The 143,137-nt window shown below is 44.2% G+C and overlaps 3 protein-coding genes, 1 long non-coding RNA gene and 1 other non-coding gene across 12 annotated transcripts; 2 read left to right on the forward strand and 3 right to left on the reverse strand.

Moving 5' to 3' along the window:
• Positions 1–8,026: 8,026 nt before the first annotated feature.
• Positions 8,027–23,293, reverse strand: LOC118918162 (uncharacterized). 4 transcript variants are annotated; one of them, XR_008995463.1, is made up of 6 exons: positions 21,119–23,293; positions 19,977–20,158; positions 16,209–16,442; positions 11,458–13,902; positions 11,144–11,315; positions 8,027–8,580 (listed from the first exon to the last, which is right to left on the reverse strand). It is a non-coding gene; the product is annotated as an uncharacterized LOC118918162 (long non-coding RNA). The 4 variants fall into 4 exon arrangements; XR_005027025.2 differs by lacking the exon at positions 19,977–20,158; XR_008995466.1 differs by lacking the exons at positions 11,144–11,315; positions 19,977–20,158.
• Positions 20,465–50,469, forward strand: CMBL (carboxymethylenebutenolidase homolog). Of its 2 annotated transcripts, none has more exons than XM_057496428.1 (7): positions 20,465–20,705; positions 29,820–29,850; positions 31,186–31,419; positions 33,433–33,540; positions 37,466–37,608; positions 39,813–39,904; positions 50,340–50,469. In XM_057496428.1, the coding sequence occupies exons 3-7, from the start codon at positions 31,205–31,207 to the stop codon at positions 50,427–50,429; spliced, it is 648 nt and encodes a 215-aa protein (XP_057352411.1). In that variant the 5' UTR covers positions 20,465–20,705; positions 29,820–29,850; positions 31,186–31,204; the 3' UTR covers positions 50,430–50,469. The 2 variants fall into 2 exon arrangements, with proteins under 2 accessions (XP_057352411.1, XP_036752588.2); XM_036896693.2 differs by lacking the exon at positions 50,340–50,469 and adding an exon at positions 40,635–41,381 and having other exon boundaries at positions 20,468–20,705.
• Positions 49,038–49,143, reverse strand: LOC118918202 (U6 spliceosomal RNA). The gene has a single exon (XR_005027051.2). It is a non-coding gene; the product is annotated as a U6 spliceosomal RNA (small nuclear RNA).
• Positions 50,470–51,016: 547 nt separating the features above from the next.
• On the reverse strand, positions 51,017–63,607 carry CCT5 (chaperonin containing TCP1 subunit 5). Its single transcript, XM_036896681.2, has 11 exons — positions 63,415–63,607; positions 60,918–60,978; positions 60,232–60,396; positions 58,915–59,113; positions 56,917–57,109; positions 56,690–56,839; positions 54,494–54,613; positions 53,650–53,835; positions 52,906–53,043; positions 52,255–52,435; positions 51,017–51,208 (listed from the first exon to the last, which is right to left on the reverse strand). The coding sequence occupies exons 1-11, from the start codon at positions 63,517–63,519 to the stop codon at positions 51,081–51,083; spliced, it is 1,626 nt and encodes a 541-aa protein (XP_036752576.1). The 5' UTR covers positions 63,520–63,607; the 3' UTR covers positions 51,017–51,080.
• Positions 63,608–63,986: 379 nt separating this feature from the next.
• Positions 63,987–112,944, forward strand: ATPSCKMT (ATP synthase c subunit lysine N-methyltransferase). 4 transcript variants are annotated; one of them, XM_057496446.1, is made up of 5 exons: positions 63,987–64,035; positions 69,214–69,503; positions 71,253–71,390; positions 72,625–72,675; positions 112,816–112,944. In XM_057496446.1, the coding sequence occupies exons 1-5, from the start codon at positions 64,023–64,025 to the stop codon at positions 112,927–112,929; spliced, it is 606 nt and encodes a 201-aa protein (XP_057352429.1). In that variant the 5' UTR covers positions 63,987–64,022; the 3' UTR covers positions 112,930–112,944. The 4 variants fall into 4 exon arrangements, with proteins under 4 accessions (XP_057352429.1, XP_057352424.1, XP_057352437.1 ...); XM_057496441.1 differs by lacking the exon at positions 112,816–112,944 and adding an exon at positions 79,036–79,680; XM_057496454.1 differs by lacking the exon at positions 112,816–112,944 and adding an exon at positions 78,945–79,034.
• The last annotated feature ends 30,193 nt before the right edge of the window (positions 112,945–143,137 follow it).

The following is a 143,137-nucleotide window of genomic DNA, read 5'->3' on the forward strand; positions in this document are numbered from 1 at the left end:
AGCACAGAATTCTAGGGGAGCTGCCAGTCAGTCTCCCCACTGACCCACCCCTCTCTTCCTCCTCCACCCCTGGCAAGAGCATCCAGTCCAGCCTGTACCAAATGTGTACTTTCTTGGCAACCAGCTGTGCTGTGCTCTACTGCTCGACCCTCCAACGCACTTGCCACCCTCTCCACCCTGCTCTGAGTCCAGCTTTCTGACATTTTAGTTCATAGTTATACTAAAGCAATTTGGATGCTGATCCTAACAATATTTTTTATTTAAAATTTTGATCAGTTATTCAGGAGCTCTAAAAAAATAACACCTAGTGTTGACTGAGCACTTGCTGAATGCCAGACCCTGTCCAGGGAACTCAGTGCATATACTCATTAAATTCCCAACACTCCAATGAGGTAGCTCTGAAGAGAGAAACACCCAGGGTCAGTGAATTACCCAGGCCTGATCCCACTGAAGCGGACATGCTCTGCATCTGGCTTCAAGACCTGAGTCAAGAACACACCCCAGGCTCACAGAAGACTGAGTCCAAATCAGAGGTGCAGAAGTGTCCTCTGCTCCCCAAATTTCTGAGTTCAGTTGGGTGTCTAACCTCACCCACCGTCCTTACTTTCCACCCCACTTCTCCTGGGGTGACCATCACAGTTGTGTCCCTGCACTGCAAAGGGCCTCGCCTCCTTGTTAATAAGACTGCGGGGATCACTCTCTTGACCTAACCTTGGTATTCATTCATTGAGAGACTGAAAATACCAACAGACAATGGCCACAGCATATATAGCGATAGCACTCTGCCCCAGAGTCGGCTGCAACCAGCCCAGAAGGCCATGCCATCACCTCTGCAGCACTCAGCCCAGTGTGCTCAACATTTAGTCAGTAACGGCCAGCTTCTCTGATTTTTGGCCCTGCTTTCAGTGCAGGGCCAACAGAGAAAGCCAAATATGCATCCCTCACCAAGCACGGAGGCTGCCCTCTTCTAGTTAGCCCACCACCAGCTTCTGCACGCCAACAGTCTCCACTCAGAGCACATCTGAAGCAGCCCCTTTTTCCTGATGAAGCTTCACCTCTCCTCTGCCTGCCTTTGAGCATCTGCCAAACTCAGGAGGGTGGCCGACTTCTTGTGTACAGCTGGTTCTGGACAAATAGCCTTTGCTTTTCCCTTTTGGGTGTCTTTGTTAACCTCCACAGTGTTTTAGTTTTAACTGGTCCTTAGGCCTTTTGTTGGTGCCTTACCCATCCACACCCTTCAGATAACCTTCATCACTCTGAGGCCTGTCCCCCAGCCTCCCCTCCCAACAAGCGTCATCAGGCCACTCGGTGGGCAGCAGGCGAGACCTCCAGTCATGGCCAGGACACCCACCGAGCCTCACACTAGCCTCAGTAATGAGGGAGCAGTTGCTATAGAGATAGATGCGGCCGACAGCAGGCGGAGGGGCTCGCAGTACCTGCCCACGCCGGTGGGGAGAGCGCTTGCTGCGGAGGCTGAGCTGCCCCAACTCCACCCTCGGCCCCCACCCCGCGCCCCCACCCCTCCAGAACGGAGAGGGCTGAGGGTGGGATGGTCCACCTCAGTTACTCTCAGATCCCAGACTTAGCACATCCCCCGCGTCGGCTGGTAGGGGTTGGCGTCACTTGGTTGTGCAGTTTAGACTGTGTTGCTTAGCAACGAAATAACAAACAACGTAAATCGAATCTCCGTTGAATCTGCGTAAACGCCCGTTAACACCTACAAGTTCTCGGCACAGCAATGCCCGGGGCAGGGAGGGGAGGGGATGCAGATGGTCTAAACCTTTTAAAATGGATGATTAGCACATACAGGAAAAAGTGCACGGAGCTTAAACGCACATCTTGATGAATTGTAACTACAGTCAGATCAATATACAGAACATATCCTGGACCGCACAGAATTCCTCCCTGCTGCTCCCACTCAATATCCACTCCCCACGCACATGATTGTGACTTCCATCACTATACGATCAATTTGTTCTGCTTTTGAACATGATATGAATGGAATCAGTGTGAACCATTTGCGTCTGACTTTTTCACTCATCACTATGTCGGCGCCATTGCTGTGTGTGTAGGGGAAGAGGGGGAATTCCCTCCACCCTCCACCGTAGGACTGCCAGGACGTTGGACTTCATCAGCCTCCTGCCTCACATTCCTTGTTGAAACCCCCTGGGTGGATGTTCGGAACCAAGCTCACCATGCCTCCTTGGACACAGCCCATCTCTCTAAGTGGATGGGGGTTCCCTAGCTGCGGTGCTAAGGGCTCCCCACCTATTTCCTCCTGCCAGTTGCATACTGCATTAATTATCATGCTTCTTCAGTTCCTTTTAATAAATAATTCCTTAGTCTTTCTTTGTTGTTCACGACATTGACATTTTATAGGATTTAGGCCAGTTATTTTGTAAAATGTCTCTCAATTTGTTTGCTATTTCCTTACAAATTCAGGTTTTGCATTTTTTTGTTCTGAGCAGCACCAAGCGATGCTGTGCCCTTTCGTGGCATCGTATCAGAGGTGCATGTTGTCAGTTTGTCCCATTACTGGTGATGTTAATTTTGATCCCTGGCTTAAGACGGCTGCCAGATTTCTCCTCCATAAAGCTGCTATTGTCCCTTTTGTGGTTAGAATCCAATGGGGAGAGAGTTTGAGATCATGTCCAAATCCTGTTTCTCACTAAACTGTCACCCACCCTTTTAAAATCCATTGATGTTTCTCCCTGACATAATTATTACTATGGTGGCTCCAAGTGATGTTTTCTAATTCAAAAGGAAGAGCTTTTCCTTCTCCCCATTTATTTATTCTGTAAAGTTATATCCATATGCACGTGTGTGCTCTTACTTTACGATTATATTAGAATGAAGTGAGAATAGTTACAATTCGATCCTATTTTATTTGTGGTCAAATTATCCCAGATCGGTCCAGTGGGAGCCTCTTCCAGCTAACTTTCTTTTGTCCTTTTCATAAGTTCCTATTACTCTTTGAGCACTTCCTCACTATCTGGCAGAATAATATGATGTGGTTTCACCTTGAATCTTTCCTACTCAAAACCTGAAATCATTCATTTCTCCGTGGAGCTGTTTGCTTTCAGTGAGGAATAGTATTTGGAAACCCAGATCTGGGCACAGGGCATTGCAACCCTTTTAGCCAGTAAAATTATAGGGAGTCTTCATGTGGACATGGCAGCATTCACCCTAAGTGCCTTCACATATCAGTCTAATTCTTAGTTGACTGTAGATATTGAAAACCATGAGTTTCTTCTGGGTGATGAATTACAAGTGACTTATTTTCTTTATTTTTTAAATGTTTGTATTCATCTAGTAGTTTCCTACTGCAGCTATAACAAATTACCACAGACTTAGGGGCTCATAACAGCACAAATTTATTGTCTTACAGTGGTGAAGGTCAGAAGTCTGAATAGGTCTCACTGACCTTGTGTGTAATCAACATATTTGCAGGACTGGGTTCCTTCTTGGGGCCCCAGGGGTGGATCTGTTTTCTAGCCTTTTCCACTTTCTAAAAGCCGCCTGCATTACTGTAACTCCTGTCCCTTCCTCCATCTTCAAAGCCAGCATCGCATTCCTCTGACCTCTGCTTCTATCCTCACATCTCCTTCCCCACATCTGACCCTCTGTCTCCTCTTCCAAGGACCCCTGTTATTACACTGTGCCTGGATCATCCAGGATAACCTCCCATCTCAAGATCCTTAATCTAATCTCTGCAACGTCTCCCACTTTTTTTTTCTAATAACATATAGCATATGTACAGGTTCTGGGGATTAGGAGGTGAACATCTTTGAAAGGCCACCGTTCTACACAATGTAATTTATATGTTGTTAAATAATGAACATACATTATTTTGGTAATTATAAAAAGCAGTTATAAGAAAGAAAGCCCAGATGGACACCCATCCTCTTGATCACCACTACAAATCTCACTGGCATCTGCCACCAGCTCCGGAAGCATTCCTGCAATTTGGCCAGAGGGCAGCCGAGGAAGCAACTTGTGACAAGGTGGCCCAGGCTAGCCCTAAAGTCAAGGCTCTAGGGTCACCTCCTAAGTGAATGGCTGCAGGCTGGGCAGGGGCTCTCCTTTGAACCTCCAGCTCCCAAGGCAAGACTCCCTCACCCCCATTTTCTGTCTGGCAATTCCTCCAGCTGGCACATGTTTTAGAGACAAAAACCAGGACACCGCGGGGCGCATCAGACCCGTTTTCCACTCAGGCACATGGATTGCAAGTACACGGTGCTGTTTGACACGTTCCGTGAGCCCTAGGCACGCGGCAGCTACACCGCCGCCCCCTTTAGAATCCCTGCGGCTCGCGTGCTCTCAGCCTGCCCGGTGGTGCCAGGTGGCCGCCAGCAACGCAGGGGTTCTGCGGGGCCCTGGCGCGCCCCGTCTCCCACACTGGCTCTGGGCCGGCTTGTTTCTGTTTTCTCCCGCGAACCCCCGTTGGATACTCCTGTTTGTTTTTCTCTCTAATACCAGTATTGCGGCTTTTCAAACCTCCCGCCCCCTGCCGGCCCTGTGATTCCGAGCTAGGTCTCGCTGTAAGAGTCTGAACGGATGCCTCTCCCTCGGCGCCCAGTGGCCGCGCTCCCTTCCCCACCGCCAATCTCGGGGGCCCTTGGGCACAGGGCACCCGCCCACCCAAGGACACCGCCCCTCTCGGCTCCGTTCTCCCTTCTCAGCCTGAGGTGGGCAGCCACCCTGAGGGACGCGATCCAGGCGCCGGGTGCCACCCAGGTGCACCCGGAAACGCCCTCACCCCGCTCGGGGTCCGGAGTCTCCCGGGTCGACTGGGTGCGTCTGGCGCCAAACAGCTCGGTTGGTGTCGGGTGTCGCCTTTTCCCAGCCCGAAGCCCTTGGGGGGCTGGGCAGGTGGCTCCGGGACACGCCCCGGGCGCACGTGCGCGACTGCAGGCTGGCTTCGCGGGCCGCCTTCCTCCTGCACCAGCCGCTCGAGCTCCTCAGCCACCCTCTGCTGCCTCTCCAGACCCCATGCACCCCATCCCAGAGCGGGTGGAGGGAAAGGGAAGATGGGGGTTTAAAGAATAGGTGGCAGGGGCCAAGAGGCAGAGGCTGTTTCCAAGGCTCTTGGAAAGATCTTCCAGATCTTCCTGCTCTTGGAACACGAGCGCTATGCAACACACAGCCCTCTGAGAACTAGAATACAGAGCTCAAAGGGCACTCTTTTTAGCCTCTTTATTGAGTTAAAAACTCGCGTGTACCACTCATCCGGTGAAAGTGTACGAGTCAGTGGTTTAGTATATTTGCAGAGTCGTGCAATTGTCACCATGAACAATTTTAGCACATTTTCCCATCGGTAAAAAGAAACCTGTGCCCATAAGCATTCACTTCCCATGCCTCCTCTATCCCCAGCCTCTGGCAATCTCTAATCTTTCTGCCTCTGTAGATTTGACTCTTCCGGACATTTCACATAAATGAAATCATGCAATATGTGATCTTTTGTGTCTAGCTTCTTTCTCTTCGCATGTTTTCAAGGTTTTTCCATGCTATACCATGTGTCAGTATTTCATTCCTTTTTTTTTTTAGCCGAATAATATCCCATGGAGTGGATATAGCACATTTTACTACTACGTTCTTTAGCTGAACAACATTTGGGTTGCTCCCCTTTTTAACTCTTGTGAATGATGCTGCTATGAACAGTAGTACATTTTTGTGTAGACATATGCTTTCGACTTTCTTGGCTATATAAGTGGGAGTGGAAGTGCTGGGTTTTATGGTAATATTTCAAAAAACCATCAGAGACTTAATTTTAGCTTTTTTGGGAAGAGAAAGGTGGGGCCAGTTCAAAAATCAATTGAAAAGGTCTGCAACATCACCAGATACATGACTTGCCATGTGATGACAGAGAACCTTCTATACAGAAAATGCACTTTATGGAGACTACGGGAGGAACAGTGCATTGTACTGGGTGGAATAAGATGGAGCTCAGAGAGGGGTAGCCGTCGAGGACATTGTCCAGGGGAGAGGTGAGATGGGCATCCCAGCTCCCAGCTGTAAGGGTCACAGAGGCTTTAATACAGAGAGCAGAAATCCACAGGGACACGCAACATCCTCGTTGGGCTGGGGGTTCTGGTGAGGACCTGGGCAGAGCACATGCAGCCTTACAGCTGAAATAATATTTGCCTCCACCTCCAAGAGACTTTTCAGCAGGGAGGAGGGCACAGCATGGGTTAAAGCCCAGCTGGACGAGAGGCGCTTGCTGTGTTTGGCAGCAGTGAAGGAAGGAGACAGATGGGAGCAGGGGAGACGGGCCAGGAGAGTAACCAGAGGCCCCACTTCAGTGACACCACAGGGGATTTGGACTTGAACCTTTAGGCTCGGAACCATCCTGGGCCGAGGGGTTAGCCGGGTCCTGGAGCTATGCCCCTGGAGGAGCAGGAGGGAGGGAGGCCTGAAGATGGGGATCTGCATAGAGGCTGCTATCGGGAGAGAGACCAGGAGGGCCTGGAGTGAAGGCCTGGGAGTGAGGATGGGGAAAGAGAGCTGGAGGCTGCCTGGGAGGTGTGCGGTAGTGAGGAAGAGGGAGGGGAGGATGGGAGGGGGAGAGGGAAAAGGAGGGCACCTTGCTTCAATGCGTTAGTAATTTTCTTGAGAGAAAAAATGGCTATGACATTTACAGCATGCAGGGCAGGTATGGCTGCCAAAAGCTTTAACTGTGTGTTTCCCCTAGTTGAGTTCCCATGAGAAGATGGCTTCAGATGAAAACTCAGAATTTTAGAGCAGCTTGCAGAGTCTTTGGGTCTGCGGCTGCACCAAGGGTGGATGTGGGTGTGGTGTGGGGGGTGTCCTGTAGCAGCCTCCCACCCGTACAGAGGCCTCCTTCTGGGGCACACACCACTCCCACCCCACATTTGCAACCAGCTCCAGGCTCCTTCTTGCTGCCAATTTAAGGCCTCACCCTATGGTCAGAAAGGAAAGCCTTGTCCCCAAAAACCATCCTTTTTTCTCCCTCCTTTCCTCGTTTCTGTTTCTGTCTTTTCTCCCTACTCTTCTGTTCTGGAGAGCCTGGAACTCTCTGGCTGCCCAGGGTCTCTGCAGGACTTGTTCCCCTGGTGGTATTATTTCTCCTGCAGCATTAAGGCCCTGAGCTCAGCACAAGCTGGGGGCATGCAGAAAGGGCCCCTGACTCAAGGGGTCAGAGAAAAAGCATTCCCTAGGATGAACAGAGGCAGAAAACCTGGGCTGGGAGCACCAGTGGGCCAAGCCAGAACATTTCCCCAATGCCAACCCCGTTGCTTTGATTTATATCACTTAACCCCTGGGAGTCAAGTTCAAGGTCAAAGAGGACTGGTAGTGGAAAGGCTTTGAGGTGGGAAAGAGCATAATGCATTTGATGAAAGTGGATATTTGGGACAGTACGTGGGCAGTTGCCCCACCTTGATATTTGTACATGCACTTTCTTCTCAGGGAATTCTTGGAATTAGTCCAGACAGCAGACGTCGGTGTGGCCCTGGCCCCCATACTAGCATTGCTCCTTATTGTCAGAGAGTGACAGGTTTGGCAGCCTATGGTGACAGAGGACCAAGCCTAAACTGCATGTGCAAGGATTATCCTGTTTTTCTCTGTGCCTTTTGCTCCAGGGATCTACCAGCAATCCAGCTCTAGTTAGTTCACAGCTATGTTCAGGTTTTCCACATCCTCTTGGGAACTGGATCCTTTCATAATTCTACACAACATTGTGAAATGTTTAGACATTAGGAAACCTAAGGGAGTTGACATACGATTAGGTAATAACAGTGCATTTAAAAACAGTTAATGGATTCCACATTACTTTTCTCTTAGTTAATGTTTAAAATCTTAAAAACCACAGGGTCAGATTACTCTGACTCATCTATAAGTGGTTTCTGATGTTTTAAAATAAAGATTAACTATATCAAAGTGGGAATGAATTAGAGCTGCTGACCCTCAGTGTATCTTCAGCCTGATTTCACCCAGTTTCAAAGTCAAGAGTAAATTTAATTAATGTTTACACAGGCTTTAAACATTATTGACAATAGAGTGGTATATCGTGATAGCCATGGCTCCCCAACAAAGAGTACCCTTGTGTCCTTTACTCCTTTGCAATGTGACTTTGCTGTTCCTTTCTAAATCAAGAGGTGGGACCTATTTCTCCAACTCTTGATTCTGGCCTAGCCTCACAACTTGCTTTGACCAAGAGAATACAGAAGAAATGACAGTGTGCACTCTCTGAGACTCGGCCTTAAGGGGTATTGTAAATTCTATTTTCCGTCTCTTGGAGCACCCAGGGACCACATGGAGAGAGAAGGCCAGCTGACAGCCATAGCAGGACCCCAGACATGTGAGTGAGGCCTGCTTAGACTCCAGCCCTAGGAATTCCACCAGCTGTCTGAACCCAGGGGAGACCAGCAGAAGCTTGAGAAGCAGTACATTGTTGCTTAAAGATTTTAAGGACATGTGTTATGCAGCAAGAGGTAGCTAATACAAATGTTCCTTAAATGGGGACAGAATGGAGTCATTTTTCAATACAAATAGACTTCATTTCTTAAAAACAAACGAGAGTTGTTCCCACTTCCTTCAACAGTAAGGTAGGTTCTCCACCTTTGAAATAAAGAAAGCAGAGTTGATCAAGAAAGTCCATACATTTAGATTTGAATGTCCAAACATAATAATGTTTATAATCATGGGTCTTATTATTCAGACTAAAAGCTAGTTGGGGAGAAAGGAGTTGATAAGTGGGTTCAGAGATTGCCTCTCATTTTGTCCTTACTGGTGTTTTGCTCACTTTCAACTCGAAGGAGTTGGAACCTGCCCTTCTTTGCACTTGGCTTTGAATTAACAAAATTGTGCTCTCCCCTCTGCCCTTCTCTTGCTGATATTTCCTTCACAGCAGCTCCCGCCACACTAGCAGACATTGTGTTCCCACACTGACATCACGACCTTTCTCTCTTGCAGGAATTTAAATTAAAATTTATCTCCCATTATCAGGGTTTCAGGAAGGAACTCTGCTGTGTTATTGAAAAAGAAACACATTATGGCAATACTCTTTTCATGGGATTCTCTTGAAATCAAAGAATTTGATATCAGAATTATTCCTCTCTTCAGCACAATACCAAGCAACAATACGTAGAGAAAAAATGAGCTAAGGAATTGCTGTTTAGACTTCTTGATAATTGCCTGTATATTTTAAATTATTTAAAATTGACATGCTCTAAAATAGACATGTGATTTTGGTGCACAGTTCTGTGGATTTTAACATATATGTGGTTATGCAAATCCATCACCAAAATCAGGATCAAGAACATTTCCAGAAAACTCCCTCCTGTGCCCTTTGGCTGGCCAAACCCTCTTCTCACCCTCAACCCCTGGCAACCACTGGCCTGTTCTTCTTTACTAGAGTGGCATGGAAGATCTTGAGACCCACTTCTTTCTCTCACCCCTCCATGTTTTTGGGCATATGAATGATTTATTCTGTTCTGTATCTGAGCAGTAACCATTAAGGTTTGTTTATTCATTTACTCACTGCAAGATATTTGGGTTGTAGTTGTGCCTCTGTTATGAATAGAGCTGCTGTAAATGTCTCTTCATTTTAATTCATAAAACTTTAATGTTTATTTCAAAACTACTTTATCAGCACATTTATTAAACCACAGTTTATGATGCTTTGATTTTTATTTAAAATGTTTTTTCTAGCAATTTTGGGGGGATTAAATGAGGATTTCCATTGTGTACCACTTTTATTAAATAAATATCTTTTAATTAAATACATACCATGACTTAATACATCCCCACAAATTATGACAAATCAAGGCAAAGCAAAATCAAGTCTATGTAGTGGATATAAAGGCAGTAAAATGGTGGTTTAGAGCAGGGCAATTTTATACATGATCTAAGATGGAGAGCTATAAATACATTTTTTTTTTATTTAAGGCACTTGGGTTGGACCTTAGATACTCTTTAATGTATTGCCAGTCAGAAATGGACTAGGATGGCATAGATTTGTTGACATGAGGATTTTGGCATCCTTGAGGGTAGTTTTGGGGTACAGAAAGAACTATGCTGATGTTTATTTTGGCTTTATATTTTATTTTTCAGTATGTGAACATTACAAATCCTAAATCCTTATTCTTTCAGTTAGTAAACTTAAGGTAATAGATCTCATTTTGCTTTACATATATGTAGCAAATCTGAGGCATCAGTTCTAAGAACTCTTTGGATAATACTTGGTCCCGTTTGCTAACCTAGTTAATTAGCCATCTTCATTTTGTTCTGTTTTGTTTTTAGTCCAAACAAGTATAAAGGTTTTATAATTGGAACACAACTGAAATCAGAATTATCCTATAACAAATCTAAAACCCACAAACGGTGGGAAAAAGATAAATCTCACAAAAAGAAAAACACTACAATGTATTTCTGAATTCAAAGCTAAAGCAATAGCCATGACTCACACTTTTAAAATAATACACTTAAAAATGTTTTTACATATGCATCTTATTTCATCCTTAAGAGAACTCTGTAAAAGCTAAAATACTGCTACTCCAAAGCTGTCAGTTCAAGGGATTCATACTCCTCTTGTGATGAATGCACAGAATGACATCTAACTTCTTTGTCATCCCCTGTGGACCTCTCCAGTTGAGATTACATAATTTTCCATCTTATTAATGAAATATGCTATATTCCTTACTCCACTGGGCCTTTCATGAATGGCTTTCTTATTGCCAAAAGCTCAGATTTTCATCTCTTTGGCTACCTTATTTCTTTTCTTAAGTTTCAGGTGTACAGCTTGATTGTTTGATGTAGGTATACTGTAAAATGATTACCACAATAGGTTTATTTATTAACTCCATCGTTTATATAGACACAATAAAAAGAAAAGAAAAAATATCTCAGGATGAGAATGTTTAGGATTTACTTTTTTATGCATAAGAGGTGCACTTGTAAGGATTTAGTTTGCTAGAACTGAAAGTCAGGAAAAGATCTGGGCCCCAGGAAAGGATAGGAATCAGGACCTGGAATGCGGGATCCTCTCTATTTATCTCTGTGTCTACTTCATTGTTTTTTCTCACTTTAGACGTGCTTCCCTGTGAAGTATGGCCACCGCAGAGCTCCTGCATTATATGTTACTATCCTAGACACATGCAGAAACTAGCAAGTTTTTGTGCACCTCAAAATCAAAGCTTGAATGGTCAGGTGTCCACCCGAGTTTGGTCCACCATGGCCCCGGGGGGCAGGATCTAAACATGGCTGCTGATGTTCATGTCTGTGGATCAGGAGAGGGATTCTCTGAGAAAAGCAGGGGTAACCAATGTCTACTTGTAGCTAGTGCTTCCCAAATCCTAAAAAAAAAGTTCTAAAAACAACAATTCTTTATTTTCACCAATCTACAGGCCAGCTGATCTAGGCTGGACTTGGCTGGGTTCATCCCCTGCTTCAAGGGTTGAACCTGTCTGGGGCTCAGGTTCAGGGGTGGGCAGGTACCTGGGAGTAGCTCTTCTCGTGGTGATGGCAGAAGCACGGGAGTGCAGGCACAGCACCCAGGGAGCTTCAAACCTCTGCTTGACTCATGTGACCTAACATCCTTCTGGCTAAAGCCCAGCCTTGGTGGAGGGGGGGAGGACACTCCTCTTACTGCAGGTAGGCTGCGTGGGGAGGACTTTTGAACGAATAGCTGACCTACCATATAACACAAGACTTTTAGTAAAGGAACCCAGTGATCAAGTTTGGGCTCAAATTCAAGGCTGAGGAATTCTGTTGTCATTCTTGGTTTGCCTCAGAGGAAAAGGAGAACTACTTTTAAGCAAGTGCTCTTCCTTCATGTAATATTCCTGGCAAGTGGGTGCCACATTAGCTTCAAGGAACTCTCTGCCTGAAGGAGACACAGAAAGGAATACCTGGTCTATTTGTGGGCTCCCTCCGCTAAGCCAGGCAACAAAGCAACATTGAAGACATTCTAGACACACAGGAGGAGCAGAACAAATCAGAAACTGATGTCAAGGAGGAAAGCCAATGTGCTTTGCAAAAAGCAGAAGTTCCAGGACTTTTAGTGAAAGTCTTAGAAGGAAGGTGGGGAGGTATAAGGGTGGGGAAGGAGACTCCCCTCAAACTTCCAGCCCAGTGTTTCAAAGAAAACCACCAGGAAACCTCTGTTAGGCACCAAATGACTCTTGGAAGAAAAGGAGGGAGAATTGTGTTTGAGGTCAAATCAAGTGAAGACCTCTGGACTGTGCCTTCAAAACAAGCCCACATGCCCTAGTTTAGACTACTCAAAAGGAATCCTATGTATTAAATTCGAAGTCAATACTAAAATGAATAAATAAATAAAGCATTATTTCAACATCCTATAATAACTTTACTATAATCTATTCTAGATTAAATGAGTATAAAGGAAAAAGAAAATCTCAAAACTTGGAAATAGAAAATGGATGATTCAGTGTTCTGTCCTTTCAATATCATCAGGGGCACAGTCTAACATTCTAGGGGGTGCACCTTCATTCCAGACCATTTAAGATTAATTAAGATAGTTTACAATTCTGCAAGGGAAGTGGATAACATGTACAAAATTGTTATGATGCAAATGATTCTTATCTGATAGCAGTTGAGATTAAGTATGTCTCGTAAAGATGCAAATGATTTGTCTGGCTGCAAAGATAATCAAAAATGTTTTAATTATGAGTTTTATTTCCTTGGAGGTTGTTAACCAGTGTTTTAAAAATCTAACTTAGCAGTCATTTTCCAATGCTTCAGTCTCTCAAAGTGTCTTTTAACCAGTTTAACCATACTGCTGCTTCCCTCATTCATGAGTTGATTAAGTATTTGATACCTAGTTAATTTATGTTCATAGGGAATGCATGGTTTTGCCTTTTTGAAAATTCTACCTTGAAAAGAGATTTGAAAAATACCATCAAAAGCAATATGTGGCCTTATTTGGAGCCTGTTCTCCAACAAACCAGCTATAAAGGTGTTGCTAGGGAAAAGGAGGACATTTATCAGATGATCTAGTATTAGATGATATTAAAGGTAATTTAAATGTCACTAGGTGTGAAAATGACACTGTGGTATGAAGGAAACGCACAGGTATATTTAAGTGTACTTGTTATCTAGTGCTGTTCAACAGGTTGCCCAAACCATAGTATTTCAAATGTAGGTTTTATTATTATTTAATTATGGCAAGGTCCAAAGATCAGGAGGTGACTACCATTGAAAAGATCGTTTGTTGAGCATTCCAAGAGGAGCGAGCGTACCTTGCCTCCGACGGGCCACCTGGAGGAGCACCGGGGATGGCTTTGAGGTGGAGTATGGGGAACGAATGGGAAAGAGATGTTCTCATGGCTTCCATGGGAAGCAACGGGGCAAGGCAGGGAAAGCAGGTTGAGGATAGAATAATCTGAATGACTTCAGTGGGCTTTGGGGTATGGGCGCTGAATTTAGTTGCCTGGGGCGATTAGTGCAGCTCCATAAGGTCCCAGAGTGTGAGGGCCCTGGGTTAAAGACCAATGAAGGAGGTGGTTAGGTTTAAGCTCTGTATTGGTTGGTTTGCATGAGAAAGGTTTGCCCTATCTCTGGGAATCAGCGAGGCCTGGAAGGGATGGTCTCTCCATGGTCAGCAAGGCCCCAGACAGCAAAACAACAGAAACACATGATTAATGCACATAGTGACTTAAACACTTTTTAAAAACAGTATTTCATAAAGTTTCTGAGGGTCAGGAATCTGGGAGTGGCTTAGTCAGGGGGGGTCTGGCTCAGGGTCTCTCAGGAGTTCCACTCAGGATGCTGGCTAGAGCAACGGTCATCTGAAACTTGACTGGGGCTGGAGGGCCTGTGTCTAAGATGGCCCTGGCACACAGCTGTTGGAAAGAAGCTTTGGTTCATTGCTGACTTTGGCCAGCAGCCTCAGTTCTTCACCATGTGGGCATCTTTACAGATCTGACAGAAAGAGAGTGACAGAGAAAGAGCAGAGAGTCACACTTATACAAATAAGTTAATATTAGAAGTGACATGCCATTATTGCTTCTGTGCACTATTGGCCACAGAGTAACTGTGGTGCAGTTGTGGGGGACACACAAACACAGAGCGTGAACACTAGGAGGTGGGGATCAATGTGGGCCAACCTGCAGGCTACCTCAGTCCACTGAAGGTTCAAATCCTCCTCTCCAGATGCAAAACAGAGTCAACTCTTTCCTGAGTTCCCAGAAGTTTCATCCTATTACAGCATCCGCTCAGTGTCCAGAATCTTAGCATCTAAGTCAGGTTCAGGTGTGACTGTGTTTCCTTAAATACAGTTTCCTCCAGTATGGTTCTCCTTGGCAACTTGCCTATCCCCCCACTCCTCACCACCACCCATTCTGTACCACAGACTGGGGGGCTTCTAAACAACAGACACTTATTGCTCACAGTTCCAGAGACTGGGAAGTCCAAGATCAGGGTGCCAGGATGGTCAAGTTCTGGTGGTGACTCTACTCTGCCTGGCTGGGGGCTGCCTTCTTGCTGTGTCCTCACATGGCAGGCAGAGTGAGCTGCTCTCTGGTCTCTCCTCATAATGGCATTAATCCCATCACGAGGACCCCAGCCTCAGGGCCTCATCTAAACCCAGTTATCTCTAAAGACCCCATCTCCAAATACCATCCCCTTGGTGGGAAGGGCTTCAACATATGGATTTTGAAGAGACACAAACATTCAGTCCAAAACATCTTCCCCCACTAAACATGTAATGCAACAGACATAGAGTAACCATTCTAGACACTCCTGCTCAAAACGGGAGAAAATAAGAGGCGTGAAGAAGCAGCTGATTCACACAGATTCGAGACTCCAGCCAGGCAAATTTTGTAAATTCCTGGATTATGTCTCAAGGTTTGGGAATTATACTCCAAGGCTCTGGACTCTGCCTTCTGAACCCTTGGTTCTTCCCTTTTTGTGAAAGGTGTCATGTCTTTGCAGCTGAGTAATGTTTTCTTCATGCCAGTAGAATTTTGAGGGTCCAAAAGCCTCTTTTTATTTTGTAATGTCTCTGTCCCTTTCAGTCTGAACTGGTGATGTTTCTGTACATACGGTTCTTTTTAAAACTTTCTGAATTTTCTGTGACTATCTTTGGGATCCCCTCCATTAGGCTGAGGCAGCACTCATGAATCTCCTCCTTGGGCTTCTGCAGACAGCTGAGGGACACAGTGAAGCTTTCTAGAAACTATCCTTTGGTTGAGAGGGTCTCAGTGTCTTAGTCCATTCCGGCTGTTATAACAAAATATAACAAGCTATGTGGTTTATAAACAACGGACATTTATTTCTCACTGTTCTGGAGGCTGAAAGTCTGAGATCAGGGGGCCAGCATGGATGGCCAGCCGCGTGTGGGCCCTCTTCCAGGCTGCAAACTTCTCTCTGTGTCCTCAGGTGGTGGAAGGGGCAGGGAACCCTGCATAGTATCATTTGTAAGAACCCTAATCCCAGCACAAGGGCTCCACCCTCATGACCTAAGCACCTCCCAAAGCCCCACCTCCTCACACCACCACACTGTGGGGTCAGATGTCCACATATGAATTTGGGAGACACACCTAATTCAGACCATGGCAGTAAGCACATATTTACTCTTTTGACATTAAGTCCCTCTCATTTAACCGAATAGTACTCTGCAGTACCACCTTATCTCTTTCTGAAATCCTAAAAAAATGATATTACGGGCACACCCAAGGATTTGTCTGTGGACCACAGTTTTTCTGGCAGGGCTGTGCATTTCATCTTTGCTTGGAAGCCATTACTTAATTCTAGCATAATTTACTATCTGGAAAAGCTGAGAATTTCAAAACCATCCAGATGTAATGTCTTCCCACTTTTGGTTCTCTCTCTGATACTATAAGCAACTTCGAGAAGAAACCAGCGGCACTTTCAACACTCGGGCACAAAAAATCTCCTTAAACTAGATCAGATCAGGAGTTCATTACATGCATTTGCTTCTGTCCACATAACTGCAGGCAAGAGCATTTCTAAGCACATTGACCTCACTGACCTGCAAACTCTTCCTTGAACTTTTAAAGACCTTGAGTTTTATATTAAGAGCTTCTTCTGGGCGCTTCAGGTGTTTCCTAACACAACAAAGCTCACTGCCCAGTTCCAAAGCCACCCCCACACTATTGGGTTTTGTCACAACAGCAACCGGCTTGCAAGTATCAAATGTGTATTGTCTATTGCTGTGTAACAATGTAGCCCCAAACACAGCAGCTTAAAACAGTAGGAATTATTACCTTGCAGTTTCTGAGGATCAGGGATCTGGGAGCGGTCAGCCAGATGGTCTGGCACATGGTCCCCCAAGAGGTTCCAATCAAGATGTTGCCTGGGGTTGCAGTCATCTGAAATTTGCCTGGACCCGGTGGATCCCTATCCCCAATGGCCCAGACACATGGCTGCAGATTAGGGACTTTCTTTGCCACACGGGCCTCTCTCCATGGTGTCACTCATGACATGGCAACTGACTTGCCCTGGAGAAGGTGATGAGAGAGAGAGAGAGAGAGAGAGAGAGAGAAACATGAGATGGAAGCCGTGGTGTCTTTTGTAACCAAATAGCAGAAGAGCCATGCCATCACTATTTCTGTATTCTGTTGTTCACACAGACCCACCCTGGTATATATAATGTGGGAGGACACTAACCAAAGGTGTGAATTCATAGAGACAAGGAGCATTATACATCATCTTGGAGGCTGACTACTACACATTTCTTTAAGGGCAAAACATCATGTTGTCTGCAATTTACATACTTTAGCAAAAAAAATTAATTGATGAAGCAGATTTAGCAAAATTTAGGCTGTCTGGGGGTGACAACATGGCTTATTGGCTCAAGAATCTTCTAGAAACCAGTGACTTTCTTTTCTATCAGACCCTCTGACCTGTCTTCACCAGCAGCATGTACCTTGATTAGAAAGACTCAGTGCTTTCCCAGCTGGCTACCTACAGCTGCACTTGGGAGGGTGGGGGCTGAGTCAGCAACACCACCCCATAAGTAGTAACAGATGAGCTAAAATATGTTCTCCCTCAGGTATTGTTTTGAGATGTTCTGAAACACACTAGCACTTTTTCTGATTTTGTTCCAACATTTCTGTATCGAAGCAGTTCCACGGAATACTTTTCTTGACCTTGCTTTCAAAGTCAGTGTTAAGCAAGGGGTTTTAGCAAAGTCAGCAGTCTCCTTTAACTTTGCCTTTGCCCCGTTTGTTAATTCAGCTTGGGCTCATTCAGTCCCTGGAACTGAGTTCCTTCTTTCATGAAGAAAAATAAAACAACTTTGGAGGGATAACCAGCTGTGACTGCTGAGTTATCAGCTTCAATTTATTAAAGAACTCCATGAAATCCAAGTGCTCATGTACCCTAAGGGTTTCTAGAAGAATGTAACTTTTAATTGTTTTTGTTAGAACCTGGGTTAAATATTAACTTGTGTGATGAATCTTCTAGAGGACTTTGGAACTAAACTTGGTGAAGCTGAGAACTGCCATTTTGGGTGTTGCAAGCAGTTTGTACATGTTAGCATAGAAATAAGAATTTATGTTTAGGCTGCTCATCAATTTGTTCTGGCTAATAACACTTTGGGGGCATCTTTTAATTATTCAGATGTTAAAAAGAAACACCTTCCCATTACTTTGGAGAAGTCCTAAGGCCATAAAATTATTTGACTGCAGCTGTTTCAGAGGGGGACATGAAGGGATCTGTTTGATGGTAAATCAGTTACTCTAGTAGGGTAACACCTTTGCCTCTGGGAGGACTGAAGAGTACCTGCCATGGAACGATGGTTTGGTAATGTGCCCACTTGGCTAGGCCCAGCTATTTTCCCAGAATTCCCTTTTCTTGTATGTTTCCAGTTTGAACAAGCTACAGGAGGTATTCTATTTTGAGAGTCACACCTGCCTTCCTCCAGCGGGACCTTTCTTGCTGAATCTATCTGTAATGTAAAATCATGGAAGGTTGATACAGACTTGGTCTGTACAGATTATCTAGTTCAACTGGGTCTTCAAGATTAGAAGATCCATCTGGGGATCTTTTTCAAATATAAGTTCCCAGTGATTATGGTTCAGTAGGTCTGAGCCCAGGACATCTGAATTTTACAAGTTCCTCAGTGGTTTTGATGCAGCCAAGTGGGTTTGCTTGTCACTGTGATTCTGATCTAGAGGCTTTACGAGTGTGGTCCTTGGACCAGAGGAGCATCGGCATCATTACATGAAATTTTGTGGGACATGCAAATTCCTAGCATCCACCCTGAACCTCCTAACTCAGAGGCTCTGTGGTGGGAGGCCGGAACTCTGTGGTTTAACAAGCCTTCACGGGATTCTGATGCATGCTAAAGTTTGAGAACCAAATCTAGTCAAATCCCTCATTTTATACTTAAGGAAATTGAATCCATATAAAAGGGACATGTCTTTGGGTTAACAAAAACTGATGGGAATGGTTGGCATCCACTCATCAAGCTCTGGTGTTTTAAGGGGAGAATACCCACAGCTTCTGTCTTGAGAAACCTCAAGTTACTGCATTTGTGAAAACAAGGTTTTTATCAACCAGAACGATATGATCCAGTGACCCTGTTTATAGTACAAAATGCCAAGGGAATGATTTTTTAGGAATACAGATAAGGTGCTATCAAAAGAGTAGTAGCACTCCAGCAAGCTTTGTGGATAAGAATTCTAAAAGCTGGACAGGATTTGCATAAATGGAAAGAGAGAGAGTGGCCATCTCTCCAAAGTGGAAAAATCACAGAAAGGAAGGGGCACGGCAAGGAAGATTCCAGCCTGGCTCAAGTGGAAGGTGCACGTTAAGAGAATGAGTAGACTGTAGAAGGGAGCAGTTAGATTTAGGAAAATAGGTGGGGACACGGTAGGAATAAACCGTATTTGAATGCTATTACCAAGTTGTATATGGCTGTCTCATAAACTGAGTCCATAGCACACTTTGCCAATTGAGACTGATCAGGACACAGATTTTTTTTTATTATTATCACTTTTAAGTACATGCATAAATTTAACACTGAGCTAGGAAATTGCAGCAAGGCCCAGAGTCTTGAGAATATGACGTTCCTCATATTAATAACAGTGTTATTAGATAAAAGGGTAGTATAGATGCTTGGGGAGCTAAACTTAGCAAATAGAGAAAAATGATGTGCAATTAGTGGTATCCAGTCATTTCATGTAAATGGTATTTCAAGATGCTGGAAGATGCTTAAAACGTCTTATAGAAATAATTTTGTGTTTCAACGGAAAACCATGCTTGTCTAGAGGACACCCTCCAGCCGATCTGATTCTTGACTTGGAGCTATTTTACAGTTCTCTAAGTTGTAGGTAAATGTAGACGCGTGAATTCTATCCTGAGGTTTGATTGACCTTCCCAATTCTGTGGAAAAAAGCCAGTTTGCTTCCATCTGCTTGAGAACCAAATCCATTCAAATCCCTCATTTTATAGTTAAGGAAACTGTAGTTATAGTTTTACAGTTAAGGAAATTTTATACTTAAGGAAATCCTTCAACACCCCTTCCTCCATGTAAATGCATGCTTTGACTTTTCTTTCAAACCGGGTTTAACATCCGCCTGGTTTCCTCATTAATTAGTGAGTAGCATAAAATCTTTAACACATGTCATATTTATTTAGTTAGTTATCTATCTATCTATTTATTTATTTATTTTCGTATCATTAATCTACAATTACATGAGCAACATTGTGGTTACTAGATTCCCCCCATTATCAATTCCCCACCACATACCCCATTACAGTCACTGTCCATCAGCCTAGTAAAATGCTTTAGAGTCACTACTTGTCTTCTCTGTGCTATACTGCCTTCCCCGTGCCCCATCCCCCAACATTAGGTGTAACACATGTCATTTTTAAATATGTGTGAGCATCTTGACTTTAGCTTAGTCTGAAAATTACCCTTTAACAACTGGAATAAGTCTCTCTCCTCTTTTTATCTTACTGATTTGCCATCTCTGAAGTAAAGATGGCTAAGGAAAAGGTCCTCCACGATCTGAATTCACACTCACAGCATAGTTTTCCAATTAGAAGCATCTAAAGTAATAAGGTTCCATCTCTGCGGTCATGAGTGTTTTCGTTCAGTTTGTGTGGCGTCAGGAAGCTGCTGGTCGTTTCGCTACTGTCTCTTATTTTCCCGATTCACCTTTCTTCCTGCTTTCTTTCTGTAGCCAGCTGAAGTGGTTATCACAACCTTAGTGGGATGATCAGACCAAAGATGGGGTGGGAGCAGGGCAAAGGGAGGGCAAGTATGAAACTGCAGTGACTTAGATTTTAAAATAGCCTAATTATGATTGACAGCGAGGAAGTTACTTACAGGTCTAGGGAGCCAAGCACAAATGTAAATTTGACTGGCTGGCGTCTTCCTCTTCCCAGCCTCCCTCCTGCTCCCTTCTGACCCCCATCTCCCCTTCCCCGCCTCCCCTCCTGCAGGCCCCCTGCTCCCTTTCTACCCCCCCAGATCCCCTCTTTTCCCCCGGCCTCCTCCCTCCCCTCCCCTCTCTCCCCACTGTCCTCTCCCTCCCCTCCTCCTCCTCCTCCTTTCCCCCACTCCCTCCGCTCCAGCCTTCCAGTGAGCCGGGCACGCCGGGCACTGCCACTGGCCGCCGGGGTCCCACCGCGCTCCGTCACAGCGTCCACTTCCGTCCGGGAGGCAGTGCCTCCGCTCGGCCCGCCCCCGACTGTCTCCCGGGCCGCCGGCCGCCTCTCGGGTGGAAGCGGTGTCCAGGCGGCCGGACCAGGTACGTGCGCTTCCCGGCGCGCTCAGCTCTAGCTGTCGCGCGTTTACGGGGCCAGGGGCCTTTGCCGTGCGCCCGGGTAGTGAGCCCATCCGAGTGCATTTTGGAGACCTGACTTTTACCAAAGCAGCACATTGTCCTTGCAGAAGAGCAACCCGCTGACCCACTTGGGAATGTTTTCCTGCTTTGCTTAGCCTACCTTTTAAAAACAGTTGAAATCATACCGTGTACAAATTTGTATTCGCTTTTTTCCGTGGAACAGTATGTCTCGAATCTTTCCCCCATGACGTTAAGTACTCTTTGTAACTCTTTTCCTACAGGTGGTCATGTTGCTTGTGTAGTTTTTGCTGATATAAAACTATGAGGAAAATTATCATATTCACATCAAAATCTTTATCCACATTTGGCATTGTTACCTTAGGATGGCTGTTAAGCGAGGAGGTGCTGGGTCCTGGAAGCCCGGTGCGTGTTGCCAAGGAAGACCGCCCAGTTCAAAGCCACAGCCTGTGGCTCCCAGCATAGGCCCTCCCAGGCCTTGCTAGCTCTGGGTGCTGCAATTAAGGTTTACTTGCTGATGGAAAAGGCCACCTGTTGTTTTCAAGGCCCACTTAAAATAAGGTGCTCAGAAGTGAGGCCTGCGGGTAAATGGGGAAATATTATCCAGGCCTCAGAACAGCAGGACTAAAGGCCAAAGTAAGCTGCCTTCTGGCCAACATGCACTGACCATGCCTAGCTTTCTGATGAATGCTGGATAGGCCGCAAACCCTAAGGAAAATGCGCATGATTGCCGAAAAATAAATATTTGGAGTTGCTGACATTCACAGAATCATTGATGGAGAAGCAGGGCCCTGCTTTCCCAGCTGTGAGATTGAAAACCAGTTGCACCAAGTTCCGGCACTGTTTACCCAGTGAAGGAAGGGCACCGCGCCTGCCACTAGCCACAGTCCCTATCATCTTTGAATGTTGCCTTCATTGCCTGTGCAGTTTCCATTTCTAAATCTTCGAAGCTTCCAGCAATTTATTCTGAGACTTCTGTGCTTGTTGTAGTTCCAGCTATGGAAATCACTTTGCTCTCAAAAAGTCTATTTCCTGTATCTCTCTTGGAGAACTTCATTTTGCACTAGGAAGTCTGACTTCTGAGTTATTTAAATCCTTCAGAGGTATGAAAACCGGAAAACCACTCTTGTCAGGCCATACTTTACCACCCATTTCTCGCTTTTCTGAGTTCCAGGGAGAAAAAGGGAATGTCGTTCAGTTACACCCTTAAAAGACAATATTCAAATAAGGTAAAATTATGACTCTCATATAGGTATAAAGATGAGCATGTGTTAAAAGATTTTACTTTCCTCATTAAAGAGGGAACCAGGCAGATGTTATAACTGGTTCAAAAGAAAAGTCAAGAAGCTCAAATTTATATGGAGTAAAGGAATGCCTTGGAAAGGTACACTTTAGGAGAGGAGGGAGGGACGGGCAGCCCCCGGGGATTTGCACATCAGACAGCTGCCAGTGATTTCCAAGGGTCTTGACTTGTAATTTTGTGGTGCTACTTGTGTGAACAGAGCCGCAGGGTGTTAAAAAATTATTCATTCATGACACTGGTAAAGAACAGGCAGGCTGACCTTACTCAGGGAATGCCGTTCAGCTACACCGTATTACACATATTCAGTTACATGACCTTAGTCAGGACCACAGGAGGAGGTGTAGCGACCACCTCAGGGGGGTTTACGGTGAGGGAGAGATGGGGCTCAACTCCAGATACAACGAAGAAAAGTGGGAATTTATAGCCAAGGAGTAGAGGGAGGGGTCAGTGGATGGAAAATTGGTAAGAGAAAAGATCCTGGGTAAGGGGAGTTCTGGCTAAGGGACCTAACAAGGCTCTTGCAGAAGGCCAGCCAGAATGGGTAGGCACCACCTGGGGCATGGTGAGGAAGACTCAGATTAGGCTCAGGGATTCTACTAAACCGATTTAGGATAGGATTCTTACTAAAGCTGGACAATGCGGAGATGAACCCAGAAGTTCCAAAGTCAGGGTCTCATTGAGAAGAGACTCCCGAGGAGCTTGGTCAAGGAGAGAATCTTTTTCAAGAGGCGGCAGAAGTCACTCTGCTGGGAAGTGGGCCTGGAGGTCATTCACACATACATGGCATCTTGCATGAATGTTATGGGGGAATTGTGTGCCCCTAGCCAGTGTGGCATTGCCAAAGAGCGTGCTAGCCAGGGCCTCTGCAGGGGTGTGTCCCGGTCATCTTTGGCACCATGAAGAGGGCCCTGACTTCCAGAGGCTTTGCCACTGGGGACCACAGATCTGGTCTCCAGTTAGCCAGCATATGTTGCTAAGCCCACCTTCCATGATACAGAAAAGTCCTTCTTGACACATTTCATGAGGGCCCCACTGGACATGTCAGACCAAAGCCCCATCCCTGAGTAGGAAATTGAAACCATATCACACAGTGAATGACGCCCTCATGGCATGCACAAGCAACTGTTTCAGTGGGAAGGTGGGAGAGTACCCGTGGCCCGCCACACACTGGGCTGTCTGATTCCAGCCCTGGTCCTTGTAGTGAGCAATTTTGCAACTCTAAGTCTTGGGAACTGATAGGTGTGTAAATTCCACCCTGTCTGGTAAAGAGTTAACCGGCTCTGCCCCTCCTGTGGAAAAACCAGTTTTATCTCCATTTGCAATCTCAACATGCCTTTACTCCATATACATTTGTGCTCTTTTGGTTTTTCCTTTTAACCATTTGTAACATTGGCCTCATTGCCTCCTGTTGTATGAGTAAAATAAAATCCTTAATGTGTTCATTTTATATCTGTATGAGAGTTATGGTTTTACTTTTTTTCTGAAAAGTATATTTTGGCAAATGTGTCATGGCGAGGAGGGGAGCCAAATCCTGAAAAGTATATACAGAAATGTATGAAGAGTACAGTGGGTAGAACTTTGAGGATTGTTCCCCAATGCTCTTTCCCGAGGGGCCACGAGGGGGCGCAGTTGGGAGAAAAGGTCTGCCTGCCCACGGTGGTCGGGTCCCAGGACACACACTTCGCTGCGCCACAGCAAGGGCCTGGCAGGAGTCCGGTGGCGCACAGGAGGCACACCCAAGCCTCCCCTGGCCACGGCTCTTTTTGCAGGCGCTGCAGGAGAAAACTTTGCAGCACACTCCAGACAGTGGCTTTCCTGGTTGTAAACACTCCTTTTGGAAAGTGGGTATCAATTGAAGATATAGTAAAAAGGTTCAGATGCAAGGCTGCTTTGGAATGGCCAGGATTTTCTGGGATCTCTGCATCCTCATAGGACACAGCCCACATATGCAATCAACCCAAGGAACTGATTCTCAACAAACAGTGCAGTGGGACATAAAATTTATTCCTATTGGTACTGGATTGTTCTGACTTCTCTCACTAAGGTAGCTTATGAAAGCAAAACCATGAAAACAGGCTCAAATCTTCTTTGAGCAAATGACTAGCTCTTACTGTGTCTTATCTGAAAATTCAGTTCTTTTGTTTCTACTTAGGAACATTTAGAATATCCTGGAAAGTACAGGAAGTAATATAGTAGTCCCCATATTCACATGACCCAGATTAAAAAGATGTTAACCTTTTGTCCTCTGTACTTGAATTAAAATTTTTGTGGGAAATAAAATACAATACATCCAATTAAAGCCACTGATCTCCATCCCTTTTCTTCACCAGAAACCACTGTCTGATCATGGTGTGTTTTATCCCCATGAGTTATACTTTACAGCAGACTTATTAATAAAATATGCCTTATTTTGGGGCTTAAGCACTTACTTAGCATCAAAAAGCCATTGTCTTTTTATATAGCAATATGTTTTTGAGATTTATCATATTGATAAATATACCTTAGTGTGTTCACTGAACTGCTGTGCAGTTTTTCTGTTTTTAATGTATTCCTTTCCTAGGGCTTCTGTAACAGATTACGATGAACTAGATGACTGAAAACAACACAGATTTCTTTCACAGTTCTAGAGGCCAGAATTCTGAAATGAAGGTGTCCACAGGGCCCTGCTCTCTCTGAAACCCCCAAAGGGAAATACTTCCTTGCCTCTCTGCTGGCTGCTGGTAGCGGCTGGCATTCCTTGGTCTTCCTTGGCTTGTAGATGCCTCACTCATCTCTGCCTGTGTCTTCACATTTATATGAATTTCAGATTTATATGAATTCTTCCTATATCTCATCTAGATACTAAATCCTCTATCCAAGTTACACTCTCCTATAAGGATACTAGTCATTGGATTAGTACCCCCCTTAACCAGGAGGACCTCACTTTAACTTGATTATCTCTTCAAATAAGAGCACATTCACACATTCTGGGAACATATCTTTTCAGGGACACAGTTTAACCCATAACAATGAATAATCACAATTTATCCCAAACTCCTCCTAATGGTCAATCAGATTGCTTCTAATTGTTGCCATCACATCTGTGCCTCCAAGAACATCCCTCCGAACCCACTGCATTTGTGCACATGCACACACACATACACAAGTGTAAATTCCTCTAGGTGTAAATACACCCAGCCGTGGGATTTTTGGGCTGCCAGAAGTCTTCATCTTTGACCTTGCTAGACCTTGCCAGATGCTTTCTGGGAATTTGTAACCATTCCCATTCCTTACCCCTTCCCTGCGTAGACACCCCTCTTGGTGTTAACAGACACTTTGCCAATCTGCAAGATGCAAAATGGCATCTCCTTGATGTTCTTCATATAATTTCCTTAAGTACCGGTGAGGATAAGTATCCTTCCATGTGTTTATGGGCCATTCAGTGTACACTTTTGTGAATTGCCTATTTATGTCTTTGGAACATTTTTTCTATTGGGTTTGCTTTTTCCTTGTAGATTTTTATGAATTCTTCCTATGTTTTATCTAGATACTAAATCCTCTGCTTTGAGAATAATATGTTCTCTAGTCTCTATCTTGTTTTTTTACTTTATGGAGGCTTTTGTCTTACAGTGTTTAAAATTTTGATGAAAGTGTAAAAGCTTTTTGTTGTGGAGAATCTCAAGCATATATAAAAGTAGACAGTCTAGTACAAAGGACGCTCCTGAACTCACCATCCAGTTCAACCCTGTAAAACATGGGCTCTCGCCTCACCTCTGCCACCCACGGGGCTGCTTTGAAGCAGATCCCAGACATCTGGTCATTGTATCTGTTACGGACATCAGTATGTGGCTGTAAAAGATAAGGACTCAAAATTAAAAAAAAAAAACATCTCTGCAATACCTTTATCTCCTTCTCCCCCACAGTGAGCAGTAATTCTCAATATCACCCAATATCCAGTTAGGTCAGTTCCCCTAGCTGCCTTATAAGTGTTCTTTACAATTGGCTCCTGATGTGGATGGATGTGTATCCCCCACATTCATATGTGGAAGCCCCCAAGGGGATGGTATTGGGGGTGGGGCCTTTGGGAGGGGGTTTGGTTTAGATGAGGGCATGAAGGTGCAGCCCCATTTAGGATTTGTGCCTTGTAAGCAGAGGAGGGGAGCTTGTTCCTCTCTCTTTCTCTGTGCGGAGTGAGGGCGCTGTGAGAAGACGGCATCTGCGTGCGAGTGGGAACTTGTCCTCACTGGACCCAGAACCACCCTGGGCCCCGATCCAGGACTTCCCGTCTCCTAGAAGGAAGGTCTGTTGTCTGAGCCCCCCGGCCTGTGGTGTCTTCTTATGGACACCTGAGCAGACTAATGCATAAGTAATGAAATGAACTTTATTAACCCCTTCCTTTATGGTGTATGTTTTGGGGTCCAATGTGAGAAATTCTGCCTCACCCCAAGGTTCGGGAAAAAGTTATTATCTCTTTTCTTGTAACAGCTAAGTTTTGCTTTTCGTACATAGGTTTCTAACCTGCCAGGGTCACTGTGTGGGTAGGTAGGGGTCCACTGATCTGCCTTCTCCCCTGCGTCACACAGCATCGCACCTAAAGCCCCCTTATTGGTCAGTGTGTGCTCCATGGACCTCCTTGCCCTCCCGTGTTGTGGTTAGCTCTGTTCTGACTGCATCTCTCCCAGCTCCAAACCTGTGCCCTGCGGCTGGGCCTGGCAGGAGAGACCTGGCTTCACTGACCATGTCTGTTTTCCAGGCCTGCACCTACCCATGCCTCCATGCTCACACCTCCCCTGCTCTCACCCTGAGCTGTTGACTCTCCTTCTCAGTTCTCTGAGCAAACAGATGCAAATAGGGAGCACACACAGCCTCCTGCCCGACATTACCCATGACCTGTGTCTGTGTACACACCCTCTGCCTCCCTCCTGGGGCCAGGGGGTCCCGGCCATGGTCCCGCAGAAGGTGGCCTCCTCCACCTTGCTGGCCCATCCCCTCACCTAACCAGAGCCAGTCCCCCCTGGCCTCCCACTTTGCCCCATCATTTTGGTTTGGTTTTGCTTTGTTTTCTTCTCTCTGGTATCATTCACATCCATGTCCAAATTTGCTGAAAATTTCTTCCATTACAAAATAAAAAGACTTGCTGCCATACCTTCCCTCCATCTTCTTACCACAGTGAAGTCTTTAGTGTTGAAGGACCCCAGGGCTCAATCTTCTAGATTTTTCTTTGTCTATCATTCCTTTAATGATGCCACTGACTCTCAAGGTTTTAAATGCTGTGTACAGCCAATTCTCATTATTCATCGTGGTTATGTTCCATAAAGTCATGTGAACACTGAGCTAATGAATTCTGAACCATTGCTCCTAGGGGAAATACAGTTAGGTTCCTGCAAGCCTGTCATCACATTTCTGTCTACTGATCATCAACACATAACCTTGTTTTATGTGTGTTTCTATTTAAAGACACCTTATTTAATATACAGTTGATTTATTAGCATTGAACTCATGGCTGGCAACTCTCTAACTCATGCCTGAACTAAGCTTGTCTAATGCACATGTTTTCTCTGTAAGGCATGTCTCAGCCTTCTTGCACTTAGAAACACCACATAGCACTTCAGCACTGTGCCCGGGGGCCATTTCTAAACAATGAAGTCACCAACAAAAAGCAGAAAAGTGCAGAAGATGTGGCATTAAATAGGCTGCTTGTCCACAGTATGAGAGCTGACCTGAGAGGGCCGTGTCACCTGGTTCAGCCTTGGCTGGGACTGTGCATGCTGGTGACTCAGACTTACCACAGCTCCACACAGGTCCGTGGAAGATGACCAAAGTCTGCACACATTACTTTTAGAGTTACAAATAAACTTAGCGCATAGGCAAATTCATAAATATGGAATATGCAAAGAATGAGGTTTGACTTTATGTGCTGATCACCCAAGTTTATAGCTTTAGCTTGGACCCTGCCCTGAACTTCTGTCTTGGTTATCTAGCTGTCCATTCAGCTTCTCTAACAGACACTTCAAACTAAAATGCTCCCTCTGTAAGGCCTGATCTCTTCACACCTGCTCTTCCTGCAGCCTCCTCCTTCTCATTAAAGACACTGTGCTTTTCCAGTTGCTCTGGCAAAAAACCTATGCATCACTGACTCCTCTTTTTACCATCTGCCAGCAAAAACAAATTTCACCTTTCCCTGTGAAATATATCCAGACCCTGGTGACCATTCTCACCCTTTTCACCATTATCACCTGGGGGAAGCTACACTGTCTCTTGCCTGGGCTATTGTAGTAGCTACCAACTGGACTTTCATTTCTTCCTTTGTCCCTTGACGATCCTTTCTTAAAACAGCACTTTCAATGGTGCTTTTAAATCAAGTCAAATAAGGCCACTCCTCTTCTCCAAACCTTCCAACAAACCGAGAAGCCAAAATCTTGCAGTAACTTGCTCACATTATCCTCCACTGATCTCTCCCCCTTGCTCCTTCTGTTCCAACCACATGGGTCTCCTTGCTATTCCTCAGAAATTCAAGGAAAGTGAACACAGGTGTACTGGTCATCTAGATGCAACAGCTACTTGAAATTTGCCATAACTGCTTTATGTATATATATGTGTCTGTGCACATGTGTTTTACGAACAACCAGAGGGTGAATTGCAGCTACTGATACTTCATCCTTACCACTTGAACACACACCTTCTAAAAATAAGAACATTCTCCTACATAACCACTATGTTCACACCTTAGAAAATTAATAATTCATGATATCAACTATCATTCATGTTCACTTCCCCAGTTGTCTCTGATAGCTCTTCATTCTGAGTCAGAATCTTGTCAGGATCACAGTGTGTTTGGTTTTATTTCTCTTTAGTTTCTTCTGATCTAGAGCAATCTGACCACTCTTTTTCTGTTCCAGTGATTTTTGAAGTTGGATGTAGAAAAGACAGGGAAATATTCCCTCTCTTTTACACTGCATATTTGTTAGTTTTTTCTGTTACCAAATTTATTAGCAAAGCTGTTCATACTAATGTTTTTTGATTTTTAAGGAGGACTTCTTTACTTATGTCTCCTTTTTCATTCCACATAGTGTTTCATTGTGGTTGTTGTGTGTGTGTTTATTGTTCTTTCCTTTTTATTGATCAGTTTTGCTGAAGATATGCCTACTACTCTGTAACTCTTCAAATATCTGATTTTTATCTTTTTCTATTTTCTCTGTTGATTATTTCCATCTCATTATTGTCTCCTTTTGGGTTTATTCAATTTCCCCCCCTTCTTGAATTGGATTATTTAGCTTATTTTCATTCTTTCCTCTTGTCCAATATACACAGTTGAAGAGGATCAGAATACGCCATCACAAATATGACACTTTGGTGTATTGTTTGGTGTATTGATTATTTTGAGCTGAAGGCAATTGGGAAACAGCAGACACAAGAAGAGCATTTTGCCCTTCCCCTTCTACTTAAAGCCTAGGCATGAAGTCACATCTCCCTTCCCCCTCCTGGATGGAGAGAGCAACCCTTATCACCAGAGATGGAGAGAGCATTAGATGAGTCTGTGCAAAGGAACCTTACTAAAATAACCTTTATCTTTCATCAGTTCTGCTCATGTTTCCTAGTCACTTCACCACAGTTTATCACCCTTTGTTAAAATGGTATGTATATAAGCCCTGAGTCTAACCATTTCTTTGGTTATGACTTCTTTTCTGTGAATTCCCAGGATACTTCAATTAAAAATATTAATAACATTTATATGCCTTTTCTCCTGTTAATCTGTCTTTTGTCAATTACATTCACAGGCTCCCAGACACTGAATCTAAGAGAACAGAGGTGAGACAACATCTAGGCTATCAGTATTTCTCTGCATGCCACTGTATTGTTTTAACTTTTGTTCTGTTGTTTTCATTGTAATTCAGTTCTAACCCTTTTTGAGTTTTTATTATAATTTCTTCATTTTACTAATATAACATGTTTTATATAAAATCTTTATTGAGTTCCTTTTGTGGGGTAATATGTGGGCAGTTTTAGTAACTGTTCACATCTGCTTGAAAAGACTGTATGTTCTTGAATTACTAATGAAGAGATTTATATCTTTGGGTTTAGTGATCCCAGTTCCTCTTTTCTGACAGAAATTTTTTCAATTAAAAAGAAAAAATTCCATTGGAAAATTTGTGTCAAATAGTGAATTTAATCTATTTGTATTTATGTGGATTTATTCCAGCCATGTTATTTCTTGCTTTATAGTTGATGGGTTTTCAATTTTCTTTTTCTTTTCCTTTCCTGCTTTCTGTTTGTTTGGTCAAGCTTGTTTAGGTCCCTTGCTCATTTCCACTCCCAGTTCTTTCTCCTGATTCTTGTTTTGAGTCTCTTCCTCACGTGTAGCTTCTTAGAATGAGCATCTCTTTGGTGGGTAGAGATTTGGGGTCTGGATTATGAAAGTCTTGGTGTAAAGTAGATCTGCATTTGCTGCTGCCTGGTCTCCAGGGATATCACTGCTCAGGGTCATAGTCTAGGTATTTCTACTGTGAAAGGATAGTGAAATTTGGGGGATTGGCTTCTTTTATCCTTCCCTGGGCTTTCTAACTATAATCCTAGTACCGGTTGGCAGAGTTTTTTTTTTTTCCTCTTCTGTTACTTATTTATTTTTACTTTCCCTACTAACTATGAACCTTTGAAGGCTCTGACATTGTATAGGGAGCTCTTAGTTACAAATCCCTGTCTCACGGGGTCTCAGAGCCTCCCTGGACCCCAACTCCTAAGCACCTTTTGTGTTAAGGCTCGTTTCTGGGTCTGGTCTGTTCCCCAGCATTGCTGGGCTCCCTCAGCACCTGCTCATGCTGTCCTGACCGTGGCTTTCCATTTCCTCTCCAATCCTGGCTCGAAGTTGTTCCCTTTTTCCTAGGAGCTCCACCATTTTAGTTTTTATATGTTGGTTACAGTCACTCTGGTACTTCGAATGTTTGTAAAGGAACGGATTCCTGTTAGCCTTAATTTGGAGTGTTGCCAAAACTAGATGTTATCAATGATTTCCTTTATGAATTTCCTTTATATTTAAAATTAATTTAAAATTAATTTTTTTCTGTAATCTTCATTTTCAGTTACTTAGTGCTTATGTTCTTTGGATTTGCACCATTTAGAATATAATTCATGTTTCTCTCTACATAGCCCAACTTCATTACCTCCAATGGCTAATGAAGCTCAGCCTTGTCCATGTGACATTGGCCACAAGATAGAGTATGGCGGGATGGGGCATGAAGTCCAGGTCCAGCACATCAAGGCTTATGTCACCAAACCCTCCACTGACACGGGGAAGGCTGTGGTCATCATTCAAGATATATTCGGCTGGCAGTTGCCCAATACAAGATATATGGCTGACATGATTGCAGGAAATGGATATATGTACGTATAAAGTTCTGTTCCTTTGCTTAGATTCATGTAAATTTCTGTGATCTATTTTCTTCCCTTCAGGAAAAACAAAACCAAACCAAGCCATGACTGTATTCTAATTTACAGTATCTACTTCCTTATCTTACTGGGCTGCAGGTAAATGGGGAATGCCCATCTGAAATTTAAACACCTGCCCAGTGTCCAATGGAAGCCACCTGCTCCCACCCAAGTCCCTGGCCTTCAGACCTTCCTCATGGTGCCTGGCCCTGTTGATGTGTGGGACACTGTGAGAGTCCTTGCTAATGGGGGGCCCTAACAGATGCAGGTACAGGATGCCTGGGGCAGACCTCACCAGCTCTGAAATGGACCCATTATTTGGCTTCTGATGTGTCTCAGTCTCAAATCCATACTTTGCAAGCTGGGCACCCATGGTTATCTTGGTGTAAACACACACTATCCCTAGCATGGCACTGTCTGAGTTAGAAGGGGTTCCAGAACTGGCATAGTGACACCTCACTCATCTCCTAAGGATTATTTTTGTCACATTCAGTGGTGTGGCCTGTGGCGGATGCTGTCCCCCATTTGCATCTCGTGCTTTTGTTAAGAGCGTCAGTAAACACAGGAGAGTAGGACCCATTCCTTCCTCTCCAGCCTCAGAAAGCACAGAACCCGGGCTGTGATGCATCCAATATCCTTGTTTTTTTCAAAAAGAGAAGCTGGAAATCAAAGCGTGCCTACCTCGTTTTCCTGTGAAGAGAAGCCCATTTAAAGAGGCCACATGGCATGTTTAGTGTGGATGGAAAAGAGGACTTCCCCTGGCTTTTCACTTCTTTATGTCCCCAAATTTCTCCTGGAAGATGGAGCAACTTAACTTTATAGGGGCAAAAACAAGTAACAAAAATAACAGCCAAGCCTCATTGCCTCCTGGGCATGGGCCTTACGGGGGTAACTTTCCTTAACCCCCAACAGCCGCCCCAGGGCAGGACTATCTTTGTTTCCCATATCTTTGAACCAGAGTGGGTTCACTTGCCCCAGTCACCCAGCAGCAACTGTCAGACTGAGTGGAACTGTGGCTTCTGCTGCCTAATGGCAGGCGGGCCCTTCAGCTAGAGACCCACCATGAAAAATGAAGACGACGACGACGCCTATGATTTACAAGCGCTTCCGCACTTACACAACTCATTTTGCCCTCAAAATAATCCTCTGAGTTTGGGCGGTGCTGGGCGCAAGTTCCATCTGTCAGAGCAAGAAAATGAGGCTAAAAATAGCCAGATGACTTGTTAAGGTAACGGCTGAATGGGGCAGAACTGGAACTCGAACTTAGATTCTCCTGAGCCCGACCTCAGGGTTCCTTCTGCGCGGCAGGAGGGGCCGTGGCCTGCATCCACAGCAACGACCTTTATTTTAGGAAACGCTCTCTGTCTGGAGCGGCCTCGGCCCGCCCCTGGGGTTGACTCGTGTGCAGATCGATGTAGACTTGAGCGACGTGGCATGTTTTCTCTCCGCGGCCCTTTTTAGAACCTGCACTAGACCATTCACTCTCGTCAGGAGATTGTGCCCTGCTGGCGTCCTGGGCAGAGGCTATGAAAATCGCCTTGTCATAATGACTGGACATGCTCCCCAGGTGTGCCTGAGGCCAGCGTGAAAGGCCAGCTGAGAGATGCGGTCCCTTCTCCTGGGGCAGGAGGAGCCCTGTACCCACCCTGCCCCAGGTACTGCTGCCCGGGCCCCCAGCCTGTGCTTTAGTCTCGAGTGGGCAGTGTGCCCTGCAGGCTGGTCTCATCATTTCCCATGGGCTGGGCCCTAAGCAGGCTGCCAGAGGCCGTGTACCTACAGTTGTGAAATCCGAGATGGTCTGGCCTGAGGCCAGTACGCATCTTTGCTGACATCAGAGTTGGCCTTCGTGGCCACTATTTTTGCTTTCCTGGGAGCCAGAATCGCCAGCATAGCAAGTTTAATGAATATAAGCAATACCAAGTCCCAGCAGCACTGAATCTAAGAGCAATGAATGTTTTTATTTTACAGAGCCATTGTTCCAGACTTCTTCGTAGGTCAAGAGCCCTGGGACCCCTCTAGGGACTGGTCCACTTTCCCCGAGTGGTTGAAAACAAGAGACGCCCGAAAGATCAATAAGTAAGTTGTTGGCGGGTGCAGCTGTGTTTGTGGTGCCCCCAGGGCACCAGGGAGAGCAGAGGCCAGGAGAGGTGGCTGCGGCCTCTCCGTTCAGCACCCACCCTCCCTCCCTGCCAGTGGCTAGCCAGGGGAGTCCTTCCTAAAGGGCAAAGGGAACCTTTCAGCAGCGGATGCCCTGGAAGGTCAGAAACCAGCCAGCGCTCCTCTAGCTGCCCCAGGAATCTCATTGTTTCCCTTTCTGGGATGCTTCATGGCACTGATGCCAAGGGAACCGTGGAAGGGCTGGTGGTAAAATTTCCCTGGACTGTGGGGCTTTGGGGTCCATGGGGTCAGCGCTCCGCTCCTTCCTTCCCCTTCTGGCAGCAGCATCAGTTGAGAAAATGGGCAGAGAAATGGAACTAGAGCAAATGCCAGCCTGTTACTACTCAGTGGGGACCCATGGCTTTGGATCTGAGGCCCAAAGGGCCAGACCTTCCCCCCAGTCTTGACCTTGACCCTCCCCCATACCGCCCAGGCAGACTTTGGGTCTTTAGGTCAGACCCACCAGAACAGGACTGCTATCTTGCCAGGGTCCAGAGGCCAGTGAGAAGAAAAGGGCTAGGGGATCCATCCCCCAGGATAGCAGCCTTGTGTTCAGTTAGCTCTGCCAAGTCCGGAAGCAAAGACCAGAGCTCTCAGCTGCCATCCAGACCCAGAGGGGACCTAAGTATGGTGGGGGGAAGAGGCCAGGAATGCTTTCTAATGCCAGGCTCCTCCTGAATAAGAAAACCTGAGCCCAGGGCAAAGGGTGCCCCCACTCCCACCCCCGCTCACCTTGGCCATTTGTCCTGACCATTTTCCTCTCCCATCACCTGATTCTACCACCATGCACCTGAGCCTTGTGTTTGATCAGCCCCCAAGCCCATGCTGGGGCCACTGCTAATGATGTGAACCCCTCCACCTGTGGCCACTCAGTCCCTGGAACTCTCCACTCCTTTCTTCAATCACTGAGTGCCCCCCAGAGCTGAATCTGGGGCTGCTCCCCTCCCAGCTGCTGAGCCGTGGGGAAGACATGGCCCACAGCCCCAGGGGCGTCTGCCCTACTGAGTGCCACTTCCTGGCCACTCAGCCCTGCTACCCTCCCCACACTCACTGGGGCCAGACTCTCCTAGGTTCAGGTCACCCTCTTTCTGGGGGCCTTTGCAGAGCAGCGGAGCTTGGTGGCTCAGGCCAGGGTCTCCCTAGAGTCTCCGTGCCATCTATCCATGGAGATACTGCCCTCTGAACTGGGGGCTCCCAGCACGGCTGTGTGTATTAGCAAGTATTAACCCCAGGGTCTTGCAGGCTGGAGACTGGGCCATCAGCTCTCCTTGGGATTGCTTCTAGGATGTCAGCCACCTTCTCTTACCTGACCCAACCTGGGGAGTCTCACTGCAGGGGTATGAAGGTCTGCTCCCTCACCTGAGTCGGGGGGATCCCGATGACTACGCCTGCTTGGAGCTACCCTGGGAGCTGGTTGAGGCCTTTGCAGAGACCGCATCACAGCCAGCATCCCTGTGCCCACTCTGGCTTCCTTCCCCCACTGCCAGCATCAGTCCCAAGACTGCTGTAAACCCGCTTCCTTATCCGTTTGCTAGTCTACTCCAGGGACCGAGCCTGCAACCCCAGGCGAAACAAAATGAAGCAAGAAATGAAGAGTCAATTAGTAGTAAAGCCACAAGAGAACCAGAGAGACTGATATGAACACGAAATCGAGCTTTGCATATGAAGAGCTGTGGGGTGGGGATAGTTAGGACATTTTTCTCCTTTTGAGGAAATGCTGTGTGGCTCAGCCTTCCATTTGTGAGTACAAATAAGGGTGACCAGGCATTGGGGAAGCCCAGGGGTAAATATGTAACAGTCACATATTTTAAATCAAAACGAGACGTTAAATGGCAACACTAACGTCTGCACTCGACTGAGGTCCTTGTATCTGGTCACCTGTCGTTTCTTTGAAAGTGATGGAAAGCTCATCTTGAGTGCTCACTGCTTAAGCAGTCTTGGACTTTATTGGTTACAGAACTAAAAAGAGGCAGTTTTTGGCTTCAGGAGGGGATTGGCGCATAGCTCAGAAGATACCCCCAGGAAGTGCCCTCCACCATCCCTCGGCAGCCGTTCTTGTATGCTGACTCCGTTCTCAGGCAGTTTTTGCCTCTGGGTGGCAAGCTGGCGGCAGCTCCAGTCTCGCCTTGGCCCCTTTCCCAGAAACCCAGAGAAATTCTCATTTTGCATGGGTGGTTCTGAGTCACGAGTCCATCCTCGAACCAATCACTGTGGCCAGGAGATTGCTATGCTCTGATTGGCCAGGCCTGAGTCATGCACTCCACTTCTGGAACCAGAGGCAGAGCGGCTCTGCCCCCCTCCAACCACCGCATCTGCCACCACAAGGTATATGGACAGCATGGCGAGGAAGGGTTCATTCAGAGCTAAATCCTGGTGTTCCCTAAGAGTGGGGACAGGTTCAGAGCAACACAAACAAACATGTTTACCCGAGTCAGGTAAAGAATTTTATGGAAATTACCTCTTCTTTCTTGCCCCTCCAGTTAAGGCAGTGTTTCTTACTATCAAAGCACTCAAGAAAAATTTAAAAATTAAAAATGATTGTTTTTTTCCATGTTATTTTGCAGAATTACTTAAGTACTATAATAAAACGAAAATAACTAGCACAGAGTGGTCCAATTCAATATGTTTAAATGTGTTCAAAGATAGGTTATGACTGGAAAAAAAAAAGGAAATGCAACAGAAATGCTTTCTCTGCTTTTTTTTTATTGCAAATTGAAGAAATCAGCATTTTTTCTTTAGTAAATAAACAGAAATTCCTGGGCTGGCCTTCAGCCCTACCTCCATTCGAGTGTATTGCTCCTAGTTGAAAATGTGAGTTCCAAACAACCAGTGTGCAAATGAACCACCCGCAGGACAGGGCCACTGGTCCTGGGCCCCGCGTGGCCTAAACAGTCCTGGTGGCTTTCCAGATATGCTCTGCTGTTTGGGCCTAGGAGGAAATGAGCGATGCAGAGTTGGGGTGTTAGGCAAAGAGACTGAATGTGCCAAGTCAGAGTTTGGGGAGCTGCCCAATTGCATCTGGTGCCTGTTGAGAGGAGGAAGAGGAGCCTGGGGCATGGGATGGGGCAGATAGTGGGGGTCAGGTTTTGGGAGCTGTGCTGTACCCTTGGCCTTTATCCCAAGGCTGTGGAAGACCTCAGCTTTCAGCTGGAAAGTTTGCTGGTCAGACCCTGTGTTTACCTAGAGCCCTGCAGCCCTATCAGCTTGTGGGAGGAGGCTGGACTTTGGGTGTGGAAAGGAGACCTGTCTGGAGACTTTTGCGAAGATGCGTCACCCAGGCAGGAGGTGGTGAGGACTGAGCTCCAAGAGCAAAAACCCCAGAACCTCAAGGAACACCTGCTGTTCCATGGGCACAGTGCTAGCTGCCCAGAGCCTTTCCCGGGCACTCACGGGTTTTGGTCGGGGGCTTTTTGCCCCCCCACCCCAGTTTTATTGAGCTGTAATTGAGACATAACCTTGAGTAAGTTTAAGGCATACAATGTGTTGATTTGATATATTTATATATGCAAAATGATTACCACCATGGCCTTGGCTATGTGCCAACATCCCATTACATAGTTACTGTTTCTTTCTGGTGGTGAAAATATTTAAGATTGATACTCTTGGCAACATTCATGTACATAATACCGTATTATTAGCTGTAGTCAACACACTGTATGTGACATCCCAAACTTGTTACTCTTATACTGGAAGTTTGTACCCTTTGTCCAGTACCTCCCCATTTCCCCTATCCCGAACCCCTGGTAACCACTGTTCTACTCTGTTTCTGAGTTCTATTTTTTAGAATCCACATATAAGTGGTATATAGCTCTTGCTTCTTGAATAACTTTTCTTTCTGTTCTAGAGAGGTAGAGGTTGTCTTGAAGTATCTGAAACAACAGTGTCACGCCCAGAAAATTGGCGTCGTGGGATTCTGCTGGGGTGGAGTGGCCGTCCATCACGTGATGATGAAATACCCAGAATTCAGAGCAGGGGTGTCCATCTATGGTAAATCTGCCCTGTACATTTTTTCACAGTGAGATCAGGAGGAGTGAATGAAGGACAACTACAAGCCTCTTCCCAAGCCAGGGGTTCTGGGTACAACGCAAAACCCAGGTGTGCAGATAGCCTGTTGTAAGGGACTGGCTTACAGATTTGGAAGTAGAGGTGGAGGTTTGTACTGTAGTACCCAGAATATGTCACCAGGAATGAGGAGTCCTGGGTCCCAACAGTGTGCCTTTAGGAAAGGCACCCAACCTGAGGTCTCATTTCTTCCCCTAGGATTAAGGGGATGATGTGGATTTCTGTGATAATGGTTAATAACAAGGAGTATTTTCATGAGAAACGTCTATGAAAATATAGTTTTCCGAGATAGGAATTATTTTCAACTGTGTGTGCATGAACACACACACACACACACACACACACACACACACACATTTTCAACTGTGTGTGCATGAAAACACACACACACACACACACACACACACACACACACACACACACACACACACACCATAAAGAAGGAAGGAAAGGGAAAACCCTCTCTAGAATGTAAATAGCAACATAAACTTTCAGCCAAAGGTATCATAGCAATGAAATGAGGACATTGTAGCTGTATAAGGAAATGGCATAGGAAGTTCACAAATAGCATTCAGACCATAAAAATGTTAAAAAATATAAGATACATGAGGAAGTTTTTGGCCTTCTTTCATAATAGTGTATCAAGCAGTTATATAATGATTATTATTTGGCTCTAAGTTTTCCCCACTACAAGCATTAAAAAAAAACCTTTTAAATATTTACTTACACAAAAGGAAATGACCATTTGCCAGGTGCCACGCGGCAAAACGTGGTGGGCGGTCGCTAGCCCGCCTAGAGCCCTGTACACAGCAGGGGGCCTTTCTGAGCGCCGTCTCTCCGGCACCCCCTTCCGGCGGCTGCTGTGCGGTGCACTTGCTGCGGAGCGTGACCACGCTCAGAGCCTGTGGGGCACATACCGTGGCCTTAACCCAGGGGGCAGGGAGCGTGGCCATGTTTCCCGTGGCTCCCCACTGGCTGGAGAGAAGTTAAACGTGAGGGGAGGCTCTCGGGGTTACTTAGCTTTGCTGTACTGCCAACAGGTAATGGAAAAAGAAGCTACCCGTTATTTTCTCCTCCCTACTGACTAGAACAACTCTCCTCAGCCAGGCGAGTCCTCTTTCTGAGCCGGCCCTGACCTTGGCCCTGCCGTAGGCCCACTGGGTCAGTTTAGCGAGATCCCCCACCTCGGTATCTGCTCAGTCTCCTCATCCCCTCTCTCCAGACCTCCTCACCCTGGCCTCTGTGCTGCAAGAATCCTGGCAAGTCCTCGGGCCAGGACCTCCTTACCCTGCTGTTCCCTCTTAGTAATTTCCACCCACTGATGCCACCCTGCTCCTTAGCCAGAATCCCCTTGTCCTTGTTCTCGGCTTGAGCCTGATCTCTCTCCTACTGCAAAACCTCACTGCGGTGGCCCCTCTGGGGTACAATCTCTCTTAACGAGTGTCAGAATAATCTTTTCTTTAACACTATTCTTATCTTAAAAAGGCATCATATTGCAAAGCTTTTGCTTATTTTCCTGTAGGAGTGGGCACACCCGCATTGTCTGAATCCCCAAGGTAGAACTTGCTTTTGACAAAATGATCTCTAAATTCTGAAATGAAGGATGAAAGCTAATCTTCACGGATGGCCTGCTAGGACCAGGTGCTGTGTCAGGAGCAAATACTCTGTTGTGTGTCTAATACTCTGCTGAACGGTCACTCTACCTTATGGATGAAGCCACTCGGCACACAGAAGTCAGAACCTGTGGGGCTTGTTTGTGTAGACTGTGAGAAACTTCTAGAACAGTGGGGGTCAGATAGTCCAGTTTTGGATTTGAGAGTTGTCAGTCTGTCAGTGAAGGCACATCACAGAAGGGAGCGTTTTTCAGGCTGCTTCTGTATCTTTTCATGGTCTGGTTCTATTATTCATGGCCTGATGCCTTGTAAAGAAAGTGGAGAGTAGATGAACTTCTCTTTGGCACTAATTTTATAGGCCAGGACGCTTCTAAGGAATTGCTAAAAAGAAAATAGAACCCCAAAAGCACGTATTTTACTTCTGCAACATCAAACCAAGCCCTTCTGGTTTTCTGTTTGGAAACTATGGCTCATGTATGGGCAGTGCATTCTCACGTCCCTGTCCCCATTCTCCAGGCATTGTCAAGGACTCTGAAGATGTGCACAGCCTAAAGAACCCCACGCTGTTCATCTTTGCTGAAAACGATGCCGTGATTCCTCTTGAGCAAGTAAGTTGGCGTCATTCCTCTTCCTGTTTCTGTATTCCATACATGATTTGACATTTCACGGAAAACTTCCCACAGCATTCATTTGTTGCACCAAATACTTTTAAACATTAGTCTTATAGGTGGGTTTTACTGGGAAGTTAGAGTAGACTGCAATCCCACCACAGTGCTCTTGGTGTGGCTGGTTACTGGGCCCAGAAGCAGGCCCCACCTCCTTGTCCCCACATGTAATCCACCAATTATCATAAGGTATATATCCTTAGAGACATGGATGCATTAACCCCAGTACATTGATAAGGAGAAAGTGGAAGAAAACTGTGTCTCAATGCAGTCCTTTAGAAATCATTGTTGTTATTCATAACCAGTGCATTATGACTAATACAAATCTCAGGTAGTTTATACTTGAATATATATACTGCATATACTTGAATATATTACATCTTGGATACATTAAATATTTGATTATATATTGAATAATATATAAAATATATTGATACAATTTCAAATAATTGATGTTGCATTCTTTTTATATTGCCTGCTCTGAACTCTCTGCTTTGCCAGAGGTAAGGACTGTGTTCGTTACAAAGTTAAAAGTAAAAAATTCATTCCACCTATGGAACTTAATTTAAAGCACTGATGCAATATCTCTTTTATGAGCATTCAGACAAGATTTGGAAGATGGGGAGTACTACTAGGGGTTAAAGTCACCATCATGATATCTTTTGCACACCAGGTTGCTTTGCTGACTCAGAAGTTGAAAGAGCGCTGCCAAGTGGAATATCAAATTAAAACATTTTCTGGGCAAACGCATGGGTTTGTGCATCGAAAGAGAGAGGACTGTTTGCCTGAAGACAAGCCCTATATTGACGAGGCAAGGAGGAATTTAATTGAATGGCTGAACAAGTATGTTTAGCCGTCGCCAAGTGCAAACTTTCTCAAATTAGTTCGCATCCAGAAATGTGCTAAAGACCTGGTCATTTGATTTAATTTTCACTTTATATAAAATAAATCAAGGAATCCTGAAATTCATTAGTTCATGTGAAACACAGATTCAGCAGGAAATGTTAATGTATGAAATAATTTAACACACACATGAATCAAAATGTAAACAGCAGGTCAGTGCCTGAAAAATTGGAATGGTGACATAATATCCTAACTACCTGGCTATTCAGGGGCTAGCCCAGCTCAGGCCTGGCCTTTCTGGTCTTTAACTGAGCACATCCTGTAAAATGATTAATGTGGCAAAGCTATGAAGAATGCGAACTATAAACTCGGGAAAATTAAATGCCCAGCTTAATTTGACATTTACTTCTATCTTAATACAGATGAACTTCTCGTGTATATATTGCAGTTTGAGAAATACTGAGATTAAAATAGGGTTCCATTGACCTAATGATATCAAGCCAGTAAACCTCCTTTTGAGTTTTTGAATTTGTACCTTTTCCTAAAAGCTAATAAAACTGATGAACTAGTTACCATCCAGCTGTCTCCTAGGTAGTGGTTTCCCAAACTGGTGTTTTTGGGTCCCAAGGGGGGGAGAAAAAAAAATTTCTCATGTGGTGGTATAAAGGGTAAAGTTTCAGTTTTTACATTTAAGTTAATTTACATATGTGGCCAGTGGGAACCACAGGGCAGGGCTGGTCTTCAAAGGGGAACGGGCTACTGTTGGGGGTTGACATTGTTTTACTTGGTTCTTATCCCCGCTGCAGCAAAGAACTGAAGGGTAGAGATGCAGTAGTGAAGCTGAGCAAAAGTTTTATTTGAAATACACTCTAAAGAAGGAATGGGCCAGAGCCAAGGTGGACAAAGGCAGGTTTACTTGACTAAAGCAGAGAGAAAGGGGAAGCTCATTGATGGGAACTTGCAAGCTCAAATCAGAGCTCGTAGTAGCCACTCCCTACTTACCTGAAGTAGGACAGAGAGAGTGAAGGCTTGTGCTTAAAGTCCCAAAAACAGAATGAAATAGCAAAGTGACAGAGACAGCACTGGGAGAGCACAGAGTCAAAATGTAGTAAGTTGAACTATAAGAAGCCTTTTAAAAATACACACTCCAAGAAAGGGGAGTGTGGGAACTTCAGAGGGGAGGTGCACTTAAGGGCTTAGGATTCCACCTTTTAAGGTTTTCATGCATGGGGCAAAGGGTATGGGTGGGGGTTGTTGGGTATAGGCTTGACTTGTGGTCTCATGATGTCTATCTCTGATGAGAGACACTATGTCATTATCTTTCAAGAATGGGATAAAGGTAAAGAGTTAGGGGGTGTAGGCTTGTCATGCAGTCTCATGATGTCTATCTCACCTGCATTAACTGGAGAAAGTGTCAAGGTCAGCCTAGATTCTGAGTGTGTGGAATGAACTCACATTGTAAAGGGCGTTAATTCTGTGAGTCCTTTCTGACTGACTGGCTGGCTGGCTTTTTCTGATTGACTCCCTGAGTTCCTGATGGGCCCCGCCCTCTTTTCATCCTGTTCATCTCTCTCTGCATCACACTCCTGTCTTCAAACTGTGTCCTGGGGGCCTGCTGTGACCCCATTGTGCCCCCACATGACAGCCCTGCAGTTGCTCTTTCTCAGTGCCAGCCCTGAGAATTTCTGTACTTGGCAAGCTAACCAAGCATAGACCCGGTAGCTGGCCCCCGCAGCAGCCGCTCTCAGGGTCTGCACACACCGGAAAGGCTGCCTCGGTTCCCCTCCGCCCGGGGCTGGGCCTGCAGGAGGCTCCCTCTGTCAGGTGGGTTTATGGGGAGTAGGTTCTGCTTCCTGAGTTGAGGGTGAGCTGCTCTCATCTCACTGTGCATGGCCAGCTTGGGGCTGTTTCTTGTTGGTCCTGCGGCTGCAGGGGGAAACTCATGGCACTTGCGTTCTGGGCAGGAGCCAGGCGGACCCTGCAGCATCAGGTCCACACCACCCTTTTGTACTTCCATTGTGAGCCTGAGAGTATGGCAGAGGTTTTTAGTTCTCTGTGTGAGGCCAGCAGGAGGAACAATGTGGGCCCGCAGGGAGCAAAAAGCAATGATGTGGGCCTGACCCCAGGCCCGGGTATGGAGAGGAGAGGAGGGATTCCAGAGGTTTTAGGAGAGAACTGGAAAAACAGTGAACCATCTGAGATTGGCTGAGAGATGATCCAGGCTAGGGAATCTTAGAGGAAAAGCAGTACTGTGGGGAGAAGTTCAGCTTTGGTCCAGTCTGGAATATCAGGTTTTCTGGGGATGCAGCTAACAGAAAGCTTGACTAACAGTGGCTCAACTAACCATGGCTAAGAGAATAACATTGAAGTCTCTCCCACAACATCTCTAAATTGATCTGTTAAAAAATCTATCCAAGTAAATTTGAAGCTCTTATTGGCTTTATTGAGAGATTTCATGAATTGGGTGGAGAGATGCTATGAGGAATTGTACAAAATGGAAGGTTTTTATAGATGGGTGTGGGGGCAAGAAGTTATTAGCTAAAGAAAAGAAGGGATTGTTTCAGGCAAGGTCACTTTCTATTAGGGGGAACAGCAGGGGTCTTATGCAGATCACCTTCCTAGTCATGAGGAAATTTCAGACTGACTGGTTTAAAATTCCACTCCTGGGAGAGGTTGAACCTGCCATTATGTGAAATGTTAAGCCGGGGTTTGGTGACTTGGTCCAGCAGAAGTGACCCCATGTCGGGCCTGCGTCTTCCCAACAGAGCCAAGCCTGGGTCAGGGCTTTGCTGAGGCCAGGACATGCATAGGTGCTGACTGTGCTGGGCCCTTTCCTCCAGGCTGGCTCCAGGCCTTGGCCTCACAAACACCAGCCAGGGTGGGTGGGGAGGGTCTCCGTTTCTGTTAGGGAGGAAACTCTTTCCCAGAAGCCCCCGTATGGGTCCTGAGGGAGGCTGGAGGGAGCATCAGCTGAGGGGCCCGTGGCCAGGAAGGATTAGATCCCACTCACAGTGAGGCCTGGTGGGCAGCCTGTGAAGGGGACCTGAGGACCGGGGAGCTGCCTGCTGGAGGCCTATGGAAGGTGTAGGTGAGGAAGAGTGTGGAGTAAGACAGGGATGAGAAGTGACTGCTGGGGGCAGGGTCGGGTAGGTGAAAGAGTTACAAGGGTCCAGGCCTCCACGTGTTGAGCCAGCTGTGTGATGTTGGGCAACTTACATAGCTTCTCTGATCTTTTGTTTTTTTCAGTGTAAAAATCTATGAATGAAAACATTTCTGCAAGTAGAGGGGGTGCTTGGCAGGATAAATACAGCCTCACATAGGAAGTGTGCTTGGGGTCACAGCAAGGGAGAAATGGTGGTTGTTCCTAGATGTGTCCCTTTAGGCAGCTTGAGGGGAATGGAGGAGCCAGGGAGGCCAGAGGAACTACAGGGGGCAACTTCCACGAAAGGCATGGCAAGAGTTTCAAAAAGAAGGGTGTAGGGAAAATGGAAGTTCCATGGCTAGGAGCCTCACCTGATCCTAATCTAACCTACCCACTGTGTATGTGTGATGATGTAATAGTTGGCCTACTGAGCACACCTTGTATACCCATTGGCCATAAGCCATTACTGCCAGTATTGCTATAAAAAGAGCTCCCCAGTGCTAAGAGCAGAGCAGGAGAGAAGAGAGCAGGAGAGAGGAGGGCAGAGGCTGGAAACAAGGGCAGAGCCTGGGATAGAGGCTTGTGGATAAAATGAGAGTTCCTGTGGCCTGGATTCTCACCTGGCCCTGGTTGACTAGCTCACTGCACACCTATGGGCAATATATGGCTGTTGACTATATAAAGAGCTCCACCCAGTGCTCTGGGCACGACACAGTGGCAGGGCTGCAAGGCTACAGGAGAGCAGAGCAGAGGACAGAGGCCCAGAGGACGGCTGTGTGGGACGACTGTGCAGACAGAGCAGCCCAGAGGCAGAGACCGGCTTGCTGCATACAGACTCGCTCTGAGTGAATGGGATTTTAGTGACTGACCTACCACCTGGAAATAATATTGGGTATAACCCTTTCACCCCAAGAACGTTTTGCTGTCAATTTCTTTGGTCACATTGAATCCATAGTGAACGCCCAGGGCTGAAACCCATTGGCAAGATAGGCTGAGCCAGAGGCAGAGACAGAGGCAGATGGGATTCTAGCACTCAACCTACCCCTGTGAGAATAAAGCTTGGCATGAGCTGCCTGTGGAGGAAGTGAAGGTTCCTGTGGCCAGGATTCTCACCTGGCCCTGGTCAGCTAGCTCACTACGCATGTGTGGGCAATAGGTCATTATTGAATCTATATAAAGAGCTCCACCCAGTGCTCTGGGTGACACAGCAGCGTGGCTGCAAGGCTGCAGGAGAGCAGAGGCTGGAGTGGTGGCAGTGCCAAGGCCAGAGACCAAGACAGCTGTGGGGATGGAGAGGCCCAGAGACAGAGACCAGCTTGCTGCATGCAGACTTGCTCTGAGTGGACAGTATTCTAGTGACTGACTGACCACTGTGGGAATAAAGTTAGGTATAACCATTTTACCTCAAGAATATTCCACTGTCATTTCTTTTCAGTCTCATTAAATCCATAGTGAACTTGTCTGGGGCTGAAACCCATTGGCAAGACACCCCCCAACGTCTCATTGTCGTTACTGGGACTTACTGAATCCAGAGTGAACTTGCCTGGGGCTGAAATACTCTGGTGAGACAGAGGGAAACAGTAGAAAAAAAGATGAGAAGAGCTCATGGTGTGACCCCACAGAGAGCAGGCCTGGGACTCAGAAGTGGGAGAGCTGGGTGGGCCTCCCTGCAGGCCCAAGTGGAGGCCAGAAGGGGCTGCAGAGGAAGAGGTGCCTGAGGGGACAGCCGCTGGGCTCTGAGGGGCTTGGCTTTGTCCTGATGTTTGCTCCCAAAGGCGAGGCACCTGATGAGGGAGGGCAAGGAGGGGGCTGAGCTGGCTGGCAGCAGGCAGAGCCCAGTCCTCGGGCCTCCATCAGAGAGCTTGGACTCTTCTAGTGCTCACACCCACTGAGTATTGGCTGGCCTCCTGCTGCCATCACCTCCTGGGGACCCAGGCGAGTGAAGCAGCCACTCTGAAAGGGAAAAGAGAGCTCCAGAGGGTCTTGAGTTGGCACGTAGATGCTTTGGCCTGGAAGTGACGCTTCTCACGGCCTCTGGCCTGGGGTTGTGCCTGGTCCCAAGCACCAGGAATCCCAGAAGTGCAATCCTGTCACGTGCCCAGAAAGGGAGCCACTTGTCCCTGAGGGTCAGGACTAACACGTGACTACCCCAGAAGCAGGGACTAGGAAACCCTCTTGAGAGATGGGCCCTCGGGGACGTTAGGAGGCACTGGCTCATGCAGGAGGACCGCCTCCCCGAGGCAGGATAGGGGTTTATGACTTTCCTTTTGCGGCTGTGACAAATTACCACAAACTTTGCAGCTTTGTAACAGATTTATCTTAGTTTCTGTGGATCAGAAGCCCAGGCGGCTTGGCTGGTTTCTCTGCACTCGTTTCACAAGGCCCAAGTCAGGCTGCTGCCTGGCTATCCAGAGGCTGTAGAAGAACCCACTTCCATGTACTTTCAAGTTTTTGGCAGAACTGTTTCTTGCAGTTGTAGGACAGAGGTCCTGGGAGCACCTTCAGCCCTAGAGGCTTCCTTCCCTTGCACGTGGTCGCTGCAGCTGAGGTGGGTGGGGTCCCATCCTCACACTGCCGTCTAGACGTCCTTCAGCCACACCTCTTCCCCTCTCTCCAGGCCCTTCAAGGGCTAATGTGATTACACTGGGCCCACCTGGGGAGTTTTCCCATCTTAAGGTCAACTGACAGGCACTTAATTCCACCTGCAAAGTGCCTTCACAGCAGTGCCTGCGTTGATGGCTGAATGAGCAGGCTGAGTCTTAGGGGGCAGCTCTAGAATTCTGTCTGCCACAAGGGGAGGGTGGATGGGCTGCCCAGATGTCTACAGGTGGGTGCACAGGAGTTGGAATTTCACACTGTCAGCTTCAATGGTCTTTGAAATAGGAGTCAAAGTTCATCTAAGTCTTGCCAACGGCAGATTTTTAGAACTTACATTAAAAATGTTTACTGTATAAAGTTGAAAAGTTTACTTCAAGAAATGAATGGTGCATTCAAATTATGAAGTGTCTCTTGGATTTGACAATGCCTAGTATTATTACGAGGATTAAACATGTTAATACAGGAGCTTCTCAGTGGTGTCAGGATCCTTTTATACTCCTACAACTATTGAGGATGCCCAGAGCTTTTGTCTTACGTGGGTTCTATCCATTGACATTTAATGTATTAGAAATTAAAACTAAGAAATTAAACTACATTAAAAATAATGAACACATCAAATGTTAATGTAAACGATGTTTTAATATTTTCCAAAACAAAAATAGTTATTATAGTGGCATATTTTTCACTTTTACAAAAATATCCTTCATATCTGGCTGAACAGAAGACAGCTGGATTCTTGTATCTGCTTCTAACAACGCATGCAGTTCAATACAATGTGTGGCTTCAGTTGAAGCATATGAAAAAAATCTGCCCACGTGATACAGTTGGAAAAGGGAGAGTCTTTCAGTTGCCTTTCACAAAACTAGATATCCCTCTTTACATCCAAAACCAACAAATGGGTCATTTCAATATGCTTTTCATTGTTATATTGGCCTGTCTTGCACTCAGCAAAGGTCTTTTACCCATGTGCAATACGTTGAAGTATCATACAGTACACTTAGAAAATAACTCATTTGCTGAGCTATGCAGATCTCAAATGATGACATATTTCATACAATGTCAAAAAGTCATTCTTTAAATCATCATCAATTTTACCAGAAAAGCCTTGCAGAGCTTCTGAGTTTGTGACGGTGGGTTGCAAGCTTTCAAAAAACTAATTTTAGCTTAGAAATTCAAATTTTACCATTGGCTACAATACTAATCAGTTCTTGCTGTGGATTGGATGTGTTACTTTCTCGGCCTTGCGCAGGCTGGTACGCTGGCCCCACCAGTTGCCAGGTCTGCCCACACTTATCTTGGACTTCTGGCCTCCAGAACTGTGAGAGAGAAATTGTTGTTTAAGCCAATCTGAGTATTTTTGTTACAGGAGTTGGAACTAAGATAGTTGATCCACTAGTGACAGCTCACTGTTCATTTTTGAGGAAATGCCTCTCATGTCATCATTAGTCATTCTTAAAGTAAAATGTTTTGTGTTAAGAGCTAGTTCAGCTTAGACCACCACCATACTTGTTACATGGCAGCGCTGAGCACACTTAGTCACTAATACTAGAAAGCCGTGTACCCAAGGGCCTACACTGAGCAACTCAGTAACTTGCATTGCTTCAGCAAGGCCACCCCTCAGGGCAAATGGCTCTTTTCAGCAAGTGGTGCTGGAGAGCACGACTACTGGAGTAATTTGGTGTCACTGCCCTGATTCACAAAGATGGGTTTCACCTACTGCTGCTTTTGCATCATCAGTGCAACTGTCCACACAGCAAAAAAGGCAAGTAAGCTTAGTATGAAAACAGGGACCTCACAGCCCCTTGAATGTCTAGGACCCCAAATCCATGGACCACACTTGGAAAACCACTGTATCTTTAGAAAACAAAGAGCACTTAGGACCCAACGCATGTTTAAAACACCTTTACTTCTGGTGTCATTCTCATTCCCTGACCTTCAACACATCCTTTAAGTAGCCACTGGTCTCTGGCACCTTCTCTTCTCTGGTGCTTGAGACAACTCATCTTGCAAGGTTGCCTAAAAGCAGCACCTAAAATGGAGGAATGCTTCTCAATGCTTACAAATACTGATTATTGATTCTTTCATTACTAACCTACCCCGGCCACCTCTGACCCCAAACTCCTGATCCTTTAGTGGAGATGTTCCACCAAGAATGGAGAAGAAAAAGGATCCAAGAAACTCCATCACATGGAACAGCCCTGCCTCTCAGACCTTCCAGCGGCATTGGTACCTTTTTGAGTGGTTGCTTCTAATCAAAGACTAGGCCATTTAACAAACACCAAGTAAACCTACCAATGTAGGAATTGGAAGGCAACAGGAAAATGTTGGGTCCTGCATGGGAATATGGCCTTAAGGCCAAGTGCCTTTAGCTGGTCTTGCTACGCATGGGATGAGATGGGAGTCAGCTCAAGTGCCGTAGACACCCAACTCAGCAAGTGCTCTACAGCTGAAAAATAACAGTATCACACTACCGTGAAGAGGTACTTTTTATTTTTAAATATGGAACGCTTCATGAATTTGCGTGTCATCCTTGTACAGGGGCCATGCTAATCTTCTCTGTATCATTCCAATTTTAGTGTATGTGCTGCCAAAGAGGTACTTTTAACGAAACAAAATCAAAGTTGTGAAACACCTCTACAGGTTTTTTTTCTACTTGTGACCCATGTATCTTGCCAATGGGTCTCAGCCCCAGGTACACTCACTATGGATTCAATGTGACCAAAGAAATGACAGTAGAATGTTCTTGGGGTGAAAGGATTATACCCCTTTATTTCCATGGTAACAGGTTAATCACTGAAATCCCGTCCACTCAGAGCAAGTCTGCAGGCAGCAGACTGGTCTCTGCCTCTGGGCCTCTGTCCTTGGAGCTGCCACCTGTCCAGCCTCTGGTCTGCTCTCCTGCAGCCTTGCAGCCATGCCACCGTGTTGCACAGGGCACTGGGTGGAGCTCTTTAAGAGTCAATAACAACGCATTGCCCACACGTGTGTAGTGAGCTAGCCAACCAGGGCCAGGTGAGAGTCCTCACCACAGGAACCTTCATTTTATCAACACTGTTACTTCTCTCAACCACAAAAAACACCAGCAACATCTGTGAGGCTCATATTTGGAAGGCAGGAGTGGTTATCGGCTCTTCTACAACCTGGAGCACTTTCAGTTAGACTGGTCCAAAGCAAGCTGCTGTATGCTCTTTACAAGCTAGCATCAGTCCTTGGAAATCAACTCATCCAAACTACAATGTTGGAGGTATTTGAGTGAGTCTATAGCTGACTTGATTCTGACACTACACCCAAAATATAATAGTTATTACAGCACACTTCACAATTCACTTTATGATGGAAAAAAACCAAAATTGTATTTTCAGTAAGATTATTCAATAAAAATACTTGAGTAATTTTTTAAATAATCAACTGTCTAGTCCCCAAAACATACTAAAAATAGGAAAGGTATTAGCAACTACACCTAAATCCACATATTTACTTGGCTAATTTATTAATGTAGAGAGAAAATACAATGACCTAATAGTTAAGACTGGTCAGTGTCCTGGTTCACAGAAGGCAACCCTGAAACCTATTACTAAAGTCTATTTAGACAAAAACCAGCCTAATTCCAGGGAATATGACTAGACCTATTGGCACACTCCCTGAAGGCACATAAATGAACTTTCTCTTCAGAACCAACCATATACCAGCACACAGCACAGCACAACAGCACAGACTTGGGATAGATTGCGTAGGTTCACCCTACTTATTGGTTAGGAGATGCTATGAATACTAAGCAATTGATCTCATCCACAGGTGAGAATTGGGACAATCCACGTGAAGTCTCAAAACAAGACCTGGCCTGAAGTTAGGGCTGTCACTATTCGCCAGCATTATTTTAGTTAAGTAGGATTAAGTCCAAAAGCCTTTTCTTACACATGGTGAAGGTAAGGCATTTCCTCCCACTTAATCCATTTCTCTGTCTCTACAATTTACTCTACCTCCTCTTGTCCTGTCCTTCTGACATTAACCCTTTGATGCTGGTCCTATTAGCACTAACCATATCCCAGGCTGTGTATTGTGTAACCCCGCAGCGCTGAAGACATCCCTATAATGAGTCTTTTACAATCAAAGGACCCACCCACTTGGACAGACGCAGCATTTAATAAGGTTGACACAATATTCCTCTTAATGTTAAAATAACCTTGAGAACAATTGTTTTGGCTGTTAAATTAGTTCCTATAGCTTATTAAAAAACACCTTCTATTAAGGCAGCATTTTATGGTTACGATGTTCAACTTGAAGAACAGAAGATAAAAGTTGTTTAAAGAGATCCCTTTAATATAATGAATATAAAAGCTTGTGAGACAGTATCCCTATAATTACATGTTTTTGAACAAGTGAAACCATGGTTACCCAATATCTACCCAGCTCTTTTTATTCCAGCATCTACAGTGTCTGTAAAAAGACGCAGTAATAAATAACTAGAAGCATCACAAGCCACCTATTTATTTAATTACAGCCGTGGACATTCCTCCAGTTTATTCTATTTTTTTTTTATTCTTCAGATTCTCCAGGCTTACGGATGTCATCAATCTTCAATATCATTCTAACCATTTGTGTTGCAAGAGATATCTGTTGCTTTTTACCAATCAGGGTTTCTATGACATGTTGTTGCTTCATATCTGAAAAATATAAATTAATCGATTATCCTAAAACAATTTATATATTTAATACTATTAATTTGCTTCAATTTATGGAATCACAGTAAAACTTAAATATAAATATGCAAGCCACTTAGTCCCAGTTTCATTTTCAGAGGACTATGATTTCATTACTTCCAAGGACATTCTGGAATTTGAACCTGGTTACTAGAGAGAGGGGTGTGTGGGGGCACCTTTCTTCATCAATAAGCTAAAATTCAAGATGGACAGATTAGCTAAAAGGTGAAGACTTTCAGTGACAACTCATCCCACAAGTACCCAATATCGTAATTTTATTAAACCCGAAAGAAGTTAAATTTGAGTGTACCTGAAATGTAACAATTCCAAGACCAAAAAATGATAAGCTTTAGTACAATCATGTATTCAAGTTAAAAAATTTAAATATTTAACAAAGAGTTGCTACTGTTAATAAATTCCTCCGGCTGTGACCACAGAAAGGAGAACAACCCTCTACTGCGGAGAACACAAACTGTCCACCTCTGTGTCAGCACCGACTGTACTGCAGACATGGCCCGATGGTACGGAAATCACTGGGACCATCGTCTCAACAAGCTTTTCAGCAGATGAAACCACACAAATGGCTAGAGAGGACATCACATTTACAAAACACTCCTAACTTATGGGACACAACCAAGAACAAGCTGTCAACTCTCAGAGTTGTTTTATATGACACCCATAACCCACTTTGACAGACTTTTGTGTAAAAAGATGGGAATTACTTTCTAAAATCAGAGATTAAAGTGGTAGGTAGTCATCTTTGGTACAAATACCACACTGTAGTTGTTGTTGAGATTAGTTTTCTGTTGCTAGGACTTGCAATCAAAAACCCCAAGGTGATCAAATCAAACATTCTAAAATTAAGGGCCTGAACACCTAAAGTATGTTGCATATTTATAAAGCTATGGTAACCTCACAGTATATGTTACAAACCGTGTAGCCACACAGAAGGAATCACTCAATCTAACCAAGCCACAGCCCCAGAGAGTTGCATTGCAGCAGCTCCTTACCATTTGTACCCTTGTGCAGACAGTCAATTCCAAGAGCAGGGTTCATCTCCTTCACTTGTCTGGCTCGAACTTCGGTCATAGTCTGGATGGGATTCATGCCACTATTTTCAGAAAGGGCCATGGGGATGACCTCCAGTGCATCAGCAAAAGCTCGCATGGCATACTGCTCCAAGGTTGGGCACTGGAAGGGGACAGGATTATGGTAAGCATGCTTGGCAAGAAAACCCTCCGAACACTAGGAGCAATTTGGAAACATAGTCATATTACACACTTGAATGCTAACTCGTGAATTCTAAGAATAGGCTGGCTTCTAATCCACTAGAATAAAATGTTACTACAGAGTAAAAATGTTACTACTTTATTTTTGGTTATGGTATTTAATTAACTTAGGATTTCAAATAAAAGACTATATGGAATTTTATTATTGTCAAGGCTGGAATGGCTGAAAAAGGCTGAGAAATGGTAGTGCACGGTCACCTGTATTTGAATACCTGGGCATGGACATCAACTTAGCCCAACACCTGTTACACACAGCTCCCGATGGTCTGGTTCCCTTGAGTCTGCACCAGTTTTGCTTGGTGCCCCGCTGGCTCACAAAGTGCAGAGTTCAGGCCACCCTGTCCCAGTGACCGAGGCCTGCACATACGTTACCTTGTCTGCCTCTTGGCTAACTGCCAAAGCACACGCTATTTCAGCAGCACCACCACCGTACACCACACGATTGTCACGGATGAGGTTCCGGATGACACACAAAGCATCATGAAGGGATCGTTTTGCTTCCTCAATGATCTAGGGAAAAATGTTGGCTGAATCAGTATTATCAGGATCTATTCATTTTAAGCCAAATACCTAGCACGTCTGGTTTAACTGAAGTGCATTCCTGGGTACTGGAAACATCCCTAACCACCCCCAATAAAACCATCTTGCTTAAAACAAATGGAGAACATGCCAGAATATTTGTTACCAGGTTTCTATCTTTATCCTACCTTTCCTCTCTGTACTGTAGCTAAAAAAAAAAACAACCAGTGGCAGCCAGTGACTCATTCCAGGACAAGTGAAGGGGTCAAAAACCCCCTCAAAACTGACAAAAACCTCACAGTGAGTCTCACTTTTAAAATGCACTAGAAACCCACTGGGGGAGAGTGAGAGATGGCCAATGGTTATTTACTTTAGTTTCACATTTCTACCTAAGGGACTGAAGAAAGGCAAGTGTGCCTCGTAGAACTGACAACAGAACATGGTCTGTGGTAATTTTACACCAGGTTAAGTGATCATTGCCTTGAGTAAAATTATTTTTTGAAAAATGACAATGTGTCTCAATTAAGTACATTAAGGACAAAGTCAAACCATGTACCAAAACTGGAAAAACTGCAGGCCGAGTAACTGCGCTCTCACCATCTTATTTCCTCCTCTGATGAAAATGGTGACAGCTCTGGAGTTCTTACACTGCTCGATGACCAGCATTCTGTCTTTAGTGGTCCCAAACGAGATCTCCTTGACGAGCCCAGCGAAGCCCAGCTTCTCAGTGGTGAGCTCGGAAAATCGCGGCACGATCCGCCCTCCTGTGGCAATGGCGATCAGCTGATGGGCGTGGGTCAGGGAGAAGGGAGACAAAGCCCAGCACAGTTAACTTTCAAACTTTACCACCAATCAGCCAAGCTCGATCTAATGCCTGCCCTGTTCACTAGCAATGCTATCTCACTCTGGCTGGGAAGTTCCAAATCCAACCTCAACAGCCCTGTTACAGGAACAAGCTCTGAGAAGCTGGGAGTGCGGGCCTGGCCCCAGGGCTGCCACCTCTCTCTCCATGCGGCCCCACAGCTCTGGGCCTCATCTCCCGATGGCCTTGGAAGTGAGCTCTGGGCAGCCATCCCCTCTACGTGTTGGCAGCTGGGAGGACCATGAGGCCAAGTACACGCAGGGCCCGGTCTTTTGTGGGATGGCTCTAAGTACTGGCTGCCACTGAGTGGTAAGACCAGGTCGTCCTGCCTCAGAGCCAATGAGAGGGCCAAGCGGGGGACACGTGGACAGCATTTTCAAATGCCACACCACAGCAGCGGCACACGGCACTGTTACTGAAACAGTCAGACTAGCTCTTCTCTCCCAGCTCACCCCACATGTATGGAGCATTGACACGAGGTGGTAATTCAAGGCAAGCATGTCAAAACAGCACCAAATACATACACACACTGTAAGCTCGGCCCTCTGTTCAAACAGTCCCTCCAACAGAGCTTCCTACCTCGATTTCAGGTCCTCCTACCCAACGAACCGCAGGCAGGTTATTCTGAAGAAGTAAATGGTTTGCTTCATCGTCAAAGCCCCACTGGCAAATAGCTAGGTTAGCGCCGGTTTCCTTAATCTGAGGGAAAAAAACCACAGCAACCACGTTAATAGAGAGGTAGTCTTTGCACTGCTTGAAGAAAGGTGAGCTGCGTGGTTGGGTGTGTCAGGCGGGTGCCCGGCAGCAAAGCACTGAGAACAAGGAGGAGGGACGTGTCCAAGGGTCTGCACTGTCACCCCCAGTTCCCAATAAACACAAAGCAATGCCAATCACTTCATCTTTAAAACTATGCTTTAAAAGTAATTCATGCTGAACTCCACTTTTACAGTGAAGTAGAACAAGAATGTGTCAACAAGGCTAAGCACTTCTCCCCAGACCCACAGGTCTGTCCTGTCACACATACCTATGCGGCAGCTTCACTGGTGTTAATGGAAATGGAATCCTTTGATATACATTTCTCTTCAATTTGCTTTTCCCTAGAGAGGACTACCGTCTTTTGGTGAACAGACTAGTTTAGAGGCCAACAAAGGTGACCACGCTTCCAGTGAGGGGCACCCCCCACCCTGCTGCAAATGGCCAAATGATCTGTCCCAAGAAGGCAGTGGTCATCAGACTGTCCCTCTCTCCCCAGGCCATCACCTGTGATGACAATCATGCCCCACAACTGCTGTTTCCCTCTTTCTTCACCAATGCCTCCTGAATCATCCATACCTGGCTCTTCCATCCCTGACCCTCTGGAACCTTCCAGCAGACCCTCTGGAGTTCAGCCTGCTAACTGCCAGCTTTCTTGCAGTGTTTCTGTCACATTCTCGGTGTGAACAAATGTTGGCTGTCTTCTGATACCCAACCTGCCCTCACATTTCTCCTCAAACGGCTCTCGTATTCTCCCACGTGCTCAGACAGGATAGGGGTCTTTCCTGCTTCTCACAGCTACCTACAATGTTGTTCTTGCGGTCATTTCCTCTCATTCTTTAGAATGTTAGCATCTGGCCCATCACTATTCCTGTTACCATCCCCGGCAACCTGCACAACAACCAAGGCTTGCCCACTCTCTTGGCCTTAGTTCCCAAAGCCTCTCTGCCCAGGGCGCCTCAGCCGCCCCCCCCTCGCCCCCCGGCAGCCCTAGAGCACAGAAAACGGGCTCTTATTTACAAACTCCTGCCAGCACGCCCCATCCCCTCAAACTTGCTGTTCCCTGCACTCGCCAACCACCTTCTTGCCTCATGGCCTTTGCACAAGCTGCCCTAGCCACATCACCTCAGCCTGGAATGCTCCTCGCCCAGACATGCTGCTCCCTCACTTTACTTAGGTCTCTGCCCACAAATGAGCCCGAGAGAGGCCTCCTCTGGTGTCTCTTAACAGATCCCCACCCACTTCTCCTGTATTCAGTGCTGCAAGAACAGGAACTCTGCTTGGTTCACAGATACATCCCAGTGTCTACAATAGTGCCTGGTATCTGGTAGGCAAGGAGAAATGTACCACATAGGAACAAAGGAATTCAACTATTCCCCTAAAAAACAGACATTAAAATAGCCTCTAGTGTTTTATGATAAACAATGTTCTAATCGATGAACATGTTTGTGTATCCTTGAGTACCAGTGCTTTAAATTCCTAAGGACAGCGTCCCCAAAAAGGCACTGCAAGTACATGCATGTGAAATACTAGTAGCCGCAGAAGGGTCACTGACTTCTACAAGCAAAGAACTGAATCACTAGAAAGAGTTACCCAGTAACTCTTTCATCTAAGACTTACATCTAGAGGTCTTAAATACGTCGTAAGCTACAGTAAAATTGCCTGCACCTTGAATGTACTAGCTTAAAGGTGTCCAGGAAAAACAAAAGTAAAATCAAAAGGACAGCTCAAGGTAACCGAGTCAATGCTTTTCAGGCACCTCAGACAGTAGTACCATTTTAAGACTAAATCAGACTTATTTCCCCTTTCAGCCTTTCTGTACCATTTGTTTTATTGTGAATGATTATTAATTTTATAATTTAGAAGTGAAGAAAGAAGGCATGTACCGATTACATGTTATCTGTAGCTGCGTAATAAAGTATCAAGATGATGCAGGTTAGTACCACACATTTATTACCTACAGCTAACCAACTGTATGGTTTAGGAGTTTAAATTTCACTTAGACCTATGGCTAAGACTTACCTGCTGAATCATCTCTTCGAACTTCTCCTTTTCGTATTTCTGAAGGGCCTTGTAATCTTCTACAGAGGTCACATCCAGCTTGTGCTTTGTCTTTGGTTTTGGGGGTTCGAAGGGACAGGTGAGAATCGCAATCTTAGCATTTTCTACTTGCTACGGGGAGAAAGGGAACTGTGAGATGGCAGGTGTGGATTTCAGAAAGAGCCCGAGCTGGGAAGGCCCTGACTTACTTGGGGCATCTGTGGGTGACTGAAGTCCTTGTCCACAATCACGCCCTTGATCAGTTTAGTGTCCTCCAACCTCCCGCCTACTTTGCCTTCTACTTTGATGAGCTCAAAGTCAACGTCTCTGCGTTCCATATCTGCCACAGTGAGGATGGCGTTTACCGCAATCTCGGCCATCTGGCGGTGACAGCTGTTAACCCTGATGAAAGCAAACAAAACCAGGCTTTCACATTTGTTTACCAGTTACTGCAACCAAAGCAGAACACGATGGAATGTGGTACTCAAATACAACATATTTCAACTCAAAGACAGTTTATAAAACTAATGCTGTCAGTCTGTAGAAGGGAATACACCCCAGGCTGCATGTTCAGTAGCTTAGGGCAGGGATTCTTTACCTGGGATCCATGGACACCAAAAGGAACCACCAACTGTGATGGGAAGAGAATCACACCTTTATGTCCACTAACCCTTACTGTAACTTACCATTGTAACTTACTGTTTTCCTTCCATTATGAATGTATCCAAGAGACCGCTGAAGTATGTATGGAAAGAACTAAAATTTTTAAGACTCTTCTATTTTCTCAGAACACTATTAGTATTTCACATGTCCAGAACAGAACGAAAAAGATAAAAAAATTACCCAAGAAAAGCCAATCTTTATCTAAATGAGGTGTAGCACCAAACAGTTAAAGGACCTAATGTGACCTTCCACCTCTGTGGGAATTCCCCACCATGGCATCAGGTACAGATGGGAGATGTACTCTGTTCTGGAAGCTCTGAAACACTGGACTAAACTGCTCAATAAACTTACTTTTGATTTGGCAAAACCACTGTACTTCAGTTCAGTCCTTGAAATAGTGACTAAAATCTTAAATTATCTAGAAAAGATAACCTTGGAATTAAAATGCTAGTATACTAAGTAGGTGATGTACAGCGTCTTACCTTATGTTGAGTATATTTGGCCTCTATCAATTGATTTGGCTTATTTTCTGTAGTAAAGACCTATACATACTTGGGTTTTATAAATACCTGCAAGTACAGCAGAATCAACTTCTAAAGCAGTAACAAAACTTGCACATTTCAACTAAGGGTACTGCTTTCCTTCCATGAGGAAAATCATGCCCTTTGTGACCAGAGGCCACCCAAGTGGGCACGTTTGCTCAGTAGTCTCAGCTAAGACCTGTGAGGAGGAGGATAGGTGGCACCACCAAAGGTCCCTGGGGAAGGTATGTGCAGGCATCAGGCGCGTTTTTTTCGCACTTCCCCGGACCTCTCTGCACTGAGACCATGTTAAACCACCACATTCACAAATCAAAAAACTTCTCAGACTGACGTTGATTCAAACCGTAATGGAGCACTTCATGCTGGATTTTTATGCTACACCATGGTTAAGAGTCCAGAAGTCCCTATTTTTGTTTAAAGTAAGCGTGTCTCTTGTCTGAGGCTGCTTTGAGTCTCCAGGGCGCAGGGGCTGTCTTTGTGGGCTTCATTCCAAGCCCCCAGACAAGGCAGCAGGCCCGCCAAATAGTAGGCATTACGTAAATGTCAGAAACACCCAATGCTAAGTCAATTTTAAGACTGCCCCTTCTTACTGGACCAGGGACAGTTAAGTCCTGGACCAGGAACTCATTTGCTGAATGAAGTGTCCTCCCCTGAAGTGGCTTCCAGCAAAGAAATGACAAAAAGTGTTTTGCAAATTAACATATTACCAAGGACACTTTCCTGCTTGATTTTTAACACAGACTATTCTGCTAAATTAAAGGATTATGTATTTTACAAATACTGAGAAGATTTAATACCCAGGTCTGGACATTTAGCCTCCAATTACACCACCAGCTGCATGTGTCTGCACCTGCACTAAGCACAAAGCAAATCAAAGTAACAAAAACAGAAAGCAGCTCGTCAAACCCTAAGAAGCCACCAGTCTGTGTTGCCTTTCGGAATTAGCGCACAAACTTTGCCTCCTCTACAAATGCTAACAGGAACACTGTGCTGTAAACGTACACTTTGGAGCCCAGTGTGGTTTTCGCTGTCTGAATCAGGGGCTCAGTGTCCTTTATGTCAACAAGGACACTATCGCTGATCTTGTCCAGGTGCTCGATGGCGATGCGGGAGGCCTGCTCATAGCCGTCAGCGATCCTGATCGGGTGAATGCCGCGGTCCAGCAACTGCTCGGCCTCCTCCAACAGGGCGCCAGCCAGGACTGCAGACAAGACAGTGCACAACCAGTTCAGGAAAGCACAAAGCTTGACTATCAGTACAAGTTGGATGCTACCCTGGAAATATGGAGGTTCTAAAATTAAGCTGCTAAGCTGGGCATCTCTTAAGAGACTAAAGGGAGCCTTTGTTTTGGTTTCTGGCAAAGGTCTAATAGGACTCCCCTTATAAATGGATATTCAATTCTCAGTGCTGTACAGAATGTAACTAAAGAATGTAACATAAACACATTTTTTTAAGGGGAGAAAATCTCTTACATTTCCTAGGCCAGAGATTTCTATTCTGTGAAATTTATGTTGGTGGTTAAGAGAATTTAAACATATATGATTCATCAATAACCTTCCCTGCCCCCTTCATTTTAGCACCACGAAGATTAGAGTTTCATCTTAATCCTGCCACACTCCAAGCACATTCACAACAGTGGTTGGTACCTAGTGAAGTGTTTGCTGAATGAATTAACATTTCATCTACAGAAAAGGAATCAGTAAAGGTCTTTCTTCAGTGTTCCTCAACTTTAAGTACTTTAGACCTTCATAAAAAAATGCAATAGTAAAATGAACCATAGATCACTTATTAGTAACACGTTGCCACGTTTGTGTTCTCTACACATGCACACACCTTTTCTGTTCACCTGTTTAAGAATTAGTTGCAGAAATCATGACGTCACCCTGAAATACAGCTGCTAAGTACAAGGGCATTCTTTTCCACTGTGGCAATGTAACAGGCTCACTCTGGAAACTTAACATTAATAGAATACATAACCCACAAACACTGTCCCAAACATTTTTTATAGTAAAAAAAAAAAAAAAAACACAAAAAAACCCCCAGCACCTAGTCGGGCTCTACACATCAGCCAAGTATCATCTCTTGTCAGCATCTTTAATCTAAACAACTGCCTTACCCACCCCTCCCACCCACTTCCTGTTCTTTTAAGACAGTAACAGTTTTTGAAGAGTTTGGGCTACTTGTTTTGTAGTGTGTCCTTCACCTTGGATTTGCCAGGCTCATAGTTTGATTCAGAGTGAGGTTTTCAGCAAGTGCATTAGCCCTATGAGTTTAAAGAACACTTCTTACATATAAAAAGGATATTTTGCCTTTTCTTACCAACCACTCCTGTGGTTCCATCTCCGATTTCATCATCCTGTGATTTGGACAATTCAACCATCAGCTTGGCAATCTGATGATCAACGTCCATCATGCTTAAGATGGTGGCGCCATCATTGGTCACGGTCACGTCCCCGTCCTTATCCACCATCATTTTATCAAGCCCTAAGGAGATGGCAATGTCAGAATGGTACTGAGCAAAGGAAGAAAAACTGGCAGCTTGTACCAAGCACTATAAAAGCTGGACCGGACCTCTTGACTCAGTTCCCAGAATTTATTATAAACAAAAATTCAACATACATAAAAGAGTATATGCCTGAAGACATTTTTAGATTGCCTAATATAAAGCAAAACACCGGGAACAATCTCAAGAGCTAAAATGAGAGAAATGGCAAAAAGAAGTCATGGGGCATGACTAAATGCAACATCAATCACAAAAAAATGACAACTAGGATTTGAAAAACGCTAACAAAATGATGTTAAGTTGGAAAAAGAAATCTGACCCAAAATTGTTAACACATTATGATTATAAATGGGTTTACAGCCTGGAATACACCAACAATGTTTAGCAGTATTAGGGGACTAGGATGTTCTGGTTTTGTTCCTTAACTTTCTATAAAGAAGTGGTATTGAGTATTTTTTTATTTAAAACATTTGTTAAAACATGCAGAATGTTAGCCTCTTACCATTTGGTCCAAGTGATGTTCTCATTGTATTGGCTACAGCCTTGGCCGCCATTATATGAGACTAAATGAAACAATGAAACAAACAGGAAAAGCAAGTATTCAAGTTGTACATGATTTTAATAGTTAAAAGCACACAGAGGACGATCACAAAAATCACTTAAGACAGTTTCTATTCTCTAGAAGCTATTACGGATCTAAATCTATGTGTGATAACATTTACAAATATTGGCTTTAGCAGGCAGTTCTCCCTTCAGCCCACAACATGTCTATGAGGCAGGCTTTCCTACCCAACCATTTTGCGGCTGAATAGGAGTGTGACTTGACAGTCCTTGTAAGACTGCTCTGCAACACTAGCTTCATGTGAAGAGTCCAGCTCTGACCAGCACTTTGAGGTGCCCCTGTGATTTACTGCAGAAACAGACTCCATTAACTGCTCCAGCCAATCAAAAGCTTCAGCTTTTCCTTCAATGCCGTCCACAATTTGAGACCTCATAACCTCCCAGTGAGGATGGTCTATGCTTGCCATGTCCTCTGATCCTTGAAGCAGGGATGCACACAAGGTCCTCCACCCAGCAAAACCCCAAGTAACTTCCAAAGCAGTTCAAACACAATTCCTTGAAACCATGCCCAGTCAACACAAAAGACTCAAAGTTCACTAGGTCCTGTGAAAATACTGGCAATCTTTAAAATACATTTTGATGTCTGTGTAATGGGATTTTTAAAGGATAAGAATTACAGGAAGGTAGTTCTTAATTGGGTATAATTTTGTTTCCTGGGAGATATCTGGCAATGCCTGGGGATGTTTCTGATCGTCTCAACTGGGGAGGGGGCTGTTTACTGCCGTGGACTGGACAGAGGCTGGGGACGCTGCTTAGCATCCCTACACAGGACAGTCCCCCACAACACAAATGATCTGGCCCCAGTTGCTAACAGTACCAAGGCTGAGAACTTGGGCTCTAGACTACTGGTTCTGGAGTCAGACAGAGATGGGCTTGAACCATGGCTCTGTCCTTTTACTAGCTAGGTGACCTTAGGCAATTACTTAACTGCTCTGGGGCCAAGCTTCCAATTCTGTAAAGTAATATCTTTCTCAGTGTGAGGATTACATGAAATAAGCATGTAAAATGATTAACACAATGGCAGATGCAAAGTAACCTGTAGCTTGTCCATTACTGTTCTACTGGTTGTGGATATTGGATGTTACTCACTGTTGGTCCCTTTGGGTAAAAAATGAAACTGAGTATGTAACACAAATAGCTTGAGTACCTACCATAGATTGGTAACTCCCTAAGGTACCCCATTTAATTCTCCTCAGCTTGACAGACCACCATTAACCCCAGGGAGAAAGGAGGCTCAGGAAGGTCGTGCAGCATGTCCTACGTCAACAAGCAGTCCCTAGGGGAATGTACCGTTTCTTGATTTGTTCAGGTTAAACCTGAACACACTAAGTTAACAGGGGCACCCTAGACCTGGTGACAAGGTCTATACGCATAACAGTCTTGGAGCCTTTCACTTTATAACAAACCCTAAGTCAGTCAGTGTCCCCTCAAAGCTTCCCTCCACTGCACTTTGTCAGCACCGTGTCCATCCAAATGCTACTTCCTACTGAGCTTAAACTGTGATTCTGCTTAAAACCCCCCTTTCGGCTTCCCTCTTTCCCAGGGAGAACATCTTGATTGTGGGGCATTCAAGAGCTTCCAGGAAGTTTTAAGAACTACTGTAATATAAAACAGACTGCTCATCAAAACCAGGTTGCTCTTTTGCCCTACAACGTGCCACGAGTTTTCTGGTCCAAGTCTTCGCCTTTTGCTGTTTCCTCTCCCAAGAATACCAGCGCTCTCCCATTCAAAGCATTCACTCCATCTCTGTTCAAAAGCCAGTCTCAATCACATGTCTTAAGAACACCCTCCAACTTTTGTCAGTATCCCCTCTTATACTGGTCACACACCGCTTTGTATGATGGCTACTTGTGTCCATTTCCCACTCTTGTGGTTGTATTTTCTTCCTTAAGGGTGTACATTTTTGTCTTTAGATGTCGCATCCAGTAATATCCATGTATAAAGGTACTAAAAGCTGAAGTACTTTATAACCGTCTGAGCCCTTAAGAAGTGACAAAAAAGTGAGCCTCATTCTTTCGGGGCTGTTACAGGTACACTAACCGAAGGTTAAACAGCAGAGTATTTCTGTATTTTACTGATGAAACGACTGCCCGCTGGAGGCAACGAGCGGAGACGCGCGGGTCCACCGCCTGTGAAGCCGCCCCATCCAACTCTGCAGGGCGCCTGCAGTTCGGTCCTAGCCCCCAATCTGGGACTACAAGCTTATGCGTCGGCCCTCCCTAGCCCAAAGAGCGGGGTGCCAGACTGAACACGAGAAGGGGCCCCCAGTCCTTTCCCGGGAGCACATGGCAGAAACGCTCCCAGCTTGCGCAGGCGCAGAGCCACCGGGTTTGGCCGCCTCCCCTCATCCCACCGCGAGTGTGCCCCGGTCCCGTTACCTTAAGGGCCTCCAGTCCCATAAGACGAGACTTGCGGTCCTGATCCTTGATGATGAGGAAAGGGCGCCCATACTCATCAAAGGCAAGGGTCCCAACCGACGACATGGTGCCGCAGCAGTGGTTATCCTGCCACAATCGGCGGAGACCACCCCGGAACCGAGAACGTACCTTCCTCCAGTGGGAGGGCACAAGAGCGCGCGCAAGCGCAGTACGGCCGCATGAGATACATTTTTCACCTGAGACTAATTTAATGCCAGACAGTACCTTCTGGAATCAGTGGCCTTCGGAAACTTCTATCATGCAGGAAGCTGCGGGGAAGTTCAAACACGAGCCGTGAACTTTTAGAACCCACAGTCTAAGATAGATGTAATACAGTCATTTCTTAAAGATACTCAATTGGGAGTTTGGGAGTTTCTGGGTAGTGGGTCCCAACCAAGAACTCATTTACTCAGAGCATTATTTTCCCTTCCTATCTACCCCTACTCCGAGAAGATGGTATAATCCACTTCCGGATTTTTTTTTTTTTTTTTTTTTTTTTTTTTTTTGTGTGTGTGTGTGGGTCTCTCTCCCGCCCCGCCTCACCCGCCGAAACTGCCAGAAATCTCGCGATGGAGGGAGGAGGTGAGCCGGCAGGGCGGGGCGGGCCTGGTGGGACGCCGGTGGCGCTGTTTTGTGGGGTGGCAGTCGGCCCTGGTGTCTGCGGTCCGGCTGTGCGTGTGGTGTGCGGGAAGGCGTGGGAGCCGCTTCCCGCGGCTCTGGTTCGGAGTCCGGCGTTCGGTGCACGGTGCCCCGCCCGCCGCTTTCCCGGGTGCCGCGTGGTCAGCGTGTGGGTGGCGGGTGCGTTGGCTGCTACTGGTATCTCCCTGCCGCTAACTATTCCGAGTGTTTTAGGGCAAATAACTCGCCTAGTCTTTAGGCACGATCTTAGGAGATAGTTGGAGTCACTCTGGGTGGGTGGGAATCACAGTGCCGCCACGTACCAGCTGTGTCTCTGGGTAATTGACCAACCTCTGTGTGCCTCAGGTACTCGCCCGCAAAAATAAACTACTTACAGTAGCTTCTACCTTACACAGCCGCTATATACGGATTCAGGGAGAATAGTGCCAGGCCCTCAGCAAGGTCTAAATGTTGAAATCCCCATTTTGCCCAAATGGTCGAGCAGCCTGCTCAAAAGTTGTACAGCTTAGTAAGCACACTGGCACAGTTAAGAACTAAGTGCCCCATTCTTAAGCCCTGTGTTGTGCTGTCTTGGAAATACCTTTCCTGGCAACCCTGTCCGAAGAGTACTCGTCTCTTTACATCCCTTCCGATGCTTTTTCTTCAGAACACTAATCACAACCTAGTATGTTATAGGCTTAGGTTTATTTGTTAATAGTTTTCCAGGTGCCCTGCTCTTCAAGGGCCATAGAACACCGATTTACCCATGCTGTGTTATTTCTAGACTTCTGTTAGATAGTCAGATATTGAAATAAATGTGCAGATTATAACACTTAACTCTGTCCGAAAGTCAAGAAGTGGCTCTGCCACTGACTCGTTGGTGATCATTTAACCTCTCCTGATGCTTGGCCCACTTAAACTTTACCTAGAGTGATGCTCCAAGGACATTTTGGACTTTATATAGAGTCAGGTCTCAATTTCCTTTAGCTTGACCAGGTCAGTGTTTCCTCATTTAAAATGGTGAATTCTGTGATCCATTTGGGTCATTAGATTGTTGTGAAATACTGGAAACGTCTAATGATGTCTTCTGTGCAGTTTGTTTGCTATTAAAGCACGGGGAAAGAAAGTTTTTTCCTCATATCAATGGGTGCTGTGCATAAAACGGATATAAATAACACTAGACCTGTCCAAGAAAGACTTCTTACCGGACAAAAAAATACAAAGGGACTTAAATACATGCTGTAGTTTTTCAACAGGTATATGTATGCAAGTACACAGTAAACAGTCCTTCAATATGGTGATTCAAATACAAACCGGACTTTAAACACACATGGTTGGTCACAATTCCTAACAGTCCTGTTTTTCCCTGGCCTTTGTCTTTTGGCTTGAAATTGGTAAGAATCCTGACTACCTTTTGTACATCTCATGTACTGCCTCATTTTAGCTGATGCAGGTCTGTCACTGGAAATTGAGCTTTCCAGCTGTTAATCAGAAGTCAGTAACTAGACAAGCTTGGAGAGAACAGAAGTTCACCTCTTTTGAGTCCTTCACTTTCAAGCACTGACTCCCAAGTGCTCTGCAGAAATAGCCAATGGCCATCACAGCTTTTATCTAATGGAATGGCTTGTATTGCAAAGAGCACGTGGGACAAAAATCAATCTTTTGTCATTGATTTATATCATAGTACATAATCTTAAAACAAGTTGCCTTAAAAGAATTAGAAGTTTGTAGAAACAGTCTTCATTTTAGTCTCTAATCTTTAGGGACTGGTTTTCACTCATGAAGTCAATACATTTCTTATTGAATGGAGGTAACAATGTAGTCATATATTGGATTTACATCATAAATTATTTAAAAACTCATATACATCTTAGTGAAATTGAAAGACTTGCAGGTGTAAAAAGTTGGTAGAAAATTCAGTCATTTCAAGGGACATGCTCTGCTGGTGGTGACTTTCTTAAAAACAAATATTGTAGTGACTTTGCTCAAAAAGTTTCAGCCTAGTGCACAAGAAAAATACGCATTTAGCTTAGCCATCAAGGTCTCCCATCTGCCTTGCTGTTCTGTCTCCCACTCTGTGCTCAGCAAATGCTTTCCCCACCTTCCATGCCTTGTTGAAGACTTCCTTTTTTTGAGAACGGCCCTGTTCCAACACCCTCACATCCAGTTCAAATTCTGTCTCTGCCAACAACCTTTGGTTCCATCACTGGGATCTGTCTTTCCTCCATCTCCCCCCATATTCCCACAACTATTTGTATGTGTTAGAGCATTTCTCACAACTTGTGTGTCTCCATTGGAGATGGGCTAGATGGGAGGTCCTGAAGACAGGAGCTCTTTAGTTTACCTTTTGCTGGTCAAGTTGAAGTGTACATGTCTACACAGGTGAAACAAAATTTGTATTGTCTATCTCATGATTGTCTAATCAACTGTCTACTGGCTTATGCTGACTTTAGAGGAATTGTCCACTAACAGACAAAAGGAATAAACAAGAGTGGTATACCCACATAATAGAATATTATTTGGCCACAAAAAGGAATAAAGTACTGATATATTGATCTTGAAACGTTATACTAAGTGAAAGAAGTCAGTCACAAAAGACCACAGAATGCAATATATACAATGCTCTATTCCACTCCTGTGGAAGTCCAGAAGAGGAATGCTGGAGAGACAAAGTAGACTAGTGGTTGCTTGGGGCTGAGGTTTGAAGGGAAGGATAGGCAGAGGATAGCAAAAGGTTAAGAGGTTTCTTGTAATGAAAATGTTCTAAAATTGACTGTGGTGGTGGTTACACATGTCAATGAATATACTAAAAACCTTTAAACTGTGGGAAAATTGTATGGTATATGAATTACATCTCAATAGGCTGTTCAGAATTCTGGAGCTCCCCTGATAGTATTGAAAATAATATTGGCAGCTAACAGCCATCACCTACTCTCAGTCCTGTGGTAAGTGCTTTATATGCATTATTATTTAACTGTCCCAATAATCCTGTGAAAATAGTACTATTTCTAAATCTTTTAGGTGAATAACTAAGCCTCAGCAAACACTTACCTAATGTTCCACAACTGTTTAAGTTCTGAGACTTCTGAGCTGTATCATGCAAATCCTTTGAAACACTATTCTGTACAACTGGAATGCCTGCAGGGTAATTTTACAAGATATGTCAGATTGCCTTGACTTTAAAAAAAATCAAGTGCATGTCTACTACTGTAGCATGTAAGTTCTTCTGTACAATGCTGAAAAGTGTAACAATGTATTTAAACTTACTTTCTATCAAACACCCTCCTCATCTTCCTAAACTTAACTTTGATTTTACCTCCATCACCAGCACCAGCCATAGATTTTTATTGTTGTTTGTGAGTTGATTTTCCACTATGAAGCCAAGTTTAAAAACTCCCTGTAGAAGAACCTCAGGTGTCAAGAACAGAGCTCCATGATGTTTGAGATGCTGGTGGCTGCTCAGTGCCCTGGAGCAGCGACTCACTGCTGTGGGCCAGCTTTTTGTGTGTTCTCTGTTCAGATTTGTACCTCACCAAGTTATAACATCACTACGTTTCAAGGGGATGGTCGGTGGAATAATGACCCTCCAGATAGGTTCATGTCCTAATCCCTGGAGCCTGTGACTGTGTTACATCAGAGACTCCGCTGATGGGATGAAGGTAGGACTTTGAGACAGGGAGGTTATCCTGGCTTGTCTGGGTGGCCCAGTGTAATCACAAGGGTCCCCATGAAGGAGGTGGGCAGGAAAGTCAGGGAAGGAGATGTCATGATGGAGGCCTAGGTTGGAGTGGGAATTCAGGCAGCCTTTAGAAGCTGAAAATGGCAAGCAAACCTGTCCTGTCCTAGAGCCTCCAGGGGCAACCAGGGCTGCCAACCCATTTCAGATATCTGACCTCTGGAGCTCTATGATGATAAACACATTTTGTTTTAAGCCTCTTTGAGGCAATTTCTCACAGGAGCAATAGGAGACTAATCCAGTGGGCCTTTGGAATGGCTTTCTAATGACTGAAACTGAACATTAATGTCTCCCAGTGACAAGAATCCCCCAGGACAGGAGTCCTCCCAGCTGCTTCTCTATCCTGTTTCCTACAATTCTTGTGTTTTTGGTCTTACCTCTTCAACTAGACAGTGAACTGCTTCAGGGCAGGCTGTCTTGTTCCCTGTGGGGGTCAGCGTGTGGTCAGCAGGGGATAAATAATAGCAAAGCTGCTGCTGTCAGTGTGTGCTCTGCGCCCTGGGGGCCAGGCTCTGTTCTGAGGGCCGCACAGTGATCCCAGGGTCCTCGCATTACAGAAGAGGAAACAGGTTCAGGGAAGTGAGGGGTCCTGCTGTTAACAAGGTGCAGAGCCTGGAGCTTACCCTCAGGAGGGGTCCTGCTCTTGCCTACCATGCTGTCCTCATCAATCCATTTCAAAATCTATTTCAAGTCAGTTTTGATCCCTAAACTTGGGTTCCTCTTAAGAATGCATTTTATAAGATAAAACTTAAGAGGAGATTTAAGGTACCATTCATTTCTCTGTAATCAGTGATTGGAGTTTGCTTTATTCCTCACTTGTGAGAACACTGAAATGATAAGTGTATTTATGCTCTTTTTTGGATTTTCTTTAAAAATCTCTTTCCGTACCTAAGATTTTTAGCAAAAGCTGGTTTTTGTCTCCTTTACTAATTCAAAATTGTATTTGTGCATCTGGATTTTAGATGCCTGACCAATTTTGATGTGGAATCTTTCTATTTGAAATAGGGTAATAATTAGACATTTTTCATGCCTATTTATAAAACTTTGTTCTGAACCATAAAAATATGGAGTTCATGGCTAACATTTGTATTAATAAATATTGAATTCATAAAATACCAAATAGATATGAATACATTGTTTTCTAAGGATGACTCCTTAAAAGATAAAAAATCAGAATATTGGAAGGAAAATATTTTAGTTTTCCATTAGTATTGAAATACTTTAATTTAGTTAATGGAATTTGGAACTCATTGTAGAATTCTACATTTGTAACTTAGATTGTATTCAGCTAAATTATCCTCCCTTAAAAAAGCATGAGCTTGTCAATAAGATTTGTAAGAAAAAAATCCTACTTTGGATTTCAGATTTGATGCTGCATATATATTTTCTGCTTGCTCTCAATCTAGGTGCACCCCCAGAAACACCTGAAGAAGAAAGGCAGCCAGGATATGTTCTACCTACAAGTCTTGAAGCCAACAATTTGAAGACAAACAATTGGGGGTTCCTATTTCCTGGGATCATTGGTGGGACACTGGTGGCCTTATATGCAGTGGCCACACCGTTTATAACGCCAGCCCTCCGGAAAATCTGTTTGCCTTTTGTACCTGCGACGACAAAGCAGATTGAAAATGTAGTGAGAATGTTGCAGTGCAGAAGAGGATCCCTTGTAGACATTGGTAGTGGCGACGGGCGCGTTGTGAGTTGTGCTAAGATAGCTTAAGGTTTGGAACCAGAGTTAAAAGTCTGCTTCATATTTATGATGCCTTTGCAAGGACCTGCTAGATTTGGCAGCTTAATAAATCAATAAAGTAGTCAATGATTTTGTATGTGTTTGGCCAAGCTGTCAAACCCTCCATCGTGAATTAGAATTTATTTTTCTCAGATTTAATTTTTTCTTAAAGGAGAAAGTACTCTGTAGATTTGCCAGATAAAAGGAACAATTAATGGGTAATTGTGAAATTGTCCACTAAAAACGTGGGCCAATGGTGACATGACTAGAGGAAACATGTTAAATCTGGAGTTTAACAGAAATTTGTGCTTTTTACATTTATCTATACTTACACATGCATAATAATTCCTGTGGAGTAATACAGGGTTAAAATAGGGACAAGCCCAATTAAGATTAGCATGTGTAATGTGGGGGGGGCTTGGGGAGGGCTATGCCGCAGAGAAGACAAGTAGTAATTCTACAGCATCTTATTACACTGATGGACAGTGACTGTAATGGGGTTTTTGGGGGGACTTGGTGAAGGGGAGAGCCTAGTAAACATAATGTTCTTCATGTAATTATAGATTCATGATAACAAAAAAAAAAAATAGGGACAAGCCCAGTGCATTAACTCTTGCTTATCCAAAGATCAGATTTTTAGAGACAACTCACTTTGACCCCAGCTGAGAACCTATAAATAAAGATGCAGGGTCACTCACTGGCCATTGTGTGTCCCAGAGCATGTCCCTCCATGGGCAAGGGGGCACTGTCCTTAGGTCTCCATCCAATGATGAACCAGAAAGTGAGGATAGCAGTAGTCAAGGCTAGTGTACTGGAAACGTTGAGATCAGCAGGGTTGTGATGCCTTCCACCAGCCCCTGCAATTCCAACGTGATGACCCGGAATAGTTGGGAAGATGTCAAAAAGTGACTTGTTTTGTTTTTAAGAAATTAGAAGGTGTATGTATTATTCAGGAGGAAGCTTTAAAATCCAGATTTGAATGCTTTACATATCTGAATGGTATCTCTGGTTTCTCAGAAAGTGGTTTCCTTCCTAAGGGGCACCATTATAGTAACTAGGGAAATGACGCAGGTGGGGCAGCTCCTTCCAGGATGCTCCCTTGAAGAGGGGTGGCAAAAAAAAACGGACAGAGAGACCCCAGGACCAGCCCACTATCCCCTCCACATTACGGAGGCTGGTAGCATTCTGCAGTTGTCTTTATTCTGACTACTTGCATTTTATTTTTACCTGTTTTCAGTTTTGAGTGAGTGTTCTTTAAATACTAAGGAAATATGTAATTAATTGCAGATTCTTCACCAACAGGTTGTTTTTACTGAGTGTTAACAGCTCAGGAAATATTCTCTGGGCCGGCTTGATTTGCCCCCTGCTGCCCTCTGATGGAGAGAGGCGTAGTTTTTCAGCAGTTTGATGCCAGACCTACAGGGCACGGCCAGTGCAGAGTCAATGCGCAGTTGTTCAGAGCAAACCTGATCTCTGTTCTGATGCTCAAGGTGAAGTCTTTGACAAAAACGTGATAACTGAGCTTAAATCGGCTGGCCCCGACTTGTCCACAAAGCTACACAACTTTAGAGATTTACCTTTAAAATGGCGTCTGGAATAACGGAGGTGCCTTTTGATTGATTGTTTTATGGTAATAGACCATAAATAGGAAGTGTCCCTATCATTGACAAGTTGATGTTTTCCTTCTCTTGAATAAATCCCGGCCTCTTTTCACAGGTAATAGCAGCCGCAAAGGAAGGATTCACAGCAGTTGGTTATGAATTGAACCCGTGGCTGGTTTGGTACTCCAGATACCGCGCTTGGCGAGAAGGGGTGCAGGACTCTGCCACATTTTATATTTCAGATTTGTGGAAGGTATGTAAGGCAGAAAATGGTCGAAGGAAACACCAACCAAAACTTTATAATCTAATCTATACGTGAGAACTGAAAAAGGAAAAGAAAAATAATTAAAATACGAGTGTGTATTTCTGTGTAATTTGAACACCTTTTAAATGGATAGATTTACAAACTGACTAGACTCTAGGGTAGAAGCTTGAAGTTTTTGCATAATAGGTCATGTGAGTCTCAAGAATATATTTGCTTAATTGAAAAAATTCTTCTATTTATTACAAAATGATGAGATTTTTATTCCATTTGGATATCTTATAAATTGTAATGTAGGTATTAACTTGCTAATGTCATTCTTGGTAAATAGTAGATCTCTCTGTGTGCACATGTGTGTACATGTGTGTGTATGTGCGTGTATTTACAGAGAGATGGGGGTGAGAGACAAGAAAGAACCCACCAGCCATTCTGTCCTTGTTCCTCTGGTCTTCATAAAGCATAAGATACTTCCCAGTGTATTTGTACTGTAAAAAACTACCCTGTAATTTTGCTTTCTCCATAAAATACTTTTTCTTAAATAAGAATTTCACATTATAATATTGTCATCAGTAGCTTATAAAAATTCACTTGAGTCTTGCTTGCATTGTTTTTTATACTCTATGTACATAAACGATCTCTCTATAGAGTAAATGAGACTTTTATTGGGCAATAAGAATTTTGACTGGCAAAGCACTCTCCCCCCACCAGTTTTTCAACTAAAGACTATTTCATTGCATTTTTTTTACTTAGTATTTTGGAGAAGAGGAGGTGGACTAGAATTTTAAGAATGGTTCAGTATGAAAAACAGGTGGTTCTGAGTTCCCTTAAATTCTTGCTAGGCTGGTTTGACGTATAGTGGAGTAGAGCAGGAAAATGTGGGCAGAGCACAGATGTCCAGGGGCAGGTTGGCTGGGCCACCAGCGAGTCATTGGACTAGCTGTTCCTTTCTGATAGATGACCCTGGGGCGGGTCCCTCCTGGAGGGGCCCTGAGGGTGAGATAAAGTGATTGATGGGGAAGCATTTGGAAAAGCACCATCTATTGAACCAACATGAACAGAGTGTAAACATGGTACCCTCTTCCTTGTGCAATCTTGAAGGTGGCCGTTCTTTGTGAAAACCTAGTATGTGCTGAAATGGAAAATTGCTACTCATTTTGAAACAAAAGTAAAGCTTGATGTTTGGCTTTTTAAAATGCATCTATGCCTTGTTTTCTCTCTTCTCTAGGTTACTTTTTCGCAGTACTCAAACGTTGTTATTTTTGGTGTGCCTCAGATGGTGAGTCTGCGCTCTCCTGCCCCGGGGTGTGTGGTTTTAGGTTATATTGAGGGCCCTTCTAGCTCTAACAGACCACCTCTCTCTGCAAGTGACAGCGTCTCAGAGATGCGGAGGAGCATTGCATTTTAGCTCAGTGTTTAACAAAATACTTCAGGACCTTAAAGTTTAACATGAAAGATTCAGTCACTTCCTTTAAACTTTGCTTCAGAGGATCATCTCCATTATTTACCTCAGCCCTAAAAATTCCAGTCTGCAAACTGCTTTTATGTGCTCCCAGTGGCTGATGTAGTTGGAGATTTTCCTGGTCATTCACTTACATCAGAAGTCACTTGGGAAAGTTAATGGAATGCTTCCTTTGAATTGATCATTCCTCTGATTTGCAGTAAGATAATTTTCAGGCTGGATAAGGATTGACTAGTTTCATTTGACCTCAGTTGACTGACTTGTATTAACTTTGATTATATTCTTTCAAAGGTGAAGATACTGCAGCATTGAACTTAAAATGGTCCTAAATTTAGCCTTTGGAAAGCTGACCAGAATGGGATGCTTTTATTGTAATTGCTGTTTTATAGACCATAGAAAGAAATCCCTTTTTACTTTTCAAAGTCTGTAATTGTAGCCATAATATTCTTGGTGAAATTGGGTATTTGCTGAAATGCCAGTATTCAACTGATACGGTTATTAATTTACAAAAAAGGGAGATTTACTTTGTTGTTTTTTCTTCTTCTTCATACCTTAATTTTTGTGTAAGATATTTCAGTGCTTGATAAATTTTTCTCACTCTTAGGACCTTCAGTGCAATTCCATTTTATTTTTCTAAAGTTGATTAGAAGAGCTTTTGCTACATTTTCTCGCAGGATTCTGTATGTTCATAATTTTCAGTAAGCCTAAAGTGGCTATGAAGCCAAGGTGTCTCCACTTAAAGGAATGAAGAGAGGTAGAATGCATGCTCCCTTGTCCCTTAAACTATTTGGGATCATAGACTTGCTGTGGAATAAAGTGATAATTCACTACTTAGGGTATGTGGGCATTCCTTTAGAATAATTAGCATTTTACAGCAAATAACTGCAATGTAATTGGAGCAAATAACTTTAATCTGAAATCCCTGCTTTATAAAAAGCAGAAAGTTGATATGTACTGGGAGTGCATGCTGTCCAGCCATGCCTCGTGATGTCCTGAGGTGTGTTGCACCTCTGTACCAGTGGGGGGCAGCAGTGGCCTTCGGTGGTCACAGTGCCACAAAACCCGTGGGAACAAACTCCTGTGCTTCTTACCATGTTGGGAGTATTGCCAGTTTTTGGGGCTCTTCACTCAAGGGAAATAAAAGCGCCATTATTTTGATGAATGTTTTTACAGTTATTGTCCATTATTCTATATGTAGAGAAACTTTAAATAAGGAACTTGCAGTATTTCACTGTTACCCCTAAAAGGGGAGCAGCTCAAACACAGGAACCATTCACGTTTCTGGGATAACAGGGATTCAGCCAATGTGCACCTTTCTAAACAGGTGCCCTGATCCTGGGTGCAGAGGCCCAGTTAGCTTCTGTTGGTGTGGAAGGCCCAGTTCTCCCTGTGGAGGGCTTCCCCTGCATGGAGGCAGAGCAGGGGCGAGTGCCAGCTGTGGGGTCAGGGGGCAGGTCTGCTTCGGCGAGTCCTGTGAGCCCTGGGAAGTCCTTTGACCTGCCTGGGCCCGACCTTGTGGTCTTCCATTAAATGCATTTTCTTCTCTGAACACACAGTCATCCAGTAATGGCCAGGTGGCTCAACAAAACCAATGTGGCATGACATGTTTCCTGTGCAGCTGAAGCACACATAGGTCATGAGAGAGACACGAGTTGCTTGGGGAACTTCAGAGGAAGAAACCTCTGCTTCTGGTATTGATTGTTCCTGGCAACTCAGTGCAATTGGGGCTTGAAATTAGAGCTGCCCTAACATTGCAACACAGGCGTGTATCTAATGTGATACTAATGCAGGATCCCATTTGGATCTGGTAAGTCCATTACTGAGATGGTAAATACCCATAGTTAACACTTAGGCGCCAAGAGCATCTTTTCAATCTGTAGAGCAGATCAGTTGTGTCCTTGTTTATGACTTCTATGACTTCTTCCTGATTACAAGTAGCCAGGATAACGCCCAAACCCTCCTCAGGGTCCGGAGGCCTGGCCTGGAGTGGCTCCTGTTTCCCTCACCCTCTGTCCTGTGGGCTCCAGGCCTCCTTTGTGTGTGGGGCTGTCTTCTCCGACTTCAGTCCCCAGCTCTGGGCTAGTTATGACCCACTGACCACGCACGGGGCAGATGTCCCTTCTTCTGAGAAGCCATCATTGTTTTCATTTGTCCAGCGCATGCTCCCTCTCCACAGTGAGCCCTTGCTCATTTGCTTGCCTGATAGCGTTGGCATGGTAAGCTCATGAGGGTTGGCACTTCATCTGCACCGCCAGGCTGCAGCATGGCAGCACCCACTCAAAGTGGGCCCTCAGGCAACATTTGTTAAGTGAGTGAAGAAATGTGCCATAAGCATGCCTGTTCGGTGCACTTTTCCAAGTGGGCTATTAAATTCCATAACTTCAAAGAATGACTAATTTAATATTAGTTACAAATCTTGTTATGAATTGACGAATGAAAATATTATCATCATGTTCTGATAGAGAAGATTGATCATTCATTCAACAGGTGTTTATCCAGGGCCCACTAAGCGACTGACTGTGTTCTAGTCATGTGGAATCCTTAACGAATAAAAAGGAAAACCATCCCTGCGTGGGGGTGCTTTATGTCAGTGGGGAGAGCAGGCAACGAGTGAGATCCCTGTATGAAATGAAAGTGATGTGTGACACTAGGGTATACGTGCCATGGGGCAGAGTGAGTGGGTGGTGGGGTGGAGACAGTGTCCCCAAAGAGGGGACAGGTGTAGGTGAGGGGGCACCAGTTAGTTGTATGGGGAAGTGAGGGCGAGTGTTCCAGGCAGAGGAACAGCCACTGCAAAGGCGCTGAGAGGTGTGTGCCTGCTGTTTTCAGGAGCAGCCAGGAGGTGGGGGTGGTCAGAGAGGAGTGGGCTGGCGGGAGGGGCACTGTGCCCTCCTTGGGCAGGAAACAGGGCTGGTTTGAGAGGAGCAGGGAGGAATTAGCTGAGCTGTAAAAGATCCCAGGCTGCTGGGAGAAAAAGCTGGAGATCGGGTATGAGCTCTTACAAGCATCCCACCCGGAGTGTGACGGGCAGGCTGGACAAGCTGGTGAGAAGTGGTCAAATTCTAGATGCATCACGAAGACAGAAGAACCAACAGAAGAGCCCCAGATCCAGTGTAGGGCATGGGAGAGAGAGGGGCCAAGGGCAGGCTGAGTCCTTTGGCCTGAGCAGCTAGAAGCTGGGAAAACTACAGGCAGAGCAGTTTGGGGAAGATCTGGAATCTGGGGTGTGTGGAATTCGAATGTGTGTGGACATGTCAGTTGGTAATCCTGGGTGCTGGGGGCCTAGGGCTCAGGAGGAGGGTGGGCTGGACGGCGGGTTTGTTGGCCTGAGCCCTGAGTAACCAGTGAGAGGCAACCAGCCGAGGACCTGAGGGGAGGAGCTGGGGGGGAGGGAAGTGGGGGAGGGACACCTAGAAGTCAGGTGAAGCCAGTGTTTCAGGGGTGAGGGAGGGAGCGATCAAGTGGCTCAAAGCTGCACATGGGCATGGCTAATTAGTCTTATGCCTTTGAGCTGGTTTCAACTTATGTTCAAAGTTTTGAAAATGTAATTAGAAAACGATGAGTTCCTGTAACTTTGAAACCTATAATTATATGAATAATTTTGAATTCCATTAAACAGACGTGACACATTACTGCTTCTCTTTATGTATGATATCAAGACCTGGATTGTTGCATATTTATATGTAATTTAGTCAGTTAATTTCTTATGATTGAAATACCTCCTTTCATTTGTAGGTTTATCTTGACTTAGCATATGACAGTCATTTGGAAATAAACTGTAAAAGAGAAAGAAATAATGGTAAAATGCATAAGTTTATAATTATCCTTTTCATGAACAAAATTACCATAAGAAGCTGCTGATATTTCAGAAGAACACATATTGTCTCTTTCTTTGCTTATTTAATTTTTCCTTCAAGGAACAAAACTTTTTCATTTTGTAAAACAGTGATCTTTTACTGGCTCTTAAAACAATAGAAATATCCTATCCTTAATATTCTTTGTTATCTTGATATTGATAGTAATGAAGAATCGGAATTTTGGCTTATTCTAGTCATAGGTCAGGTAGAGGAGTTTTTCAAGCCACTTTTTTAAAGATACAGGTCAGGAGTAAAATGTCATAGAAGCACATTGATTTATTTGTCCTGGTTTAACTGGTTACTTTTAAAGGGAGTAGTTTTACTCAGATCTTGGTTTTCAAATATCATTTCCCATTTTAGAGGAACCAGGAATGTTTGAGAAATGGTTGATCCCATCAGGGAAGATAGAAAAGCCTGGAATGTTTTGTTGAGCTCTAATAAAAGGAAGTGCTTAGTATTTCATGGGGGCAAGTCCAAAGGAGAGGGACGCCAGCTAGAGGAGGCTCCCAGGGGTCAAACTGGGACAATTTGAATGTTAGAATATAAAGGACAATAGTGGATTAAATCCACTGCGTGAAATTAGGATCTAGGAGTTCATACTTACAGGTGAGAAGGGAAAGCTCTTCCTTGGGTAGAATGCTGACTGTCAGTCTAAAAGGAATGATGGAATTAGCAAATTGCCACTTTGCAACTGTTTTGGTCAAATTTGACTGAGGCTAGACTCATCAAGAATGCTACATCTAGGGGGGTACAGTTCGATGGGTAACAGGATATTTACATGGTCTCAAGGTATCTCCCCTCAAATTACACATGCATTATAGAGGAAAAATAGTAACCACACTGTGGGTACACCAGATAATCACCTTCACCGAGTGGTGACCATCACCCTCAAAGCAGATAGGCCCCATGGGCATCTGATGTGGAGCCCTGGACGTTCACAGCCCTCCTTACGGGGCATTCCCAGGAGGCACACTGAGTCATCAGGAGCAAGCATCAGAGGGACCCAAGGTGAGGGCCATTGGCAAAGTAACTGCCCATATTCTTAAAGGATGTTACTGTCATGAGAGACAAAAGAAGGTCAAGGAACTGTTGCAGATCACAGGAGACCAAAGAAACATTACAGCCAAATGCAGTGTGACATCCTAGACTGGGGACAGATGTTATAAAGGACATTACTGGGACATTTGACCAAATAGGAATGTGACTGGGATTATTATTAGCAGAATGCAAGGTTAAATTTCCTGAGTTTGGTAACTGTGCTGGGGCTGTTTCTCAGGGAACACATGAAGTTTTATGAATCAAGGTGTGTGTTATATGCAACCTCTTCTCAAGTGGCTTAGGAACCGTGTTCATGAGGTGGAGGGGAAGAGGGCACTTTGGAAACAGCCAGTATGACAAACTTAAAAACTGATGAACCTGGGAAAAGGAATGCAGGAGGTTTGTGTTTTATTCTTACAACTTTTCTGTAACTTTGAAATTATTTCAAAATAACAAATTAAAACAAGAAAATGGAAAAGAAAACCTTAGGTGGTGAAGATGGTAATATATTTTTAAGACCTGAAATAATTTTTTTTAGCAGTGGTTAATTGGTTGATGTAATTATAATGTCAGTATTTTTTGCAAAACAACACCACTCTGTTCGCAAGTAGATTGGTAATGGAAAGGGTACAGAAGTGGTAAATAAAGAGGATTTGACTTTTCCTGAGTCATGTTGACTATGAAGAAATGATCAGTATGATAGATATTTTTTTAAAGAATTCTGAAATTTATGTCTTTCAACTTGGTAGAATGAGCATATTTTTTTCATGGTCTAATATCATATTTCATTGAATCTCAATGCTATTGATTTTAAGATGCACCATTGCTCTTGAGAAAGAAAAAAAATACTGCTAATTATAATTCTAAGATCATGTCAGTTTTAAGATGTATTCTGATTCCTGAGATGTTAAAAATGTAGAAAAGTATGTGTTAAATAGTTGAGATAGGGCAGATTGAGGTGTTTGGATAGGTAAATAATTTAAAAGTGCTTCTCATTTTAATTACTGCCACATCATGATTTTAGTCAGAAAACTGGGTATCTGTGCCATGCATCTGTTAAAAAATGGTATGTTTTATAATTGGTACTAGAAGACATATAACTGTTGTTAATGTGACTTCTGTATTTTAATGGAGTTTGATAATTGTATTGCCCTGAAGTCATCTTTTTTACAATTAGTAATTTTTGCTCAGGTATTTTCAGGCACTCAAATAGAAAAGGACACATGGGAATCACTTCTTCCGACTCACTACTCACTGAAATCATGACTGTCATTATGCACAGATGCCACAATTGGAGAAGAAACTTGCTCTTGAACTTGAGGAAGATGCTAGAGTCATTGCTTGCCGGTTCCCTTTCCCACACTGGACTCCAGACCAGGTTGCGGGAGAGGGGATAGACACCGTGTGGGTGTATGACATGAGCGCTCTCAGAGGGCGTGGAAGAGGTCCTGAGGATCCGTGCATTTCCTGGTGGTCATCCAGTTAGAAAATCTCCTGGGAGTGTTTTGAGTGTTGGTGGTCTTTGGGTTTGTAGAGAGCTCCAGCTGTGTCTTCCACAAAGAGTGTACTTTTCTTTGGTATGGAATGAGAAATTACCATTGCCTTAACTTTTGGAGACAACAAACAAGAACAGCAGGTAGATTTAAAGTCCTTTTTCATGAGATGTGCTGAAAGATATGCTCACTACTGTTTCATGTTTCATGCACTTGGATGTATGAAAATACAAATAAATGATGGTCTTGTTGTTGGGCAGGCAAGATGTCAACAGCTCTTCACATTATTAAAAATATGATTTAATGCCACAGATGTTTGCAGCTTTCTATAACTTTCTTCATACTTAAGATCTCTCTCTGTCTTTTGTACTTCACAGCAAAATTAATTTTCTAACGGACTTAGGCATTCATATTTTATAACATTTATTGGGACTAATTTGGCATGTAGTGTTTGCTCTGCAAATGGTATTTTCTATTTTAGATACTAAAGAAAGGCTTCTTCACAGAGGTTGCAGATTATTTCTGCTAGTCACTTCTTTATTTTATGAAAGCAGCTGTTTATTTAATATTTCTCATTTGTGAGGAGAGCCTTGACTGATTTGGATAAAGACAAGCTGGCAAAGACCTTTGAATGGGAGTAGACCAGCTTCACATACCTGAAAAATTGATACTGAGTGGTGGCTCAGATAATCCCTGCTCGTCACAGAAAAGAATGGAACTTCCCAGTTATACACCTGTAATGTAAACAACAAACCATCACATCAGAGGTGCGATAAAGTGATAAGGTTTGCGTCTTTAACTAAACTGATAAAAATATGGTCAATTTGATAATTTTCATTAAAATGAGAAGCAACTGGGAGCTTATTTCTTCATTTCAGCAAATACTCACCGAGTGTCAACTATGTAATAAGCTTTTCCAATTCAGTGGTGACTATACATACCAGGCTCTGTGTCTCATGAAATTTAAATTCTAGAAGAGAGAGAAATAGATAAGTGAGTGAAGTGCGTATGAAGTTCCCAGAAAGAGGTAAACAGTGTGATGATGAAGAGAAGCCTTGTGTTGGGTTTGGGGACATGGGATGCTGTGGGCGTTTGTCAGGTTTCTGGCTGCTGCCATAGACGCCTTTCCCAATAGCCTCTGTTGCCTTATGAAGAACGAAGTCTCCCTGATAGTGTCACTTCCCACTCTAGGCAACCCTGTAACTTGGCTGGGCATGCTTGGACAAGGAGCCATCGTTGTTCCTTCCGAGGGAGGTGTGGCAGTGTTTTGTGGAGCCTTGGAGGTGTTTGTTAATTTTCCAGACTTGCTTCTGGTGGATTTGTAGAGGCATCAGGCCATCTGCAGTCATACCTAGCTTACTATTTTGGGGGTTTCTCCTTTATCTTCCCAAGAATTAGATGGTGCTTAGTCCCGCAGCCTGAGTTAGATGGAAGAAGTGTTGGGATTCATGGAGCTTGTAAGGTCTTTCATTCATTTTTATAATTGTCCATATAAGTAAACTGTACAATAAGAATTTCCTTGCAGAGGTTATTGTGGCTTCTCTGACTTTGAATGTTCATTGGTTACTAGGTTGAGGCTGTTGATCAAATTTGCACAGGCACCAGGCAGGTAATGAGTATTATGTTTGATGTCAAAAGTAGGATTAAAAGATGGCTGCACAGATTAAAATCAGGAATAAATGCTAACTTGATAAAATTTAAAGTTAAGGAAACTCAGAATGAGAATAGAAATATGGCTTAGGGGTGACGTAGCCTAGCAGGAGCTGCTGTGAACAGTCCTGTGGCCCCACTGAAACTCAGGTCAGTGATGAGTGCAGTGCCGTCCCAGGCAGCTTGCTCCAAAAGCATGGGGATGGCCCCAGGATTGTGACCTTGCATTCCCAGTTGGGCCAGGTGGGCTTCTCCAGACCCTTGGCCCTTTCTGGCATTCAGACTCCTTGAGATGCTTAGCTCCATGAAGTGCGCATGAAACCAAGTTGAAAAGATACACGAAGTGAGACTCTTTCAGATGTACTGCATTTGCCGTTGCTGAGAGATGGCTACACCATGGCAAGTTACAGCTGAACAGAGTAGAAAAAATGGAAGATTCCTGACATTTAACTCACACAGCTGGATACTCCTCCTCCTGCCAAAGTACTTTTCCTGATGGCCAAAGGTGTAAAAGACCTTCTGTGAAGAAACAAATGTCCCAAGTCCAGGAGTCTTCTTAGCTTATGCTATAACATGGTATTTTCTAGGTTAGCCTTGGCTGAGTCCATTCTGGAAAGACCTTGAAGTCCTTGTAGAGCAAGGAGTCCGCACTGCAGTAGTCCGCTCAGTTCTTGACAGATAGACAAGAAGCACACCCCTTGTCACCTACTGGGGCTGTGGTGTGAGCAGCCCGTTATTGAGATGTTGAGTCATGTGGGCCACAGTGGAGTGCCCCTCACCTGGCCCGGGCAGCAAAGTCTGCAGGCCTCCGACCCAGGCCTCCTGTCCCAGAGCCGGGGATGCCAGCTGACTAGTCAAGGGAGGTTTGTAGACAGACACTGCATACTCTCGCACAACAGCCGTTTCCCCTATTCCTTGGTAACAGAATCCCCAGAGTTTCAGGTGCAAGGGACCCCATTGTCCATGAATATTGATGTGACAATGGGCCCTGCCAGCTGTCTGATCACATCCCCTGGGCATCAGGGTGGGCTGTGGGCATGTGATCCAGTTCCTGCCAAGGAGGTTTGAGGGGACGTCTGCTGGGAGCTTTGCCTGATGAAGAAGTAGGTGCTTGAGGAGTGGGCGTCCCACCTGTCTTTGTCCAGTCTCTGTAAAGCAGCAGTGCCCTCAGTTAGCAGCCAGTTTGCAACCCCTGGGGGAAAGGTGAAGATGAAGGCCAGGATGCTGAGGCTGGTGGAGCAGAGACGTGCAAAGGCTCAGGGTCTTTGATGACACCACTGAGCTGCTGACCTGACCCAGAGCCTCTGGCTTCAGGACATCTTGTTAAGTGAACTAATAAACCCCTGTTGTCTTTCAGCTGCTTTTACCTGGGTGTTATTTGCACCCTGCAGCAGCCTGGTGGGGATGGGGGTGTAAGGCCAAATGGCGAGGGAGCCGGCAGTGCGGGTGGCAGGTGCCCGTGAGCCCGTGCTCCCCGCCTGGAGAGCGCAGAGGAGATGGCACTGTGGGCATGGTCAGAAGGTGTGCTGGAGTGTTGTGGAGGCATGGAGAGCTCCCAGGGTGGGACCCCCACTCCCAGTGTGGTGACTGGGGAATTGGGCCCAGTCAGGAGGTCTGTGAACTTGGACCCAGGCCTCATGTCTGGCCTGACTCATCCCAGGGGGCCTCTGTTCCCCGGGGACATGGCAGGGGTGAGTAACAACAGAGCCTCAGCCGTGTCCCTGAACCCAGGGGGAGTCTCTAGGGGAAGAAGATTCCTCAGGACCAGGAAGGAATTGGGAATGGGAAGGGAGGATGTCCCCTCAGCCTGCCCTGCCTCAGGTAGGGTTCCCGGTAGGGGAGCTGTGTTGTGGCCTGCATGTGTGTGCCCACAGAGCTGTAAAGTCCTAATCCTCGATGTGATGGGGACTCGGGGGGCCCACCTAGTGGGGGTGGTGGGGTGGTAAGGGTGGAGCCCCTGTGAATGCGGTTCGTACCCTGAGGAGGCCCAGGGAGCTCCTGCCCTGCCACCAGGTGAGGACACGGAGGAGACGCTGGCCATGGGCCAGAAAGAGGGTCCCCCAGATGCTGGATCTTAGACTTCCTGCCCCCGGAACTGCGAGAAACGGATGCTTGCTTGTTGTTTACGTGCGCCCCCAGCCTGGACTGGGTCCGGGCCGCGAGCGGACCTGCGCGGCTCTAGCGGCCTTTCCTCAGGCCTCATGGGGGGAGTATGGTGAGAGGGGCCGAGCCTCAGGGGGGTTCCCCGTGTACCTGCCAGGAGGGCTGGGAGATGCCCCGACAGGACGGTCCGGTGGCCAAAGGTTCTCTGGGCCCCCTCTGGTGACTGGGGGTGTGGTTGGCACTGTCTGCACCCGGGGCAGCCTCCCCGGGCGGGTCTCTTCTGGGCCAACTCCTCCTGGCTCACACAGAGCATGCCTTTGGCGAGGTCTGTCCCTGAACTAACAGGGATGATAGAAAATGCTAGAGCTAGAAGGCAAGAGGAAGCCGTGTTGATAAGCAGAATCTTGCAGAAATGAGCTCTGGATGGTAAACGGTCTTGTCAGCTTCTCCTAGGCGCGCAGGCAAAGAGGTTGTGGATGTTTACCCCAGATGAGAGAAGGTTTAGAGGAGACAGGACAGTTTTCCAGTATTCAGAGGGTTGCCAGGCAGACAAAGGAAAAGTGACAGTGAATGCGATCGTGCACCAGGGTCCCCGTGCCCTGCAGGTTCAGTGCCAGCCCTCATCCTCAGGGCAGGGCCACTGTCTTCATTTAGTTCCTTTTTAGCCAAGGGAAGTCGTCATTGACTTGCTCCGTGGCAGCCTGGCAGGGGGGCACTCTTACTGTGCTTGGTTGCCTCCCCCTGCTGCTCCGTCTGTTCTGGCCGGTTCTGGGGTCGACTCAGGTCACTTGGGGTGCTAGAGGGGAAAGGAGCTTAAGCCCAGTCTGAAGTACAGTCTTAATAAAGTCATTCAAAGTTAGAATGCAGTGCCTCTGGACATAGTTCCTTGTCACTAGAGATGACAGAGCAGAGGCTAGACGGCCACTTGGTGGAGATGTTGTAGAAGGAATCCACCCGACAAGCAGGTGCCACGTCCTGAAATGACCTAAAGTGAACATGAGTTTTCCAGCCTTAACAGGGCCGCCAGAATCCTTTCAGCGGACCTCTGTGGGTCTGCGAGGCATGGGCGCAGTCCTCAGCAGCAAGGGCGTTCACACGATTCCTGCAGGATGTAGTGTCCTGCAGCATGAGGGCGCATGGCAGCTCTTCACTCCGGTGTTTCAGGACAGCTAGTGCAAGTCCTGAGGGAGCTGGTGAGTGCTGCAAGCTGGAGGAGGAACTTGGAATCTGCTGAACCCAGAGGGCTGAGTGGAGAAAACAGTTGTGTTCACCAAGTGCCGCTCAGAGCCAGGGGACTGTTGTTGAAGCTCCTGGGAGAAATACATCATCAATGGTGCCTCATCCCCTTCTATGTGACACCCCACCCAGAACCCTGTCAAGAGAGCAGCATTAAGAGGACCCGAAGCTCCCTAACTCCTCCAGTTGATTGGACTAGGGTTGGGCATCCGCAGAGATCCTTAGCCAAAGACAGCCATAGAGATGAGGGGAGCTACGTAGAATACATGCTGAAAATTAAACTGGGGACATCTGAGTGGAGGTGGAGGCTAGGGGAACTTGGAGGACTGTGAGAGACCAGAAAACGACAGGTTTCTTTCTGGGTCAGGGGCTCAGTCCAGGGAGCAGGCCACAGTCCTGAGGGGAGTGGGGGTGCTGGGCCACCCCACCCACCACCTGCAGGCCAAGGGACTGGGCGGCAGGAGCAGAGCCACTGTAGGGCTGGCAGAGCTGGCAGGGGCCCTAGGACGTCCTCCTCTAAGGGTTCGGTTGAATGTTACATTCCTTGGAAAAAAAACCATTTATGAAATAAGTTATTTTATGACAAATAAAAAAATGCTTGTCATGACAGGTGTTGAACAGAGGAACTTATTATCCCCAAAGATGGTAGAGACCATATATTTAAGTAGAAAGATTGTTATTTATATAAACGTAAGGAAATCTCCATCTAGATAAGACAATAAAATTTATGCGTTCAGACGGAAAACATGAGTCACCGGGGCTCCTCTGAGGGAGACACTCCTGCAGCATGTCCTGTAGTGACGCTTCACATCTATGTTGGAACTGGCACACTTGTGGCCCAATGGACTGATGCACATTGAACATGAGCAAAAGAATCATATAGCTTTTGCTGGTGAGAAAAGTTAGATGTCTTATTTTTTTCTAATTTAATATTATGGTGTGGCCATCATCTGAGAAGGATTGATAAAACAATATAGCTCCACTGATCAGTAGGTTTAATTCAAGGACAGAAGGGAGGAATCAAGTAAGTTTTCTTCCCTGTAATATTGTCAGGTTCTCTGTAAAGATAGCTTGGCAGTGTTGTTCTTGGGGAACGTGACAGCTAAAGCAGAGACAGTTGTCATAAGCTGTTAGGCTAAGCGCCAGGAACAGTTAGTCGTCAGTAAATTTTAAGGCAGGTGAAGCTCCTACTGTTTCTATGAGCCTCCTGTTTCCCATGCCTCCTGTCCCAGGGACTTACGCTTTCCCACTTCTTCACAAGGCCTTTCTCCTCATGCCCACTTGTCTTTGATTTAAGTGTCACATTACATATATTGCCATTTTCCAGGGCATTTGCATTTTGTTAAGAGGTGCTTTAATATGAATTTGAATTTCAGTGAGACTGAAAGAGATGCATTTGTGATGGAGAAATGTCAGATTCCTCGTTTCCACATGGCCCTGACCCCAGCACAGACTACCCACCTGCCACAGCTGTGGCGACCCTGTTTCTCTTGACCTGAAACTGTTAATTATGAATGGAAATACATAGTCTGGAAACCACAATATAAGGTCCGCTCTCATGTACTGTCTACCAAGTTGTAGGTCTTTTATATAATTTTTAATTCCCATATTAACTCTGCAGTGTAGATCTGTTTCTCAGTGGGGTAAATGAGGCATCTAGAGAGTAATTGATTTGCTAAGGCCCATGCCCTAATTAGCAAGTAGTGGAGACTGTATTCAAACCCAGGCCTGCGAGATACTAAAAACCTGTGTGATTTCCCCCATTTCACTCCTTGGCAGGGTGTGAGGGAGGCCCTCCTGCTCCAGAATCAGTCCTGTCTACCCAGTGGCTTAGATATTAGCAACATGTGAATGACTGAAGCTCTGGTCTCATGCCTCTTGAATCAGATTAACTTTTTCAGTAGGTATAGGGTGGTCCTTGAGTTAGAAGCATAAGCCTGAGAAAAGGGTAAAGCAGCAGATTTTCCAGAATTTTTCTATGCACTTAGAAAAAAGTAGATGAAATAAAATCTTTTAAGCAGAACTGTCTTATTACCACCTGTCTTGCCGGTCTACTCAAGGTAGGTTTGTGCAAACATATCATGTGTTGGAAAATAACTTGTGAAAGCACATGTTCTTAGTCTGCACAGGCTGCCACAACAGACCACCGCAGAACTCAGTTCTCAGTTCTGGAGGCTGCAAGTCCAAGGTCAAAGTGCTGGCAGGGCTGGCTTCTCCTGAGGCCCATGTCCTTGACCTGCACATGGCCGCCTTCCCTTCTCACTCTGCCTTTTCTGTTGTGTATTATCCTCTTCTTAGAAGGTCACCAGTCCTATTGGATGAGGGCCCACCCATTTAACTTCATCACCTCCTCAAAGACCCTGTCTTCCAAATGCAGTCACCTTCTGAGGTCCTAGGGTTAGGACTTTGATGTAAGAGTTTGGGGAGGACATGATTCAGTCTGTGAGAACATCTTACCAAGTTAATTACAGCCTTGTTTTTGTAAGCAAATAACTGGACTCAGACCGAATGTACTGCAGCTGAGACTGTCCAGTGCATTTGGTGTATCTGTGGAGCAGATGTGAAAAGCCAGTGGCCAGTGACACGTACTGATGGACATGTGCTTGTCTTCAAGTAAGACTGACACATGGCACTCTCAGCTCACGTGGAATTTTACTTATGCTTCTGATAAGTCATCTGTCCCATATTACCTTCTTATATAAACCACACCAGTGGAGTTACCTCTTTTTGGACCTAGCTGAGTTTTATGTTTTTGAAGCAGGTGAGGAATTTAAATACATTCCTTTCTAAGTTTCATCATGTTAGATTTCCCCACTGCTCTGGTTTTTAAGGGATTTTTGGATCCCAGCTTTATCATCTATCTGTTCATGTGGCTGTCCCTGTACACTTTATGGCACACACAACCTCAGTAACCATGCTATCAGTGTCCTCAGCTGTGTTGTCTGAGAGAACCAGCCACATTCAGACCGAGACAGCATCCTGAGAACTCCCCACCATATAGATCTAGTTTTCTCCGCTGGCCAGCGCTCTGAGGAGACTGCTGTCCATCTCGTTTATGCTCTGCTCGGTGACACTCTCTTACAGTTCATGCTGGTCTGGGTTCTGAGGACATGTGGATGAGTGTGAAGCCAGAATGTCACTTCCATGTGGGCTTCATTCCTATGTTCCCAATTTGGAGGACAGTGCCTACCTGTCTTAGGTAGTCTGTAAGTATTCTGTGGATAAATGTGTGAAGAAAGAACATCAGGGGCAAGTGGTCCCTGGTGTTCCTGAAGTCCAGCTACACTGTGTTTTCCTTTTATTCCACATCTAGTGGTGTTGGTACCCTAGTTAAAAAGGAAAACTCATCATCCTGCTCTGATTCATCCCTAGTAATCTGTATTGTTTTCTCTAGTCTCTACTTTTTTTTTAGTCATTATTTTTATTACCTGCTTTCCCACATTTTTATTAAAAACAAAAACAGCTTTATCGAGGAGGCATAATTGAAATAGAAGAAAATCCCAGATATACTTAATGTGCACAATTTGATGAGTTTGAATATAGGCATGTACCCATGAAGCCATCGCCAAAATCAGAGTAATACAGGCATACCTTCGAGATATTGTGGGTTCAGTTCCAGATCACTGCAGTAAGGTGAATATTTCTGTCGAGTGAAATGAATTTTTTGGTTTTCCAGTGCATATACAAGTTATGTTTACACTCTACTGTAGTCTGTTAAGTGTGCAATAGCCTTATGTCAAAAAAATAAAGATGTACATACCTTAATTGAAAATTAAAAAAAAATTTTTATTGCTAAAAAATGCTAACCATCACCCAAGGCTTTCAGTGAGTTGTAATCTTTTTGCCTCGATATTGATGGCAGCTGGCTGATCAGGGTGATGGTTGCTGAAGGTTGGGAAGGCTATGGCAATTGCTTAAAATAAGACAAAAATGGAATTTGCTACATCAGTTAGCTCTTCCTTTTGTGAATGATTTCTCTGTAGCGTGGGATGTTGCTCGATAGCGTTTTACCCACAGTAGAACTTTGTCCGAAATTGGAGTCAGTCCCCCTATCAAACCCTACCACCACTTTCTCAACTCAGTTTATGTAATATTCAAAATGGTTTGCTGTCATTTCAACAATCTTGCAGCATCTTCATCAGTAGATGTCATCATGAGAAACCATTTCCTTTGCTCATCCCTAAGAAGCAAGTCCTCATCTGTTAAGTTTTATCATGAGATGGCAGCAATTCAGTTACATCTTGGGCTTCACTTATAATTCTGGTTTTCCTTCTATTTCTACCACATCTAAAATTATTTCCTCCACTGAAGTCTTGAACCCCTCAAGTTCACCCAAGGGGGCTGGAATCAACTTCTTCCAAACTCCTGTCCCTGTTGATATTTTGACCTCTCCCCATGAATCAGAAATGTTCTTAATGGCATCTAGAACGGTGAATTCTTCCGAGAAGGCTTTCAGTTTACTGTGCCCAGGTCCATTAGAGGAATCACTATCTATGGCAGCTATAGCCTTATAAAAATGTGTTTCTGCAACAGAGAGACTTGAAATTGATAATTACTCCTTGATCCATGAGCTGCAGAATGGATGTTGTGTTAACAGTCATGAGAACAGTATTCATCTCACTGTATGCCTCAGTCAGAGCTCTTGGGTGACCAGGGGCATTATCAGTGAGCCATCATGTTTTAAAAGGAATCCTTTTTCTGAACAGGTCTCAACGGTGGGCTTAAAATATTCAGTATATCATGTTATAAACAGATGTGCTTTCATCCAGCCTTTGTTTCTCCTTTTATAGAGCACAAGCAGAGTAGATTTAGCATGATTCTTAAGGACCCTAGGAATTTTGGAACAGTAAATGAGCATTGGCTTCAAGTTCAAGTCACCAGCTGCACTAGCCCCTAACAAGACAGTCAGCCTGTCTTTTGAAGCTTTGAAGCCAGGCATTGACTTCTCCTCTCTAGCTATGAAAGTCCGAGATGGCATCTTCTTCCAATAGAGATTGCTTCACCTGCACTGAAAATCTGTTGTTTAGAGTAGCCACGTTAATCAATTATCTTAGCTGCGTCTTCTGGATAACTGCAGCTACTACCATCAGCACTTGCTGCTTCACCTGCACTCTTATACCATAGGGACAGCTTGTTTCCTTAAACCTCATGAACTAACCTCTGCTAGCTTCAAACTTTTCTTTTGCAGCTTCCTCACCTCTCTCAGCCTTCAGAGAACTGAGGAGCCATAGGGTCTTGCTCTGGTTTAGGCAATGCTGAGGCTGGTTTGATCTCCTCTCCAGAACACTCAAACTTTCTCCCTGTCAGCAGTAAGGCTGTTTCACTTTCTCGTCATTTACATGCTCACTGGGGTAGCACCTTTAATTTCCTTTGAGAACTTTTCCTTTGCATTCATAACTTGGCTATTTGGTGCAAGAGGCCTATCTCGGCTTTTGACACACCTTCTTTGCTAAGCTTAATCATGTCTGGCCTTTGATAATTTAAAGTGAGAGACATGTACCTCTTCCTTTCACTTGAACACTAGAAGCCATTGTAGGCATATTAATTGGCCTGATTTCAATATTGTGTCTCAGGGAACAGGAAGGCTGAGGAGAGGGAGAGATATGGGGGGAACTGCAGGTCTGTCGGCATTCAGAGCACCCGTAATGTTTATTAAGTTCTCTGTCTTACATGGGCACAGTTTGTGGCACCCCAAAACAATTACAACAGTAACATCAAAGGTCACTGATAACAGGTCACCATAAAAAATGTAATAATAAGGAAAAGTTTGAAAAACTGGCAGAATTACCATCATGTGACACAAAGACAGGAAGTGAGCAAATGCTGCTGGGAAAATGGTGCAGATAGGCTTGTTCAACACAGAGTTGCTATGAACCTTTAATTTGTAAAAAATGCATCATCTGTGAAGTACCATAAAGCTAAGTGTGATAAAGTGAGGTGTGCCTGTAAACATATCCATTCGTCGCATCCCAAAGCTTCCTTCTGCTCCTTTTTTTTTATGGGTGTTTCAGTGGTAAGAACACTTAGCACAAGCTCTACCCTCCTAACAGATTTCGAAGTGTACAGTACTGAAATGTTAACAGGCACTGTATTGCACAGCAGATCTCTAGAACATACTCATTCTGCATACTGAAACTTTATACCCACTGAATAGCAACCCCCTATTTCCTTCTTCCCCCAGCTCTTGATAACCACATTCCATCCTCTGCTTCTTTGGGTTTGACATCTTAGATTCCTCATGTAGGTGGAATCGTGCAGTGTCTGTCCTCCTGTGACCGGCCTGTCTCACTCAGCATGGTGCCCTCCAGCTCATCCATGTTGTCACACACGGCCAGAGTCTTTGCTGCCTTTTTAAAAAATTTTGTTATCATTAATCTACAATTACATGAAGAACATTATGTTTACTAGGCTCCCCCGTTCACTAATACCCCCCACAAACCCAATTTACAGTCACTGTCCATCAGTGTATTAAGATGTAGAATCACTACTTGTCTTCTCTGTGTTCTCTGCTGCCTTTTTGTAGGCCCGGCTGTTTTCTGAGATGAATGCTGAGCTCTCGTTAGTCTGTAGTTTCTAGGATTGTCCTTCCTCCCCTTTTCAAGACCTGCACTAACATTTGCATACCTGTATAGCTCTCTGGCACTTCTACACTTTCTCCCACATCCCCTGGAGTAATTTGGCCGTCTCATTCACACGACTTCAGTTTTCTGGACAGTATTTTATTCTAATGTGGATTTATTTTGAGCCGTTAACTGACACGGCTGTCACTTCATAGATTAAAAAAGCCCGAGTTGGAATACATTTTGTTATCTGTTCTGTTTTATAAAACTTCCTTTTGGTTTTTATGACTATGAGATAACTAGCACTGTTAGTTTCTTCATGAGTAAATGACTCTAAATTTGGAATTTCTAATGAAAAATGTTCTCTTAGCGTATACATTGAGAGAATATTTCTTTCTACTAAAGTCTTTTCATTTGTAATATGTCAGTTAAATCTAAGTATTTTGGGGGTGGTGGGTGCTCAAAATATAAAAGTGTATTTCACATTTATCCCATGTTTCTGCTGTTATTTACAATTTATTTTTTGTATTTAATAGTTTTTCTCCCCACCCATCAGTTCATCTGAGGTGAATTCAGTCTTCCGTCCTCCAGACGTTCGCCTTCACCAGTGTTCTGTCCTGTCCTTCTAGCGTCTCCTCTGTAGGTCCTGGCACATGCCATGTGCTGTTTGTGTCCTTGATGGGGTCTTAGGCCTTTTCCTTTCACATTTTAATTTTTCTGAGTGCAATTTTGGATTGCAATATTCATGCCCTAATGAAGCCTCTTGTTTTGTTCACATTTAACTAGGTGTCATTCTGGGTTTTTAAATGTTTTATTTCGTAGCCTATCTGCTGATGTAGCATCACTTTTGTTTCCAGTAAATGAAAGGAAAACATTTCCACTCACTTAGTAGTTAGGCAAAGGGAAGGAAAAAAGCGTGAGTGCTCAGCAGTTCTCTGCGATGAGATACGTGCATGATGGATTTACATTTTATTCTGCTTCACGGTTTGGTTCACATGTCTCTTTTTGTATCTTCAATAGTTTGGTGATTCTTTTTTCAGGTTTTTGCTTGATGTCTTTTAGCTACAAATTTTGATCCTATATAAAGAGTGTTTCCATAAAAACAGAAGGTTCTGATTTTTTTTTTTCAGGCATAAAGAATTACTTTGCTACAGAGCACAATGAATTATGTTTAGACTGATATAAACAAACAAATATTTCAAATTATTGACATGACTGTTGGTCAAATCCTGCAAACTGCTAGCAAACATGAAAATAATTCAGACTGATTATGATGAATTCTCTCCCAGAAGCACATGAACTATTGCTGGAATTAAAGCAAGAGGATTTCACTGCTCAATTTGTATGTGGAGTGAAATGATGAAGGACAGTGGATTGCTATTTACAATTTTTTTCTACACAGCAGGAGAAACTTTCGAAGTTTCAAAGTGGGTTTGATATTTTTTCTTTCAGTTTTCGATCCTTTGTTCTGTAAAACCAACATTCTGGCCAAAGAAAATAGACTTTCCAAGTGAAGGCTGATAATGATAACATATATTAGAACTATGTAGAAGTGTTTTAGCCTAATGTTTTAAGGTATTAATGGTAATGTATGAAAGCTATATGCTTAAAAAAAGGAAGTATAATTTACATACAGAAAAATCCACCGTTTTAAAGTTTTCGGTGCTGGGAGTTTTGACAAAGCCACAAAGTCTTGTAATTACCACCCAATCAAGATGCAGAACTAATCCCACCACCCACAAAATCCCTCTGCTGCCTTGTGGCCAGCCCCTCCTCACTCCTACTCCCCGGCAACCACTGATCTCTTTCCTGTCCTTATGTTTTTGCCTTTTCCAGAAAGTCAAATGGCTGGAATCATGCAGAATGTAACCATTGAGTCTGGCTTCTTTCACTTAGTGTAATGCATTTGAGATTCATCCCTGTTGTTACATATTTATTACTTACTTTTCATTGCAGGGTAGGGCTCCACCATATGGATGTACTAAAAAGAACAACAAAACAAGGAAATGGAGCTAATAGTTTAAAACTATATTCCAAGAAAACTTTCTGGAAATGAGAATAAAATGAAATCTAAATATCAAAATGGCCCAGACTATGCCTGGGACAATGGACTGGAATAAATCAACTCTGGGCAAATTACATAAAAATAGTTGTAAATGTGCAAGAATCCAAGGAACGTTCTACTTAGGAACCTTTCCTTAACTTAAAGAACAGCTCCACTAGATGCAGAATGCTTGGCTTGTACTTTCTTTCCTTGCACTTCTCTAACTGAGGTCTGACGTCTGAGGTCCTGCTAAAGGAAGAGCTTCATCATATCAACAAAAAACTTGGGAAATTTTGGCAAAAGACCCGATGGTGGCAATTTGATATATTTCATTGTAGATCTCAGAAATAAAAACCAATATGGAAATGTGGGTAGAAAAAAATACATAAAATACATAAAAGTCATGTGTTCTGACAAAGTTGAAAAATTATTAACAAATAAGAAAGAAAGGGAGAGGAAGGGAGAAATGGCGCAAGATCATTGGTTATTGTATAGTTAATATGTAAGAGAGGATACAATTTAAAACTGAAAAACAAGATAGTAAAAGGTAAGAGAAAAGGAGAGTAAAGACACTGCAAGGTATATGTATATCTACATATATATACAGATAGATAACTACTAGAACGAATATTCTAGTATTGTATAGTAATCATAATATTGACATGCTTGTCAATGTCAGAGCAGAAGTGGTATCATCGGAGCTCTAAGCCTATATTCATGCAAAACTTACCAGCTGTAAAAAAAGTTCCCTTTGACTCTACAGTGGATGACATGATGGTGAGAAGAGAGGCATGCACTAACTAAGCATTTTGTCTCGATCTCCTTTATCTTAAGAAATATCTCCTTTTGACAAATTGAAATCCTTATGAATATTAAGTCTTGTAGGAGCTGCTATCTTTTTTTTATTGTGGTATTTTCAGGAGAGCACCTCCAGTTTTTCTTTATCCTCTCTGAATCGGCTCTGTGTTGGGATTCCAGTGCAGAGCTCCTCGGATCAGTTTCAATGCTATTATGTTCACATTCAACCTGTTTGGAAAATCTTTTGAGTTAGGGTAGGAATTTTTAGTTTGTAAGTGATAAGGGCCACATGACTTAATTTGTTTATTATGCTTGTCTCCTCTTTCATTTGGCCTACTCTTAAAAAAAAAGTGTTTGTCATGTCAGGTGACATTGTGCCAGGCCTTTCATTTCTCACTTAGTAAAAATATGAAATGGATACATTAGTATCTGACCTCTCCCTCCTTTTTCATGGACTAGGAAAGAATCCCAAGAAGCAGACTTCTCATAAGAAAGGTGTTATTACCATTATTATTGGCATGTATTTTAATTAGGAAATCTATTATGACAGTAACTGATAGATTCGATAATTATAATCCAAATCCTATATGATCAGTGCCCTCTAAAACCTACCATGTATCCACAGTGTCAGTGCCAGAATGATGTTAAACATGGTAGAAATTTTATCCTCCAGTGTTCTAAGCTTTCAGGAGCCTCTCTAATGTTTTCTGTTGCCATTTCATAAGCAATAACTGATTGATCTTTAGATTTGTAGGTCAATTTACAGCATCTGAGGTTATGAGATAATTAAGTCATATTTTTATAATTATCTTTTAAGATTGATCCTTGTTTTAATGAGTCTTATAGTTATTTCCTTGGCCTGGCTGCCATTGCTTTCCCAGTATTAAGCAAACACATACACACGTGGTATTTTGAAAGGTACTATGGTGAAATTTTTGATGAATCCGTGAATGATAGATGCAAGGTTCCGAGACTAAAGAATAGATCTCAGTAGTTGCAAAGCCTAGTCTTAAGTATCGCAGGTACTATTTAAATGTCACTGATAAAATATTTTGTAAAATGGTACAGCTTGTTGAGGAAAGAGCGAGAGTGGAGTATAATCACTGAGTGGATGTGATTTACCTTTACTGAAAACTAATTGTTGCAGAATATTTTATTATAATTATTCTGATAAAAAGGAAGACAATGATTTTTGATCATTTTATTAGCCATTCTGTAAAGCCATTAGAAATATAGCTCTGATGTGAGATATTTTTACATCAATACTATATGATATAGAAGAGTAATGATAAAAATTATTTCTGTATCTAAATAAAATAGATGTTACAAAGCAAAATATGAATTCTAGTGTTTTTGTTTGAATCTTAATTGCTATAATGTTATGTAATTTTTTGTACATAATCAGATGTAGATATCCAGTTGTCCCAGCACTATTTGTTAATTATTCTTTCCCTACTGGATTGTCATGGCATCCTTGTCATAACTCAATTGACTGTAAATGTATGGTTTCATTTTGGGACCCTCAGTTCTGCTTTACTGATCTATAAGTCTGTTCTTATGCCAGTACCACACAGCTTTGATTTCTGTAGTATTTTTTTATTATTAAGGTATCATTGATATACACTCTTATGAAGGATTCACATGAAAAACAATGTGGTTACTACATTCACCCATATTATCGAGTCCCCCCCACCCCATTGCAGTCACTGTCCATCAGTGTAGTGAGATGCCACAGAGTCACTACTTATCTTCTCTGTGCTACACTGTCTTCCCCATGATCCCCCCTACACCATGTGTACTAATCATAATACCCCTCAATCCCTTTCTCCTTCCCTCCCCACCTGCTCTCCCCCACCCCTCCCCTTTGGTAACCACTAGTTCCTTCTTGGAGTGTGAATCTTCTGCTGTTTTGTTCCTTCAGTTTTGCTTCATTGTTATATTCCACAAATGAGTGAAATCATTTGGCACTTGTCTTTCTCTGCCTGACATTTCACTGAGCATAAAACCCTCTAGTTCCATCCATGTTGTTGCAAATGGTAGTATTTGTTTCTTTCTTATGGCTGAATAGTATTCCATTGTGTATATGTACCACCTCTTCCTTATCCATTCATCTACTGATGGACATTTAGGTCGCTTCCATATCTTGGCTATTGTAAATAGTGCTGCAATAAACATAGAGGTGCATATGTCTTTTTGAATCTGAGAACCTGTATTCTTTGGGCAAATTCCTAGGAGTGGAATTCCTGGGTCAAATGGTATTTTCTATTTTTAGTTTTTTGAGGAACCTCAATATTGCTTTCCACAATGGTTGAACTAGTTTACATTCCCACCAGCAGTGTAGGAGGGTTCCCTAATTGGTGTAGTTTTGTAGTAAGTTCTAAAAATCTAGAAGTGTGAGTCCTCCAACTTTCTTCTATTTCAGGACTAATTTGGCTAATCAGGGTCCCTTAAATTTCCACATACTTATAGGATCAGCATGTCAGTTTTTGCAAAAACAAAAAGTCAGCTGGGAATTTGATACTGCATTGACTCTGAAGGCATTTGTGGAATATTGCCATCTTACCAATATTAAGTTCCCCATGGAAATGGGATGCTGTTCCATGTATTTATGTCTCTAAATTCTTTTAAAAATTTTTGGAGTTTTCTGCATTCAAATCTTGCACTTCTTTTAAGTGTATTCCTAAGAATTTTATTCTTTTCTATGCTATTATAAGTTCATTGCTAGTATATAGAAATGCCAATGATTCTTGTATATTGATCTTGCACTCTGCAACCTTTCTGAACGTGTTTATTAACTCTAACAGTGTGTTTGTGAGTTCCTTAGGATTTTCTCTGTAGATCATGTCCTATAGTATGGATACTTTTATTTCTTTTTCTTGTCTTGTTGCCTTGGCTAAAACCTCCAGTACAATGTTGAATAAAAGTGGTAAGAGTGGACATCCTTATCTTGTTCCTGATCTTAAGGGGGAAAGCTTTCAGTCTTTCAATGTTATTTGTGGGTTTTTTATAGATACCCTTTATCAGGAAGAGAAAGTTTCTTTCTATTCCTAGTTTATTGAGTGTTATGATGAAAGGGTGTTAGATTTTGTCAAATGCTTTTTCTATATCCTTTGAGATGATCATATGGTCTTTGTTTTTAATTCTGTTAGTATGGTGTATTGCACTGATTGATTTTCATATATTGAATCAACTTGGCATTCTTGGGATAAGTCCCATTTGCTTATGGTGAATAATTTTTTTTTATGTTACTGGATTAAGTTTACTGGTGTTTCATTGAAGATTTTGGTGCTTATAATCATAAGAGATATTGGTCTGTAATTTTCTTTTCTCATGATATCTTTGTCTGGTTTTGGTATCAGGATAATACTCATAGAATTAGTTGAGAAAATGTTCCCTTCTCTTCTGTTTCTTGGTGAAGGATTGATGTTTATTCTTCTTTAAACATTTGGAAGGATTTACCAGCAACACCATCTGGTTACCCAATACTTAAAAAGAAAAGAAAATCCGTATTTGGTTTTACATATATCAAGGACAACTGTATTAACAGTTTGTGTCATAGTTTGGTTATCACTTTAACAGTTTGGTTACCTAAATACCTCTAGAAATAATTCCTCTTCTCAAATGAATTGTTAAAAAATAAGGTCCATCAATAATTGACTAGTTGCAAAATTTACAGCTTAGTCAGACCAAGGAGTTATGTTTGATGGACTCAGTTCTCTTTTAACTGATTAAAGCCATTAACTGAACAACCCATTTATTCAGTAGACATTTATCGCATATCTATTATGTGTTAGATTTAGAGGAGAAATTTTGACATGGAGATAATGTTCTAATTTGCTACTGCTGGAGACACTTCAGTTGTAATGTTCATAATCAGTTGTACACTGATAAAAGTGGGAGTCTCTGATCACACAAAATGATTATTCATTTGAAAATGAATTTTTTAACTGCCCAGCTCTTAATCTTCTTATTGGGCATTTAATTATTATTCCTTTTTTTGAAAACCTGGGCACTGATTTTTACCTGATAGTCCTTTTTTTTTTGCCAAAATCTAAGATGAAAGACTATTTAAAAGTCCTGTTCTTTCTGAGTCTGTTTCTGACATTTTGTTCTTTTGATATTTATTAACTAATTATGGTTTAACAAAAGTGATTTAATCTCAGGACTTCAGTTAAAAGACATTTGTTTTTAAGAGAATTGCTACCACCATGGATCAAAGAAGATGAATATGGAAATAGTATCCAAAGAAAATTTGCTGATTGCAAACTTGATAACCTTACTGCACTTTATTATCTCTCTTGTCAACAAAGCCCGCTATAGAGTTTTCTGAGTGAATAAAAGTGTGGCCTTTAATATACTTTAAAGAAGTCAGCTGATCTCTAAAAGTTTAATTTTAATGACCCCAAGTTCAGAGAATTCCAAAATATTCCTCAGTCTGAAGGATATTCTAAGAGGTGGAAAGAAAGGAGATTGTGCCACCGCTAAGCAAATGAAAGCCTCAGAATGAAAAATCTGTAGAGAGATGGATCGTCAATCACTCTTCAAGGTCTAATTCTTCCTATTGAATTTTCCTCTTTTGGCCCAGTGACACGTTCAGTGAAGAATCATGATTTGATGTAATGAATTCTATGAGTATAAGTACTGAAAACAGAGAGGTTATTAAAACTCAGAAGACTTCTGAGGTCTAGTAAAACCATTAAGAAGGAACTAATGTGATAATAAAATGAAAAGCAATTCAAAACTTATCAGCCTAATAAAGAATATTACCAAATATCTTACTGTAATAAAAATCTTTGAAAATGAAACAAAGGAAAAAAAAACCTACCAGCTTAGATGAACAATCTGTTATGATGGGTTTGGCCCTCATTAAATCAGTCATGATGTCTTGAAGAGGATATTTAATTACTGAGTTATTTGCAACCAAATTCACGGGAGAGTTATAGGGGGAATTGTGAGCATCTTGACATCTGTGCCACACATACACATAGTCTAGCCACAAACCTCGTCTCTCCTTTGGTATCCGCCTGTGTTTTCTGTGATCCACTTGGAAGCAATTCTTCCCTCCGCAAGGCAGTGAGTCACTCATGCATTGCCTTGAAGTAACACCATTCTGCCAGGAAGCACAAAGTATTTCATCTATATGAAGGGAGCTTGATGTCAAGAAATGCTTTGTGGCAGATGGCAATATGTACAGGGCTCCCACCCTGCATTTTTATGGTCCTGAAGGGAGGGAGGATTGAGTCCAACCTTGGGCTCTAATTTCTTAGCACAGAAAAAAGGCTGCTTTCCCCTGAGTGGACTCGTGGCCACCCTATTTTGCTTCTACACAGGATCACACTTCACAGCCACCAGGAATCAAGATGAGCCATTGAGAAAAAGTCAAGTAATCCACAGCCCAGAAATGCCACGTGTTCTCTCCTGCTCCACGTGGCTGCTCTCACCTGCCCATTCCGTGTGGACTTCTCATCAGCATCTCCCATTCCTGCTTCCTTTCCTCCTTGCTCATCTCCTGTCTTCAGGACTCTCCCCCTCCCAGTACCCTCAGGTTACCTCGGGGTGCCCAACAGAGTCTTAGAATCTCATTGCTTTGGATCCCTCTTGCCACAAAAACCATGCTTATAAAAAATATACTTTTGCATAATCATTTCCATGAAATACAAAATTGGGATATACTTTACAGAGATTTAATCCAACTCCCCCATGTTAGATGAGAGGTAACTGAGGAAGTGATGTGACCGGGCCACACAAAAAGTGGCTGGACTGGAATGGGAACATTCGTGTCCTTAGACCTGACAGGTTGGTACCAGTACAGGTGCTGTCAAGTCTATGAAACGTTTTGCAGAGGTATTTAAAGCCATGCAGTGAATCAGTGCAGTACATCTTGGAGCACCAATTCAACTAGAACTGTTCCTGGAATACTGAGTTCCGTGTTGGCTAAGCTAGTGTCTCTCAGCATCCCTTTCCTCCTCTGGTGTGGCGTTGGGGCTGAGATGGCAAAACACACTTCTGCTTTGCCAGCTGCTCCTTTTTAGGCTTTGCCAGGAGGGGGCGCTGGAGGGTGGCTGCAAGGCCGGAAGAGGAAGTGACCTGCTTCTTCCTGTTGCTGTTGTTTCTGCCCATGACCAGGTGACTGACTGCCTGGTGACAATCCTAACCTTGTGCACAGATGTTCCGGTAGCGATGGTTGCTTTCAGTCTGCAGTATTTTCTGCATGCCCAGAACAGGTGTCATTGTTCTTTTTGGAAAGACGACTCTGGCTGCTCATGTCCCCTCCTCAGATATCTCTGTCCCCTACAGGCCCCTTCTCTCGGTTCTAGGGTTTAATAATCCCAACCTCTTATCTCCGTTCCCCAGCTCGAGCGTGTTAGGAGCTTTGTGCCTTACGACCTCTGTGAACCTCAGTGCCCTTGTTTGCGTTTTTAAGATCACCAATGCTTGGTTATCAACTTTTTATAGCAAATTCCCTGTTAAAATAATGGGTGTGGTTTCTGTTTCCTGACTAGACCATGACTGATAGAAGTACTACAATCAGAATATATTGTTATAAATAAAATAATCATAAATATCTACAAAGTGGAACACAAAATTTGCTTACAATTGAAAGATAAAGCAGAAACATGTCAAAGAAATTTCGCACCTCTTCAGGATTCCCTCAGCATTCCTTTCTGGACACCTTGGTTGTCTTCTGTTAGGCATACCTTTGTGGGGAAGTTTGAGAAGCATAGGCTTAGTGAGTTATTCCTGAAGGCATATTAATGCCAGAACCAGGTGGGGGGTTGTGGGGGAACACTTCCAGACACTAATGCCTTCATTGAAAGAGAGATAGATGGCAGTTTCCCTGGAAGGATGACTTTTAGCAGCTCTCTACAAATGTTACCTGTGAGCAAGTCAGATTGTTTCTTTAGATAGTAAAAGCCTGTGGCTATAAATGATGCTATTCAAGTAACAGAGCAGTTTTCTTGAACTCTATAATAAAGTTCTGATAGAAAGTTCCAGCTCAGGCTGAGCTGCCTGCCCATATGGGCTGGGTGGTTCTTGCATGAATCTGAGCTTTAACCAGCCCTTAGAGATGGCATAAGTCACAACTTCTTACTCTAGCCAGAATTAAATTAGCAGCTGTGGTTTGTTCTGTTCACTGATCAGTAAAGCTTCTGTTTCACATTGGAATATCCATGCATATGCTTGGCAGGCTGATGGGGTCTTGTTTGCAGCTCCCAGAGAAGACATAAGCACAGAGCATTATCCTTGTGTAGGCTGCCAGTGTTCTTCTCAGAGTAAAGAAGGCAGGAGAACAGGCAGAGAGGAAACTCATCATTGCTAGTGTATGAAACATTAAACTATTCATAATGCAGTTTAGTATCAGAAGATAAATCCGTCTTGCATTTCTAAAATCATAAACACGTGATGGCTAGATATAAACAGTATATAGCCTCCTTGTACTTCAAAGAGAAAACTAGGCTGTGGAAGTTACACTGAAGCAAAGAAGTTCCTAGTAGTAGCTGGGTAAGCTACGTGGAGTAGTTGCAATCAAGGAGGCTGCATAAGTGAGTTTGGGCCAGGCCCATGGAGGCTGTGAAATCTAGGTGTAGCTTTCTTCTATTGTTAAATGAGTAAAATTATATTAATGTGCATGACAAGACAGTGTTTACAGGAACAGAACTCCTACAGGGCAACCTGGGTATTGCACAGAAGGAAGAGGACCAGCCCCACATCTTTGCTGGTTAATGGTCAGAAGTAGAGAGCAGAGAGAATCTGCGATGGGATAATTTTCTATAGGAAACATTAAGTCTCTTCATACTAGCTGCAGGCCTTCCCTCAGTGACAGAAGTACAGAATGAGAAATGGCCTACTGCAGTTGGTTCCATAGCATGGCGAGAACCTTCTCTAGCTACAGGTAATTCTTTGGATTCCATGGCTCATGTCCTCTAAAATAGCCAAGCAGAGTTAATTCACCTGAGAAACAAAAACTTAGGCACAACACAGAAAAAATTCACTATCTGAAGAGAATTCTAAGTACGTTTTTAGAAACAAAAGCCATTTTTTCTCCAAGTGTATTTCAAGTACGCTAGTTCCATGAGGTACTCCTGAGAAGCTCTACAGTGGACTCTTTTTAGCTTTTTACCCATCTTTTTTAGTTTTATTAAAACACAGAATTCTTTTTTTTACATAGCATTTCTTAAAATTCAGTAGAACTTGCTTTTTGTAGATCAGTCTGGGGAATGGCCTAAGGTAGTGTCATGCATATGGAGACACAGATGAATATTGGTGTCTTATAGGGTGCATTCTTTTGCAGAGTTCAGTGGACTTATTCTCAGGTATCTTGATGTCAAAAAAAGAGGTAGGGGTTGACATCCAAATTATATAAAGAGCTCACTCACTTCAACAAACAAAAAGCAAATAAGCCAATTAAAAAATGGTCAGAGGAGCTGAACAGACACTTCTCCAAAGAAGAAATTCAGATGGCCAACAGGCACATGAAAAGATGCTCCACATCGCTAATCATCAGAGAAATGCAAATTACAACCACAATGAGATATCACCTCACACCAGTTAGGATGGCCTACATCCAAAAGACAAACAACAACAAATGTTGGTGAGAATGTGGAGAAAGGGGAACTCTCCTACACTGCTGGTGGGAATGTAAACTAGTTCAACCATTGTGGAAAGCAGTATCGAGGTTCCTCAAAAAACTCAAAATAGAAATACCATTTGACCCAGGAATTCCACTCCTAGGAATTTACCCTAAGAATGCAGGAGCCCAGTTTGAAAGACATATGCACCTGTATGTTTATCGCAGCACTATTTACAATAGCCAAGAAATGGAAGCAACCTAAGTGTCCATCAGTAGATGAATGGATAAAGATGTGGTACATATGCACAATGGAATATTATTCAGCCATAAGAAGAAAACAAATTGTACCATTTGCAACAAAATGGATGGAGCTAGAGGGTATTATGCTCAGTGAAATAAGCCAGGCAGAGAAAGACAAGTATCAAATGATTTCACTCATCTGTGGAGTATAAGAACAAAGCAAAAACTGAAAGAACAAAACAGTAGCAGACTCACAGAACCCAAGAATGGACAAACAGTTACCAAAGGGAAAGGGACTGGGGAGGATGGGTGAGAAGGGAGGGATAAGGGGGGAAAAGGGGCTTCACGATTAGCACACATAATATGGGGGTGGGCATGGGGAAGGCAGTATATACAGAGAAGACAAGTAACGATTCTATCGCATCTTACTACACTGATGGACAGTGACTCTAATGGGGTATGTGAGGGGGGACTTGATAATAGGGGGAGTCTAGTAACCATAATGTTGTTCAAGTAACTGTATATTAATGATATCAAAATTAAAAAAAAAGAGAGTAGTAGCTATAAGGACTGGTTGCCATTGTTTGGTATTCTATTCTCTAGGTGCATGGTAGGATTGGACTTCCTCAACCCCTTGAAGTTAGGCATGGCCATGTGACTTGATTTGGTCAGTAAAATGTGGGCAGAAGTCTTTAAGATCTAGTGTACTAATTACTTCATTCACTTCTTCCTGTCTTAATAATTCTAGATGGTGGAGTCTTTGTCAGACCATATCCCTTCTGCTGATGACCCAGAGCAGAGCCTGCTCTTTGCCTCCCACCAGCTGATGCATTATGGACATGTAACATGAGAAAGAAATAATTACTTTTTCTAGCCATGAAAATTGTGGGTTGATTCTTTTTTTTGAATTAAAGTATAGTTGATATATGGGGATATTTCTTACCATAGCATAATGTAGGCTATTCTGACTGATACCAGATTGCTACCAGGAATGGGGTGCTAACATAGCAACAAAATAATAATTTGTCATTGGTTTGAATGACAAGTTGTAGACAGTGAAGAAACTGTTATAAAGTCTGGAAAGATGACAATCCATGTTATGAAGTGGTAAAAAATTTGGTTAAACTGTTGCCCACAGTAACTTGGAAGGGAGATTAATGCCTAATGAATTTGTAGCTCTGGAGAGTCAGGAAAACAGAATGTTAGCAATGTGTGTTGGTTTCTGTTAGCTGCATTTGACAAGGTATTATATGAGACAGAGTCAGAAAATAATTAGTTGGATTCTAACAAGAGTTAATGGAAAATTTGAGCCTTTGCAATGTCAGAAATGCTGATTTTAGATTCCAAACAGCAGAAGATGAAACTGAGGAGGGTCTTTGGGATTACAAAATACATGTTAGATCTGAGTCTCTTAGCAAAGGGCATGAACTCTTTGCCAACTGTTAAAAAACCATCCAACTGATTATATTTCCTTAGCTATCACACTATTATTAAAACCTCTGCAAGGAATAAGGTGAACCAGAGTAAAGAACCAAGTAAGTTATGTCTTGAAGATAACTATGGGTGTGACTTTTGGCAGATGGGGTTTTCTGGAATCAAATAGGTAAGAAGATGATTAAGTTGTTGCAAGGGGTGTCCTTCTGGAAGAATCACCAGGTTGAACTAAAAGACACTGTAACTATTAAAGGCTTAAAATGACCCTTGGGTCCCAAACATTTAGGGTAGGAAGTGGGCTGAGAAAGTTGTGTAGCCCTCAAGCAGAGTCTGTTCCCTGATACCTACTTCAGAAGTGTCAAAGAGAACAATGTGAAAGGAACCAAGGGCCATGGAGGACGATGGGTAATGAGGCTTCTCACAGAGAGTGTATTTAGGGGTACCCAGGGTAGCCTCATGGCATTTGTTCAGGGGGTTTCTGAGTTACTAGAGGCCAGCGTTTGCTGTATATCTCCTATTTCCCCCCTTTCCAAACAACAATGTTTGTTGAAGTTGTCTGTTCCCTGTTTAATTTTTGTAAGTTGGGTGTCTGAGGGGTTGAAAGTCATCTTTGTATTTCATAAAGGACAAGTGTAGCCACATCCCAGCTCAGTTTAGTCACTGTGCCTCACTTCCTGTTATGGGCTGAATTTTCCCACCCAAAATCAAATGTTGAGGCCTTCACCACCAGTGAGACCAAACTTGGAAATGGGGCTTTAAAGAGGTGATTAGGGTTAGATGAGGTCCTAAGGGTGGGGCTAATCCAGTAGGATCAACCTCAGGAGAGACCATCCTGCAGACACCTTGATCTTGGACTTCCAGCCTCCAGAACTGTGTGAAATACACTGCTGTTGGTTAAGCACCCACCCTGCCTGGTCTGTGATGTTTTGTTTTACCGGCCCTGGCTGAGTAATACCCCTCCTGATGTAGAGTCTGCCATGCCTTACCGACAGCATTGATCCATGACTGGATGGGAGTTTTCAGTTGTCTCTTCAGGGGATGGAATAAGTGGACTTTGTTTAAGGGAAGAAAACTGAACTATCTGGTGACTAGGGAGGTGGGTTGGTGATTATCTTTTCAGGTTAGGATTGTACTTCCATGATCCCTTAAAGATAGGCATGGCCATGTGGCTCACTTGGCCAGTGAAATGTGAGCAGAAGGGACAGGGGTTTCGTCTAGGCAGAACCCCCAAAGAGCTACTACGTACAGTTTGGCATCTCCCCATTGCTCTGCCACGGCATCTCTGATGTTCCAGATGGTAGAGTGTCTGTCAATCTGTGTCCCTGAATGCATATGACATGGAGCCGAGTCCCAGCCAATCTACCATAGTCATAAGCATGGGTAAGAAATAGCATTTACAGCCATTGAGATTTTTGGTACTGTTTATTATTGTGGCATAACTTAGTCTATCTTGACTGGTCTAATCAATAATAAAGGTAGAAGATAACTAATGATAATATTATTGTGATTATGATAAGGGTAGGATAAATAATAATGGTAGGAAATTTTGATTGTGTAATAAGATTAATTCAGTATATTGGAGTTTAATCCTTCATTAGCTAAGAGGTAGAGCTGATATGAGAGGATGCCCATCAGTCACTAAGCTGTCTTTTGTATTCAAAAGTGGTACTATTGAATCACTGTAGGAAGAACACATGTTAAGCTAATTTGTCAGTAGTGGTAATGATTCTCTTAAAACTGTTCACTCTTCTCCACTCAACTGCCTGTAGTACGGCCAGGGTTATGTGCAATCATTGATCAGATCAAGCTTGAGCCTCAAATCTGTGACAGTTCCTTTCACTTTGAGCTGCAGCAGATGGGCATCAACAGTCAACAGCAAGAAGGCAGAGTCATCAATGAATTTTCAGATCATGTTCAGCTTGAAATATGAACCACAAACCAGGAACAAGGAATGGCAACCCTTAAATTGCAAGTGTTGGTAAAAGCAGGTATAGTGATCTGAAGAATACCTGTTGTGTACCTTTTTGAAGGAGATTTACAAGGAACTTTTACCATATGCAATTCCAGTGACTCACTGATAAAACTCTAAGAATATAGTCTGGTACGTTGCTATAATTGGGATTGAGACTAGTTTAAAGCATTCTGTAGAATAGAATGCACTGTCTGCTACATGGCTGCATGTTTCTTCTTTAACAGTATTTCAGAGAGAGAATCTCAAGAGTGTGTGTGTGTGTGTGTGTGTGTGTGTGTGTGTGTGTGAAAGAGAGAGTCTAAATCAAAGCCCTGGCCCTTCCTGCTGGATGCTACTTTCTGCCACATCTGCATAAGCAGTCATTTTGTGCAGTGTGGCCTTTCCTTCCCTGCCCACAACCATTGCCCAAAGGAGCTGTTGCCCCACACTGGGCCCTTTTCTAGGATTTCTGACCTAGGGCCTAGACAATTGAGCCAGTCTCTGTCTAGTGGAAGTTGTAAGGATACAGTTTGGAGTTGCTGGCAGAGTGGCCTTGCCCATCTGCAAGTCCACGGCAAAAGGCATAAGAACAAGCAGGCGCGTAGAGGGATAGATGGAGGCAGAGGAGCCTGGCAGTGTTCAAGGTCTGTGGTCCTGTCCCTGAGTGTCACAAGACAACCCAGCATTCTTGTATATTTGTCTCCTGGAGCTGCTGTAGCAAAGTGCCACAAATTAGATGGCTTAAAACAACAGAGATTTAGTCTCTCATGTTCTGGATGCTAGAATCCCAAGATCAAGGAGTTGGCAGGACTGGTTCCTTCTGAGAGCTGAGGGAGCCTCATTCCAGGCGAGATCCCCTTTGCTGCAGGTGACGGCTGGCAAATCTTGGCATTCCCTGACTCTGAGATTCGTAGCTCCAGTCTTTGCCTGTGCTGTTACCTGGTGTCCTCTCGGTGTCTCTTCACATGGTCTTATCTCCGCCTGTGTCTTTTCTCTGTTTCTTCTCTGTTTACCAGTACACCAGTCATACTGGATTAGGGCTCACCCAAATGACATCATCTGAGCTTCAGCACAGCTGCAAAGACCTTGTTTCTAAATACGGTCATATTCACAGGTGCTGGGATTAGGATTTGAACATATCTTTTGGGGGGACATAATTCTGAACACCTTGTAATGTATCTTCTTTAAGCTCATTGGAAGTGATTTCTGTACCTTACAGTTTCACCTGGATAAGCAGGGAAGCACAGAGGTAGAACCTGAGGGCCTGCAGGTGAGCTTGTGGGAAGGCACACTGGTGAGTTATAGAAGGGTTAACCAGTGCTGAGAAGCAATATTTGGGATATCGATTGGGATATGAGTTAGTAGCATGGCTCAGTAGTAGTGGAAAGACTGGAGTAGAGCTGTTGGGTCTTGACTTTGGAAGGGGGAGAAACTCAGCTCAAAACTGCCTATGTAAAAAAAAGGAGGTGGAATTACTGATACATGTAACCAGGAAGACATGTGATATTATATATAAAGCAGAATAAAACATAATCATTGGTCATTATATGAAAGTATCAGAAAGTGCCAGGAAATTTCATGTTATCACTGTCTTGAAATTAGTGACGGCAGTAATAACATTAAAAAAAAACCCTGGGCACCCATATATATTTCAATATATTGATGAATGGCCAACTTTTAACTGATGTGACACTAAACTAATTACTTAAGTGATATGTAATATTACAGTGGTCTAAAAAAGGAAGAAAAACTTTGCTGGAACAGAAAAGCATTCGTGGAGGAGTTAAAATATGTTATCTTTGTCTGATGAATCATGTTAGATATTATTAAAGGCCCGGGATTGTAGGAGCAACTTGAAGCTGGAATTTTTAGGGCTCATGCTGTTGAACCCAGTTTCAGAAGTATGACTGGAATTCAATGGGGGCATCCACTCAGACTTCCAGTTTCTAGATGAGGGTGTGAATGGTGGCAGAACTTAGAGAATATGGGTTTTATTCTTGAGTAGTCAAGGTGCCCCTTTTTGTTTATGCCTCAGCTCCATATGACAAGTGCATGGATTCGAACTTTAAGTAATCTTACATTAGAATAAGACAAGGAAGCATTTAAAGTTCAGTCCAGTTTCTACCTCATCTTTGGGGTTTAAGGAGAGAGAGTCAGATAGTGTAAATGGATGTAGGAAATGAATTTCCAAAAAGATGAATAGGTGTTATTTCAAATACTCTAACAAGAAGGTTAAATCCCTTATCTCCAATTTGTCTTAAATTTCAGGAAGAAATAAAACACAGAAAGAGAGGAAGAGGGAAGAAAGCAAGGTGTCCTGTTTGCTGATTCCTCACTGGCATTTCATAATTATTATTCTTATGATAATTTTATGTATTAGCTTATAATTTTGTTAACTAATTAGTATGTTCATTTTTGAAATATAGGCACATGATAGAATATTCAAGAGTAAAAAAGGGTAGGTGGGATAATGTAGCTCATCTCCCACTCTGGAATCCCTAAGTTTTCCTTAAAGGTGCCCATGGTCACTGATTTCTTATGTGTAAGCCTGGTAATAGTCTTTGTATTTTTTTATTATACAAATGGTGGCATACAATGTAAGTTAATTTGGATTTTTTGTTTTCTTCTTGAAGATCAGGCCATACAGATGTATGAAGCGCTGTGCTTTTTTTTTTTCCATTTGTAGATTCTCTTTTTTTAAAAATTTTGTTATCATTAATCTACAACTACATGAAGAACATTATGTTTACTAGGGTCCCCCCTTCACCAAGTTCCCCCCACAAACCCCATTACAGTCACTGTCCATCAGCATAGTAAGATGTTGTAGAATCACTACTTGTCTTTTCTGTGTTGTGAAGTGCTGTGCTTTTTTAATGAGATGGCACTCTATCATATGGAGGTATTATATTTTAAACATCCTCCATTGATATACTTTAGGTTGTTTACCACATTTTGCTATTAGAACAATGAATTGTTTTTGTATACACATGACTTCCTATACTTGTGAGTATACCTGTGGGATAAATTTCCCAAAGATAAGTGTGTCAGACGGGGGTCAGTCAGGAGCACAGAAGCCAGTCTGTGTGGTTCTGGGATTAAGGTTTTAGTCCAGGGTGTGAGGGCGGTGCACACAGCCTTGGCAGGCCGGGTGCAGCGGAGGTCAGGGGGCACGCTCATGGCAATCTCAGCCAGAAGCACCTGGGTGCGTGGTCCTTACAGCTCCCTGCGAACTTCTGTGGTTTTACAGGAACCTCTCCAAGCTCTTCCCCAAAGGGCTCAGTGTGCAGATGCTGTAGGTGGCTCCCAAGGGGTTGCCTGGAGTGTCCGTCTCTCACCCTCAAAGGGGTCTGGCTCCACTTGTGCATGGAAGATAATGGTGGCTCCTCTCCTGTCTCTCACCTGTGAGGTCTTCATTGGGGATTAACTCGGGGGGTTCTGGGGAATATAGCATCTTGCTTTTCTTTCGTGATACAGAGACTTTAGAAGGATGGGGGTGGTGAAGAGCTGACAGCAGACAAGCCTGTGCATGCAATGTGTGCAGAAGGCCGGGTGAACTGAACATTTTAATTGATGCTGTCTAATTGCTGCTCAGAGAGTTTGTACCAATTTACGTCTCCAGCCAAGAGTATTTGTTTTACACTCTTGCAAATATGGATTATACAAAATCTTAACTTGGCTAAATTGATAATGGAAAATCATATTCTATTACAGTTTTAATATGTATTTTTAAATGATGAGATTGAGTATTTTTCATACTTCTAAAAGCCATACTTTTTTCCGGTGACCTGTCCATTCATGCGAGAGCCCATGTTTATATCATGTTACTGTGCTTTTTCTTATTGATTTATAGGAGCAAGAGTCCTTTGTCATAGTGCTGCAAACACACCAGCGTGGATTTTGGCCATGCAGAAAATTTTAATGTTCTTTATTTAGATTTAAAAAATGTTTTATTTATAACTTTTGAGTTTTGTGTTATGCATTAATAGGCCTTCTCTGCCTTGGGAACATACAGGAATTTGTCCATGCTTTCTTCAACAATATTTATGGATTTTTAAAATGTCAGATCCTTGACTCATTTGTAATTCATTTTGGTGTGACAAATGTGATAAGTATCCAACTTAGTATTTTCCGCATGAGTTAAAGGAAAGCAGGGAGTTCTAGATTAAACTATTCTTTCTAATGTTTTCTAGAAGCTGTGAGTTCCAGACACCCCACCTCCAGGCCCTAGCAGCCCTGGTCAGGTCGGGCGGACAAAGGACTGGGAAAGACTTAGGCTGGGTGATGCTGGAGGCTGGAGTGAGCCTGGCATGTGCCCCACAGGGAGCAAGCCCAGCCTGCCCAGGACAGGCCAAGGATGAGGAGTAGAGGGGCAATGCAGTTGGTTTGGTAGGAGGGAGTCACACGGGGGCAGCCCCTCAATGTCAGCCCAAGGGGATAAGGAACAGGTTTTGAGCAGAGAACTGCAGTCATGTGTCTTGGTGAGTTGGCCTGGTAGAGGGCCAGGGGAGGGCAGCTGACAAAGTAGAGGAGCCTTGAGTGGAGGCCACTGTCACAGCCGCGGGCTGAGCTGGCCCAGGGCTCTTCCTCAGGGGTGGGTGGGTGGTTGGCATAGGCACATAGATGATGGGCACATGTCAAGCCAGGATTCAGTAGCTTCCCTGGAGCTGGAACAGAGCACCCCCCAGAGGCCTGGAGACCCAGTATTCTGTCTGCTCCTGAGTCAGCCCCTCAGAGCCCAAATGCCACTGTGGGACCCACATCTGAGGGAAAAGACTTAGTATTTGCTGAGGGGTTCATGATGTGCCAGGTCCTTGGTGAGTTTTACGTGTATTGTTTCACTTAGTTCTCACCTGCCATCATCCCCATTTTACAAATTAGGAAACTGAGGTTTATAGGAATTGACTAGCACGCTCAAGGTCACAGAGACAAGATGGTAGGGTTGGGTTTGAGAAGTCTGTCTGACTCCAGGACTGGAGCTCTTAACCACTCCCAAGGTACACCTCTGTGCTCAGGGTCAACAAAAGTTTTTCTCTGCTGTTGGTTATGAGCTAAGGGCAAAGATTTGTGTGTATTTGTAAATTGTTCACTTATAGTTAAAAATGTTTGTAGAAGTTGGGATCTACAAAAATGTAATTTGGCATTGTTGATGTACATTCTCCTCTGAGCAGGTAGCTGCCTACATAGGAAGATTTTAGGAACCTCTTTGAGGGAAACACCCAATGCCTCCCAAAATCTCTCTCCCAGCCTCTCACAGAGGCCTGGCATCCTTTATAGGGAGACGAAGACTTCCATTAGAGGGAAAGTTTAAAACTAAAGGCTGGACTACTGTTTGTTCCTCTCTGTCCTTCGTGTCCTCTGCAAGGCACATGAAGTAGATATTTGATTATTTTTTCTGGAATACAGGAGGAAAAATAGTAACTTCTTTTAGAAATGTTTATCCTTCCCATTCACTTGCTGTTTTTGTGCATTTGATAAGAAATCCAAACCCACAGGATTGAGTGTGTTAATGGACACGGAGGGGACTAAAAGTCTCTAGCACTTTGTCGGCAGACGGTTATTCTCCTGTCCCGGAGCAGGGCTTCATGTGGTCTGGAAGGCAGGGCTGCTGGCTGCATGGGCACGCTGCCTGGGCCCCACACTTAGAAGGGCCTTGTGCTTGGTTTACTGTTCTGCTGTCACTGTCTTAAAAGTCTTAATCGTTTCTGAACAAGGGAACTTGCATTTCCATTTTGCTCCGGGTCCTGCAAATTATGCAGTTGTTCCTGCCTAAAATAATGTGTCAAGGAATACTTACAGAACCTTGCAGAGGACATGAAGGGCAGAGAGGAACAAGGAATACTTATAGAATAGAACACTTTATTGACCTCTAGTTACATGCCTGCCTCTTAGAGGCAGTGATGAAATATGGGATGCCCAGGTGCAAGGAGCAAATTTGGATAAGGTTTTGTAGAGGTTGCCACTCTCCATCTTTCTACAGGAACCTCTCTGACCTTTTTGCTTTCTTCCTGGCTAAAACCATCGCTAGCCCATAATTAAAGCAGCAGAGCTGTTACTGAGAGAAATGAGGGAGCCAAGCTTGCAGCTAAGACCTTTGCCCCAAATTTGCAGGTATTTATCCTGTGAGAGTCTGTGAGCCTCTCTCCATGGGGCTCGCAGCATCTGGTAATACATGGCACTTGGCCGTTAACATCGGAAAAGTCCCCAGGTTTGTCCTGTTCTCCTGACAGCCTTGCACTCAAGGTAACACTTTGGTGAGTGATTTTTGAACTTGGATCATATTAAGTCATTTGCTGAAGTCCAGGAGATAAAATATGAAATAAACTGTTACTTGTTAAAGTAGAAATGCCTCAACTGCCACTTTCCCTTCCTTCCTAACTTCCTTCCTTCCTTCCTACCTCTTGGGTCCTCTAGAGCATAGTTTAAAAACTCCTGGCTTGGATCCATGTACAGTCCTCCCAGGTCCGTCAAAATCTTAAGCTTGCTTAAATCTGAAGCATTCCAGCTCAGAGCAGTTACAAAAATCACGAGTGTGAAACGTTCTCTGTGATACAAGGTATTGCAGCATATTAGAACAGTTTGAAGGCACTGTCGAGTTGAACAAAGGACATTGAGAGCTGATGCCAGAGCAGGCTGGCTGTGTCCTTGGGTATTTCAGCTTAGGTACCCGCCCATCGCAGATGCCTCAGTTCCTCTGGAGCCCCCTTCCCAGGCTTGCCACCTAGTCGCTTCATTCAGTCCTGGCAACAGTAAAGGGCAATGCGCAGGTCATCACAGTCACCCCCCTGGATGGCGCTGCCCCTGTAGCTCTACAGTCTCCCTCCCTCCTGGAGCTGGGCTTGGCCATGTGACTTGTTTTGACCACTGGGATACAGAGAATGTGAGGCCAGGGAGGCCTGAAAGTGTTTTGCTTGCCATTAAAGTTCTCCAGAGAAACAGAACCAACAGGATATACACAGCTATATAAGAGAAAATTTATTACAGAAACTGGCTCACATGGTAGCGGCCACTGAGAAGTCCCACAGCTGCCATCTGCAGTGCTGGTGGAAGTCCCGAGCTGAAGCTGGAAGCCCAAGAGCCGAAAGTGCCACAGTCTGAAGGCAGGAGGAGCTCCAAGTCCGAGCTCGAGCAGAGAGAGTGGGTTTGCTCCATCCGGGCTCTCAGCCCGTGGGATGATGCCCACGGGAAGTGGCGAGGAAGATCTCCTTTCCTTAATGTGCTGATTCAGATGCTGATCCCCTCCGGAGACACCCTCCCAGACATGCCCAGAAATAATGGTTGCCAGCTGCCCGGGCGTCCCTTAGCCCAGTCAACACATAGAATTAACCATTGCAGTCTACAGTGAATAAGCACAGCCCTTGCCCTGTCCTTCCCCACCCCTGTCAGCAAACACTTTCCACTCTTTCTGCTGTTTCCTCATGTATTTCCCTCCATAATTCTAAATATAATGCTTATAGTGGTATTTCTTGACTTGCAGATTTAGATCACAATTTTATGGCTGTTGAATTTATATTAAGAAAAACCACGATTTAGCCTTATTACCATATTACCTATCCTCACACAGATGTATTTCTCTTCCTCACTTCTTCCCCTAAAAGGCTGAACATTTATAATGTGTGTGTGTGTGTGTGTGTGTGTGTGTGTAGTTTCCCTTTCCCACATTTATGGATGGAGAGGTTTACACATTCCATGTTTTCATTACTTGAGCTATGTAAATCTTGTCTACAGATAAGTCAAATTGTATTATAGTGTTTATATTTCCTTTCCAGTGCGTTTTTTGGTTCCTTCTATTGGGAATTGTTTCTTTCTTCTCCCCTTTCTGTCTGTCTTCATCTCTCTCACCTGACCTTTGCACACCCTCAACCAGGTCTTTTTTCGAATTTTTATTCATACTTTTCATAAGTCATGCCTCTTAGATAATGCCTCAGTTGTTCGTTTTGGTAAGCTACTGAGATTTTATGTGTGTTTTTTTCCAGCTTTATTAAGCTGTAATTGACATAAAACATTGTGTAAGTTGATACAATGTGATGATTTGATATGCTTATATGTTGAGAAATGATTACAATAGGGTTAATGAATACCTCTATCACCACACGTAATTACCATTTTCTTTGTGTTGAGAACTTTGAAGATTTATTCTCTTATCAACTCTTAATTATATAATATCAACTCTAGTTGACAATACAGTATTGTTAACTATAATCATCATGCTGAACATTAGATGCCCAGAACTTGGCATCTTATAACTACAAGTTGTATCCTTTGACCAGCATCTCTCCATTTCCCCCACCCCAGGCCCTGGTAACCCCCATTCTACTCTATTTCTCTAAGTTTGGCTTTTTTAGATTCCATATGTAAGTGAAATCACAGTATTTGTCTTTCTCTGTGTAACATTTCATTTAGCATAACACCCTCAATGTCCATCCATCCATCCTTCCATATTGTTGTAAATGGCAGGATTTTCTTCTTTCTTATGGCTGAGTAATATTCTATTCGGTATGTTTACATATATGTGTATATATATATGTAAAATATATTATATATTATATTGACTAATACAGCAAGCAAAACACCTTAAAGCCTCTGCTAACCATATCTGTCTGTCTATCTATCTCATCTTCTTTATCCATTCATCTGTAGATGGACACTTAGCTTGTTTCCATTTATGGGCTATTGTGAATAAACCTGCAATGAACACGGGTATGTAGATTTTTCTTCAAGACACTGATCTAATTTCCTTTGGATTACCAAAGTACCCAGAAGTGGGACTGCTGGATCATATGGTATTTCCTTCATAACCGTTTTGCATAGTGGCTGCACCAATGTACATTCCCACCAACAGTGCACAAGGGTTCCCATTTACTCCACATTCTTGATAACATTTATCTCTTGTCTTTCTGATGAGCCATCCTAACTGCCAACCTAACAGGTCTAGGATCTTTTCAATGCCAAGTTAGGAAACTGTGTGAGATGATAGCTCATTGTGGTTTTGATTTGCATTTCCCTGATATTAATTAATGATGTTGATCATCTTTTCATATGCCTTTTGACCATTTGCATGTCTTCTTTGGAAAAATATCTATTCAAGTCCTCTTCCCATTTTTTAATCTTTTTGATAGAGCTGTATGAATTCCTTATGTATTTTGGATATTAACTCCTTACCAGATAGATAGTTTGCAAATACTTGCCCCCGTTCCATAGGCTGCATTTTCATTTTACTTGTTGTTTCCTTTGCTGTGCAGAAGCTTTTTCATTTCATTTCAGGTCTGACTGAGTTTTGCTTTTGTTGCCTGTGCTCTTGCTGTCATATCCAAAAATTGTTGCCAAGACCAACGTCGAGTTTTTTTCTATATGTTTTCCTCTATGAGTTTTACAGTTTCAGTTTTTAGGATTAAATCTTTAATTCATTTTTAGTTAATGTTTGTGAGTGATGGAAGGCGTCCAGTTTCATTCTTCTGCATGGGGATTATGCAGTTTTCTTAACATCATTTATTGAAGAATCTGTTCTTTCCCCATTGAGTATTCTTGGCTCCCTTGTCAAATATTAGTTGCTTGGATAAGTGTGGGTTTATTTCTGGGTTCTTGATTCTGTTTCATTGGCATATATATATACATATATATATGTGTGTGTGTGTGTGTGTTTATATATATATATATGTATATATATTTATTTATGCCAGTACCATCTTGTGTTGATTACTGTAGCTTTGTAATAAAGTTTGAAATCAGGAAGTGTGATGCCTCTGGCTTTGTTCTTTCAATACCATCACATTGGGGGTTAGGATTTCAGCATATGGATGAGGGGGGGACACCAACATTCAGTTTGTAATACACCATGAGCCCTAGTCAGATGTAAACATGTTAGAGCACTGCTGCTAGCTCACCTCCCACACTCGTCAGCAAGAGCTTTTCTGCTCTTCTGGCCACTCCTTCCTTCCAGCTTTAACTGGGAGGGTCAGAAGCTGTATTTAGGAAGCAGGAGTAGAGTACAAGCTGGGGAAGAGAGAAGAAGCTATGCCTTCTTCTCTCCTAACTACAGGCTTTTGACTTGCAGCAGCTGGGCTGCAGGAAGTAGAGAAACTCAACTTGGAATCAAGTTTTGAATTTGGATGCCTACATGGGAACGGATGTTTCAAATGTGGAGTTGATCTTTTGTGATTTAAACCTTTAAAATTTAAAAAATCTAACCATGACTGGAACATTTATAGGACTGAGTTTTTATCCGGGAGAAGAGAAACTTCTCCACTACTGGTTTTAAAGCAAAAATGAGATTTTAATAAGTTTCAGTGGCTTTATGATTATATCCCAGAATTTAGATAGTTCATCAAAAAGTTTCCATTTACCTGAAAATATTATTATTTTTCCCTTACTTAACTTGAGGGGATAAAATTCTAGGCCATTATATTTTTCCATCACTTCAATGATATTATTCTGTAGTCTTCTGACATCTAATGTTGTTGAAGAGAAGTCTGTGACCCTAAATTATTTGTGAATCTGAATGTCTTGCAAAGAAGGCACTGACAGCCTTTGTTCTGGGCTACCTTTTTAAGGATGGTTATGGAGCAAACAAGCTTGGAAAATCATGATGATGTCTCCTTGTGGGGCAAGTGGTAGGTCTGCGTGGCACCTTGGAAGTTAGAGATCATGTCTGTATCACAGTCTTCAGCTCTCCTCAATGCACTGAGTTGTTTTTCTTTTTTCCTGTTAGCGGTGGGAGTTATTTTAAGCCCATTGTCATCTTTTTTTGCTCGGAACATAGGGAGGACCCTTTAGACAGAAAATTTACTAAATTTAAATAAATAATCACTCTATGAACTTGAGTATTTGATCACTTTTACATGGCCATATACATAATCCTGAAGTTGCAGGTATTGTCATAGCAATTTGCTGTTGTTAATTCCCATTTGACAATATTGGTCTTAGTTTTACATGCATTGTCTATATTTTTCTCCTCAACACTTGTTTTAGAGTATTTACCCTACTTTTCTTTTCTTTTTTTGACTTAACTCATCTAGGCTTCCTTGTTGTACTCTCTCTTGGGACTATCAGAGCAGAGGCATTGCTATTCTCAAATTTTGCAGTGGCACCAGCCCCATTTAATGCCTCACACACTTCCCTTTCACCTTCCTCACACTAGATTGTTACATTTCTCATTTTATGACTTTCCACTTCTTCAAACTGCCCTTATTGCTGAAAGTTCCACATTGTAATTTGAAAAGCAGAACACTAAAATATCCATTTCTGAATGATATGCCAACTACTGGGCTGTAATTGTATTCAAAATTGATAGTTCGGCTAAAACTTTAACTATTTTATTCAACTTGAGAGGTATATTTGTAGCTGATTATTCCTGCTTATGGCTTTACCTAGAGCTTCTATTTTACAGTTATATTTTGTACCACGTTAGATATTTTTCCATCTACTTGCACAAAGCTAGATAAAAATGTTAACAAAGACATAAAAGTCACATGTTAAACCAAGAGTAGTATTAGAATCACAAATGATATACTGCATCATCTTTTATTTTTTTCTGAGATGTATTGCTATGGAGAAGATTCAGCCCAAGACTATGATGGCAAATACAGGTATACCAAGTTTCAAACACCTAAAATTATGAAGCTAAAACTTCTTTCATATGCTGACTGGAAATGAAAAGGACAATGTGTTCAGATAAATGACCTGTGGTAGAAAAATAAATACTAACTGTGCAGATGGAATGTGTCTTGCTTGTTACGTGTGTTGGAGTGCATGTTCTCCAATGGAGAGATGTTTCATCGGTTCAGTCCCTGTTCTGCAGTGATTTCCCACAGGACACTTTAACCCAAGGGAAAGTAGGAAACTGTGTGTAGGATGGCAGAGAATTACTGCAGCTCTGCCCTTTCCCCATAAGTGAAGTGCAGGGTTTCTGAACCTGGGGTCCTTGGAGTCCCCAGGGGTTCTCAGGGAGGTTTTGTGTACAGGGGCCATAGGTTGTGTGTGTATTAATGCAAAGTGGGTCCACATCTTCTGTCACATTCTCAAAGGGGTCCAGGCTCTTCCAAGTGCCAAGATGGCATGTGACAAGGTCTCCTTTTGACAATTACATAAGGGCTGATGTGTAGTAAGCACTTATGACATGCAAGGACTTGCTAAAAATTCTTTATGGTTCACTTCAAATGGACACAAAGTAGGGAGATAGTAAAATGATCAGTCAACTGATCATCCATGGACTTACCACTTAAACAGTCATCAGCATTTTGCTAATTGTAGCCGTTAAAATGCATGGTCTGATGTACCTGTCATAGCCAATGTAATTGTCATAGCTACCTTGAGAGGTGGGTACTGTTGATATGCTTGTTCACAGATGAGGAAACTGAGGCTTGGAGAGGCTCAGTCACTGCTGATGGTTGCACAGCTAGTGAGTACTGTGGTTTGAGCCTGTGGCTGGCCAGCTCTGGGGCCACTCCAGGCACGCTGCTAAGCATCTCCTTTCGTGAGTGGTTCCCAGATCTGGAGAACGTTTGGCTCATCACTTTGCATTCCGACTCCTGAGGCGGGTGCCTGCGTGCCCTGGGTGTGCCTTTATCTTGGAAGATGCTGCCATTTACAGAGCACTGACTCCACTTTACTCATGGCTTTATTCTGTTTTTAAAAAATTCATTCTACCTGCTTTTATTCTAATAAAGACTCTTTGAGAGAAGTATTTTTATTTCCATTTTGCAGGTCAGGAAACCTCAGAATGGCTGCTAGCCAACTTGAGCAAAATTACATCTAACAAGTGGTAGAGTTGGTGCTAGAATCCAGACATTCAATATCCTCATCTCTCTGACGCAGACTGGACTCTGGACTCTGGGCTCAGGTAAATGTGGTGTGATATTTTAAAGGAAAAAATGTGTACTGTGTATTTTCTAGAAGAGAGTTGATAGTTGCAGTCAGTGAGCAGTGACTAAAATCGAGCAGTAAGTGGAAGTAGCAGCTGTTTCAGCAAAGGGGAGGGTGTGAGGCTTCATGAGCGAGCACCCTGCCTGCCCACCGGGCAGTGTGGTGTGTCCTCAGGTCGATCAATCAGGTTCTCAGCGTTCAGAGCAGGCTCTTGAACCAAGCTTGTCCCTTGGGCACCACAGGGCATGCTCCCGTGGCTTGTGCACAATTTTAATAGGGAAACAACCCACCCTTAGATGTATAGTAATAATTAACTTGCATTTCAATATATTGTAAGCCCATATTACTGCTGGAACATTAAGACACCATGATGGCTTGGCTAACTGGTTGGTTAGAAAAATCACATACACTTATATAAGCATAGAGTGCTCACAGATACACATCCACCTATTGAGATTTTTCTCCCTTCTTCCTCACTCACTTTTTACCTAATTTTTAAAATTCATAATGATCATGGATTATTTCCTATCATCAGGAAAAAGCATCCAAAAATGTAACACACAGATAGGGAGGTGAGATTTCACTTTTTACCCCCAAGGCTTACCTAGGGGAGGGTTTCTGTCCAGGTCTCTGGGGAGTGTCTCAACAAAGGCACCTGTTCTCCCTACTTGCCCCTTTCCCGTCACTACTGGCTGGCACTGCTTCATCGCTTATGTGACTCCGGGTATGGCCAGATAGTAACCCTTGTTGCGACACTCTTTGGACGCGATGGGGAAGCCTTCCCCACTCTGGGCCCTAGGGAGCATTTCACTTGTGCAATCGTTTGAGAATTCAGGCAGCTTGCTGGACCTTGCAGCCATCTCCTGCCCATCTGAGGGGCAGGGTGGGGCTCAGCAGAGACCTACCTGGGGAAGATGATGATGGTGGAGGACATCGGAAGCACCAAATTGTCCTCTTGGACTTTCCTCTGGGAAAACATCAAAGCAATCAGGGGGAAGCCAAATTTGTCTTCCTTTTGGGGAGAGAGCAGTTTGTGGAATTAAGTAGTCCCGTTTGTACCCCGATGAGGGAGAAAGTGTTGGATGTAACTTGAAGTTTCTGCAAAATCAGGAAGGAATGCTGTCCTCAGAGCAGGTTTCCGAAGACAGGATACATGTGTGGTGTCCCAGACCGACAAGAAGGTGCCTGGGGGACTCCCCTGTCCCCACCCTCTGTGCCGAAGGAGAGTTGGAATAGGCAAGTCACTTAACCACCCTGTACCTCAGTTTTCTTCTGTGGAACATGTGGAGAAGTAGGGCAGTAATGATGTGATGATAAACACATTAATGCACACACATCAATAGCAGCACTTAATAGATATTAGCTATTGCTTTTATCACAAATGGTGGGAGGTCACTGGGGCCTGTGGGGGCAGACTAGTCCAGGAAGAGGAAATGTTGGTGTCGTAATGACTCCTTTTCCAGCAGCCAGCAAACCCCTGAGTCGGGTGTGGCCCCTCCCCCAGCCTCACGGTGTGAATCAAGTGAGCCTGAGCCTCCGAGCTGCCGCCTGGGAGAAGCCCTCTGTGCGCAGGGTGGTGACTGTGGCTTTTAGGCACACCTGCTTGAGAAACTGGAGGCCACAGGGGGCCTCTCGACTCCTTTGTGCCTTGGTGCTCACTGCTCTGCAATGGGTTTGGTGACAAGCCAGGGTGAAGCCCCGCCCTAATTCCTGCCAAAGTTCACACCCCGGGGTAGGTGGTTTGGTGGGGACTCACTCTCGGCATAGTTGAGAAGACTGGAAAGAATGACTTCCAGTTTAACTGGGAAATGGGAGGGAGGGAAGTAAAGGCAGGGGTCCTGGGTGCTGGGATGGCCTGACTGGTGCCAGGGCATTTGGTGGCTCTGAGCTGCCCTATGGGAGCCTCTGTGGAGGTGTTAGGCCTTTGGTGCTAGGTGGTCTGCTGAGGGGGAAGAGCCACCTGGTCGCCCGGCCTGCCATCCCCAGGCCAGCACTGAAGGCAGGTGTGGCTGATCTTGGAGGACATTCTAGAGGTAAAACTGGTGGGCCATCTGGGCACTAGCTCAGTGGGGTCCCAGCCTCATGCCTGGGATGTGCAGTCAGGCGCTCTCCATGTGTTTCCTGTGTCAGCACCAGCAGGGAATCCCAGCCATGCTGACAGTGGGAGGTGGGTCCAGGAGAGGGGTGGCCCTTCTCCAGGCTGACCACGAGGCCCCGCTCTGCACGGGATACCTTGCTTGGCCTTCCTCAGCTGCCACTGGTGACTGGTGAGGACCAGAGGATCCCACTGCTTCTGGGCCACCGGGGAGAGCCCAGACTTGCAGGGGCTGGCCCCCTCCCTCCATTGTGCCTTATTGCTGTTGCCTCTTGGAGCTGCTCATGGCCTAGTTGTCCTGTGGCTCACAAAATAGCTTGGGAGTTGGGAGGAGCCCTCTCCAGGTGAAGCGGGAGTGAATGGTAGCCTTAGAATATAGGCCTGAGTCAGGATGGAGAGAGGAGAGGGGAGATCGCCCTGCTAGCAGGGGGGTGGCAGGCGCATCCCCTGCCCCAGGATTACAGCTGGCTCTGTCAGAAGTGGGGCTGCACCCCTGGAGGGAGGGTGCCTCCTGGACAGTGCCTGGGAGTGGTAGTAGCCAGCCCTTCCTCCACAGGCTGTGAGTAGGGGCGGGGTAGGGTGGGGCAGCTCTGTGCTCACGGCATGTGTCTGGATGCCTGTGCCCCTACTTGCTCCTTGTGGGGACACTGCGTGCTGGCATTCACGCTGTGGTATAGTGGCCAGTGGAGGTATCCCAAGGTGCTGGGTGGAGTCTGAGAGTCCTGAGAGGCTGCAGATGGAGTCTACAGGTCTGTCTGCTGAGGGTGCATGTGTGTCAGCCCAGGAGACAGTGGGCAGTGGCCACATTCCTCCCTGAATGGCTGCACATCTCAGGACTCAATCTAAGGGGAGAGCAGACGGGTGGCAGGAGCCTGGGCAGCCCTCAGTGCACAGCACGGAGAAGACCACTCACAAGGCTGCCTGGAAAGGTAGGTGGCGGAGCCCACCTCTGCCCCTCCCCCTGGGGTGGCTCCCATCCACAATGCCAAGAGCCAAGTTCCGAGAGTGATGGTCGATGTAAACCTGGTTATGGCCAGTTTGGGTGGAGAAAGTCAAGTGCGCTGAAGAGTTGGTGAGGAGTGTTGGCCCAGGCCTTCTCCAGGATGAAGAGGGAGGGGCGGGGCCAGTGCAGACCACGCTGCTGTGCTTGTTGTTCTGGTGACCTTCCCTGTGCAGCTTTGGGCAGGACCTTGCTGGCCAGGTCCTGAGAGAGAGTGGACCCTGGGCAGACTCGGCTGCTCTGGGCTCCCCTTGGGGTGACTCAGCACATGCTGTCCGGTTCCTGGGCCCCCTGGATACATGGGGGTTGATCTGGACTTTCTGGAGGAGGTGGGGGGTTACAGAATGTGGGAGGTGGTCTTTGAGGAGCACAGGAAAAGTTGTTGGCTTGGTCCTGCTGCTTTTCTTTGGGGGAAAGACCAAGAGGGAGGAGGCCAGAGGCCTGGCCTGGTGAAGTGGGGCTTGGGGGCTGTGAACGGAGCCGGGCAGGGCAGGGCTGGCCAGGAGCAGTGCGGTCAAGGAGGTCCTCCGGCACCATGGACTGTGCATTACTCGTAACACCGTACCACAAATGGGCTCACTGCAGCAGATACTGTTGTCTTAAGAGTTCTGAAGGCTAAAAGTCTGCAATCAAGGTGTCTGAAACAGGGCTCTGCCCTGCTGGAGGTCCTAGGTGAGGATCCTCACCTCTTCTGGATGGCAGGGAGAACATGGACCATGAAGTAGAGTTCTCATGGTGGACTTATCGTCACGGGTGTAACTAGTGATTTCCTCCAGCCATTTCTGCAGAAGACAGATGGTTTTGGGACCAAGGGACCAGCCCAGCCAAACTGAACTCAAGGCCCTGCTCCTGGTGCGTGTTGCTGACCCCAGGCCGTCATCATCTCGGAATAGCAGCAGCCTCCAGGGGTGGCGGATGGCCCCAAAATGCACTTTTATAAGTGGTTTCTGCTGTGAAAAGCTAGTCTAGGAAAACTCAAAGAACTGCCTTGTGGGAAAGGCCACATATCTGCCTTTTCATCAGTGAAGTTCACATAATGGGCTCAAGAGTAGAAATACTGGTGGATTTGTGTAATTTCCCTCTTCAAAGTAGCATTTACACTATAACTAATATCACATGCTAAATTAGTATTGGGTCATTATTTGTTTTATAATGCCCTGCTGTGTTCTAGTAACACTTGTTTGTGTCACTGGGGGCAACTAGACACATAGGGCATGAGAATTGTCCATCTATATCCTCCCAAAGGTTGGATTGTCTGGGCTGTGGCCAGGCCTACAGCAGCTCAGTGACTCTTAGGACATGGCACATGGCCCACGTAACCATCGTTGTGTTCTCCTTACAAGGTTGTGCTTAGACCCTTGTCTGCTGATACGGCCCCCAAGCCTCCCAATATGAAACGATGAATTCCAGGCTTCAAGCTTCTCTGACCTGGTGGATTGCTCACTCTGCAAAGGCTGCACTGACTGTTAAACTTGGGGCCTCTTTGAGCAGATAACAAAGCCACATTGGTGGTTCTGTTCTTATATGTGCAACCTTGGGAAGATCTTTTCCACTGTTTGCTGTCTCACTGGTATACTGAAGTGGGCAGAATCCAGGCCTTCAATTCTAGCCAATCTTAATACCCTGGCTAGACTTTGTGGTCTGGCCTAGCTCCCCAAAGCATGCCTAAATCAATCTTCATGGCTACGGGATGGAATAATTGATGTGACTGAAGCCAGGCAGGTACCAACCTTGCAGGGGGTGGGGCGGGGCAAGCAGCCGAGTCAGTCTCAGAATGAGTGGTAGAGGGAGGTTTGTAAAGACTCGTGGAATTTTGTACCTGGAATAAAGGGGAATAATGCTGAAGGAAGAAATAGCAGAATTCTACTTCATAGTTTGATGTTTTCTAGACGGTATGTACTCTCCAGATGGCCGGACCACATACTTGTAGACTTCAGTGTTTTCATTTCCTTATGACCTTTTTTCTTCATATTGGGGAACATAAATTTTGTTTTTCCTCAATCCAGGCACAATTCTGGGTAGCTGTGCTTCCCAGGTATAGATGCTGCATTTGGGCGCTTCAGTTAGTAACAGGACCATGCTTGTTGTAGTCACTGAGGATCCCATGGTGGGTAAGTCTGCATTGGTTAGGGTAACACTAGCTGCTGTGACAAAGACCTCAAACCAGAGATGCTTACTTGTCACTGACTTGTCACAGTTCTGATGGGTGCCCTTCAGATTGGTGCCCTAGGTTGGTTAGGAAGAAAAAAAATCCTACCCAGTTCTAGAATTAAGATTTTGAAAAGAAATGCCTACTGTTAATTGTTGTTCCATGTGGTCATTCAGGGACTTTGGCTGACAGTGGCTCTGCAGTTTTCAAAATGTGGCTTTCAAGGTCAGCCTGATCCTTGGCACTCCAGCCAGCAGGAAGTGGGGAGACTGTGGGAGGACACATGGAAGATTTATGGGCCGGGCCTGGGAGTGGCACTCATCACTTCCGCTCACATTCTTTCTTCCAGAAAGTTCCTGTCTGCCCTCTCAGGCCCTGCTCAGTTTAATGGGGAAGAGTAGCATGAGAACCAAAGGCAGTGGAGGAATAGGTCTTAGGCAATCTTTTTTTCAACCTCCTATAATTTATAATAATTATAAATTCCAAATTGCCCCAACACTCAGAACTGCTCAAAGGAGAAGAACTCTAAGATGGAAACTCAAAGCTTCCTGTTGCATGAGACAAAACCGTATTTGAAATTTTTAATGTCCCTTTTACATCTGTTTCTAGTAAGCTGTTACTTATTAGTGATGCTGTTTAATTTTATTTACCTCAGTGCAGCTCCTGGTCATTCTTAGTCTCTATTTCTTGGGAAAAAATAATAAATCCAAACCTTTACAGAAGATTTAAACTACTCCAGGCTCATATTTTCAAATTACTTCCCAATTTTACAGATGGGGACGTTGAGGCTCAGAGATGTAGGAAGCTTCATTAAGATCATGCATCATTAGGCATAGGGCCACAGGCTTGTTAGTGCCACACTAGTCGCTGAACAAGTAAACCTCTAAATCCCAAGGCTTAACACATAGGCATTTGTTTCTCCCTTGAGTGACAGCCCAAGTAGGGCTTCCTAGTTGATGGGTGACTTTTATGCCCTGGCACCCTCTGTCTTGTGGTCCTGTTGCTCCCTAGGACCGTGCGGGCACTCAGCATTCAGTGGCATCCACCCAAGCTCATTTTCATTCTTCCAGAAGCATCTCTTCCTTTGCATGTGCCACAGGTGTGCTCATGTGGCCACAGGTGTGCTCATGTGTGGTGATTGTTGTATTTTCATTTTGTCTTGGTGCCCCACACCATTAACTGCATTTTAAAAATAACGTTTGTAAAACTTTAAGTGAAGGGTTTTTTGGTCTCTTAGGTTTTAACTTCAAAATATAACAGAGAAGCAATGCATTGTTCAGATTCTCAAATTCAGCCTTTTATTTTCCTTTAGCTTTTTCTCAGTGAAACTGCATTTCCTGGCAATGTGTGTTCTTTCACACGCTCTCCTCTCATTTCCCACCTTGAGGGTTCGCGTCTGTAGGTGTTTTGACAGATGCCTGGCTCGAATGGGCTCCCATGGAGAATGGATATTCCCTGGCTCTGCCGTGTTACTGCTCAGGCTGTTAACAGTTCTTTAAATGGATTCACCGAGACTCAGCTCTCAAGTCACTACTGGCCTTTTAGAGTTTGTTTGCCACAGGAGGTGATGTTTTTAGCACTTTCTAAAGCTCTCTGAACCTGTTCCACAGTTAGCTGCTTCTCGTGAAAATCCTAGGTTGGTTAGGAAGAAAAAAATCCTACCCAGTTCTAGAATTAAGATTTTGAGAAGAAATGCCTACTGTTTATTGTTATCCAGTCTCTCCTAGTGAGCCACTTTGGGCCCAAGATGAGGTGCCTGAGATTTCATAGCCATGAAGGGTGGGTGAGTAAGAGGATTAAAGGTGGGAGGCAGCACGTAGCCAGCGATTCTCTGCAAAGTAGCTCTACCTCAGGACCACGGCATCGTCATACTTCTCCAGGTACCTCCTCTCTGAGACCAGCACTGCCAGTCACTTGCTCCCAAGCAATGTGCCATTTTTCCTGGACATCCATGGACTTGGCGGCTAATGGGAAGGCTGCTTGCTGAGCTTTCTGCAGCAGTGCAGGGACGCTGGGACAAACACTGGCCCTTGCAGGTGAAACTCACCACCCCTCCCACTCCATCAAATGCAAAAGTCAGCGGAGGCCAGGGCCACACCTTTCTTAACGTGGAGGATTGGACTGGGGCTGAGCTCTGGGTGCAGCCCCACCCCTCTGTCCTGGCTGAGTCTCTGAGTGTGCCCTAGGGCTAAGGAGAGGCTGTCTGTTCCCTGTCTGGCGAGAACTTGGCCAGAAAACCTGCCTTGCAGGGGCTTCGGGGTAGACTAGGTCTAATGGGAAGGCTTATCTCCCTGGGGATTTCAGAAGTCCAACCTCTGAGTCTCTGAGATGTGAACAAAAGACATTTGGTGACATCAGTGTGAATGGGAAGTAACGTTTCGCCTCTCAGCTTTATGTTTCAAGTTGTTCCACAGAATGCATTTACATCATGAATTCACCTAGATTCTAAGATGTTACTGATTGTAGAACACATGATTAATTAATAACAGTATTATTCTGTGCACGTGAGAATGAAATACTATAAAATGTGCAATTTGCCTGGGGAACACATTCCAAATTTTGGAAATGATAAAATGTGATGAAATGGTAAGGTGTTTTAGCTCAGGGAAATAAATATCTTAGCAAAGATTTTCTGCTCTAGACTAGAGCAACCTCAGCTCCTTTGGTAACTGGGGAGGCATTTGTTTTTCAGGTTCGTTATCCCTTTCTGGCAGTGGTTTCGGGTCTGCAATTACAGGAGCAGTCAGAAGCCAGCGGTTCTGGCACCGAGGCTCCCGCAGGGCGATTTGTGGCTGTAATTTCTGCTGTTGTCTGTTTCACCACCCATCTAGCTAGCGCTGAAACCCACTGTGAGCCAGCAGACCTCTAGGGAGTGAATCTGCAGGCAGATAAATTCCTCTGTCCCTGCCTACATTTGAATGCTGTTGTGGGGACTAAATAGAATACAGATCACCCCCGAATTGAATTCTGTGTACCTGATCTGCTAAGGAGAAAATTGCATATCAAATAACGGTTCTGAGACTAGGCTCTATCTAGACACAAAACTTGCTTATAGCTTTTGATGTTTTTGGTCATTCAGGCATATGAAACCTTTTTGTCCCAATCATTTCAGGATCTTGGACATTTTATTCTGGAGGAAGTTTTCACTGCCTGCCCCTGCCAACTCCTACCCCTTGTCATACCCGCAGTGTTCTAGAAGATATGGTATTTACCTCTGTTACTGAGGTTGGCACACTGAATTGGACCCATTTGGGTGCAGGGGCAGGTCTCATCTCTGTAATTATTTAACATAAGTAGCAGCATGCAGCCAGCGCATAGTAAATGTATGCTGGTGCAGGCGTGCAGGGAGAACTGGCATTAGAAACTCTAAGGGTCTTATTAATGTGTCTTTGGCCCTGGAAGGGAATGCATAGCCCCCTCTTCTCACGTGGAGCGCGTGGCTGAGGTGTTAACTAGTGCCTGGTTGGTGTTCTGCATATTCTTTTCTCCTTGATGTGCCTCCTCATCAGGCCCTTGTCTCTGTTTCCTCTTATCACCCGTATATGCTGCGGGTGGGAGGAACCCAGGAGGCTGGCCGAGCCACTACAGCCAAGGAAGTCCTCACTGTGCTGCCCAGCACCATTCGGCAGAGCAGGAAGGGAGAGGCCAGTTGCAAAGTGAGAATGCATGGGTGTTAGGGTTCCATCCAGGATCCATGCCAGCTGTTGGCGGAATGGGTGACCTGAGGCCTGGGGCTATTTGAGATCATCAGGAAGACCAAAGATGACTCACTGGCCCACTGCTTATCGGCTTTCGCCATTAGTGTCTCACTCCTTTGAGGCTGAAGCCTTTTATTTTCAAGAGTTCTAAGTAACATAAGACTCTGTGACAGGGACATGGGAGGGGCAGGGGATAAAATGAGTGTCAAGGAAATTAAAACACAAAATCTAAATTTTGTCGTGAGATGGCTTTGCCAAGAGGAACATTCACTCGCCTTCTGAGACATATGGAAATCTCCTCTGGGCAAGAGCCTGGGGGCTGTGGTCTTTCTTGAGTCTCACCAGCAGTCTTATCAATGTACAGCTTGGGACACTGACTAGGAAACAGCCTCTTTCTTCTTTCTCTGTAGCAATGCTCGGCTTCTCCCAAGGCTGATGCTCGGGGTCAGCTTTGACCAGCTTGGCCTCCATGGTTCATTGTTCTGTGTGGAATTAGGTATTTTTCAGTATAATTTTCCCCCGTGCAATAATCAGTGATCTCTTTCTATTAAGTAGGAAAACAGAAAAGCTGCTTTGACAAGGAGTGTGTGAACTTCATATACAGGAAGTATTAATGAGTAATACTTCTGTGACCAAGGAAGAGTGGACTTCCTGGTGGACATGCCTCAGAGACACAGCAGGATAAATCTGGATCCTTCGAAGCTACAGTTGGGATTCTGGGACTTTTACCTGCTGCAAACTTGTTGACCTTATAAGCAATGCAATACCAACACAGTGGTTTCTGAAAATGTCTAAAGTTTATGTTGTCCTATGGTGTGTTAAAAAGGCAGAGCATTATGGAGTGAGGATGGGGAGTGTCCTAGAGCTGATGCAGAAGCATGCCTGGTTGGCCTGTTTGTCCTGGGACCCCAATCTTGGGGTGGGCCCAGTGTAGCCCCTTTTGGATTGACCCCAGGCTCATCCAGAAGCTCTCCCCTTCTCACCCTAGGTGTATTGTTATTCTCTGTGCTCTAACATGGAAACCCATCCCATGAACCAACCTGCAATGCATTTTGTAGCTGATGTTGCCTTAACAACCTTCAGTATGTGTCCCCCAAAGAAATCTTTCTTTAATGTATCAGGGACCAAAAAATATATATAAAAGAAAATCATTGCAGTATTTCACTTGAGATCGTGCAGATAATGACAAGGTCCTTTATTTATTTATTTATTTATTGGAGTATTTGTGGCTATTCAATTAAGCAGCCACCAAACAACGGTGAACCCACCGCTATTTTCGAACGCGCACTGTCTTGGTGTTTGTAGCTCGCCATATGTTTGAAGTATGACATAATCCTTATGGAACACATTCAATTTGTTGCTTCCCAACTTCAATAGAAGCAGTTAAGTCTGTCTGCTTTTAGACAAATTGTTAATGAAAAGGTAGCTGAACAATCATTTTCTTGTAATATGCAATTCTGTCTCCTTAAATACAGGAGCCTGACAGAGCCATTCAGCATTTAGTACTTTCCTATATAACTGAACTCTCTCTGACCCTCTGAAACCCACAATTGGAGCAAAAAGAGAGAGAAAGAGTGGGGAAGTCAGCTAAAAATAAATACTCACCTGTAATACACAGAAACCCAAAAATTGAATGGAAGGTATATTTTACTTTATTGTTTCCAGATAATGTATGAATAATCTCTTTCTGCTGCCATATCAATTTTTATTGATTTTAAAGTATTTCATGATGCAATGTTGGTGCACTGTTTTGAAAATGGTGTGACTGTCTGGAAGATTCAGAATTTAGAGTCTTGAGCTTTCCTCTCTTTTAGCAATGAGTCGTGCTGCTGATTATTGCACAGACGCATGATGGCTCCCTTCTTCCCAGAGAGTGACAAAGGAGAAAACAGAAAAATTGGCCATCCGTCCAAGCAAGCTTGTGTTTTAACTTTTAATTTTTTAAAACATAAATTCTCCAAGAATTTCTTGAATAGAGAGAGCTGAGCAAAGACAGTCTTACATCCTGTAACTCTAGAGGGGCAAATGTGTTCCCAGCCTGGGGCAAATAAACCTTTGAGGCTGATCAGTCAAAGGGAAAAACAGAGGGGAGAAACCCATTTATTGCTCATAAGAAGTTGTTCTACTCCCACTTGCCTGTGTCTCTCCTGGTCTTGCCTGGGAAGAAACCAAAGAAAAACCCCTCCAGTCCTATTTCACACTCACCTCTTTCCCCACCCCTTGTAAGCACCTATTGATAGGGAGATGGACTAAGGCCAGGTGAGAGATTCTGGAAATATTGCAATTTTACCCACGCATCCCATTTTAAAATACAAATGTAATCATCTGACAATTCTTTAGGACACAGTGTTGAATAGTCATGGCTGGTATTTTAGAATGCTTACTCTGTGCATCCCATGCCCGGGCCATCTGTGTACCTCGCTGGATGGGCTGTGATGATCACCCCCATTTGATAGATGTAGAAATGTGGGTCGGAGATTAATTAATTTGCCTAAGATCACCCAGCAGTTTTTGGGTAGAGCCAGTTTTTGCAGTCAGGAAGGCAAACTTTGGAGTTGAGAGGCTTATTAATTCCTCCATGATGCTGAAGGATGGCTGAAGATCACTTCATTGGAAAAACTTGTTGACTCAGACTATTTAGGGGTGTGGGGGAGGAGCAATCTGAGGGACAGAATGTTTAATAAGAAGTGCAACCTTTTTTTTTTTTTTTTTTTAAGGAAAACAACTCAGTGTTTGTTTCAACAAAAAAAAATTTAAGCTTTCAAGCAAAAAGGTTATTAAAATACTTCCTTCTCAAATTACATATCTGTGTAAAGCTGAATTTTCTCCATGTATTTCAATTCAGAAATAAGTATTTATGTGATTCATATATACATATATTAAAATGATTTATGTACAAGAATTGTCTATTAAGCCAAACATTAATTTGCAGAAATGTAAAATAAATGTCACACATTTTTTGTCTTAAAAGTTATTTTTCCTAAAAATATTAACTTGTACTGGGTTTATAATTTGTAAACGAAATATTTTCAAATGTTAGTTTCAGTTTCTAATGTGGTAAATATTGATATAACCCACATAACAAGAGCTCTTTGGGCCTTCAGTAATTTTTTTTTTTTTTTTTGATAATTATTTTTTATTGAAGGGTAGTTGACGCACAGTATTACATTACATTAGTTTCAAGTGTACAACACAGTGATAAAACATTTATATACATAATTCTAGGTTCCAGCTATCACCATACGAAGCTGTTACAATATCTTGACTATATTCCTTATGCTATACATTACATCCTGGTTACTTATTTATTTTACCATTGGAAGTCTGTCCTTTTTTTTTTTTTTTTTTTTTTTTGTGAGAGCATCTCTCATATTTATTGATCAAATGGTTGTTAACGACAATAAAATTCTGTATAGGGGAGTCAGTGCTCAATGCACAATCATTAATCCACCCCAAGCCTAATTTTTGTCAGTCTCCAATCTTCTGAGGCATAACAAACAAGTTCTTACATGGAGAACAAATTCTTACATAATGAATAAGTTACATAGTGAACAGTACAAGGGCAGTCATCACAGAAACTTTCGGTTTTGCTCATGCATTATGAACTATAAACAGTCAGTTCAAATATGAATACTCATTTGGTTTTTATACTTGATTTATATGTGGATACCACATTTCTCTCTTTATTATTATTATTTTTAATAAAATGCTGAAGTGGTAGGTAGATACAAGATAAAGGTAGAAAACATAGTTTAGTGTTGTAGGAGAGCAAATGTAGATGATCAGGTGTGTGCCTGTAGACTATGTGTTAATCCAAGCTAGACAAGGGCAATAAAACATCCACGTATGCAGAAGATTTCTCTCAGAACAGGGGGGTGAGGTTCTAAGCCTCACCTCTGTTGATCCCCAATTTCTCACCTGATGACCCCCCTGCGACTGTGCCTGTCTTAGGTTGTTCCTCCCTTGAGGAATCTTACCCATCTCTGGCTAACCAGTCATCTTCCGGGGCCATACAGGGAAATGTAAAGTTGGTAAGTGAGAGAGAAGCCTTATTGTTTGAAATGGTTAGCTTTTTATTTCTTTGCATATTTATGTCCTGTGGCTTCTATGCCCAGCATTTGTCTTGAGGTATCTTTACCACTTGGAAGAATTATGATACTCGGTAAATTTGATATGAGGCACGAATTCTATTTAAGGGTTGTAATTAGGAAGGAAGAAGAAAAGCTATAGAAGTAGCAGGCGGCAGAAAACCTGGGAAGATTGATTATTTCTTTGACATATCTTCTTGTAGAGTAACTTCAGCATGTATAGGTTTTAAGCTACTACTTAAATTGCGCACACACATTAACATAATAGGAGTATAGTTACATAACCAAAGCATATCTGTAATTACCAGCCATCTCCAGTGAAACCAAGAAGACCAGTTAGGCACCTTGGGCATTTGTGAAAACTTATCTATGATATGGTAGATATTGTCCAACTGAACTTGAACAGTCTGAGAGAAATCAGACAAATTAAAACAATCCATTCCTGGGGAATGTTCACATCCCTTATGTTCTTTTAACAGTAAATAGTCTGTAGTTGTAAGATTTTGGAGCGCTACAATTTGCACTTCTCCTAATTCTTGGTTGAGTTCCAACAGTATAGATCCAGTCAAATTTGTTGTTTTACTGTATGCACAGGCCAGCTTAGATATCTCCCTCATTCCCATGGCAAGTCCAGGAACTGGTGGGATGAGTGCATCTACAGCTGTAGCAGTGCGTGGATCTTTGTTGGGGTTTTTTGATGATCATCTTCTGGCATGAGTCTTCCAGAGAGTGCTGATGTTGGAAGTTCTCTTTCATATTGTATCTTAGTTCATTTTCGGGGTTGCCCAATTAGGCTTTGATCTTCTGTATAAACGCAAACAGACCCTTTGCCTACACTTTTATATGCCCTTTATACCCTTGTGTAGAACTCATTGGAGGTTACCACACAGGAACTGCCCTTTTTTTTTGTTTTGTTTTGTTTTGTTTTTGGTATCACTAATCTACACTTACATGATGAATATTATGTTTACTAGGCTCTCCCCTATACCAGGTCTCCCCTATAAACCCCTTTACAGTCACTGTCCATCAGCAGAGCAAAATGTTGTAGAATCACCACTTGCCTTCTCTGTGTTGTACAGCCCTCCCTTTTCTCCTACCCCCCCATGCATGTTAATCTTAATACCCCCCTACTTCTCCCCCCCCTTATCCCTCCCTACCCACCCATCCTCCCCAGTCCCTTTCCCTTTGGTACCTGTTAGTCCATTCTTGAGTTCTGTGATTCTGGTGCTGTTTTGTTCCTTCAGTTTTTCCTTTGTTCTTATATTCCACAGATAAGTGAAATCATTTGGTATTTCTCTTTCTCCACTTGGCTTGTTTCACTGAGCATAATACCCTCCAGCTCCATCCATGTTGCTGCAAATGGTTGGATTTTCCCTTTTCTTATGGCTGAGTAGTATTCCATTGTGTATATGTACCACATCTTCTTTATCCATTCATCTATCGATGGACATTTAGGTTGCTTCCAATTCTTGGCTATTGTAAATAGTGCTGCGATAAACATAGGGGTGCACTGATCTTTCTCATACTTGATTGCTGCATTCTTAGGGTAAATTCCTAGGAGTGCAATTCCTGGGTCAAATGGTAAGTCTGTTTTGAGCATTTTGATGAACCTCCATACTGCTTTCCACAATGGTTGAACAAGTTTACATTCCCACCAGCAGTGTAGGAGGGTTCCCCTTTCTCCACAGCCTCGCCAACATTTGTTGTTGTTTGTCTTTTGGATGGCAGCCATCCTTACTGGTGTGAGGTGATACCTCATTGTAGTTTTAATTTGCATTTCTCTGATAATTAGTGATGTGGAGCATCTTTTCATGTGTCTGTTGGCCATCTGTATTTCTGTTTTGGAGAACTGTCTGTTCAGTTCCTCTGCCCATTTTTTAATTGGGTTATTTGTTTTTTGTTTGTTGAGGCGTGTGAGCTCTTTATATATTCTGGACGTCAAGCCTTTATTGGATGTGTCATTTTCAAATATATTCTCCCATACTGTAGGGATCCTTTTTGTTCTATTGATGGTGTCTTTTGCTGTACAGAAGCTTTTCAGGTTAATATAGTCCCACTTACTCATTTTTGCTGTTGTTTTCCTTGCCCGGGGAGATATGTTCAAGAAGAGGTCAAGGAAGTGCAATCTTATTCCCCCAAGAGAATGTGCGTAGAGTAAATACAATGATGGTTTTAAAACTAGGCAAACAGTCTTGAAGATCTCATTTTACCAAAAAGGAAAATGTTTGGTCTTTAAAATAATAAAGTTTTTTTTTTTAAGGTCTTGCTTTTGTGATTCTAATACATGTTTTTTCATAGTACAAATGTCGGCTGTTTATGTATTGACTAAGAACACACCTGCAGCGCAGCCACGTATGTGCTTGGGAAGGCAGAATCCTGGAGAGGGTAGACTCCGGCTCGGGGCTGGCTTCAAAGGCTTGTACCATTACTTGATGACTGTTTGGCCTTGGGCAGATTTCTTTGTTTGCCATCTGTAAAATGGGTCTGGTGTGAAATCAACTTTTTAGAGTTGAGGACTAGTTGCACAAGATGAGGATTCTGTGGACAAATAGGTCTTCAGACCCTAGAGCAGGGCCTGGAGATGAGCTGTCGGCTGGTGTGAGCTGGCATCCCCAGTGCACAGGAATGAAGGCTCAGGACTTACGGAGTATGCGGAGGCCTGGGAGGTAAGAGCTGCCTTCTGCAGAGACCCGTCAGGAGGGGACAATGCAAAAGGGGACAGCACAACAGATGCCCCCCCATTAGCAGATGCCTAATCAGGCATGCCCAGGTGCAGGGCAAGATGGGGGTGACCTGGAGGCTGAGGGTGCACCAGACCACCAGCCTGTCCCCACTCACATGGAGACCATGTAGCTCATGGGGAACAGGCTCCCTGTCACCAGGTAACCTCCTCATAAGTTTTCACCCTAGTTTACTTGTAGTCAGAGAGGCAAAGGCCATATTGGACAGAAGGGTTAGGCCGCTTGATGTATTTCTCATGGTGAATTGGTAAGCCTGAGACTCATTCTACACATCACCATATTGTTGGCATGAGTCACACCCTCTGACATGCTGCATAGATGAAGCTTCAGGGCTGCCCAGCCAGAGGCCAGGCCTAGACCCTGGAGAATCCACCGCAGTGAATGCACCAGGGTGGCTGGGGGCCAGGCTGGCCTTCCCTTAGGGTGCAGCGCTCCTTCCTTCAGTTACTGTGAGAACCGCTGATGGCACCTGCTTCTCTGGCCTTTCTGCTGAGTTCCCGACTCCTCTTCCCACTTGCCTTAGGAGCCCAGCACCTCTGCTCCTCACTGGTGACCTTGCTTCACCCCCCTGGGGAAGGCCCAGTTCCATCAAGGCCCATGACTCCTGACACTTTCTCCTGGGTCTGGCCCTTTGCCTGTACTTTGTCCACTGGCTTTACCTGTAGGCATCCAGGTTAAGGTCTTTAACCTGGTCTCCCCCTTGGCCTCAGCTTTGGCTTCCTTTGGTAAGACCGCTGCTCTGTGCTGTGTTCTCCCCACCCCTTCCCTGGGACCCATGCAAACTCCACACCTGCAGCCTCACTGTGACCTATGGACCTCTCCAGATGGATGCTCAAAAGTCATGTTTGAAGTCAAAATCACTCTGACTCCCCAATTCTTCTTTGACCTTCTGAATTTTAAAAAGTGGCACCAGCTTTTGCCTCTTTGCTGAAGGTAGGAAACGTGTGGTCGTTTGTTCCTCTCTTCTTCCCCACACGCATTTGGACCTCAAGCCCTGGGCAAATCCTCTTCTTAAATATCACCCAAGCCAGCTACTGCTCTCTAGCCTCCTGGCCACTGCGTTCATTTGGGACTTGGGGTCTGTGCCTAAGTACAGTGACAGCCTTTTAGCTGTCTCCTTGCCTCTGGTCTCTCTCTTTCCTGCCTCTTGTCTTTGTTCCTATGCAGAGAAACAACAGTGACACCAACACAGCCTCTTTGGTGGCCGTGTTTCCTGTAGGGTGAGCTCCCAGTTTCATATGAAAGGGTGTTTGTCATCTGGCCTTACTTTTCTGGCCCCTCCCCTGTCTTACTGTTCAGCCGCACCATCTGCCGCCATGCCTCTCTTTCCTGAGAAAGTTGTGAATTTGTGTGCTTGTTTTGTTTTTGAATGCACCTCTGTGTTTTACCCTTGTTGGGGGACGCCGTTTCTCACACCCACCCCACTGTTTACTGCGGAACTCGTGTTCATGAAGGCTTGGCTCACAGGGGCAGAGGCAGGTGTAACTCTGTGTGTGCATGGCAGCTGGGATGTGTCAGTGTTCACGCTGCATCGCAATTGGTTGTCTTCCAGCCCAAAGTAGATTCTGTGCTGCTGGAGGGTAGGGCCTGCACGGTGCTGTATTTATTGTGCTCAGTGCTGTGCGTGGCCCCAGTAGTCCTTTATAAACATGTGAATGAGGTGGGAGGGAGGAAGGAACAGTGTCAGGGCTTGGGGTGTGGAATAGGTGGCAGTATACCATGGATGGGGACATTAAGAAATTTAAAGAACAACCAGATCAATGAGCTGTAACATCCCAGAACTTTGTGACTGACTTTATGTGCCATAGAACTTTGCCCTGTTGCCAACAATTTTTGGAAAAGCCACAGTCCCGATACTTAAGCACAGTGCTGTAATTCAGCTCTCCATAAAGTGGTCTTTAAATTGTATTTTGAAGCTGGGAAGTGCACATCAGTGACATGCTTAACTGTATAGCCGCAGCAAAACAGGAATCTAGACCTATCTGTATGCAAATACGATGCTTCAAGTTCATTATTGTTATTAGGAAATGGAAATACAGCCAGAGCAGAAATAACAGTATATTTCCCTTTGCCTATGTTGTGTTTTTGTCAATGGGGCTTCTGAAAGACTATGCATTTACCAAGCCATTAGAATGAGCAATTTTATATCCTAATGTAAAATTAAAGGAATTTAAGGATCTGCCTAGGAGATACACTTGTTTAATCCTATATTAATGTCTCTATTGGTTATGTTGCCTAGGAGAGTGGTATATTATTAGAAAAGAAAATGTCCTGGCCACATGTATACTTTCTAAATCTCACTGTATTTATTTTCTGACAAGGTATAGAGCTGATTTTCTTTTCTCCCATCCAAAATAGAAGATGGAGGGACAACACAACTCTTCTTAAATGCAAAGCATACGGTCAGTTCTTTGCTTTCTAAAAATAAAGACCCCATTCCTGTTGTCTCATTCTCCCTTTCCTTCCTGATGTGCTCTCATGGCTCCTCCAGCCCTCAGGTTGGAGCATCAATTGCTTTCCCTTATCCCATCAATCAGTATTCACTGGGGTCCTTGCCAGGGCCTCGCCTAGGTTGTGCAGGATCCCAGGCAAATGTCCTCTTGTTGGGGCCCCTATCTGTATCGACAATTTGATTGAAAAATGTGTCATGAAATGTGTGGGCCAATAAGGGATATTGACTTGTCAGTGACAATGTAGAATAATGGGTAGAAAAGAGATTGTATGCGCTTGTTTATTCTGCAGTCAGTGCCTGCGAAGGCTCTTCCTTCTCCCCAGCACCATCTCTTCCTGTTCAGGTCTGGGAACCACCTGCTCATCATCTTTATTGCCAAATGCACCATTCCCTGATGATTTCCATTTCCCACCTGTTGTCACTCATAATACCATGGGTCTTGGGAACCTGTTGGTATTGAAACAGTACAGATTGTCCTGTTTGGTGCATTTACTGAAGCCTGGCTGTGCCGTTGCTCATGACGCTGCACCATCCATGGTGCCAGTAGGGAGTGCGTGCTTCCAGGGCCTCTCCAACGTGGTTACTGTGTCCTGTCGAGATGACCACAGATGCAGTCTTACCCAGAACATGCAGTAACACTTGCACGATGATTTGTTTCTGGTCAGTGTACATGAACTACTCTGATCGCGTAAAGGTGTGCCATGGGATAGGAACAGAACACGGTGGGGAGGGCACTTGAAGTGCAGGCTCCTGCAGTCTGGGGCTCTTGACAGGGCCTGCCTGTCCTGGTCGACAAGGGGTGCTGGTAATTATACGCAGGACACATGGGGACAAGGGTGCGGTATGGACACGGCCTCTAAACTCAGGCAGTTCACGTTCTGGGCTAGTCAGCAGGCACAAACCCTTAGTTTCTGCTTTCTTTATGACTCTATTGCTCTTGCTTCTGAGACTCGGTCAGGGTTCATGCACGTCCTCTGAAGGTGGCCCTGCTCTGGTGGGCAGCTAGAGGGTGGTGCAGTGGGCAGGCATACCACCTCACCCATTCTCCCAGACCACAGGGCCTGTAAAGAAGACATGCTTACCTGTGCTTTTGTTTCACTCCCCATATCTTTTTTTTTTTAATTAGCAATAACCTTTATTATCATCTAGCCCAGCCATAAAATTCCCCAATTGTCTAAAAATGTCTTTTAAAGTTGGTTTGTTTGAGTCAGGATCAACATATTGCATTTGGTGTTTTTGTTTGTTTTTATGTTTTTATTTTTTTAAATTTATTTTCCTTTTTAAAAAAATTAAGGTATCATTGATATACAATCTTATGAAGGTTTCACATGAGCAACAAACATTGTGGTTACTACATTCACCCATATTATCAAATGCTGCCCTCACCCCATTGCAGTCACTGTCCATCACCATGGTAAGATGCTGTAGAGTCACTACCTGTCTTCTCCTTGCTATACTGCCCTCCCCATGACCTACTACCTATATTTGTGAGTGCTAATTATAGTGCCCCTAATCCCCTTCTCCCTCCCTCCCTACCCATCCTCCCCACCCCCTCCCCTTTGGTAACCTCTAGTCCCTTTTTGGAGTCTGTGAGTCTGCTGCTGTTTTGTTCCTTCAGTTTTGCTTCATTGTTATACTCTACAAATGAGGAAAATAATTTGGTACTTGTCTTTCTCCATCTGGCTTATTTCACTGAGCATAATAACCCTCTAGTTCCGTCCATGTTGTTGCAAATGGTAGGATTTGTTTTTTTCTTATGGCTGAATAGTATTCTGTTGTGTATATGTACCACCTCTTCCTTATCCATTCATCTACTGATGGACACTTAGGTTGCTTCCATATGTTGGCTATTGTAAGTACTGCTGCAATAAACATAGGGGTGCATATGTATTTTTGAATCTGCGATCTTGTTTTCTTCACGTAAATTCCTAGGAGTGGAATTCCCGGGTCAAATGGTATTCCTATTTTGAATTTTTTTGAGGAACCTCCATATTGCTTTCCACAATGGTTGAACTAGTTTACATTCCCACCAACAGTGTAGGAGGGTTCCCCTTTCTCTGCATCCTCACCAGCATTTGTGGTTCCTTTCCTTGTCTTTTGGATGTTGGCCATCCTAACTGGTGTGAGGTGATATCTCATTGTGGTTTTATTTTGCATTTCCCTAATAATTAGCAATATGGAGCATTTTTTCACATGCCTGTTGGCCATCTGAATTGCTTCTTTGGAGAAGTGTCTGTTCAGATTCTCTGCCCATTTTTTAATAGTGTTATTTGCTTTTTGGGTGTTGAGGTGTGTGTCACTCCCCATATCTTTTTTCCACCAGCATTTAAACCCCAGGGGCTGATACCAGAGCCATTTGGCGCATCCAGGTCACCTCACACTCTTGGATCCCACTCTCCTGAATGGACTGGCCTCTGTTGCTCCTCTGCTCTCATCATCAACACTTGAAGCTGCTCTGTAGAGTTGTGTGGGTTGTGCATTGCACAAAAAGGTGCCTATTCCCAGGGGGTGCTACTCATCCCATGGATGTTTTTCTATAGTTTTCCAGCAGATGGCAGTAAACTGTCTTGTTCTAACAGAGATTGGTGTGATTGTTTTGAAGATGAAAGTCTTAAAGAAGGGTTGCTTTATAATAATTTGCAGAAAAGTGCCATGTGGGCCCATTAATTACTCCTGCCCACTATCTCTGCTCAGTAACCTGGGGAGGTACCTTCCCTTTCCATAGTTAATTTGGGGACAGTAATCGCCCTGACCTCATAAAGATGAGGATGAGATTAAAATGAGAACACTGCCTGACACAGTAACTGCTTGGTGTCATGGGTGACCCCCCAAAACATATGCGCATGTTGTAACCCCAGTAACCTGTGAATGTGATCTTATCTGGAAAAAGGATCATTGCAAATGTAAGTAAGTTAAAGATCTTGAGATGAGATCGTACTGGAATATCGGGATGGGTCCTAAATCCAAGGACAGGTGCCCTTGTAAGAGACAGAAGGGGGAAAAATAGACACATAGAGTTGAAGATCAGGAGAGGATGAGGCAGAGATCAGAGGGATGTAGCCGGGAGCCAAGGACCACCAGGAGCCACGAGAAGCTGGAGGAGGTGAGAAGGGGCTTTCCCTGGGGCTCTGGGAGGACATGGGGTCTGGGACACCTTGGTTTCAGATGTCGGGTCTCCAGAACTGTGAGAGAATAAACTTCTGTTGTTTTAAGTTGCCCAGTTTTCTGTGATTAGTTATGACAGCCCTAGGAGATTAACATACTCAGTGAATATTATCTCGTTGTACTGTTGATGTAATTTCTCACTGTTGATGGAGGAGGCGAGCCTCCATAGCTCCCAGGAGACCAGGGGGGTGGAGGTGGATGGACGGTGTCCCGAACAGCCTAGGGCATCTTTCTGTAAAGGGCAGACAGGACATGCTTGTCTCAGCTGTTCAGTGCCGCTTTTAGAGCAGGAAAGCAGCCCCAGCCACTACATAAATGACAGGGTGGAGGACTTGGCCCGCCCTGGGCGGTCATGTGCTCACCTCGGTCCCAGACAGCATGACTCCCAGGGTGGTTCATGGACCAGTGTCATACCATGTGTTACTTTCTGCAGTGAGGTAGTATAGAATGGAGAGTGTATACACTTTTGTGGCCATTTGATAGAGTAATTTTATGGTCCACATGGTGATTGTGAGGCTAGTAGTAAAAAAATTAGGTGTATATTTTGTATGTCTTTCTTTCCCTTTCACTTTTCTGGGAATTTATTACTTCTTCTTATGTACTAATTTTATGTGAGTATCTGTGTGTGGCAGATTAAACAGCTGTCTTTGCCCGCAGATAGTTTGAGAAGCTTTTGGTTCTTGCAGGATGCTGTCCTTACCATCAGGGAGCCTTGAAAAGCGAGTGGGTCTGGGGGACCCAGGAGGTGGGAAGGCCATTCTCAGCAGTGCCGCTGGCCTGAGGACCTGAGGTGGTCGAGTTTGGACTGGACACAGAGGCCTCATTCACAGACCCTGGCCAAGGAAATGGTCGTGTCTTGTCAAGGGGGTGTATTGTTTGAATCCACCATGCAAAGCAGGGCAGAAGGTTGGCAGCTGGCCAGACCCAGGTGCCTTGAACATGAGATGGGGACTGGGTGTGCATGGGGGCATCTTGGGCTTCCTCCCCCACTGCAATTGCCTGTCCCAGCCCTTCCCCACCCTGTGTGAGGCTCCAATGAGACTCGTGCTGCCTTGTGCTGTGGTTGTCCTCCCCAGTCCCCACAGCGGCTCCTGAGGGCAGGGATGATGTGTGTCTCACTGTCCTTGAGGCTGGGGCTCTCAGAAGGCACTTGGTAAATGTTTACAGAAGAGTGACTTGAGCAATCAGGCAAGAAAAAGAAATAAAAGGCAACCAAATTGGAAAGGAAGAAGTGAAACTGTCACTATTTGCAGATGACATATTACATACAGAAAACTCTAAAGACCACCAGAAAACTGTTAAGGCTAATAAATGAGCTCAGTAAAGTTTCAGGGCACAAAGTTAATGAACAAAAATTTTAGAAGGAAAGACTGGGCCAACAGACCATCTCCTTTGAAGTAGCGTGACCTCTGCTTGTGTTTCTGCTTTCAGGCCCTGTGAGCATGGCGGGAGGGAGCGCCTGGAGTGCTCAGTCCTGGGGCTGTGGCAGAGCCGGGCAGGCCCGCCACCCAACGCAGGGGGCACAGGCTTGATGTCTCAGGTTTTGATTGCCTTCCTTTCATCTTCTGTGGTTTTACAGCCCGGGTTTGGGGAGGCAGAGAAAGGAGACAGGGCTTAGGGATGGAGAACAGGAGGTCAATGAGGGGCCTTCAGGGGGGCCAGGTGGCTGGGGAAAGCTATGCTGTGTGGCCGTCTGGAGAAATGGGAATGGAGGCTTAGTGTCACTTAAGGGTAATTTGCTCATAGTCTGCTGGTGATGCAGGCACTTGAGGCAAAGCCAATGTCCAGAGAGAAAAGGGTCTGAGCAGTGCTGTACTTTTTAAGAGTTACAAAGCCTGGAGGGAGGAAGCCAGCCAGTCCTCTGGGCTCTGGGGCAGGTGCATGGCTGCTTCAGCCCTTGACGATTCCCAGTGTTGAATCAGTCCACGTAGCTGTCCAGCTGCCTTCTCTTCCTACCTCTCTCTTCCCATGGCAGTCCTCCCAACATGTCCCCAAGGGTCCTCTTCTCCTCTGAGAAACAGCAGGATAGGCATCATGGAGCCCCAGGCCTGGGAGAAGCTGGATGAGGGCCATCAAGAAGCCGCCCCCCCACCAGGAGACTGAGGGCTAGGATTGAGTCCCAGGGCCCACCACACCCCAGGACTGCAGGACAGCCATGAGTTTATAACTTCAAATAAAACCAGGGTGGGATTTCAGGCAGAGGACAGAGGGGCTGGGTGGAGATCCCACCAGACCTGGCAGGCGGATCACTGTGGAGCATTCAGGGCAAAACAGAGTGTGAAGTTGGACAAGTCCTCCCTTTTAGAACTATCCACCCTTCTGGGTATGATCTTTTCGGGGTTTCTGTTATCTGCCTCAGAGTCTTAGGGCAGCTGTGGCTCATGTATCAAATAAAACTCCTTGCTTTGGAAGTTGCTTCCTTGTAAAGTCCAGTGAGGGTGTTCCTCACTGGTGGGCAAGGTCCACACGGTGATTCTGGGGCCCAGGCTCCTTCCTATGTGGAGTCCAGGCCCATGGCTGCCTCTGCATCCAGATGGGCCTCTGACCTCCCATGCAATTGGTGAGAACTAGGCCCTCTGCCTGCAGATTCCCTCAAGCTCTGGAAAAGAGCACTGGAGGCAGGATCCACCATGCCTGGGGTTACTGTCCCACCGTGACCGTGCACAGTGAGGCAGCCAGTGGGACAGGGGATTCCTCGAAGGAGAACTGGGTTCTTAGGAAGATGGGAATGATGCATAGCTTGTCTAAATGACAAATGTCCACTACAGGGGCCCAGGACACTGAGTCCCTATGGAAGGAGGTAGAGGGTAAAGTCCTGGAGTCAGGGTGGAGGGATGGCTTTCCCTGCAAGGCCTGAGGAGACCTAGGACAGCAGGAGACCTAGGTCCTGACTTCCTGGGTGGTGGAGGAGGGGGGTGGACATGTAGAAAGGAGACATGGGAGACAGCCTTGTCTCCCATAGAAGCCTGGAGATTGTGCTGGAAGAACCTACAGGGAATGCACCAGAGGACTTTAGCTCCTGGATCCTGTTGAAGACAGAGGCAGCTAGAAGCCCCA

This window comes from Manis pentadactyla, chromosome 2, assembly GCF_030020395.1.
Source record: "Manis pentadactyla isolate mManPen7 chromosome 2, mManPen7.hap1, whole genome shotgun sequence".
Lineage (NCBI taxonomy): Eukaryota > Metazoa > Chordata > Mammalia > Pholidota > Manidae > Manis > Manis pentadactyla.

Excerpts from the sequence above, each read along its gene's own strand:
- CMBL (XM_036896693.2), top strand. The coding sequence starts at position 31,205 with ATGGCTAATGAAGCTCAGCCTTGTCCATGTGACATTGGCCACAAGATA. Across the intron at positions 33,541-37,465 it reads GACGCCCGAAAGATCAATAA|AGAGGTAGAGGTTGTCTTGA; the intron begins GTAAGTTGTTGG and ends TTTCTGTTCTAG. Across the intron at positions 37,609-39,812 it reads AGCAGGGGTGTCCATCTATG|GCATTGTCAAGGACTCTGAA; the intron begins GTAAATCTGCCC and ends CCCATTCTCCAG.
- CCT5 (XM_036896681.2), bottom strand. The coding sequence starts at position 63,519 with ATGTCGTCGGTTGGGACCCTTGCCTTTGATGAGTATGGGCGCCCTTTC. Across the intron at positions 59,114-60,231 it reads TGGAACCACAGGAGTGGTTG|TCCTGGCTGGCGCCCTGTTG; the intron begins GTAAGAAAAGGC and ends TCTTGTCTGCAG. Across the intron at positions 52,436-52,905 it reads TTAGCCAAGAGGCAGACAAG|TGCCCAACCTTGGAGCAGTA; the intron begins GTAACGTATGTG and ends GTCCCCTTCCAG.
- ATPSCKMT (XM_057496441.1), top strand. Across the intron at positions 71,391-72,624 it reads ATATTTCAGATTTGTGGAAG|GTTACTTTTTCGCAGTACTC; the intron begins GTATGTAAGGCA and ends TCTCTTCTCTAG. Across the intron at positions 72,676-79,035 it reads TTTTTGGTGTGCCTCAGATG|ATGCCACAATTGGAGAAGAA; the intron begins GTGAGTCTGCGC and ends CATTATGCACAG.